This window comes from Calonectris borealis, chromosome W (assembly GCF_964195595.1).
Source record: "Calonectris borealis chromosome W, bCalBor7.hap1.2, whole genome shotgun sequence".
Taxonomy (NCBI): Eukaryota; Metazoa; Chordata; class Aves; order Procellariiformes; family Procellariidae; genus Calonectris; species Calonectris borealis.
This window is the reverse complement of record NC_134351.1, coordinates 51,535,767-51,679,945: the sequence shown is the minus strand read 5'-3', so window position 1 is coordinate 51,679,945 and position 144,179 is coordinate 51,535,767. Positions and strand designations below refer to the sequence as shown.

General features: G+C 43.8%; 1 protein-coding gene across 1 annotated transcript; it reads right to left on the bottom strand.

The window, feature by feature from the left end:
• Nucleotides 1-32,829: 32,829 nt before the first annotated feature.
• Nucleotides 32,830-133,986, bottom strand: LOC142074879 (protein patched homolog 1-like). Its single transcript, XM_075135813.1, has 23 exons — nucleotides 133,322-133,986; nucleotides 131,492-131,684; nucleotides 100,408-100,597; nucleotides 99,091-99,160; nucleotides 98,884-98,975; nucleotides 97,278-97,476; nucleotides 96,619-96,740; nucleotides 95,064-95,211; nucleotides 94,341-94,472; nucleotides 93,904-94,059; nucleotides 93,161-93,259; nucleotides 92,117-92,242; nucleotides 70,929-71,047; nucleotides 68,608-69,010; nucleotides 67,813-68,122; nucleotides 63,295-63,437; nucleotides 60,381-60,564; nucleotides 59,124-59,404; nucleotides 57,459-57,596; nucleotides 47,902-48,044; nucleotides 43,590-43,689; nucleotides 34,518-34,772; nucleotides 32,830-33,530 (listed from the first exon to the last, which is right to left on the bottom strand). The coding sequence occupies exons 1-23, from the start codon at nucleotides 133,526-133,528 to the stop codon at nucleotides 33,003-33,005; spliced, it is 4,338 nt and encodes a 1,445-aa protein (XP_074991914.1). The 5' UTR covers nucleotides 133,529-133,986; the 3' UTR covers nucleotides 32,830-33,002.
• Nucleotides 133,987-144,179: the final 10,193 nt, after the last annotated feature.

Here is a 144,179-nt window from a genome sequence, read left to right as displayed (position 1 = left end):
CTGGCCAGTTCGTGATCACCTCCAAGATTCCTGGGCGACTGGGGTTTCCTATTCGGGCCCGTTGTGTGATCAATGCGACCCACTTACTCCACGTAGCATCGGTTGCATGATGTGTAGAGGGGACCCTCCCTTTGAACATCCAGCCCAGCACCGGCAGTCGGGGTGCCAGGAGGAGCTGTGCTTCAGTACCAACCACTTCCGAAGCAGCTCGAACCCCTTCATATGCTGCCAATATCTCCTTCTCAGTTGGAGTGTAGCGGGCCTCGGATCCTCTGTATCCCCGACTCCAGAACCCTAAGGGTCGACCTCGAGTCTCCCCTGGTGCTTTCTGCCAGAGGCTCCAGGTAGGGCCATTCTCCCCGGCTGCGGTGTAGAGCACATTCTTCACATCTTGTCCTGCCCGGACTGGCCCAAGGGCTACTGCCTGAACTATCTCCTGTTTAATTTGTTCAAAGGCTTGTTGTTGCTCAGGGCCCCATCTGAAGTCGTTCTTCTTCCTGGTCACTTGATAGAGAGGGCTTACAATCAGGCTGTAATCTGGAATATGCATTCTCCAAAAGCCCACAACGCCTAAGAAAGCTTGTGTTTCCCTTTTGCTAGTTGGTGGGGACATGGCTGTTATTTTGTTGATCACATCCATTGGAATCTGACGACGTCCGTCTTGCCATTTTATTCCTAAAAACTGGATCTCCTGTGCAGGTCCCTTGACCTTACTTTGTTTTATGGCAAAACCGGCTTTCAGAAGGATTTGAATTATTCTCTCCCCTTTCTCAAAAACTTCTTCTGCTGTGTTGCCCCACACGATGATGTCATCAATGTATTGCAGGTGTTCTGGAGCCTCACCCTGTTCCAGTGCGGTGTGAATTAGTCCATGGCAAATGGTAGGGCTGTGTTTCCACCCCTGGGGCAGTCAGTTCCAGGTGTACTGGACGCCCCTCCAAGTGAAAGCAAACTGTGGCCTGCACTCTGCCGCCAAAGGGATTGAGAAGAAGGCATTAGCAATGTCAATTGTGGCGTACCACTTGGCTGCCTTTGACTCCAGTTCGTATTGAAGTTCTAGCATGTCCGGCACGGCAGCACTCAGTGGCGGCGTGACTTCGTTCAGGCCACGGTAGTCTACTGTTAGTCTCCACTCTCCATTAGACTTTCGCACTGGCCATATGGGACTGTTGAAGGGTGAGCGAGTCTTGCTGATCACTCCTTGGCTCTCCAGTCGACGAATCAGCTCATGGATGGGGATCAGGGAATCTCGGTTGGTGCGGTATTGTCGCCGATGCACTGTTGTGGTAGCGATTGGTACCTGTTGTTCTTCAACCCTCAACAACCCCACAACAGAAGGGTCCTCTGAGAGACCGGGCAAGGTGGACAGCTGTTTAATTTCCTCCGTCTCCAGGGCAGCTATACCAAAAGCCCACCGATACCCTTTTGGGTCCTTAAAATACCCTCTCCTGAGGTAGTCTATGCCAAGGATGCCCGGAGCCTCTGGGCCAGTCACAATGGGGTGCTTCTGCCACTCGTTCCCGGTTAGGCTCACTTCGGCCTCCAACACAGTTAACTGTTGGGATCCCCCTGTCACTCCAGAAATACAAATGGGTTCTGCCCCTTTATAGCTTGATGGCATCAGGGTGCACTGTGCACCAGTGTCTACGAGAGCCTTATACTCCTGTGGCTCTGATGTGCCAGGCCATCGAATCCACAAAGTCCAGTAAACCCGGTTGTCCCTTTCCTCCACCTGGCTGGAGGCAGGGCCCCTCTAGTTCTGGTCATAGTATCCGCTTCTCACTTCTTGCAAACGTGAGTCAAGAATTCCTTCATTACAGTCCAAAGTAAGATCAGCCCTTCTACTCTGTCTGGGGAACTGTTCACTGGAAACTGGACCGTCGTGAGACAGGGTTTTCCTGAAAACTGGAGCAGCATTTTTCCTGAGAGAACCCCCTTGTGTGATTGTTTTTCCTTGCAACTCACGTACACGTGCCTCTAGGGTCAAGGTAGGTTTTCCATCCCACTGCCTCATGTCCTCTCCGTGGTCACGCAGGTAAAACCACAGGGTGCCCCGTGGTGTGTACTTTCTATATCCTCTCTCTTGAGGAGAAAAACGCTGACTCCTAATGGCTGAGATACTGGTCCGTACAGGTGGAGAATAGGACCTATCGTCTTTGAGTTGCTGGACCTCTCGGGATAGTTTCTCTACAGCCGAGACAAGGGAGGAGGAGATAGTTTGTTCGAAATCCCGAAGTCTGTTAACCACCTCATCCACCGTTGGTGCTTCTTCCTCTTTCCAGCACAGTACTGCCAACGAACTGGCATACGATGCTGGTGCGCTCCGTACCAACTTCCGCCACATGGGTCGGGTGCACTGGACGTCATCTGGATCTTTGGGTGTTCGGGGGTCATCCAGGTCACTATAAACCACCTCCAGCACGCCTAGTTCTCTCAGGTACTGGATACCTCTCTCCATAGTGGTCCATTTGCTTGGGCGATATATAACATCTTCCTTGAAGGGATACCTTTCCTTTACGCCTGACAGCAGTCGCCTCCAGAGGCTGAGGACCTGTGTCCCTTTTCCGATTGCTTTGTCAATACCCGCTTCCCTAGCAAGGGATCCCAGCTGTTTGGCCTCCTTCCCCTCTAATTCCAGGCTACTGGCCCCATTATCCCAGCATCGGAGCAGCCAGGTAACAATATGCTCGCCTGGACGACGGCCGAAATCTTTCCGCATATCTCGCAACTCATTCAGGGATAGCGATCGGGTGGTTTCCGTCTCGTTTATGAGTTCTTCCTCTTCCTCCTCCTCTCCTCGTGATGCCCCTGCTCTTTCATCATCCCTTTCTAAACGACCTGATCTCCGCTTCCAAGATTTCCTCTTCTGTACAGGGGCAACGGATACCAGCAAGGGTTGGTCCTCTGGTTCAGCTGTAGTGCCTGTTGCTGGGGTTTGGGTAGCTGCAGTGCTTGTCATGGGGGTTGGAGTAATTGTAGTGCCTGTTGCCGGAGCTTGAGTGGCTGCAGTGCCTGTCGCAGGGGTTGGAGAAGCTACGGTGACTGTTGCCGGGGTTTGAGTAGCCACAGTGTCTGTAGCCGCCCCCGAGACTCGCCGCTCCGCCCGCCCCGATGAGGCACTGCTGCTTGCCCTCCCTCTTTTCTTGTTCCTGAGGGTTGATCTCTGGACAGTATTCCTGAATAGTTGTTTAACCCTAAACAAGGCCTGAACCACATTCAGGAGACATAGCAATATGAACATGCTTGTTTTAGCATCCCAAGGATATTCAAAATTCTCAGGGAATATTGTGGACATCTTTGTGAAGAGGATAGAAGAAAAAGGAGTTTCTGACGATATGGAAGGGAAGATGAACAAGTGGGAGAGAGTGTCCCATCCCGTCTCCCCCTTAAATTCATTCTCTGAGGAGGAACAAGTGCAATTACCAATAATTTCTAAGAGGTGGTTCCCGAGGTACAGAAATGACGGCAGTGCCGAGTACAGATACCAGATTAGACTTACGACCAATGATTTTATCACCTCATAAAACAGCAACAAAATGATAATCTTGGCCCAGTTCCGACTGATGATAAACAGCACAAAAGGGAACACATACTGCAAGCAAGGTATTACATGACCCAACATTGAGAGACAGCCCCACAACTTTGACAGCCAATACATCAACATTGTGACCAATCAATATAATGGATGCTTATAACAATTTTGCCTTAACACACTTTGGTCAGATCTATCGTTATCTCAACCCTTCGAGCCCCACGTTGGGCGCCAAAAAAAGGACTGTCGTGGTTTAACCTGGCAGGCAGCCAAATACCACGCAGCCGCTCACTCACTCCCCCCGCCCCCCCAGTGGGACGGGGAGAGAATCGGAAGGGTAAGAGTGAGAAAAACTCGTGGGTTGAGATAAAGACAGTTTAATAGAACAGAAAAGGGAGAATAATGATAATAAATAATGATAGAATATACAAAATGAGTGATGCACAATGCAATTGCTCACCACCCGCGCTGACCGATAACCAAGTAGCGATCGGCACTTCCTGGATCACGCCTACCGTTCATATACTGAGCATGACGTCACATGGTATGGAATACCCCATTGGCCAGCTGGGCTGGCTGTCCTGATTATGTTCCCTCCCATCTTGTGTACCTAGCTCAGTCAGTAGGCACGGGAGCTGTCCTTGGACTAGGAGGGCACTTAGCAACAACTGAAAACATCAGTGTGTTATCAACATTCTCCTCGTACTAAATCCAAAACACAGCACTAGGAAGAAATTTAACCCTATCCCTGCCGAAACTAGGACAGACTCCAAACCTTGGAATTATTTCTTTCAACAAATGTTTCACAACCTCTTTTGCCTTGTTGGTTCGACACGGGAAAGCTTCTGGCCATCCAGAGAAGGTATCTACCAATACCAATAGATATCGGTACTGGTTACATCGCAGTAACTCTGAAAAATCTATTTGCCAATACTCACCGGGAATTATGCCTTTCTTTACCTCTCCAGGAGGGGGTCGGATTTGTATTTTCGGATTGTTCCTAAGACAAATCTCACATTTATTACTCACACTTTTAGCAATCAATAACATTTTGGTTCCTATCGCATATCGTCTTACTGATTCCACCATTGCCTCTGCTCCCATATGTGTTTCAGCATGGGTTTTGACCATTAATTTCTTCATAATTTCAGGGGTTACTATACATTGTCCATGTGAAGTTATCCACCATCCTTGATCATTTTTCTTACAATGTAATAACATAGCTAATTTATTTTCTTTCTCATTATAATTTGGGGATTCCACCTGAATTTCTTTTGATGGAATTAAAACATAAATCATAGTATTTAATGCTACACGTTTAGCAGCCTCATCTGCTTTCCGATTTCCTTGTATTACTTTTGAGTCCCCTTTTTGATGAGCCTTACAATGAATCACTGCAACTTCTTTAGGTTTCTGTACTGCTTCCAACAAATTCAAAATCTCTGTTCCATATTTTATAGGGGTACCGCTAGCAGATAAAAGTCCTCGTTCCTTCCATATTGCTCCATGAGCATGCACAACTCCAAAAGCATATTTAGAATCTGTATAGATGTTGACTCTTTTACCTTTAGCCAAATTTAAGGCTTTTGTCAGGGCTATAATTTCTACTTTCTGGGCAGAGGTAATGCTTTTACTTCTCGATCTTCAGTTAAAGTTACCACGGCATAGCCAGCCCTCCTTTCTCCTTTTACAACAAAGCTGCTTCCATCAGTAAATAATTCTTCATCTGGAGTTTGGAGAGGGACATCTTTCAGATCTGGCCTGCTGGCATACACCTGTTCGATAACTTGTAAACAATCATGGTTAAGATCACTCTCTTTTTCACTTGGCATTAAAGAGGCAGGATTTAAAATTGTACTCACTTTCAAAATGATGTCGTCTTGTTCCACTAACAAAGCCTGATATTGTAACAAACGACTAGGGGTTAGCCAATGATGTCCTTTTTGTTCCAGTACTGCAAGTACCACATGCGGGACGTGAACCGTTATTTTCTGTCCCAATGTCAATTTTCTAGCTTCTTGGATGATGAGAACCGTTGCCGCAACTGCCCGCAAGCAGCTAGGCCATCCTGAGCTTACTTTATCTAATTGTTTGGAAAAGTAAGCCACTGGTCTTTTCCAGTCTCCCCAAAGTTGAGTCAAAACCCCCATAGCTACATGTCTCTTCTCATGAACAAATAGCTCAAAGGGTTTGGTCAGATTTGGAAGTCCTAAAGCTGGAGCTTTCATTAAAGTCTGTTTAATGTCATCGAAACTTTTTCGGCACTCTGGAGTCCATTCTAACAATTCTTCAGGGCCTTTGGTTGCCTCATACAGTGGTTTTGCCATCAAACCATAATTTGGAATCCAAAGGCGACACCATCCAGCCATTCCTAGAAATCCTCTCAACTCTCTTTTGGATTGAGGGGGTGCCATCCTGCAAATGGCTTCTTTTCTACCATTTCCCAGTCTTCGCTGTCCTTGGGAAATCTCAAACCCCAAATAAATTACAGTTTGTTTTGCAATTTGTGCTTTCTTCTCTGACACCCTATACCCGGCCATTCCCAAAAAGTTGAGGAGGCTGACAGTCTTTTCTTTGCAGATCTCAGTAGTATCTGCTCCCAATAGGATGTCATCAACACACTGAAGGAGGGTGATTTGATCTTCCTTACCGGACCACTGTTCCAGTTCCTTATTCAGAGTTGCTCCAAAGATGGTTGGGCTATTTTTAAACCCTTGTGGCAGCACGGTCCAGCAGAGCTGAGTCCTCCTCCCAGTCGACGGATCTTTCCATTCATAAGCAAAAATCTTTTGACTGTTTTCTTCCAGAGGTATACAAAAGAAAGCGTCTTTCAAATCTATAACAGAGAAATATGCATTTGATTCATTGATAGTTGTTAGCAGCGTATATGGATTAGGGACTACTGGATGAATGTCCACCACTAACTGGTTTATTGCTCTTAGATCTTGAACCAGCCTATATCCTTGGTTATGTGGCTTTTTCACTGGAAGGACAGGAGTATTATAATCAGATTGACATTCTCTTAAAAGTCCATATTTAAGAAAATTATTTATTATTGTTCCAAACCTTTTCTGGCTTCTATACTAATAGGATATTGTTTCTTTCTTACCGGTTGAACTCCTGTTTTCAATTCAACTTTTACCGGTTCCACATTTTTCGCTCTTCCTGGTTTCTCTGTTGCCCAAGCAAAAGGGTAAACTGCATCTTTAATCTCTTCTGGAATTTCTTCAGATTCATCTGTGTTTGTCTGTAATAAATAAACTTGGGCTTGCCAGGCATTAGCTTCAGGGAAATGAACTTGGATTCTTCCTTTTTTAAAGTTAATTTGTGCTCCCAATTTATTCAATAAATCCCGTCCTAAGAGAGGCATGGTGCATTCCGGTATATATAAAAATTCATGCATCAATGTTTTTCCTCCAATTTTACGTTTTAAAGGTTTCAACAAAGGCCTTACCTCTTTCTTTCCCGTGACCCCAACAATAGATACATTAAATTTACTCATTGGTCCTTTACATGTATTTATAACAGAATATTTTGCTCTAGTATCTACTAAAAAATCGACTACTTCATCTCCCAGCTTTACTGGAACCAGGGGCTCAGCTGGGAGAATGTTCTGCCCCTGGTCCCCATCATTCAGAATCTCCTCCCATCATAAGTAAATCAGCTTCAGGTGGTATCTGCTGTGACTGAGTCACGACTGCTCCTTTGTTCTTTGGACACTCACTCTTCCAGTGTCCCTGTTTCTTGCATACAGCACATTGATTAAATCCTAATGGGGTATATTGTTTAAACATATCTCTACCTCCTCTACCTTTTCCTCTCAAATACCCTCTACCTCTACCTCTCAAATACCTTCTACCTCTTCCTCCAGCTAATCCTTGGGCATTTACAAAAGCAGCTGCTAGAATAGCAGCTTTTTCTTTCCTGTCTTTTATTTTTTCTTTTTCCCGATTTTTCTTTTCCTCCTCTTCCCTATTGTTATGCACCTTATAAGCAATTTCAATTAACTGTGATATAGTCATTCCTGTAATCCCATCCACTTTCTGCAATTTCTTTCGAATATCTGGAGCAGCTTGCCCTACAAACAAAGTAGTAAATATTGCTCTATTCTCATCACTCTCAGGATCTAAGTCTGTCCATTTCCTAGCTGCCTCACATAATCCTTCATAAAAGGCAGATGGGTGTTCATAGCATGTTACGCACTTCCAGCCTTTACGTTTGTGTTGTTTTTCTACATAGGCCTTGCACTTCTCACAGAAAATCATAGCCAAACAGTCAATTTGTTTTTTAATAGCCAGGGCCTTGTGCCTCTGGAAACATTCCCCAGACCTGCACAGCAACCTGCAGCTGGGGCACCTTATTCTCATCCCCAAGTTAACTGCACAGTCGTGAGAAAAGCAGAGCTGGCAATAACATTTACAGCCATGGTTATAGAATGTGTGATGAAGCTCACAAAAGTTCCTCAACTCAAATACCTTCCTGACATCCTTAACACCATAATAATGTTCATTGTGTAAAAGGAGGAAGCAGGTCTTGGGATATCTAAGACTGTCTGGCTTAATAAAAGTCAAAAATTTGCTCTACATCTCAAAAAAAAATTTCATAATCTTCATGTAGTGGTACCTGATCTAAATTGACAAATCTGTATTCCTCTACATATCGCCTAGCCCTGAACCTCTGGATCAGCCATTCCCACTGCTGAACGTGCTCCATGGAAGCCACGGTGTGGTCTGCCCCCTTCTCCACCACCCCTGCTACATTTGAGGGTGGGGATAAAGCTGGGCTTTCAAATGCTCCCTCAGGACTTGGGAGTGCAGCAGGTGCCCCCCCCCGGAAACATCCTTATTGTGTTCGACAGTAACCTGGAAGTCCCTTTCAGGGGGGTCATCTTCTACCCTTGTGGGACACATGTTCACATGCATCAGGTTCAGAAAAGGAGATTGTATTTAAGCCCCTGTGGTCCCTTGCTAACAAGACAGTTGCAGCAACACAAAATTCATTTAGCTTTCCAAATTAGCACTCTTTAACTGTTTTTTCTGTTTTGCTAAACTGTAAGCCAAAGCCTTAGAACTAACAGCCCCACCAGCCCTTTTATCACCACCAACCTGCCTGCTACTCCTCTGAGGCTGAAAATAATCATGGCCTTTCAGCTCTGCAACACCCCCATTGCTCTTACTGATCTGCTTGCTCTTTCTGCAGTAGCTGTGATCTCTAAGAACATAAGGCTGCAGTCTCTGTCCCAAAGCCTAAGCCTTGCTGCTTTTGCAGTAATTATTGTCTAACAGGACAGTCTTGATTGCATGTTCTGTCTTCTGCCTCTTCTTTGCAGCATTGCCTAAGGATAAGCAAACACATAAAGCACCAGACCGCACCCCAGAATGGTTTTACAGGTAGCCGTAAGATCCTCCACAACCATGGGGAAATGGAGCTCCCCCATCACCACCCACCCTCTCTGTGTGACGCTGAAATCCATGTTGCCATTCATGGGCCTGTTGGCTGGTTCTTCTGGTTCGCATGGTCTTTTTCAGGAATCCCTTAGGGTCTTTCTCTTATTTTCCCCATGTTCTTCTGAAGTTGGCATTTTCTTCTGGTTTTCCATTGTCACAGACAGTGTTGCTTGTGTCTTGCAGCTGTCATGAAAATTTTGCAACTGGCCTGTGCCAACCGAGGAGAGAGGCTAGAACACAAGGTATAGAATTACAAGAGTAATTCTTTTATTCATGCGCATAAGGTGTCCCATTCAAATTGGGGCACACCGAATGCAGTTTTTACACATGGTTCTTACACCTTTCAAGCATTCAGATACAACATGATTTGACCAATCATTACTTAAGACACCCATACTACTGTTCTGCAAAGCAACTATAGTTCTATGGTGTCATCATCCATCTGTTTCTTGATCTAGATGTCCCTGGAGTCGGTCTTGCTACAGTTACTTATCTGAGATGCCAGATAATGGGAGGGTTTCACAGAGGTGTTAGAGGGTCTAGGATGCTGGCGTTATCTCGGTAGTCCAGGGGTATCCTTTATTCTTCAGGGTGGGGGCTGTCCTTCTCCTCCTTGCAATGAGCTGGGGTCCTTTAGTCATGCTTACTTGAGCAGGACTATGCAGAATACAATGTAAACTATGTATATGTATATCTTAAGAAAGTTCATACAATTTCATACTATAAAGACTAATTGGTACAATAGCTAGCGAATGAGATTTTCCTAACACAGCACCGTACAAAGTCCAAAAGCTGCCCCAGTAATACCACATGGTCATCCTGTTGTGCTGGGCTCAGATGCAGGGGCTTCTCAGTGCAGCTCACAGGATTGGTCTCTTCTTTGCACGTGACAGGGTTTACGTGGGGAAACCCTTGGTGGGCCTCCTAGGAGGGCTCCATAGCCCTTGGGCATGTTCCAACTTGTCCGTGCCCCCCCTTTTGGCCCTCCTCCACCCTCTTGAAGTGCCTTCCCCCACCTCAGACATGTCAGGGCTTGTTCTGCAGCCTTGTGAAGTGGGGGGAGCCCAACTTGCCTTTTACTTTTTAAAAAATTCCTTTCTATTCACATTTAAACTTAAATTATTCATTCCATTAGCTCTTATTAAAGAATGTTTTATCCATTTTATACCTATGCTTTTCATAGAATCATTTAGGTTGGAAAAGACCCTTCAGATCGAGTCCAACCGTTAACCTAACACTACCAAGTCCACCACTAAACCATGTCCCTAAGCGTCACGTCTACACGTCTTTTAAATACCTCCAGGGATGGTGACTCAACCACTTCCCTGGGCAGCCTGTTCCAATGCTTGACAATGGATATATATTTAATTTCTACATCTTTTAAAATGTGTATATATATGTGTGTGTGTATACACACACACACACACACAAGTACATATATAAAATATTGTATCTGTGTATAAATAAATAAAATATATATTTATACATTGTCGTGGTTTAACCCCAGCCAGCAACTAAACACCACGCAGCCGCTCGCTCACCCCCCACCTCCAGTAGGATGGGGGAGAGAATTGAGAGGGCACAAGTAGGAAAACTCACGGGTTGAGATAAAAACAGTTTAATAATGGAAATAAATCAAAGTAGAACAGTAATAATAACAACGATAACAACAACAATAACAATATACAAAGCAGGCGATGCACAATGCAACTGCTCACTGACCCGCTGATCGCATTCCTGACCAAGAGAGGCAGCGATCTGTCATAAAATGGTGGCTGAAAGAACATGTCAGTCCCTGCATATTTAGTGGAAGGGGGGCTTTCTGCTCTGACATCCTTCTGGGGTAAAAAGGTTGGGGTGGCTGGTCCTACCAGCCAATCATAGGGCCACCTGAGAACATGTGGGTATGATAGTGTTAAGTAATGGCTGTCAGCTAATCACAGAGCAGTATGAGAACACATGGGTTATGACGTTTAACAAAATGGCAGCTCCTTGCCATAAAATGACAGCTGAAACAAAATGGTGAGCCCCTGTGCATGTAGGGGGAAAGGACTTTCTGGTCTGATGTACTTCCAGGAAACCTGGAAGGGGTTGTTGTCCGAAAAGCGGATTCGTGCTCGGCGTGCAAGTAACCAATTCCACACGCTCAGGAGAGATATTGTTTTATTCAGGCCTGGGTGCTTGGTGGACTTGCCACAAATCAAGCACACCTGGTCTAGTCACCTTTCTGTTTATATCTATGCTTCTCATACATATTTTAAATTTCCTTGTTACATATTCATTACATTTCCGAGAACTAATTATAATATTACATCATCTTAAACACATGCGCACTAAAGCCTTTAGGGTCTCCTTGGGGGTCTCGGGTGGTCTCTGGTGGTCGTCAGGGTAGTGAACTCTTCATGAACTTACTTCCTTTTTACCTTATAGGGTCACGATTTGTCCCTGAGCCATGCTTGGACCACGTCTGTTTATAGTTTCCATAGCTAAAATTAATTATCACTACTTCTAAAACACACCCCTGTTAATTACCTAACTTCTAAGCAACAAGTCTTCATTGTTTAAAATTACAGAAGCGAGCAACATAGAATCCACAACAAACCAAACCATCCATCACCATAGTACTCTTAAATTAAAACACATACATCTTGATCTCCTCCAATCAAAACCCCACTCACTAGTTTCATCATTCTGGTTTCTTATTAACTGGTCTTTTAACCCAGTTCTGGGTGAGGGCTATACACAGGATGATAACACTTTGAAGATTAATGTTGATTGAGATTAACATTAACAGGGTGGGTGGTCCTGCCAGCCAATCACAACAGACCGTGTGACGGGAAGAGGGAGTGAACCCTGGGGCAAATGGTATATGTGACTGCCTGTAGGGGAGCGGGACTTCCTCAGGAAGCTGGGGGCAGGGCACCTGTCACTTCTTATCTTGTATATTAATGGTACCTATACTACTTACATGTCATAGATTTCTGTCAGCATAGCTGCTTTCAGCAGCTAACTTCACCATCAGCCTTGCCGGATACCACACAGAGATCCCCATGGGGATATGCAAAAGAGGGAAAGCAAGCAAGACAAAGGGAGAAGACAAGAAGAGTAGTGCTGTAGCTGTGACTAAAATCCTATTTAAATTTAAAAAAAAAGGATTATTTCCATGCAGAGATCCACTTCCACAGAGCTAAAGGGCACAATCTAGGTCATTGCACTTAGGGTACAGAGATTTTCTTGCCCAAGTTACATATCAAAGATTAAAGGAAGGGTATGAATAGCATTCATTTGCATTTCATGTACTCTTTCATGCATTTCATTGTACTGTACTGTACATGAGCCAAACTACACAAAGATTAACACAAATGCAGATTTACCTAGGAGTAATCCTACTGAAGACAATTTAAAAGCAATACTTGCTTAAGGCTGAGCATGTTCTTAAACACCATTGCTGACTCATGGTTTGTTCCCATTAGAGTTGTCAGGGATTTCTTCGTCACTCCATGTATACTCATTTCAATAACAAAATGTTAAAAAGTTCTTAACAGCTCCTAAGGAACCATAACCAACTACTGTGTAAATCCTTGTTAGTTCACAGGCTACTGTGAATGGTTACTTTGGAACATTACAGTCTATTGCATTAGAGAACATCCATTGAAATTGGTTTAAATCCATGTACTGTATAATTCATTGGGACAGCTATTTATAAATGAGATTAAAGCTTTCACAGACAATGTGTGTAAAAGCCCTTTTTGCCTCCATACATGTACTTTTCCTCAAAATTATGCTGAAATGCATGGGCCAGAGTGAACAAAACTATAAGTGCATGGTGTTCATGAAGCTCATACCATGGATACTTTTATTCCATTCATTTAGTTTCACAAGTACTTTGTGGTCAATTTTTTTTCAAATTATGGGAAGACAAAACTGAACAAAAAGAGTGTTCCCCCCTCCCGCCTTTGCCAGGTAGAAAGCTAACTTGAAAATAAAAAGTTGTCTTTTATATGTAATCTGATAATTTGCCTAAGTGCTACACTAAGGTGTGTGACACTGTACAATAATACTGCCCCTTAGTCTTTTTAAGATGTTTAAATTTGAACCTTAGTCTTCTAAAATCTTACAAAATGGTACAGAAACATATTAAAATGGCTACCAAAGTAAATACTCAAGTTAAAATAAATAGGTTAATATAATTGCATAAAGGAATTGATAAAGTGAAAGAGGGTTTGCCAGAAATATCTTATGGAATTTGGTAGTTATTTAGGGTGAAAATTGTGAGATTCCTACTTACATCAGTTGTTCTAACTGAAATAGGGCACATAAAATATTTTATCTTTATTAGTCTTAACAACTAATAAAATATCTGCTCCCTTGTTTAATGAAACGAAAAAACCTGTTTGGCTCTTAAAGGTAAACTATAATTACAGATAGGTTATATGTTTGGTGACTGGATACAGATAAATTGGTATTTTAACCTCAAGATTATTAGTTTAAATCCAGCCCATCTCAAAGGTCATTTGTTACCTACGTTTGGTGATCTATGAAGTCACATATACTTTCAGTAAAGCACCATTAGTACAGGAGCAGCACTCTGTGGTGACAGGCTCTCCTAAAGGAGGCTTCCCACATAAAGTCCTGCCAAGCGATGGCAGACCAGGGGCGCAATCTCTCCCATCTTCTGGGCAGGACACAACATACGTCACAAGAGAGAGGAAGAGGAAAGATTTCCATTAGTCAAAGTTACGTAAGCTGGAAAAAGGAAGCATAATAATACTCTTTTGAATCCTTTCTAGCCACTTAATTCACTTGCATGGCATGGCCCCTACTTCCCAACCCTTCCCTCTCCAACCAAGACTGAGCCTTCCCTGGGAAGTGGTTTCCAACCTCCAGCCTCCAACCCTCCTCCTTCTGAACTGCTGCAGTTTATAACCTTGCTCCCCAACAGGTTTCACAAGACTCTGCTGTCTGTAGGCAACTGGGGACCTGCAAAGTCAGCCCTACCTCAAAGGCCTGAGCTCAAGGTACAGAAAGACCTGCTCAGGAGACAGCATTGGGAAGAGCCCTTCCTCCTGTGATTTATCTCCAGCTTCAGCCTCAGTTTAGGAGCTCCCTGTTGTGGAAGGGCAGAGGGCAGCAGAGAAGTGTGTTTTGAGAAACACCTTGGCTAGGGCCCAGGAGAGCACAGGCAGCACCACTCCAGAGCAGGAAGTGCTCCCACACACTGGGTGTCATGGATTTTTGTGCTATGTCACACAAAAGTGCATCTCCACCACCTGGACATAAGGTTCTAATTCAGATTAGCTGACTCAAAGACCCTGCAACTCTTAACTAGAGTTAGCAGCTTGAGTTAAGCTTGGAGAAGAGCCTGGGGATATGCTCTGATTAGCGATACAAATTAAAATGCATGCTGCCTTGTGTTTGCTGCTCGTTTAGGCAAAATGAGTTATAGCACATTAACTAACTCAAGGTAGATATGACTTTCTCCACTGCAGAGCCTTGCCCTACATCAGTGCCACGCAGGTATAGGTATAGCTGCCATGGCAGCACAAACACTAGTAACACTACTATGCAGTTACAGCTGTTAAAATGAGGGTGGAGATGTTCCTAAGAAAAGCTATTATAGGGTAGTAAATGGCTTGGATGCCACTGTAGATGACCTCAAAATCTGAGGCAGAGATTTCCTTTTCTTACATAGTACCCACAGGGGCAGAACGGTTTCCACAGTACAAAATATGCTAGTATATATTCAACTTTTTTGTACAAGCAGCAGCACACTGCCCTCATTTTTTGTGTTTAATTAATTGCACTTAACCATGTAAAGTTAAACCAGGCAAGTATTTTTTTTAAGCCACTCAGGCTGGGTAGTGCAGTTTCCTGGCATGCATCCTGTTCTAGCAGTAAGGTCCAACATGTCTGCAACAAAAAGGACAAGAATGATTAAATGGAATAGGGAATAAGTAATTGTTCTCATTACTTGCATCACTCATTAAAAGTAATTACACTTTGGCAAAGGTGGTTTACAGATATAAACAGTCAGTGTCTCAGATGCTAATTGGGAGTGGAAGATACCAAAAATGAAACACCTGTTTATACATCATTGCTGCTGCAGTTTAGCAGCATGCAGCATTCCTGGAGCTGTTAAATACATGCATTATGCCAACAAAAATTTGGCCACATATTTACTTAAGGATTGAATAAATATAGCTGATCTCTGACAAAATCTGAATAAAAACTTACTTGGGGTTAATAAGACTGACAGCAAGAAGAATTGTCATTTATAAGAAATCTAAACATAGAATAGAATAGAATAGAATAGAATAGAATAGAATAGAATAGAAGAGTTCAGTTGGAAGGGACCTACAACGATCATCTAGTCCTACTGCCTGACCACTTCAGGGCTGACCAAAAGTTAAAGCATGGTATTAAGGGCATTGTCCAAATGCCTCTTAAACACTGACAGGCATGAGGCATCGACCACCTTTCTAGGAAGCCTGTTCCAGTGTTTGACCACCCTCTCGGTAAAGAAATGCTTCCTCATGTCCAGTCTAAACCTCCCCTGGCACAGCTTTGAGCCATTCCCACATGTCCTGTCACTGGATACCAGGGAGAAGAGATCAGCACCTCCCTCTCCACTTCCCCTCCTCAGGAAGCTGCAGAGAGCAATGAGGTCGCCCCTCAGCCTCCTTTTCTCCAAACTAGACAAATGCAAAGTCCTTAGCCGCTCCTCATAGGACATGCCTTCCAGCCCTTTCACCAGCTTTGGTGACCTCCTCTGGACTCATTCAAGGACCTTCAAATCCTTTTTAAATTGTGGGGCCCAGAACTGCACACAGTACTCAAGGTGAGGCTGCACCAACGCTAAATACAGCAGGATAATCCCCTCTTTTGACCGGCTGGTTATACTGTGTTTGATGCACCCCAGGATGCGGTTTGCCCTCTTGGCTGCCAGGGCACACTGCTGACTCCTATTGAGCCTGCTGTCAACCAGCACCCCCAGATCCCTTCCTGCAGGGCTGCTCTCCAGCCACTCCTCTCCCAATCTATACTTGTGCCCGGAGTTACTCCATCCCAGGTGCAGAATCCGGCATTTGTTCTTGTTAAATTTCATGCCATTGATGATTGCCCAATGCTCCAATATATCTAGATCCCTGTCCTGGTTTTGGCTGGGATAGAGTTAATTTTCTTCCTAGTAGCTGGTATAGTGTTGTGTTTTGGATTTAGGATGAGAAGAATGTTGATAACACACTGATGTTTTAGTTGTTGCTAAGTAGTGCTTACACAGAGTCAAGGACTTTTCAGCTTCTCATACTGCCCTGCCAGCTAGGGGGTTGGACGTGCACAAGAAGCTGGGAGGGGACACAGCCAGGACAGCTGACCCAAACTGGCCAAAGGGATATTCCATACCATATGACATCATGCTGAACAAAAAACTGGTGAGGTTGGCCGGGGGGGGCGGTGCTGCCGCTGCTCGGAAACTGGCTGAGCATCGGTCAGCGGGTGGTGAGCAATTGCTTTGTGCATCACTTGTTTTGTATATTCTTTTATCATTGTTATTATTTTCCCTTCCTTTTCTGTCCTATTAAATTGTCTTTATCTCAACCCACAAGTTTTACCTTCTTTTCCGATTCTCTCCCCCATCCCACTGGCAGGGAGTTAGTGAACGGCTGTGTGGTGTTTAGCTGCCTGCCAGGTTAAACCACGACAATCCCTCTGCAAGGCCCCTCGTCACTCGAGAGAGTCATCAGCACCTCCCAGTTTGGTATCATCAGCAAACTTGCTAATGGTGCATTCAACTCCTGCATCCAGATCGTTGATAAATATATTGAACAGAACTGGCCCTAGAATTGAGCCCTGAGGAACACCACTGGTGACTGATTGCCAGCCAGATGTGTCCCCATTCACTACAACCCTTTGAGCCCTGTCGTTCAGCCAGTTCTTCACCCAGCGCACCGTGTACCTGCTCATCTCACAGTTGGACAACTTGTCCAGAAGGATGCTGTGAGGGACAGTATCAAAAGCCTCACTAAAATCCAGAAAAACTACATCCACCGCCTTCCCTTCATCCACTAGGTGAGTGACCTTATCATAGAAGGAGATCAAATTAATTAGGCAGAACTTTCCCTTTGTGAACCCATGTTGACTGTGCCTGAGGATTGCATTGTTCTTTAAATGCCTTTCAATAGCACCCAGTATGATTTTCTCCAGGTGGTGAGGTTAGACTAACAGGGGTCTCGTTCGCTGGATCTTCCCTCACGCCCTTCTTGTAAATTGGAATAACATTGGTGTTTTGGGTTTGTGTGGCAATGTTTTGGTAGCGGAGGGGGCTGCAGGCGTGGCTTCTGTGAGAAGCTGCTAGAAGCTTCCCCCATGTCCGACAGAGCCAATGCCAGCCGGCTCCAAGATGGACAAGGCTGAGCCAATCAGCGACGGTGGTAGCGCCTCTGTGATAACATATTTAAGAAGGGGGAAAAAACCTGCTGCTCAACAGCAGCTGGGAGAGAGGAGTGAGAATATGTGAGAGAATCATAGAGTCATAGAATCATAGAATCATTAAGGTTGGAAAAGACCTCTAAGATCATCGAGTCCAACCGTCAACCCAACACTACCATGCCCACTACACCATGTCCCTAAGCGCCTCATCTACACGTCTTTTAAATACCTCCAGGGATGGTGACTCCACCACTTCCCTGGGCAGCCTGTTCCAAGGCCTGACCACTCTTTCAGTAAAGAAATTTCTCCTAATGTCCAATCTAAACCTCCCTTGGCACAACTTGAGGCCATTTCCTCTCGTCCTATCGCTTGTTACTTGGGAGAAGAGACCAACACCCACCTCGCTACAACCTCCTTTCAGGTAGTTGTAGAGCGCGATGAGGTCTCCCCTCAACCTCCTCTTCTCCAGGCTAAACACCCCCAGTTCCCTCAGCCGCTCCCCATCAGACTTGTGCTCCAGGCCCTTCACCAGCTTCGTTGCCCTTCTCTGGACACGCTCCAGCACCTCCATGTCCTTCTTGTAGTGAGGGGCCCAAAACCGAACACAGTATTCGAGGTGCGGCCTCACCAGTGCCGAGTACAGGGGGATGATCACCTCCCTACTCCTGCTGGCCACACTATTTCTGATACAGGCCAGGATGCCGTTGGCCTTCTTGGCCACCTGGGCACACTGCCGGCTCATGTTCAGCCGGCTGTCAACCAGCACCCCCAGGTCCTTTTCCTCTGGGCAGCTTTCCAGCCCCTCTTCCCCAAGCCTGTAGCGTTGCCTGGGTTTGTTGTGACCCAAGTGCAGGACCCGGCGCTTGGCCTTGTTGAACCTCATACAGTTGGCCTTGGCCCGTTGATCCAGCCTGTCCAGGTCCCTCTGCAGAGCCTTCCTACCCTCCAGCAGATCAACACTCCCGCCCAACTTGGTGTCGTCTGCAAACTTACTGAGGGAGCACTCGATCCCCTCGTCCAGATCGTTGATAAAGATATTGAACAGGACCGGCCCCAGTACTGAGCCCTGGGGAACACCGCTCGTGACCGGCCGCCAACTGGATTTAACTCCATTCACCACAACTCTCTGGGCTCGGCCGTCCAGCCAGTTTTTTACCCAGCGAAGAGTGTACCTGTCTAGGCCGTGAGTTGCCAGCTTCTCTAGGAGAATGCTGTGGGAGACAGTGTCAAAGGCTTTACTGAAGTCCAAGTAGACCACATCCACTGCCTTTCCCTCATCCACTAGGCGGGTCACCTGGTCATAGAAGGAGATCAGGTTGGTCAAGCAGGACCTGCCTTCCATGAACCTGTGCTGGCTGGGCCTGATCCCCTGGTAGAAGCAACTATGCAACTATGCAGACACCAAGGTCAGTGAAGAAGGAGGGGGAGAGCTGTCTCCCATGGGAGGGACCCCACGCTGGAGCAGGGGAAGAGTGTGAGGAGTCCTCCCCCTGAGGAGGAAGGAGTGGCAGAGACAACATGTGATGAACTGACCGCAACCCCCATTCCCCGTCCCCCCACGCCACTCGGGGGGAGGAGGTAGAGAAAATCGGGAGTAAAGTTGAGCCCGGGAAGAAGGGACAGGTGGGGGGAAGGTGTTTTAAGATTGTATTTTTATTTTCTCATTATCCTACTCTGATTTGATTGGTAATAAATTAAACTAATTTCCCCAAGTTGAGTCTGGTTTGCCCGTAACGGTAATTGGTGAGTGATCTTTCCCTGTCCTTATCTCGACCCACGAGCCTTTCATTATATTTTCTCTCTCCTGTCCAGCTGAGGAGGGGGAGTGATAGAGCGGCTTTGGTGGGCACCTGGCATCCAGCCAGGGTTAACCCACCACAATTGGCTAGCTTCCAGTCAGGACGGACCTCCCCAGACTCCCAAGACCTTTGGTAGATGGATCGAGAGGGGTCCTGCCATAACATCCACTAGCTCCTTCAGTACTCTGGGATGAATCCCTTCAGGCCCCATGAACTTATGAACATTCAGCTGATACAGGTGGTCCCTTACAGTTTCAGTGTCCACAAATGGAAAGTCACTGCTCCCATACTCATGGTCCTCTGACTCAGAGGACCGGGCAGCCCAAGGTCTATCAGTATTATTAAAGAGTGAGGCAAAAAAAGCATTGAATGCCTCTGCCTTTTCTTCATCCCTATGAGTCAGGTGACCATCTTCATCAAGTATCGGTCCAATGTTTTCCTTAGACCTCCTCTTGCTATTAACATACTTAAAAAAGTGCTGCTTCTTGTCTGACACAACACTGGCCAGTTTCAACTCTAATTGAGCTTTGGCCTTTCATGTCTTCTCCCTGCATATACGAACCACAGCTCTGTAATCTTCCTGCGAAGCCTGACCTCGCTTCCAGAGATCATACAATTTCTTTTTCCGCCTGAGTTCCACAAGGAGTTCCCTGTTCAGCCAAGCTGGTCTTCTGCCCTGCTTGCTTGACTTTCGACACAATGGGGTTGCCTGCTCCTGTGCTTTTAAAAGGTGATTCTTAAAGACTGACCAGCACTTGTGGACTCCTAAGCCCTCAAAAGCAGATTCCCAGGGGACTCTGCTAAGTAGCTCCCTGAATAGCTTAAAGTTTGCTCTCTTGAAATCCAGGGTAGCAACTCTGCTGTCCTTTTTTCTCATTACACCAAAAATTTTACTCAACCATTTCATGATCACTGTGGCCAAGACAGCCACCTACCATCACATCTCCCACGAGTCCTTCTCTATTCACAAACAACAAGTCTAGGAGGGCATCTTTCCTAGTTGGCTCACAGAGTACTTGTGACAAGAAGTTATCTTCCACAAACTTACATGACAAATAATGTAAGATAAATAGCTATAGATGTAAAATGGAATTTTGAAAGAAAAAGCCTATGTTCTGAATGGAAGAATGTATTGATTTAGTCGTACGGTTTCCAGTCTAGTGAATGGAGCTGTTCCCATGAATGTTTGGGACACAAAAGGCAAAGTCAGCGTTTTCAGCTTATGCATGATTTTAATGGACACTGAGTGTTCTTCTCATGGACTGTAACCCACTAAGTCCAAATCTGCAATCTGATTCAAAGCAGCACTTCTTGCCGCTAGTCTTATGGATATGAAGGAGAATAATTCGAGTAGCAAAAATAAATGCAAGCATTTTGCAGTTCAAGTCCTTTAACTGTATCTCTTTTATGGTTAAACTTCCAGAAAATGTAAAATAAAAATATATATTTGTATTTCATCTGACCATGAAAAGTAGAGGTTGAATTATTCCAAGACATGCTTGAGCTTTTGGTTTATGAGAAGTTTATAAGATTCATGATAAATTTACATAAGGGATATAGGATAAAGCTAAGGATTGCTGGCTCTATGGTGCTTTGGTGGATGCTTAGCACAGTATCTTTGCATACCACAAGCTACACAGGCGTTTATGATACAAGTGACTTCTGATAGAAGTGTTGCTACTTACAACACTGGTACCCACAATAGTCCCTCCTCTTTCCCAAACATGGGGGAACTGCACGCTGGCTTGCAGTTGCTAGCACATTTCCTTGAAGAAGTTTTGTCAAGACCCTCCCTTCTTAGACTCTATAGTTTTCAGAAGTCAGATTATTTTTTTTTTTTGTTCCACAAAGTAGGAAAAAATAGACTATTTCTCTAATCCAATTTAAGGAACAACCAGAGAGAAGGAAACAGGCAAAAAATTTCTACCCACCTCTAAGCAGAAGTAACCTGTATGATAAACTGCCTTATCCAAGTGCTAAATGTTTACACAAAATGCTTCATTCAGAAAGAGAATGAAATGTATAATCCAGCCCTATACCTATCCCCCCGAGACATAAAAAGGGCAACAGAATCAACAGACAAGCACCTACATTTTACAATTTATCTATGATTTTAGAATTTGCTCCTTCTCCAAAATAGGCCAAATCTCAATCTTCCAAAAATCTCAAATTCGTGCTTCAAATTATGGAGGTTCCAGATTTGGGGTTGAGTTTGCTGAACTAAGAAATAAGACTTTATGTTTCAAGCTGGATTTAGGCTCAACTCTGACTATGAAAGTGCAAACTGAGATATGATACAACAACTATTTGACTACAGCATGTAGCAGACTTACCAATAATATAGCATGCGCCCTGAAGGATGATTGCTAGTCCATAGCAATCAGTATAATTGCATGATTGTATCTGCATAGTTGACCAGTACATAAAAAAAAATTCTATAAACAACAAAATCAATAACCAAAAAGTTATAATATTTTTATTCATGTTAGAATTTCTATCAGTGTTTGAACATTAATATTTAGAGACCTTTAAACCTTTCAAGGTTTAAAATGAGAACCACACTAGATCACAAATGGTAACTAAAACACAGTCCAGAATTGTATGAATATTGTATGAATTGTATGAATTGTATGAATATTGTATGAATATTCACACTCTCTTTCTCTCTTAACACTCTTTAACACTTTCTTTTCTGCCATGGGGTTTTCAAGGAAAAGTATGCACCATAATCACATTTCAGCAGTGTTCTAAAACATAATGCTATCATCATTGCATATAAACTCTTTAAAAATATACTTCTGTCAAAAGACTTGATGACTACTATGTACACTACAAAAATAAATTTTCACATAAATAAATTATATGGCATAATTTTATCTTTGTAACTGAAATGACACAAACCCACTCCTACCAAAATAGACAGGTGATGAGACCCAGTTTGAATATTTTTTCCTTTTAACTCCTTATGCTAAAAGCTATGATGAGTCTTTAATGTGCTATATACTCTTTCCTATTTAACATTAGTAAGCACTCTATACAAATAAAACTACATTAAAAAGGAAAAACATAGCTGTAATAGTGTTTCCAATAGAAATTAAATCCCTGCATTTTGCTCGGTATAAACTGGCATGACAAATACTGTAAGAAAACACTCTTATGATGCAAAAATATAAATATCACCCACAATTAAAAAAGATTTTAAAAAAACCCAAACCAAACCAAAATAAATGTTGCCAGCCACTGAGTTCTCCCTTTGCCAATGTGACTATCGGAGCATGAAGCAGCAAACAGGTCACCCGCACATAACATGCAGAACAAGGAATCGGGCAAGGGCAGATGGGAGGCATCATAGCTCTTCCTTTCCCCCTTCCCTCCTGTTGTCACCTCAGAGGAAGAGGAGGAAGAAAGGGAGCACGTGCCTGTGGGCTGCACCAGCAGTGTCAGTGGGAGCTCTACTGACCTCTGACACAGGAGCACACACACTTGGCAGTTGAAGGTAGCTTCCAATTAGTATCATACAGTTTTGTTGCAGAGTTTTTATGACCTGAGGTCACTATGCTGCTAGTACTAAATTGGGGCCCCTCGTCTTTTTGTCATTAAGAGTTTTCATGTTAGACAGTGAACTGGACCAGTAGGCAATTACAACATTATAACCTAGCGTGCATTGAAACAATAGCTTATGTATCATGGGAACAACGTCAGGCTCTCACCATCTCTTCAAGTGTTCACATTGGAGATCTGTAAACAAATGCCTCATATCAAAGTGTTCTCAAGTGAGCGAAAAAGGCATGAAAATTTGTGCATTCTAGTTATCCCCATTCACTGTGCTGGGAAGGTCTGTGGGCAAAGATAGACTCCCTGAAGCCACTGGAGAAATACACCTTCCCATCAAAGAATTTGCAGCTGCTCTTCAGGCACTGTATTTAAAGAAAAGCCCCACCATCACTGTGTTTAAAAATCAAATGTTGGTTGTGTGTGTTTGGCTCTGAATACATATTTGATCATCTACCTGCTCTAAAAAACAGTTTGGAGAAGGGCAGAAAAAAGATGGAGAAAGACGAAGAGAGAGAGAATGAGAACTTTTGTTCTAGTATTTTAAATTAAGGTTCTCCATTCTTAGGGTTTGGTTTCAACCAGAACACAGAGATTGTAGCATTTTTCCAGGCCCTTCACCTGCAGCAATCCATCTTTAGTTTAAAAATAACAAAAAAAAAAAAGCTAAATTAGTTTCACAAAGGGATCCCAGTTTAGCTGTTTTAATTAAAAGTGCCAATGAAGCGTGGGAAAAAGCAATCAAAACAACAGAGAAAAAAACATATCAGGTCTTAAGTGTCATTCATTATAGTCCTGGATCCAACAGAAAGTAATTTATATTTAATAAGTGAAAATAAAAGATTTTTTTTTTAATCCTTCCATTTGATTTTTCTCACTTACTGTTAACTTCTTTCCTGCCATTAAAATAAGGTAACAGAGGATAATAATTTGAATGTTATAAGGACACAGCTGAGCTGTGGCTTTACCAACAAAAAACTAGATTATTTAGCTTCTAATGCCACTCATAGTTAACAGTATCAATATCAAAACAAGACATATGCTCATTGAATTTCTGTAACCACCAGCACTTCTCAATATCCAGCACCTTTTGAAGTGAAAAAAGAATGGTTATAGTGTTTGCACTTACTTGGCACCATTTATGAAAAATATCAAAACACTTTCGCAGACAGTAATTAAGCCTCACAACTCTTCTGGGAGGTAGGTAAGTACAGTTATACCCATTTTACAGATTGAGAAACTGAGGCACAGGGCAGTTATGTGACTTGACCAAAATCACGTGTACCAAGTCATTAATAGAGTAGGAAACTGAACCACGCTCCCAAACCCTGACTTCCTGTCTTCTATTTTATCTTGGCCCTTTGATGATGGTAGTCTATGGTACATGTTGGTAAACACCAATGCAGTTTTCACTAGTGCCTACTAACAGGGAAAACCAGACTCACACCAGCATCAGTGGGTTCATAAGCCCATTAAGGGTTACCATACAGTAAAAGAGAAACTACAGTACACTGGGAACATACACACACTGACAAGCACACTTCCAGATGCACACATCAATACACACAGCAAAACAAAACCTGCACACAGCTAAACCTATTTAAGTCTCCAAGATTAACATGTTTTTCTTCATATCTGCTTATCTTAAAAAATTATCACGCATAGCGTGTTTGAAAGTTTAAAGTAACATTTCATACTACCACAGGGTTGTGATATGCAAATTTAAAATATTTTAAACAAACATGTACCTTTACAGAAAAAATCCTATTACATAAGCAATATTTGCATAGAATTATACGAGTAAATCATACAATATTTAAGCAGCAGCAACCTATGCTGAAATTTAGAACTAGATTAAGTTTACTTGTGGCAAAGAGATCAATATACAATAAGTACAGAGCAAAACCAATGTTGTCCCCACTCTATTAACTGGAGGCAAATGACTCCAGATTATACTACTTTACAATGTTCTTTTGTATATTACGTATGTGTACATCTTTAAATATTTATAGAAATATTTAACAAAATAATACAATAAGTTACAGTAACAGTGAATTGTCCTGATGCAGCATGTCCTTTTCCACAACTTTGAGCAGTTCTTCTCTTCAAGCAGTTCTGGAAATACAGTTTTCCATCTTTGGCCTCTTCTTTGATTCATTTATTACCCTTTACAAATACAGTGGAAAAAAATACAAACATTCATTAAAGTTCAAGAAAAAGAAACAAATCAAGCTAATCCAACACTCATTTCATGATTCTTGTGGTTACAGTTAGCAGTCAGGCAATGTGGACTCTTTTTCCATCAGTCATGGACTTCTTGGTAAAGAAATCCTGATGCCAATTAAAAAAATGTGGATGCCTTGATTTTTGAATGCCACAAATTCAGTCAAAACCAATGGACACTTCAAAGAGAAAAAAGCTGTATCTGATAGTGGACACAGTTAAGATTCTCATATTAGCCTGCTTTTCCAGCTTGGAAAATCTGAGCCTGAACATTTCCTTATTCTGAGGATACTATTACTTACCATATTCCTAGACTTTGAGTATAAATGCATTCAGGTTTATTTGCACTTTGAGATCTTTGGAGAGAAGTTTTATAAATCAGAAGGTGATTTTATCAGGAATCATCAAAAAAATTTCCATCAAAATTCTGCACACATATGTGTGTGTGTGTGTATGTGCATGTGTGTGTGTAAAATATTTCCGCAACCAAAATAAAATGGCTTGCTTTGGTCAAACTAGTGTCTGCCACTGAAAAGCTGTGAAAAGCAGAGCAAGAAAATAGGGACCAAGAGCTAAGTAAGGATTTAACACTTCTGGTTTTTTCCCCAAAATGAGGAAAAAAAAAGGAGTTAAAATAATTAAATCGGTTTTCAACCACAAGCCCCAAAAAACTTTAGCGGTAAAAAACTCAATTTATTCCTCCCCTTCAAAGCATTCCCCATAAAATTAATGGATTTTTTTCAAGAAAATAAACAGCTTTAGTCTTCCCCAAACATCTAAAATATCCTGTCTGTTCTGAACAGCACTACATCCTGTAACTTTCTATTGCTAGCCTAAGGAGAGATAATGATTTAAGTTTCAAATCGCACAAATTCTTGGATGAACCAGCAGAATATTATTTCACAGGAACATATTAAATGCCCTGTTAAGTCAGTTTTGACCTATATGAATCTGTGATAGCCACTGCAACTGCCCCTGGCAAAACAGAGTGCTTGGCCCAGGGACTCCTCCAATCTGGGAGCTTGCTGGGCAGATCTCCGAATGCAGCGCCGCATCCCCAAAGCACAGGGGACACCCCACAACACAACACCGCACTAGGCAAGGTGGAGCTTTCCCATCTCTCTCACTCAGCCCATCTCCCAGAGGGATTCAGTCCTCACTATGGACTTCAAATTCTTTTGATGAATTTTATTCAAAAAAGGACAATTCTTGAAGTAACTGGCAATTTTACACTTTCACTGTCATTGCTGTGTGATGTTTTAGAAGATAGCCTGATTCAGTGATCAGAGCACAGGGAAACAACTGAAAGTTCGCTTTCCTAAGGTTTAGGGTCTTGACTATACTTTTCGCCTGGCCTACATCCCTCGAGATCGTGAATTCCACCAGGGCATGATCACTGCAGCCCAGGCTACCTACCAATCGTGACCTCTCCAATAAGTTCCTCTGCGATGGTGAGCAACAGGCCCAGTAATGCATCTCCTCTGGTTGGGCTTTCTATCACCTGGATTAGGAAGTTATCCTCAATGCACTCCAAGAGTCTCCTAGACTGCTTGCAGCTTGCTGTGCCACTTTTCCAGCGGATGTCAGGGTGGTTGAAGTCCCCCAGCAGGATCAGAGCCTGCGAGCGTGATGCTTCCTGTAGTTGAAGCAAGAACGCTTCATCAACATCCTCCCCTTGATCAGGCGGCCTGTAGTAAACACCAGCCACAAGGTTTCCTTTGTTGGCTTGGTCTCTAATTTTCACCCATAAGCTCTCAACCTGTGTGCTGCTGTTTTTCAAAGACAGCTCTGTGCAATCAATCCATTTTTTTTACATAGAGGGCAACACCTCCCCGCCCCTCCTTCCTTGCCTGCCCCTCCTGAACAGTTTATAGCTATCGATTGCAGCGCTCCAATCATGTGATTCATCCCACCGCGTTTCAGTGATAGCGATCAGATCATAGCTTTCCAGCTGCACAGTGGCTTCCAGCTCCTCCTGTTTGTTACCCATGCTGCGTGCATTGGTATAGCGACACTTCAGTTGGACTGTCGACTGTCTCACCTTTTTGGCAGAACCTTTTTGGAGGGTTGGGGAGCATTCCTCACTACTCCGGTAGGTGCGCTCATCCACCCTGTTGCTTGTGAGTACACAAGTGTCACGGCCTTGGACCCCACCCCCCAAGTTCCTTAGTTTAAAGTGTGATTCACTAAGTCAGCCAATCTGCCAGCGAAGATTCTCTTTCCTCTTCTAGATAGGTGGATCCCATCTCTCCCCAATAGGCTGTATTCATCAAAGAACATCCTGTGATCATAGAAGCCAAAGCCCTGGTGACGACACCGGCCACGAAGCCAGGTGTTGATCTGCATGATGCGTCAACTTCTGCCCGCACCCCTATCCCTGACTCGCAAGATAGAGAAGATCACTTGGACCCCCGTCCCCTTCACTTGTGCCCCCAGGGCTCTGAAGTCCTTCTTGATCTTGCCCAGGTTATGCTTTACCGTGTCATTGGTGCCCACATGGAAAAGAAGTAGGGGATAGTAGCCTGTGCTTTTAACCAGTTGTGGCAGTCTCTCTGTGACAACCTGGATCTTGGCTCCTGGCAAGCAGCAAACTTCCCTTGACTGTATATCAGGCCGGCAGATGGGTGTGCCTCCGTGCCTCTCAGCAGAGAGTCACCTACTACTAGCACTTGCTGCTTCCTTTTGCAGTTTTTAGTGTGTGCAACTGGTGCGGTTTCTCCCTGTGAGTCTTGTTCGTTGGCTTCACCCATTGCCAAGACTTCGTATCTGTTGCTGGTTGGTATATACAAGGAAATGGGGGGGGAAGTGATATCCTGTTGCCATGAGTCACCAGAGACCATGGTGCCTCCTTTTCCAAGGTGCTGTCTGTTCACTGTTGACGCTCTTTGTCTGGTAGTCCTTGGAGGTCAGTGCCACGGGGCTCTAGTATTTCTTCTTGCAAAGTCTCGAATAATACTCTGTTTCTTGTTCCCCCTCCCTAATACAGCGTAACCTGCCGACTTCCTCCTGCAGCTCCTCCACCCGCTGCCTGAGTGACTCCACCAGAGCACACCTTGCACAGGTGGAGCTTGCACCCTCCTCCACCCAGGAGTGTGGGGTACAGACTTTACAGCCCTCCACCTGGACAGCAGCTTCCCCGATAGGAAGCTCTGTCTGGGTGGCTGCCTCCACTCGTCCCAGGCTAGCCTGGCTAGGTAGATGGTTCCCGGCTGCTGCAGAGCGCAGCCCTCGCTGGGTCTCTGCCACCATGCTTCCGACGATCCCAAAGCACTGCCTAATAAGCCCTTCTAATTCCCTGGAGACCTCAGGCTGCTGGGTAGGTTTGCACAGCCAACAGCTAGCTGGGGTGACCGTCGGGGCCGCAGCCGAAGCCTGCGGGTGAGCAGAGCAGGCAGCAGCCTGACAACTGGTAGAGTGTGCCGCCCTTCTCACGTGCCCTTCCACAGAAACTTCCGCACTGCTCCTCTCAGATGATGCTCCCTGTTTGCATGCCCTGTTTGCGGCGCTCCTGGTTGCTGGAGCTCCCTAGGGGCTGGTTATATGCGGCTTCCCAAGGTTTGAACTGGCCGCGGGGACAGCCGGCACCACCCAGCATCTACATGTTGTAGATGAGGTACAGAGTTGGGCATATATAGTGCTGCTAGCTAGTATGCTATATAGTTGGGCGTAGTATAGTGCTGCTAGGTTTGAAGTAGAAAAAGTTGCAAAAACATTCATCTTGAGTGAAATAGGAATGTAAAAAAAGCAGCACACGACTTAGTAGTGTTACTTTATACTGGTCCTGTTGAATACACTGGCAACTTTCCATCAGTTGAGTGCTTACTGATAGTGTGGATCCTCAGACCTGTGAGGAGAAATGCACTGTATCAGTGGACACTTCTGTGTAAAGTGACAGAAAGACCTGATCCACTAGTAAATGCTACCATGGATGTGACTGTGTGCGTGAGCAAAAGTTGCAAGTCCTCGGTGTTGCAAGTCTTCGGTCTGTTCCAAGTGTATTCAGGAAAACCTGAATCAGTATTGGCTAGTTTTACAGCAAACTTCCCATGACAGTCATGGAAGCTATGCCCTCGTGAGAGTGACAAGAATAGCCCTATAATTTTTACACCTGAAGTGCTTTTACCATAAAATGAATTCTTTGCGTGTGGAAACAAGCAAACCAAGAAACAAATGAAAAGCCTACTGGTGCAGGCAGGCATTGTTTCCAAAATTATTACTATGGCTCTGACTCTGTAATCAATGCTTACTCTGGTCATGTGACTTCAGCAGTGGCTATATGGTATGACTGCAGGATCAGACCTTGTCTTGAAGTCTAGCCAGCTATAGAGATACTTTAATGGACTGTAAATTGAAGTAATTAACTGGTGAAGAACTGCATACTAAGAGAGAGGCTGTTTGAAAGGCTGTACGTCTCTCTCTAATGAAATGGATTTCATTGTTTTACAGGCATTTTTAACTGCCGTAGGAGACAAGAACCGTAGGGCTGTCCTTGCATTGGAACATATGTTTGCACCAGTGTTGGATGGAGCTGTGTCCACTCTGTTTGGAGTGTTAATGCTCGTAGGATCGGAGTTTGATTTTATTGTCAGGTAAGGCATTTGTGTGTCTTGACTTTTTTTTTTTAAAAAATAAAAATAAGTATGCTTTTAATATTTAGTCATTTCAGTGTATCTGTCATTTTATTACTATGTATGGTGTGTCAAGCATGCTTACGTCATGGTCCTGTTTTCCCTATGTTTTATTAACTCCTTGTCACATGCTAGACGTAGTAGTATTTTCATCGCTGGTATTAAAATCTGTTCCAGGAAAATCTGACTCCCAGCATGAAAGGAAACAAAAATGGCCCTCTTTAGCAAAGTTTGCCAATTCTGTAATTAAGTCAGTTTGAAGCAGCTAGTATTGTCCAATATTAGTTGGATTTTACCTTTAACCTTCCAGATATAGGTCTTCCATATTTTTCATATGCACAACGATTTGCCTGGAAAGGACACATGGAGCTACAAACATGCTGCAATTACACTGCAACTGATGCTCTCTGGGCCTTCTCCTGCTATCTTTATATGAGGTTTACAGCAGTTTATAAATGGGTGAGGAAAAAAGCCCTGTTTGGGAGCTAGGGAACCATAAGTATGAACACAGAACTTCATATTAAAATTTTGTAAAGCAAAGTCCGAAGGCTCTTCTGTTTAGAACTACAGGCACAGTTTCTTGTGGATTTAATTAAGAATGTGAATTCGTCAAGTATGAGAGGAGAGCAAGTTTTTCTTTTGAGGGGAATTTGAGAAGTACAATGAAACAGATCTTAATCCATTCCAAACAACCTGTGGAGCTCTGCAAAATCGCTAATCTTAGAAGTAATGCGGGTTCTTTGTGGCAAACTACAGCACAAAAAAAAAAAATCCTAGCCCTAAAACAGAACTGAGGTAGAACTGGGCCAAATAAAAATGCTCCGAAAGATGACTTAACTGCTTAGGTAAACATAAACTGGATAGGTGATCAGACTTAGCTGACATCCATTTGACAACAGCAACAACAAAATGTCAGAGGCAGGAACCGAGAGAATGATTGCTAAATCTCATCAGGATTTTTTGTTTATGTATGTAAGAGATTTGCAGAAAGCAGGGAGTAGGAGGTTTACACTTAGGTCTAAATACATTAAACCTACATGGGGATTATTACTACACAGATATTGCATGCCCTGAAATAGAACTTGTATTTTTTTCAGGTCAGTATATTTTGTTTTATTTTATTGATGGTGAAGAAATAAGGTAGAATTATTCTTTTAGGACCTGATCTTGTAAGGGATGGAACACACTGACATATAGGTTGCTCATAGATTTAGCCTAAATTTACAGGGGTATATTTGCTGTGCTACTTTCCTACTTAACAGACAAAAGATTTGGCAAGCATATTTTTGTATCATAGCAAATGGAAGACTGTAGCAGCCCTTCATTCAAAATTTGGAGTGGATATTCTCTTAGCATATAAAATGAGCATTTTGACTTTTCAGCTTCTTTTATTTTACTTTTTTGACCATCAGTTTCTTGTTTTCTAGCACAATCTGACTTTAGTTCACCTTGTTTAAAAAATAAAATTAAATTAAAATAAAATAACAAAATAAAACAAAATAAAATAAAATAAACTATCAGAGCCTGAGCATTGTTACACTGGGTGAAGATGACCCCAAACTTCCAGAAAGGGATAGATTAGTCCAACAGTGTGGAATATTAAGTAAATTAACAGACATTGTATACACCAAGTGGTCAGAGCTATAATCTTCTTGTTTATCCTAATGTTAGATGGATGAGATGCAAATGTTTTAATGCCTGTTGTTGATCTCTGTCCCAGTATAAAGTTCTGGTGGTTTATCTTAGTGAAGTAGATTGGTTCACCGATTTTTGCTAATGCAGATCAGGAATTCCAAAATGTTTACAGTAGCAGGATATTTGTAGTTTTACAGGAGTCTGATATATTTGATCACATGTAGAAACATGGAGGCAGTAAAGTTTGTTGCCAGCTATGTTACTAGCTGGAAGCTATGTCAAGGCATATGGATGACAGGGAGGTGATTCGAGACAGCCAACGTGGCTTCACCAAGGGCAAATCGTGCCTGACTAATCTGGTGGCCTTCTACGATGGAGTGACTGCCTTGGTGGATAAGGGAAGAGCAACTGATGTCATCTATCTTGACTTCTGTAAGGCCTTTGACATGGTCCCCCACAACATCCTTGTCGCTAACTTGAAGAGATATGGGTTTGATGGATGGACTGTTAGATGGATAAGGAACTGGCTGGATGGCCGCGTCCAAAGAGTTACAGTCAATGGCTCAATGTCCAATTGGAGATCAGTAACAAGCGGCGTCTCTCAAGGGTCTGTATTGGAACCAGTACTGTTCAATATATTTATTAATGACATAGGCAGTGGGATGGAGTGCACCCTCAGCAAGTTTGCAGATGACACCAAGCTGAGTGGTGCAGCTGATTTGCTTGAGGGAAGGGATGGCATCCAGAGGGATCTTGACAGGCTTGAGGAGTGGGCCCATGTGAACCTCATGAAGTTCAACAAGGCCGAGTGCAAGGTCCTGCCCCTGGGTCAGGGCAATCACCAGTATCAATACAGGCTGGGGGACAAATGGATTGAGAGCAGCCCTGCAGGAGTCCCCAGCACAACAAAGACATGGACCTGTTAGAGTGGGTCCAGAGGAGGACCACGAAAATGGTCAGAGGGCTGGAACGCCTCTCCTATGAAGAAAGGCTGAGAGAGCTGGGGTTGTTCAGCCTGGAGAAGAGAAGGCTCCAGGGAGACCTTATTGCAGCCTTTCAATATATAAAGGGGGCTTATAATAAAGATGGAGAGAGACTTTTTACCAAGGCCTGTAGTGACAGGACAAGGGTCAAGGGTTTTAAACTGAAAGAGGGTAGATTTGGATTGGATATAAGGAAGAAATGCTTTACGATGAGGGTGGTGAGACACTGGAACAGGTTGCCCAGAGAAGTTGTGGATGCCCCATCATTGGAAGTGTTCAAGGTCAGGTTGGATGATGGGGCTTTGAGCAACCTGATCTAGTGAAAGATGTCCCTGCCCACGGCAGGGGAGTTGTACTTGATGATCTTTAAAGGTCCCTTCCAACCCAAACCATTCTGTGATTCTATGATTCTATGATCTATCAACAGGAAATGCAATCACACAGCTTTGAATGGGCTACATAACATCTCTGCTTCATTTTCCTCTTCTGGTAAACTGGGATCATAATATGTACTCACCCACTTTGCTAGGCTCTTGGAGTAGTTTATGTTTCGATCATTGTAACTTCTTAGCACTGGAAAGCACTATCTTATCCAACCTAACTTCTAGTGCAAAATGTACTATATTCATGGTCAGCAGATTCCAGATGATCAGGGACTAAGAAGTAAACCTACCTGAAGGAAAGGTACTTCAGAGAATTCTTATCTTTCCCCTTTCTTCTGATCTCAGCATTACCCAAGACAGGCAAATCTACTGGCTACAGGAGACAGATCTACCTTATTCTGAGTTGTTGCTAGGTATCCTTTCTTCACATTCAACATCTTGCAGTTCTATAACTTCTACTTTAGAATTTCTTCTTTCATACCACACATCAAAAGGCACGTGGGGGTCCTCAAATGGCCCATGGTCACCTTCATAGTATCCCTTGTAGGACGGAAAGCTCCCTCCCCAAGAGTTGTGGTTGTGCACGACAGAGTGGACAGCAACAGTCACTGAAGCTGAGGCAGTCACAGTAGTGATAGGCTGGCAGTAGGCTGGTCCTGAGGCACTCATGGCACCAAACACCGGGCTTCTCATGTTATGAGAACGAGCCTTGTGGCCCAAGCAACCCCTATTGCTAGGTCCTGAATGCCGTTCAGCAGAAATTTCAAAAGCGTCTCTGCGAGGGCAGTAAGGAGGTGGTCGCAGCCCTTCCCTTGTTTCCCATATTGGTTGTCTGCCCTGATGCCGTGCCTGCTGAGTGCCAGCCTCTGGATTCGATTGCAATCTGGGACTCAACTGATACCTTGTCTCTGGCTGAACCACCTGAAAGGGAGACACATGGTTATGCCTCTGACAAAGCAAGGCAAACAAATACTACACTCTTTTATATTTTATCCCAGGAACAACATTTATAATGGTATTGTCCTGGTTCTAACTCTATAAAGGTAGTGTTCTGGAGTCTTAGAACTGTTGATTTTTCCAGACATTTTTTGTCTGAAGTTGTTAAAACCTGGAAAGCATGTAATAGAATTGCAGGCATTTGGAAAAGGCTCCACCCAGGGTACATACACAGGATGTTAGTGGGGTAGTTTGTACAGACTGTAGGAATCTGTTTCTGAATTTCTTTAAAAAGCGTGAAGCACAGAGGCCACATCAGTCAATAAACCATGACCAACTTCAAATGTGGCTGTGCTTGTACCTATTTTTAGGCCTCTGCTGAACAAAAAGAGATCCACATTGCAGCTCAGCATGCAGCATCATGGGGAGCAGGAGACAGAGATTTTTCACTTTCCTTTGAAATCGCAATTATGCCAACCCAGTAGCAAGATGGAACAGATCCAAGATTTGATACAACCCTGAAACTTCTTTTTTTCTGGGTTCTATCAATCTTTCTCCCCAAGTGAGCTGTCCAGAGAAGAGGTATATGAGATGGTGACCCACAGGGAGCTGTGTGGAAGAGGTTTGGATCTTTTAAACCTCTCCCCACTTTCTTTCCTGGAGGTCACCCAGAACAGTCATTGAATAGACTGAGAGCTCTCTCTTGTGGCTGGTGCTAATATGATCTAACAGCAATTACACATGCTGAAGACCTCAGCTTTGGTACCATAATTTTACCCCCAACTTGATTCTAAAGGAAAGCCTTCACGTCCTGTCTACAAGTGCTCCAAATTTTGGCACAGTCACAAAGCATAATCAGCCAGAAACATGAAAGAAATATTACAGCCTTCCACAGAAATAGTTTTAAATTAAAATAACAACCAAACAAAAAATATTCTTGCCCTCCCTCCAGTCAATATGTGAGCTACTTACAGTGGATCTTGCAAAGACAGGATTCTCTGTAGCTTCCACTATTACTTGATGGATTGGTGCCCCAGAGCCTTGAGTAGCCTCACACTGATAGAGCTCTTCACTGATGCCTGACACTGCAGTTTGAGAGCTGTACTCAGAATCAGAGGAATCTGACCCATTATTTGTGTGCCCGGGTGGCAGTGCAAACCTCACAATGCTGGGGGGTGGCTCAGAAGATGGAATAGGTAATCTGTTTCGTCCACTGGCTAGAGAAACCTGATAATGACAATGATAATTATAATTACAAGCATTCAGTATCATTCAATTAGCATTACCCTTATTATTATTAGCACTTGATAGAAATATTCTTTAGCCAAATACACCTTTCCATTCCATGAGAACCTTAGCACTAGTTTTCTGATCAACACCTGTATTACACTGAAAAAATGCATGAAAGAAAAAGAGACATGATCTCCATCTCTGGAGATGTATGCAAATAGGATTATACATATTCCTCTATGTATCATTGTCTCAGCAAGTGCATATATGTACATGAACATGCACACTTACACTTATAAATATACAAATAATTCCTGGACTTGCCTCCCCCCTCAGCATACATTAAGCGTGATTTCATAAATCATCTCAAATGTGTATGTATAGTATGGTTAAGTGTCTAGTTGCAAAGAGAGATGGACACACATAATTGCAATATATGCACATACATACATATATATTGTTTGAATAAGGGACAGGCCATGTATACTGTTAGGAATATAAGAGATTATGCACTTCTGTGAAAACTGTTTTATTAATACTGTATTGGGTGTATGTGGCAAGGTTTTGGTAGCAGGAGGGGGGGGTCTTCAGGGGTGGCCTCTGTGGGAAGAGGTGAGGGGCTGCCCTGTGCTGGACGGAGCCAATTCCAGCCAGCGCCACAACAGCCCCACTGCAGGCCACAGCTGAGCCAATCAGTGAAGCTGGTGGTGCCTCTGTGAAAACATATCTAAGAAAGGGCAGAAATTGCAAGACAGAGAGAGGAAAACAGCAGAGGGAACACCAAGGTCAGAGAAGGAAGAGGAGGTGCTCCATGGCACCAGAGTAGATATTCATTGCAGCCTGTGGAAGACCTATGCTGGAGCAGTTATTTTTTTCCTGAAGGACTGCAGCCTGTGGGAGAGCCCACACTGGAGCAGGGGAAAAGTGTGAGAGGGGAGAAGCAGCAGAGAGAAACCACTATGTACTGACAGTAATCCCCATCTCCCATCTTCCCCTGTGCCGCTTGGGTGGGGATAGAGGAGTCTGGAGTGAAGGAGTGAAGTTGGGCATGGGAAAGGGGGGAGGAAAGGTGTAGTTTTAATGTTTGGTTTTGTTTCTCACTTCCTGAATCTATTTTAATTGGCAATAAATTAAATTAATTTTTCCCAAGTTGAGTCTGTTTTGCCCAAAACAGTAATTGGTAAGCAATCTCCCTGTCTTTATCTCAACCCATGAGCTTTTTTATCCCTTGTCCCGCTGAGGAGAGGGAGTGAGTGAGCAGCTGAGCGGGCATTTTGCTGTTAGCCAAAGTTAACCCACCACAAATACTAAGACCCAAAATAAATACATCTCAAATATTACTAGCACTGTATATGTACCTTGTGTTTGATTTTTATACACATGGACACACACACACACATATATATATAAACATGCAGCATAGCATTACTGATTCTACTAATGCATGATAAAGATATCCAAACATAACACAATAATTGTGTTAACTGAAGTGTAGGTAATGAATAATCAAATACAAATTTGATAGCTATGAATCCTTTTTTGCTGGACTTGGGCTTTATACTGTAAAGTCCTCAACATCCAGGTGGAACCTTCCACCCACCAAGATCTTTGCTTGAGCCAAGAGGGTACCACAGGGAGGGATGACTGGACTGGGGGGTGGGGGGCACCTTTTGGCAAACTTCTGGACATGGTTATCAGGGTGTGGTCTGTGGACCACCACTGGTGTAATGTTGGTCCACACAGGCCTCCTTGGTGGTCTGATGAGTTAATGTCGTGGTTTAACCCCAGCCAGCAAAAATAAACGCCACGCAGCCGCTCGATCACCCCCCACCTCCAGTGGGATGGGGGAGAGAATCGGGAGGGCACAAGTAGGAAAGCTCCCGGGTTGAGATAAAAACAGTTTAATAATTGAAATAAAACTAAGTAGAACAGTAATAATAACAATGAGAACAACAACAATAACAGAATACACAAAGCAGGCAATGCACAACAGAACTGCTCACCGACCGCCGACCGCGTGTCACTAACGGGGGCCGAGCCCCCCCACACCCCTGGTTTTTATACTGAGCATGATGTCACATGGTATAGAACACCCCATTGGCCAGCTGGGTCCACCACCCCGGCTGTGCTCCCCCCTCCCGGTGCAAGCATCACCCAGCAACAGCCAAAGCATCAATGGGCCATCAACGCTCCTTTCACACCGAACCCAAAACACAGCACATCCCCCAAGCTACTGGGAAGAAAGTTAACCCTTTCCCAGCTGGAACCAGGACAATATCCACCCCTTATTCTATACCATCTACATCATGCCCAGGTCTCACATTTTCCCATACATTCCAATTAGTCACCGCTACTTTTTCCTGCCTTTTGATATATACACACACAGAGATATCATTCCCTTAGTCCATGGGCCATCCCTCTAAAACGTCTGTTGAGTTCATTTAGTCCATGACTTCGGGTCCCACCTGTCATAACAGTCTTGCAGGTCAGGAGAGATGGTGTGTGGTGTTGGGCTCTTGCATGCGGAGGCCAGTTCTGGGCGCTTGTCCGGTTCTATCATTGTTGCACCTTGCTCAGTTTCATCGGAGTTCATCCTACATTAATCTGGGTGATTCTTACTGTAATACTGTTAATATGGCATATGGTAACCATAAAAGTGATGACATACAGTACTATGTAATAGCTAACATCGTACAATTCAGTTCATTGGCTATTTTCACCCAAAATTAAATCCCCTTGAGGTATACACCGGACTTCCCCATCCTTTCTCATCACCCACCAAGTGCACCCAGGTCCCTGAGCAAAAGCAATCCCACGGATGGGTTTTCCCTTGCCAGAGGCAGGAGTAACCCAGACCGTCTTCCCCAGCATATTCCTCATATGCACGACAGGGACTTTATCCCCCTCTACAGTGCGTAACGGTTTGGATTGGGCAGGGCCAGCTCGAGTGACAGATCCCCTAGTGTTGACTAACCAGGTGGCCTTTGCTAAATGTGTGTCCCAATGCTTGAATGTCCCACCGCCCATTGCCCTCAGTGTTGTCTTTAACAGCCCGTTGTATCGTTCAATTTTCCCGGAGGCTGGTGCATGGTAGGGGATGAGATAGACCCACTCAGTGCCGTGCTCTTTGGCCCAGGTGTCTATGAGGGTGTTTCGGAAATGAGTCCCGTTGTCTGACTCAATTATTTCTGGGGTGCCATGTTGCCATAGGACTTGTTTTTCAAGGCCCAGGATGGTGTTCCGGTCGGTGGCATGGGGCACAGGATATGTTTCCAGCCATCCTGTGGTTACTTCTACCATGGTGAGCACATAGCGCTTGCCCTGTCGGGTTTGTGGGAGCGTGATATAAACAATCTGCCAAGCCTCCCCATATTTATACTTCAACCATCGTCCTCCATACCAAAGAGGCTTTACTCGCTTGGCTTGCTTGATTGCAGCGCATGTTTCACATTCGTGGATAACCTGTGCAATAGCGTCCATGGTTAAGTCCACCCCTCGATCACGAGCCCATCTATATGTTGCATCTCTCCCTTGGTGGCCTGAAGTGTCATGGGCCCACCGAGCTATAAATAATTCACCTTTATGTTGCCAGTCCAGATCTACCTGAGCTACTTCAATCTTGGCAGCCTGATCCACCTACTGGTTGTTTTGGTGCTCTTCACTGGCCCGACTCTTGGGTACGTGAGCATCTACGTGACGTACTTTTACAGTCAGGTTCTCTACCCGGGCAGCAATATCTTGCCACAATGCGGCAGCCCAGATGGGTTTACCTCTGCGCTGCCAGTTGTTCTGCTTCCACTGCTGCAACCACCCCCACAGGGCATTTGCCACCATCCATGAGTCTGTATAGAGATAAAGTACTGGCCATTTTTCTCGTTCAGCAATGTCCAAGGCCAGCTGGATGGCTTTCACCTCTGCAAACTGACTCAATTCACCTTCTCCTTCAGCAGTTTCTGCAACTTGGCGTATAGGACTCCATACAGCAGCCTTCCATCTCCGATGTTTTCCCACAAGGCGACAGGACCCATCAGTGAACAGGGCATATTGCTTCTCGCTTTCTGGTAGTTTGTTATATGGTGGGGCCTCTTCAGCACGTGTCACCTCCTCCTCTGGGGATATTCCAAAATCTTTGCCTTCTGGCCAGTTCGTGATCACTTCCAAGATTCCTGGGCGACTGGGGTTTCCTATTCGGGCCCGTTGTGTGATCAGTGCGACCGACTTACTCCACGTAGCATCGGTTGCATGATGTGTAGAGGGGACGCTCCCTTTGAACATCCAGCCCAGTACCGGCAGTCGGGGTGCCAGGAGGAGCTGTGCTTCAGTACCAACCACTTCCGAAGCAGCTCGAACCCCTTCATATGCTGCCAATATCTCCTTCTCAGTTGGAGTGTAGCGGGCCTCGGATCCTCTGTATCCCCGACTCCAGAACCCTAAGGGTCGACCTCGAGTCTCCCCTGGTGCTTTCTGCCAGAGGCTCCAGGTAGGACCATTCTCCCCGGCTGCGGTGTAGAGCACGTTCTTCACATCTTGTCCTGCCCGGACTGGCCCAAGGGCTACTGCCTGAATTATCCCCTGTTTAATTTGTTCAAATGCTTGTCGTTGCTCAGGGCCCCATCTGAAGTCGTTCTTCTTCCGGGTCACGTGATAGAGAGGGCTTACGATCTGACTGTAATTTGGAATATGCATTCTCCAAAAGCCCACAACGCCTAAGAAGGCTTGTGTTTCCTTTTTGCTAGTTGGTGGAGACATGGCTGTTATTTTATTGATCACATCCGTTGGGATCTGACAACGTCCATCTTGCCATTTTATTCCTACATACTGGATCTCCTGGGCAGGTCCCTTGACCTTACTTCGTTTTATTGCAAAGCTGGCCTTCAGAAGGATTTGGACTATTCTCTCCCCTTTCTCAAAAACTTCTTCTGCTGTGTTGCCCCACACGATGATGTCATCAATGTATTGCAGGTGTTCCGAAGCCTCACCTTGTTCCAGTGCTGTGTGGATCAGTCCATGGCAAATGGTAGGGCTGTGTTTCCACCCCTGGGGCAGTCGGTTCCAGGTGTACTGGACGCCCCTCCAAGTGAAAGCAAACTGTGGCCTGCACTCTGCCGCCAAAGGGATGGAGAAGAAGGCATTAGCGATATCACTTGTGACGTACCACTTGGCTGCCTTTGACTCCAGTTCGTATTGAAGTTCTAGCATGTCCGGCACGGCAGCACTCAGTGGCGGCGTGACTTCGTTCAGGCCACGGTAGTCTACTGTTAGTCTCCACTCTCCATTGGACTTTCGTACTGGCCATATGGGACTGTTAAAGGGTGAGCGAGTCTTGCTGATCACTCCTTGGCTCTCCAGTCGATGAATCAGCTCATGGATGGGGATCAGGGAGTCTCGGTTGGTGCGGTATTGCCGCCGGTGCACTGTTGTGGTAGCGATCGGCACCTGTTGTTCTTGGACCTTCAACAACCCCACAACAGAAAGATCCAACGAGAGACCGGGCAAGGTGGACAGCTGTTTAATTTCCTCCGTCTCCAGGGCAGCTATACCAAAAGCCCACCGGTACCCTTTTGGGTCCTTGAAATACCCTCTCCTGAGGTAGTCTATGCCAAGGATGCACGGAGCCTCTGGGCCAGTCACAATGGGGTGCTTCTGCCACTCATTCCCGGTTAGGCTCACTTCGGCCTCCAATACAGTTAACTCTTGGGATCCCCCTGTCACTCCAGAAATACAAATGGGTTCTGCCCCTTTATAGCTTGATGGCATCAGGGTACACTGTGCACCGGTGTCTACGAGAGCCTTATACTCCTGTGGCTCTGATGTGCCAGGCCATCGAATCCACACAGTCCAGTAAACCCGGTTGTCCCTTTCCTCCACCTGACTGGAGGCAGGGCCCCTCTAGTCCTGGTCATCATATTCGCTATCCACTTCTTGTAAGTATGAGTCAGAAGTCCCTTTGTTAAGGTCGGAAGTGGAATCAGCCCTTCTACTCTGTCTGGGGAACTCACTGGAGATCGGAGCAGCGGTTTTCCTGGAAGAACCCCCTTGTGTGGTTGTTTTCCCTTGCAACTCATGTACCCGTGCCTGTAGGACTGAGGTAGGTTTTCAATCCCACTTCCTCATGTCCTCTCCATGGTCACGCAGGTAAAACCACAGGGTGCCCCGGGGTGTGTACCCACGATGTCTCCTCTCTTGAGCACTGGGACGCTTGCTCCTAATGGATGAGACACTGGGCCGTGCAGGTGGGGAGCAGGACATATCCTCTTTGAGTTGCTAGACCTCCTGAGACAGTTTCTCCATAGCCGAGACACAGTCCCGTAGGGAGGAAGAGAGACTTTCTTCATATTGCCGGAGTTGGCCAGCCAGTTCATCCACTGTTCCTCTCCATCTCTGCAGGTCATTATTGCCAATGAGTTTGCATGTGACGCTGGTGCACTCCGTACAAACTTCCGCCACATGGGTCGGGTACATTTGACTTCATCTGGGTCTTTGGATAACTGCTCGTTGTTCAGGTCATCATAAATCACTTCCAGCACAGCTAATTCTCTCAGGTACTGGATACCTCTCTCCATGGTGGTCCACTTGCCTGGGTGGCATATAACATCTTCCTTGAAGGGATACCTTTCCTTCACGCCTGACAGGAGTCACCTCCAGAGGCTGAGGACTTGTGCCCCTTGTCCAATTGCTTTGTCAATACCCCCTTCCCTAGAAAGGGATCCCAGCCGCTTGGCTTCCCTACCCTCTAATTCCAGGCTACTGGCCCCGTTATCCCAGCATCGGAGCAGCCAGGTGACAATGTGCTCGCCTGGACGACGACTGAAGTCTTTTCGTATATCTCGCAACTCACCCAGAGATAGGGATCGGGTGGTCAACATCTCATTTACGGGTTCTGCCTCCTCCTCCTCCTGTTCTCGTGATGGCCCTGGTTCATCTTCATCCCTTACTAAACGAGCTGATTTTCTTGTGCATTTTCTTTTTTGTATAGGGGCGACTGATACCGGCATGGGTTGGTTCTCTGTCGCAGGGGGCGGAGTAGCTGCCGTGCCTGCCGTGGGGGGTCAGGGAGCCGCTGTGCTTGCCGTGGGGGGTGGGGTAGCCACAGGGCCTGTTGCTTTGTCATCAGCTGCAGAGACGTTTCCTTCCCCTTGGGGGTTCTGAGTGGTGTTAAATAGGGCTCGGTAGGCGTGGGCCAGGCCCCAGCACATTGTGGTGATTTGTGTCTCCCTAGAATGGCCAGGGTGACAGCATACTTCTTCCAAATATTCTACTAATTTTTCAGGGTTCTTCACTTGTTCAGGGGTAAAGTTCCAGAACACTGGGGGTGCCCACTGTCCTAGGCATTTGCCCATGCTATCCCACTCGCCCTGCCACTCATAACTATCCAGCCTTGGGGCAGATCTCTGGATGACATTCTTGAATTGCTTACTAACCTTGGATAAAACCACAACAATATTCCCAAGGAGTACCAATAGATGTATCTTAACTACCCAGGGATGTTCAAGGTACTGGCAAGTTATTTTAACAAAGGAGATGAAGGTAGCGAGGGTGCCATTCTCTATTTCCTCCATAAAAAATCTCTCGGAGGAAAAGGTATAATTGCTAATGGTCTCCATGAGGTGGTACCCAAAATACAGAAATGGCTTCATTACGAAACCCAAATACCAAATAACCCCCAATGCCAGCGTTTTAGTAACAAATCTCCCAGGCAAAACATCATTAATCACGACAGAGCACAACAGACTACAAAACCCAACTCCAATTTTTAACAGGTACAGTAAAAACAAGAGCATGGTGCAGAACAAATTAATATGTTACCAGATATAAATTCCTTAATATGCTCTAAATAATCTGTCGTTATCTCAACCCTTCGTGCCCCACGTTGGGCGCCAAAAAGGACTGTCGTGGTTTAACCCCAGCCAGCAAAAATAAACGCCACGCAGCCGCTCGATCACCCCCCACCTCCAGTGGGATGGGGGAGAGAATCGGGAGGGCACAAGTAGGAAAGCTCCCGGGTTGAGATAAAAACAGTTTAATAATTGAAATAAAACTAAGTAGAACAGTAATAATAACAATGAGAACAACAACAATAACAGAATACACAAAGCAGGCAATGCACAACAGAACTGCTCACCGACCGCCGACCGCGTGTCACTAACGGGGGCCGAGCCCCCCCACACCCCTGGTTTTTATACTGAGCATGATGTCACATGGTGTAGAATACCCCATTGGCCAGCTGGGTCCACCACCCCGGCTGTGCTCCCCCCTCCCGGTGCAAGCATCACCCAGCAACAGCCAAAGCATCTATGGGCCATCAACGCTCCTTTCACACCGAACCCAAAACACAGCACACCCCCCAAGCTACTGGGAAGAAAGTTAACCCTGTCCCAGCTGGAACCAGGACAGTTAAATATTTTGAGGAAAGCAACAGAGGCAGTGGGGTGGGAAAGAAGAAGGTGTGTGTACAAAAGGAACTGTCTTTTGCAAAGTCTTGGGGGAAAGTCTGGTTTTATATTTGCATATGACATTCTGCTTTTAAAAGCTTACCTAATACCTACATTTGTATCTAGCTTGTTGATTGCAGCCTCTAAAACAATACTTACTAAAAAACATACTTTAAAAGTTTAAGAAAGTAGAAGAATATCAAATACATAACAAACATCACATTTAATAAAGATTTAAATTAAAACTAGAGCAAGAAACTTAAAGTAAAAATTTTAAAAATCCAAGAGAATTTTAAAAATAAACAGCTTCTAGAGAAGAGGGTTGGTTGCAGGGGGAGAGAGAATATTATCATTTCTTCTGTTCACCATTAGTTTTACTGACCTCAGGGTACGGTCCAAAGAGTGAAAGAAGAACAGGAAGCAGCACCAATCCATTGAGAACTCCCAAAATTGTTAAGATTGCCAAAACAGCAAAAAAATACCTGAAGTAGGGTTTAAGGGGGTGGGAGGGGGAAGAGAAGAGGCACAAATATTGTTAGAAATAAGGGATTACATACTACTGCTAAATATATTAAAAAATACATATACTAAATTAAATCTCAAATATTACTAACATTGTACTAAATAATTATATCACTTTCTTTATATATAGTTTTTTTGGTTTTATTTTTTACCCTTTGGATTAGAGAATGTACATCTCACAACCCAAAGTATTAGTTGATAAAAGAAAGAAAGAAAATTAAATTTGTTAATTTCCCAGAATCTGGCAGCATGTAATGTTATTTATGAATGTGCTACACAAATACAAAAATATGGAATGTGCAGTGAATGGCTGAATGGATTGAAAGAACAAATACAATGAAAAAGGGCCCCCGGTAGTGAAAACCCAGCGGAAGCAAACAAATCAAGTGAAGGGTGTAGAAGTTAAACAATTTAGCCTTGAAGGGAAAGAAACCCACTTCTCCCAGCAGCTAATCCAGTGTGAAATACTTCTGCATCTTACAGTGGAATCTCTAATTAAATCTCCAGCATAAGGTAAAGCTTTCCCCTGCCATTCATTAATCACAACTTTCCACCTAGAATTCTGTGAGTTCCAGTTTTACCAAATAGCTCAAATTGCAGCTACACAGGAACAAGGAACACAGCAACACAGCAACACAGGAACCATCTTTCTGCAAAGAAAATGCTGCCCATTCTATAGTAAGCTTCAGCATCCTACTGAGTAATAGCACTCCACAATAGCAGAACTGCATTGCAGGCTAATCTTTTGTTGAATAATTTAACACCTCTGAATACTGTTGTTTTGCATCAGCCAATTCAAACATGAAGGCTGAAGTACTATAGAAGAAGAGGAAAGTGCACAAGTGTTTGTCCTTTCCCACCACTGAGGGCTAAGGTCTGGGATCCTTCATGAATACCAAAGTAAACTTGTCAGTAAAAGGAAAGCCTTGCTAGTTGGTATTCAGCACAGCTGGAGCCGAGACGAAATTTAAGGCTGCATTATAACTAATGATTTCAAGATCTCAGTCTTGGGTAAATTCCTGGAGGAGAAGGGGTACGAAAAGAACTGAGGGTGAGTTTGCCCATTCAAAGCTGTGTGATTGCATTTCCTGTTGATAGATCATAGAATCATAGAATCACAGAATGGTTTGGGTTGGAAGGGACCTTTAAAGATCATCAAGTACAACTCCCCTGCCGTGGGCAGGGACATCTTTCACTAGATCAGGTTGCTCAAAGCCCCATCATCCAACCTGACCTTGAACACTTCCAATGATGGGGCATCCACAACTTCTCTGGGCAACCTGTTCCAGTGTCTCACCACCCTCATCGTAAAGCATTTCTTCCTTATATCCAATCCAAATCTACCCTCTTTCAGTTTAAAACCCTTGACCCTTGTCCTGTCACTACAGGCCTTGGTAAAAAGTCTCTCTCCATCTTTATTATAAGCCCCCTTTATATATTGAAAGGCTGCAATAAGGTCTCCCTGGAGCCTTCTCTTCTCCAGGCTGAACAACCCCAGCTCTCTCAGCCTTTCTTCATAGGAGAGGCGTTCCAGCCCTCTGACCATTTTCGTGGTCCTCCTCTGGACCCACTCTAACAGGTCCATGTCTTTGTTGTGCTGGGGACTCCTGCAGGGCTGCTCTCAATCCATTTGTCCCCCAGCCTGTATTGATACTGGTGATTGCCCTGACCCAGGGGCAGGACCTTGCACTCGGCCTTGTTGAACTTCATGAGGTTCACATGGGCCCACTCCTCAAGCCTGTCAAGATCCCTCTGGATGCCATCCCTTCCCTCAAGCAAATCAGCTGCACCACTCAGCTTGGTGTCATCTGCAAACTTGCTGAGGGTGCACTCCATCCCACTGCCTATGTCATTAATAAATATATTGAACAGTACTGGTTCCAATACAGACCCTTGAGAGACGCCGCTTGTTACTGATCTCCAATTGGACATTGAGCCATTGACTGTAACTCTTTGGACGCGGCCATCCAGCCAGTTCCTTATCCATCTAACAGTCCATCCATCAAACCCATATCTCTTCAAGTTAGCGACAAGGATGTTGTGGGGGACCATGTCAAAGGCCTTACAGAAGTCAAGATAGATGACATCAGTTGCTCTTCCCTTATCCACCAAGGCAGTCACTCCATCGTAGAAGGCCACCAGATTAGTCAGGCACGATTTGCCCTTGGTGAAGCCACGTTGGCTGTCTCGAATCACCTCCCTGTCATCCATATGCCTTGACATAGCTTCCAGCTAGTAACATAGCTGGCAACAAACTTTACTGCCTCCATGTTTCTACATGTGATCAAATATATCAGACTCCTGTAAAACTACAAATATCCTGCTACTGTAAACATTTTGGAATTCCTGATCTGCATTAGCAAAAATCGGTGAACCAATCTACTTCACTAAGATAAACCACCAGAACTTTATACTGGGACAGAGATCAACAACAGGCATTAAAACATTTGCATCTCATCCATCTAACATTAGGATAAACAAGAAGATTATAGCTCTGACCACTTGGTGTATACAATGTCTGTTAATTTACTTAATATTCCACACTGTTGGACTAATCTATCCCTTTCTGGAAGTTTGGGGTCATCTTCACCCAGTGTAACAATGCTCAGGCTCTGATAGTTTATTTTATTTTATTTTGTTTTATTTTGTTATTTTATTTTAATTTAATTTTATTTTTTAAACAAGGTGAACTAAAGTCAGATTGTGCTAGAAAACAAGAAACTGATGGTCAAAAAAGTAAAATAAAAGAAGCTGAAAAGTCAAAATGCTCATTTTATATGCTAAGAGAATATCCACTCCAAATTTTGAATGAAGGGCTGCTACAGTCTTCCATTTGCTATGATACAAAAATATGCTTGCCAAATCTTTTGTCTGTTAAGTAGGAAAGTAGCACAGCAAATATACCCCTGTAAATTTAGGCTAAATCTATGAGCAACCTATATGTCAGTGTGTTCCATCCCTTACAAGATCAGGTCCTAAAAGAATAATTCTACCTTATTTCTTCACCATCAATAAAATAAAACAAAATATACTGACCTGAAAAAAATACAAGTTCTATTTCAGGGCATGCAATATCTGTGTAGTAATAATCCCCATGTAGGTTTAATGTATTTAGACCTAAGTGTAAACCTCCTACTCCCTGCTTTCTGCAAATCTCTTACATACATAAACAAAAAATCCTGATGAGATTTAGCAATCATTCTCTCGGTTCCTGCCTCTGACATTTTGTTGTTGCTGTTGTCAAATGGATGTCAGCTAAGTCTGATCACCTATCCAGTTTATGTTTACCTAAGCAGTTAAGTCATCTTTCGGAGCATTTTTATTTGGCCCAGTTCTACCTCAGTTCTGTTTTAGGGCTAGGATTTTTTTTTTTTGTGCTGTAGTTTGCCACAAAGAACCCGCATTACTTCTAAGATTAGCGATTTTGCAGAGCTCCACAGGTTGTTTGGAATGGATTAAGATCTGTTTCATTGTACTTCTCAAATTCCCCTCAAAAGAAAAACTTGCTCTCCTCTCATACTTGACGAATTCACATTCTTAATTAAATCCACAAGAAACTGTGCCTGTAGTTCTAAACAGAAGAGCCTTCGGACTTTGCTTTACAAAATTTTAATATGAAGTTCTGTGTTCATACTTATGGTTCCCTAGCTCCCAAACAGGGCTTTTTTCCTCACCCATTTATAAACTGCTGTAAACCTCATATAAAGATAGCAGGAGAAGGCCCAGAGAGCATCAGTTGCAGTGTAATTGCAGCATGTTTGTAGCTCCATGTGTCCTTTCCAGGCAAATCGTTGTGCATATGAAAAATATGGAAGACCTATATCTGGAAGGTTAAAGGTAAAATCCAACTAATATTGGACAATACTAGCTGCTTCAAACTGACTTAATTACAGAATTGGCAAACTTTGCTAAAGAGGGCCATTTTTGTTTCCTTTCATGCTGGGAGTCAGATTTTCCTGGAACAGATTTTAATACCAGCGATGAAAATACTACTACGTCTAGCATGTGACAAGGAGTTAATAAAACATAGGGAAAACAGGACCATGACGTAAGCATGCTTGACACACCATACATAGTAATAAAATGACAGATACACTGAAATGACTAAATATTAAAAGCATACTTATTTTTATTTTTTAAAAAAAAAAAGTCAAGACACACAAATGCCTTACCTGACAATAAAATCAAACTCCGATCCTACGAGCATTAACACTCCAAACAGAGTGGACACAGCTCCATCCAACACTGGTGCAAACATATGTTCCAATGCAAGGACAGCCCTACGGTTCTTGTCTCCTACGGCAGTTAAAAATGCCTGTAAAACAATGAAATCCATTTCATTAGAGAGAGACGTACAGCCTTTCAAACAGCCTCTCTCTTAGTATGCAGTTCTTCACCAGTTAATTACTTCAATTTACAGTCCATTAAAGTATCTCTATAGCTGGCTAGACTTCAAGACAAGGTCTGATCCTGCAGTCATACCATATAGCCACTGCTGAAGTCACATGACCAGAGTAAGCATTGATTACAGAGTCAGAGCCATAGTAATAATTTTGGAAACAATGCCTGCCTGCACCAGTAGGCTTTTCATTTGTTTCTTGGTTTGCTTGTTTCCACACGCAAAGAATTCATTTTATGGTAAAAGCACTTCAGGTGTAAAAATTATAGGGCTATTCTTGTCACTCTCACGAGGGCATAGCTTCCATGACTGTCATGGGAAGTTTGCTGTAAAACTAGCCAATACTGATTCAGGTTTTCCTGAATACACTTGGAACAGACCGAAGACTTGCAACACCGAGGACTTGCAACTTTTGCTCACGCACACAGTCACATCCATGGTAGCATTTACTAGTGGATCAGGTCTTTCTGTCACTTTACACAGAAGTGTCCACTGATACAGTGCATTTCTCCTCACAGGTCTGAGGATCCACACTATCAGTAAGCACTCAACTGATGGAAAGTTGCCAGTGTATTCAACAGGACCAGTATAAAGTAACACTACTAAGTCGTGTGCTGCTTTTTTTACATTCCTATTTCACTCAAGATGAATGTTTTTGCAACTTTTTCTACTTCAAACCTAGCAGCACTATACTACGCCCAACTATATAGCATACTAGCTAGCAGCACTATATATGCCCAACTCTGTACCTCATCTACAACATGTAGATGCTGGGTGGTGCCGGCTGTCCCCGCGGCCAGTTCAAACCTTGGGAAGCCGCATATAACCAGCCCCTAGGGAGCTCCAGCAACCAGGAGCGCCGCAAACAGGGCATGCAAACAGGGAGCATCATCTGAGAGGAGCAGTGCGGAAGTTTCTGTGGAAGGGCACGTGAGAAGGGCGGCACACTCTACCAGTTGTCAGGCTGCTGCCTGCTCTGCTCACCCGCAGGCTTCGGCTGCGGCCCCGACGGTCACCCCAGCTAGCTGTTGGCTGTGCAAACCTACCCAGCAGCCTGAGGTCTCCAGGGAATTAGAAGGGCTTATTAGGCAGTGCTTTGGGATCGTCGGAAGCATGGTGGCAGAGACCCAGCGAGGGCTGCGCTCTGCAGCAGCCGGGAACCATCTACCTAGCCAGGCTAGCCTGGGACGAGTGGAGGCAGCCACCCAGACAGAGCTTCCTATCGGGGAAGCTGCTGTCCAGGTGGAGGGCTGTAAAGTCTGTACCCCACACTCCTGGGTGGAGGAGGGTGCAAGCTCCACCTGTGCAAGGTGTGCTCTGGTGGAGTCACTCAGGCAGCGGGTGGAGGAGCTGCAGGAGGAAGTCGGCAGGTTACGCTGTATTAGGGAGGGGGAACAAGAAACAGAGTATTATTCGAGACTTTGCAAGAAGAAATACTAGAGCCCCGTGGCACTGACCTCCAAGGACTACCAGACAAAGAGCGTCAACAGTGAACAGACAGCACCTTGGAAAAGGAGGCACCATGGTCTCTGGTGACTCATGGCAACAGGATATCACTTCCCCCCCCATTTCCTTGTATATACCAACCAGCAACAGATACGAAGTCTTGGCAATGGGTGAAGCCAACGAACAAGACTCACAGGGAGAAACCGCACCAGTTGCACACACTAAAAACTGCAAAAGGAAGCAGCAAGTGCTAGTAGTAGGTGACTCTCTGCTGAGAGGCATGGAGGCACACCCATCTGCCGGCCTGATATACAGTCAAGGGAAGTTTGCTGCTTGCCAGGAGCCAAGATCCAGGTTGTCACAGAGAGACTGCCACAACTGGTTAAAAGCACAGGCTACTATCCCCTACTTCTTTTCCATGTGGGCACCAATGACACGGTAAAGCATAACCTGGGCAAGATCAAGAAGGACTTCAGAGCCCTGGGGGCACAAGTGAAGGGGACGGGGGTCCAAGTGATCTTCTCTATCTTGCGAGTCAGGGATAGGGGTGCGGGCAGAAGTTGACGCATCATGCAGATCAACACCTGGCTTCGTGGCCGGTGTCGTCACCAGGGCTTTGGCTTCTATGATCACAGGATGTTCTTTGATGAATACAGCCTATTGGGGAGAGATGGGATCCACCTATCTAGAAGAGGAAAGAGAATCTTCGCTGGCAGATTGGCTGACTTAGTGAATCACACTTTAAACTAAGGAACTTGGGGGGTGGGGTCCAAGGCCGTGACACTTGTGTACTCACAAGCAACAGGGTGGATGAGCGCACCTACCGGAGTAGTGAGGAATGCTCCCCAACCCTCCAAAAAGGTTCTGCCAAAAAGGTGAGACAGTCGACAGTCCAACTGAAGTGTCGCTATACCAATGCACGCAGCATGGGTAACAAACAGGAGGAGCTGGAAGCCACTGTGCAGCTGGAAAGCTATGATCTGATCGCTATCACTGAAACGCGGTGGGATGAATCACATGATTGGAGCGCTGCAATCGATAGCTATAAACTGTTCAGGAGGGGCAGGCAAGGAAGGAGGGGCGGGGAGGTGTTGCCCTCTATGTAAAAAAAATGGATTGATTGCACAGAGCTGTCTTTGAAAAACAGCAGCACACAGGTTGAGAGCTTATGGGTGAAAATTAGAGACCAAGCCAACAAAGGAAACCTTGTGGCTGGTGTTTACTACAGGCCGCCTGATCAAGGGGAGGATGTTGATGAAGCGTTCTTGCTTCAACTACAGGAAGCATCACGCTCGCAGGCTCTGATCCTGCTGGGGGACTTCAACCACCCTGACATCCGCTGGAAAAGTGGCACAGCAAGCTGCAAGCAGTCTAGGAGACTCTTGGAGTGCATTGAGGATAACTTCCTAATCCAGGTGATAGAAAGCCCAACCAGAGGAGATGCATTACTGGGCCTGTTGCTCACCATCGCAGAGGAACTTATTGGAGAGGTCACGATTGGTAGGTAGCCTGGGCTGCAGTGATCATGCCCTGGTGGAATTCACGATCTCGAGGGATGTAGGCCAGGCGAAAAGTATAGTCAAGACCCTAAACCTTAGGAAAGCGAACTTTCAGTTGTTTCCCTGTGCTCTGATCACTGAATCAGGCTATCTTCTAAAACATCACACAGCAATGACAGTGAAAGTGTAAAATTGCCAGTTACTTCAAGAATTGTCCTTTTTTGAATAAAATTCATCAAAAGAATTTGAAGTCCATAGTGAGGACTGAATCCCTCTGGGAGATGGGCTGAGTGAGAGAGATGGGAAAGCTCCACCTTGCCTAGTGCGGTGTTGTGTTGTGGGGTGTCCCCTGTGCTTTGGGGATGCGGCGCTGCATTCGGAGATCTGCCCAGCAAGCTCCCAGATTGGAGGAGTCCCTGGGCCAAGCACTCTGTTTTGCCAGGGGCAGTTGCAGTGGCTATCACAGATTCATATAGGTCAAAACTGACTTAACAGGGCATTTAATATGTTCCTGTGAAATAATATTCTGCTGGTTCATCCAAGAATTTGTGCGATTTGAAACTTAAATCATTATCTCTCCTTAGGCTAGCAATAGAAAGTTACAGGATGTAGTGCTGTTCAGAACAGACAGGATATTTTAGATGTTTGGGGAAGACTAAAGCTGTTTATTTTCTTGAAAAAAATCCATTAATTTTATGGGGAATGCTTTGAAGGGGAGGAATAAATTGAGTTTTTTACCGCTAAAGTTTTTTGGGGCTTGTGGTTGAAAACCGATTTAATTATTTTAACTCCTTTTTTTTTCCTCATTTTGGGGAAAAAACCAGAAGTGTTAAATCCTTACTTAGCTCTTGGTCCCTATTTTCTTGCTCTGCTTTTCACAGCTTTTCAGTGGCAGACACTAGTTTGACCAAAGCAAGCCATTTTATTTTGGTTGCGGAAATATTTTACACACACACATGCACATACACACACACACACATATGTGTGCAGAATTTTGATGGAAATTTTTTTGATGATTCCTGATAAAATCACCTTCTGATTTATAAAACTTCTCTCCAAAGATCTCAAAGTGCAAATAAACCTGAATGCATTTATACTCAAAGTCTAGGAATATGGTAAGTAATAGTATCCTCAGAATAAGGAAATGTTCAGGCTCAGATTTTCCAAGCTGGAAAAGCAGGCTAATATGAGAATCTTAACTGTGTCCACTATCAGATACAGCTTTTTTCTCTTTGAAGTGTCCATTGGTTTTGACTGAATTTGTGGCATTCAAAAATCAAGGCATCCACATTTTTTTAATTGGCATCAGGATTTCTTTACCAAGAAGTCCATGACTGATGGAAAAAGAGTCCACATTGCCTGACTGCTAACTGTAACCACAAGAATCATGAAATGAGTGTTGGATTAGCTTGATTTGTTTCTTTTTCTTGAACTTTAATGAATGTTTGTATTTTTTTCCACTGTATTTGTAAAGGGTAATAAATGAATCAAAGAAGAGGCCAAAGATGGAAAACTGTATTTCCAGAACTGCTTGAAGAGAAGAACTGCTCAAAGTTGTGGAAAAGGACATGCTGCATCAGGACAATTCACTGTTACTGTAACTTATTGTATTATTTTGTTAAATATTTCTATAAATATTTAAAGATGTACACATACGTAATATACAAAAGAACATTGTAAAGTAGTATAATCTGGAGTCATTTGCCTCCAGTTAATAGAGTGGGGACAACATTGGTTTTGCTCTGTACTTATTGTATATTGATCTCTTTGCCACAAGTAAACTTAATCTAGTTCTAAATTTCAGCATAGGTTGCTGCTGCTTAAATATTGTATGATTTACTCGTATAATTCTATGCAAATATTGCTTATGTAATAGGATTTTTTCTGTAAAGGTACATGTTTGTTTAAAATATTTTAAATTTGCATATCACAACCCTGTGGTAGTATGAAATGTTACTTTAAACTTTCAAACACGCTATGCGTGATAATTTTTTAAGATAAGCAGATATGAAGAAAAACATGTTAATCTTGGAGACTTAAATAGGTTTAGCTGTGTGCAGGTTTTGTTTTGCTGTGTGTATTGATGTGTGCATCTGGAAGTGTGCTTGTCAGTGTGTGTATGTTCCCAGTGTACTGTAGTTTCTCTTTTACTGTATGGTAACCCTTAATGGGCTTATGAACCCACTGATGCTGGTGTGAGTCTGGTTTTCCCTGTTAGTAGGCACTAGTGAAAACTGCATTGGTGTTTACCAACATGTACCATAGACTACCATCATCAAAGGGCCAAGATAAAATAGAAGACAGGAAGTCAGGGTTTGGGAGCGTGGTTCAGTTTCCTACTCTATTAATGACTTGGTACACGTGATTTTGGTCAAGTCACATAACTGCCCTGTGCCTCAGTTTCTCAATCTGTAAAATGGGTATAACTGTACTTACCTACCTCCCAGAAGAGTTGTGAGGCTTAATTACTGTCTGCGAAAGTGTTTTGATATTTTTCATAAATGGTGCCAAGTAAGTGCAAACACTATAACCATTCTTTTTTCACTTCAAAAGGTGCTGGATATTGAGAAGTGCTGGTGGTTACAGAAATTCAATGAGCATATGTCTTGTTTTGATATTGATACTGTTAACTATGAGTGGCATTAGAAGCTAAATAATCTAGTTTTTTGTTGGTAAAGCCACAGCTCAGCTGTGTCCTTATAACATTCAAATTATTATCCTCTGTTACCTTATTTTAATGGCAGGAAAGAAGTTAACAGTAAGTGAGAAAAATCAAATGGAAGGATTAAAAAAAAAATCTTTTATTTTCACTTATTAAATATAAATTACTTTCTGTTGGATCCAGGACTATAATGAATGACACTTAAGACCTGATATGTTTTTTTCTCTGTTGTTTTGATTGCTTTTTCCCACGCTTCATTGGCACTTTTAATTAAAACAGCTAAACTGGGATCCCTTTGTGAAACTAATTTAGCTTTTTTTTTTTTGTTATTTTTAAACTAAAGATGGATTGCTGCAGGTGAAGGGCCTGGAAAAATGCTACAATCTCTGTGTTCTGGTTGAAACCAAACCCTAAGAATGGAGAACCTTAATTTAAAATACTAGAACAAAAGTTCTCATTCTCTCTCTCTTCGTCTTTCTCCATCTTTTTTCTGCCCTTCTCCAAACTGTTTTTTAGAGCAGGTAGATGATCAAATATGTATTCAGAGCCAAACACACACAACCCTGAATCTCAAGGCAGGGACTGAGGGAATGAAGTCCCTCCCACCGTAGGAGAAGATCAGGTTCAGACCACCTGAGGAACATGAACACACACGAGTCCATGGGACTCGACGAGATGCATCCCAGGGTCTTGAGGGAATTGGCTGATGTAGTCGCTAAGACACTCTCCATCATATTTGAAAAGTCATGGAAGTCAGGCAAAGTCCCCAGTGACTGGAAAAAGGGAAACATCACAGCCATTTTAGAAAAGGAGGACCCTGGGAACAACCAACCAGTCAGACTCACCTCTGTGCCCAGTAAGATCATGGAACAGATCCTCCTGGAAGCTATGCTAAGGCACATGGAGGACAGGGAGGTGATTCGAGACAGCCAACATGGCTTCACCAAGGGCAAATCGTGCCTGACTAATCTGGTGGCCTTCTACGATGGAGTGACTGCCTTGGTGGATAAGGGAAGAGCAACTGATGTCATCTGTCTTGACTTCTGTAAGGCCTTTGACATGGTCCCCCACAACATCCTTGTCGCTAACTTGAAGAGATATGGGTTTGATGGATGGACTGTTAGATGGATAAGGAACTGGCTGGATGGCCGCGTCCAAAGAGTTACAGTCAATGGCTCAATGTCCAATTGGAGATCAGTAACAAGCGGCGTCTCTCAAGGGTCTGTATTGGAACCAGTACTGTTCAATATATTTATTAATGACATAGGCAGTGGGATGGAGTGCACCCTCAGCAAGTTTGCAGATGACACCAAGCTGAGTGGTGCAGCTGATTTGCTTGAGGGAAGGGATGGCATCCAGAGGGATCTTGACAGGCTTGAGGAGTGGGCCCATGTGAACCTCATGAAGTTCAACAAGGCCAAGTGCAAGGTCCTGCCCCTGTGTCGGGGCAACCCCTGGTATCAATACAGCCTGGGGGACGAATGGATTGAGAGCAGCCCTGCAGAGAAGGACTTGGGGATACTGGTAGATGAAAACTTAGATATGCACTGGCAATGTGCGCTTGCAGCCCCAAAATCCAATCATATCCTGGGCTGCATCAAAAGAAGTGTGGCCAGCAGGTCGAGGGAGGTGATTCTGCCCCTCTACTCCATTCTTGTGAGACCCCACCTGGAGTATTGCATTCAGCTCTGGAGTCCCCAGCACAAGAAAGACATGGACATGTTAGAGCGGGTCCAGAGGAGGGCCACGAAAATGGTCAGAGGGCTGGAACGCCTCTCCTATGAAGAAAGGCTGAGGCGAAGAGAAGGCTCCGGGGAGACCTTATTGCGGCCTTTCAATACTTAAAGGGGGCTTATAAGAAAGATGGAGAGAGACTTTTTTACCAGGGCCTGTAGTGACAGGACAAGGGGTAACAGTTTTGAACTGAAAGAGGGTAGGTTTAGGTTGGAAATAAGGAAGAATTTTTTTTACGACGAGGGTGCTGAGACACTGGAACAGGTTGCCCAGAGAAGTTGTGGATGCCCCATCATTGGAAGTGTTCAAGGTCAGGTTGGATGATGGGGCTTTGAGCAACCTGATCTAGTTGAAGATGTCCCTGCCCACGGCAGGGGAATTGTACTTGATGATCTTTAAAGGTCCCTTCCAACCCAAACCATTCTGTGATTTTATGATTCTATGTTCCCAATATTTGGCCATCTCCAGTGTGCTAGGATTCCCTTTAGTTTTCAGCTCCTTTTCACTGTCACCAGATCCTCTCAATAGTCTACCAGTCCTCCTGTTGAGTCTAAAAGGTCTATTAAATCCCCATCCAATTTCTCTCTATCTCTCACCCCATTTTCCAGCCCCTTCTTTTCATTTCTTTTTTGATTGCTATGGTACTAATATACTAGAGATTATACTAGGCTACAAACATCTTTTTCCTGAGATGATGTTATATTGACCAGACTTACCCATTCTTACTTTTTAATACAGTAAGATTCAAATCCGTGAAGACAATGATATTCTTAAAATAACGTTCTTCTGAAAAATGGATTAGAATAGTCTTATAGGAAAATGATTTATGCTGAGTGCATGAAGAGACCTTTCCATATGTAATGTTGAGAGTTCTGTGATCTAACACTACTAAGAACAGGTAAATGGAAAATGTTTTAAAACATGGGCAGCTTTTCATTTGTAGTATATAAACATTTAAATTCTGAAATTCCCCAATTTCTAAGAAAATATCTAAGAACTCCAACTTAGTATCAAAATTGCTTAATTGGCAGAAAATAGAAATCAGGCCTTTGTCTAAGCTTATCCTTAACATTGCATAGATCAGCACTGCCACTCTCAAATGTGAACACAGAAAAATAGCCCTTTACTCCAGTCTTGGTCACCAAATAAAGCAGGATGAGTTTTGCATAACGAGCATCCACAACTGCTCCCTTGCAAGAGAACTGTCATTTCTCTGCACTTCTGTACATCAGGTTGACTAAGCTGGATGATTAGGTGCACTCTAGATTTGGACACCTAACTTTGAAAATGTTGAAAATGTTTATATAAAACATTCAAACATTTTTTTCCTCTGCTTCTCTTTATTACATTGGAAAACTATTTCCCTACAGATTGCACGTTTGAGCCCATTATTAATAGCTGATGGGTTTTGAAAAGAAGGTAGAGATTTTTCACATGAAGAATTCAAATCATTCAAATTTTAGTGGTCCAGAGAGATTAAATGATGTTATATAATTTTGAATATCTCCCTTCAAAGGTTTCTTTACCACAAGATACAGAATCTACATACAAGAGGGCATAAACAGTTATATAGCGCTGAGAGTCAACAACAGCAAGGCTGCAGATAATGAGTGGGAGAGTGTGGCCTAAAATAATTAATATTAAGAGCTCTGCTTTGTCTATGTATTTGTATGGCTCACACAACTAGATACCACATTTACCCATGATCTTAATCACAGTCTTCAAAAAGCATTATTAAATACTAAAATACTGTTATGTATTCCCTCTTATTTTCTAGGAGACTGACTCAATAGTTAGAAACTATTTCATCAGATCAGATGTACTCTACCATGACAATCCAAATGGCACACAAAACTTTGTGCGAGGTTTATGACTGATACTCTTCTGAGAATCATGTCACTGACTCAGGAGTCTAAGTAAGGATTTGGAATCATAACAGTCACCATTTTATTTTAAAATACTTTGAAAATGCTTTCTAGTTTTACATACCAAAGCAATATGAACAGTGAATTCCACACCAATGCCAACAGAAGCAACCAGGATAACCACAGGCGCTGCACTCAGCTTTATTCCAATTAGACCCATCATGCCAAACAGCTCCACAGTCATCAGAGCCAGCACCACCACCTAGATGATTTCAAATAGCCATTAGTAACTTCTCATACTCTAGACAAACGAACAGGAAGGATATTTCAAAACAACATGGGGACTATAAAATATATCCCTCAGATCAGTCCTTATCCCCAAAGACAAGCCATTTTTCCTTGTTTCATTGTGCTCAATGGCAATGACCCGCTAAAGAGTCAGTTTAAATTATTATCCCAAGAACCAGTTAACAGATCAAGCATCACTTTTCTATTGGTAACAATTTATCAATGTGATTTGAAAAATAATTTTTTTCTTCCTTCTCATGGATACCGACTGGAAGATAAATTTTCTCTTTTTCACCTGTTTCTCTGACAATCCTTCTAGAAAAACTAACTTTCAAATAACTGCATTGGAATTCTTTTTGTAGTACTCCAAATGTAAGTAAGGATGACTCCAGAGTAGGTTTAAAGCCCAGAAGAAAGTGAATGTCATAATTAGCTGATGAGTCTCAGGTTACAGAGGGCCTTTGAGCTTTAAAGATACTTGGAGGGATTGACATGGACAATGCAAATAGTTAAATCTAAGGGAAAGCTTTTATTTTTCTTTCATCTACCTTGTAAAAAATAATAAGGGAGGGGAGGAAATCCATGGAATCAACTTCAAAGTTTCTAAAGTCAAGCAGGAAAAAAAGAGACAAACTAATAAAAGCAATGGCGGACTCTGAAAATAAACCACCTTTCCAAGGGAAAAAAGTATGCACTATAATAAATGATTTTATAAGCTAATGAATCAAGAAAAAGAACATAAATTGCTTGATTAAGTGCTATGAAAAATATTCTAGACTAAACATTTACCTTTTAACATACTTGCCATATAAACGTATATTACAAAAACTAGTAACTGTTTTACACTTTTCTAAGTCTGGCATTTTATAAACCATACAACAGTTTATGGAATTTAAACATAGGAACATCATCATCCAATTTAACTTGAATGTTTACTATGAGGCTTATGGTGCCTTGCAGAAAGCATGGAGGAGTATTCTCTTCAATTTATAATTTTATAACTCTTTCTCCTCAATAGCCCAGTTACACTCTCAGTGTGTACTGTACAACCTAACCATTTCAGTCTTTCCAGAAAGACTGCATTCAGAAATCAGTGGGCAAATTTACAAGCAAGTTAGTCACAAGCAACTGCCTTTAAAAATAACAATGTCTGATAAAAGGGAGGAAGGAAAAACTAAATAGAAATAACTTTAATATTTAATAACATTCCTAATTTTCCTCTCTTTATTTCTCATGTTAATGTGCATCTGAACAAGGGCAAAAGTTCACATATCCTTATAAGAAACCTTTAAAGCTGCAAAAAAGTGGCCAAAGGATTAAGGTTATTAAGGTTTGTACCTTTAGCGTGAACTCTACCCCCTCAAGTTGAATAAATATATAATGAATGATGCAATATACATACTCCATTAGAGGCCCAGACATAAACAAAACCTTCCTGACTACAGCAAGAGCTATGCTGAAAGGAATTTGACTTCAACAAAGACCCTTATAATAAACTTACAATGATGCCAGACGTCCAAGGGTTCAGGAGGAAGAGGGCACACACCAGAAACGTGCAAGCCAAAACCACACTAATGGATAAGAGGAGCCAGTGACGAAGCCCAATATACTGCTCCCAAAATAGAAATGGGTAACCATTTGGGTAGCTGGCAATCCCCAGGCCGGCATAGTTATTACAGATAGCTCTCACTTTCTTGATAGCTTCCACAAAGTCAGAAGTTTCACGCAATCCATTGAGGTAGAAAGGAAACTGAGCATATTCTATGGGCTCAGCTGCTGGAACTAGGAAAAGGATAGCAATGTTTTAATGTGTTTGGGAAGAAGGAGATACAAAGAGAGCATGATTAACAAGACACTTGTTCTCTATAGCAAAATGCTTCAAGGTGCTGAATTTAAATTTTGCATCTTTGGAACAACTGACACTTTAAAAATTCTAAATACAGGAGATTACTAAATTTGGGATGAACACAGCCTGTATCAAGTCCCCAAACAATTCTATATAATTTAACAACTATTGGTATATTTCAATATACATATTTAATCTTCACCAGCCTTTTACTGGATACCTGCCCTAGGGTTCGGATACACTGAGGCACAGCTAGCTTGTTACCCAAGCACATTTTCAAGAGCGCCAGTCCTCCCCCACATGTCCTCTCCCATTCCCCACTGGTGTCCAACTAGCAATCCTCCCAATAAATTCAAAGATGAAGCAAAGCAAGGCGAACCAGCATTACTGCTCAGGATGCAAAACAGTGAACAGCACAGAGTGGGAGGGACAGAAGGAGAACACCACTCACACAGACTGCTCCCCTAAATAGCTCTTGTACCATATCAGTGTTGGTAGCTTATACGTATGAGCTAACTTGATAAAATTTCCTTACATATTCAAAATTGAGGATAAACATGATGTAATCTCAGTGATGAAATTCAGGAATTTCATGCAATCTCCAGGTTTCTCTCACATACAGAACTATCAGGTGACATTAAAAAGCAATGCTTATTATAAGTTTTTAGAGCTTTGCTAGAAACTGTTATAAACCTAATTTTTCAACATGATAAAACCCTTCAGTGGTACCACATTACACTAGATTCCACAACTGCATTTGTCTCCTGAGGCTACAGAGTAACACAATATATTTTTCTGTTTATGCTTCTGAGCCCTATACAGCATCACCCAACTATAGAGTTACTAGGTTTTGAAGGAAGGAGTGAGAGCACCTATATAAACTGTAAGACATTAAGATGAAATGTTACTTACTTCTCAGCCTTGTTTCTGGCATATAGTCTGCTTTGTCATGGACCCATTCTGGGCGGTGAGGCCGAATATTGGCTTGTGAGGCAGCATAGGCCACAGGGTCATTGCTAACCCAGGCTGTCAGGTAGACGTAGAAAGCATTTGGGTTAATGATTCCATCTGCATTCACCAAACGCTGTTTAGTCAACTGCAAAATGGAAAGATTAGAAGCCATTCAGAATGAGTTTTGCTTTCAGGGCTCTTGCTGCAAAGCTTATGACAAAAAGCCTAGAGATGCGACACACATATAGGAGGGGGGAAAGAAAAAGACAAACAGCATGAACTTTCACTTGAAGTGACTTACCAGCAAACTATTGTTTGACAATGAAGAAAAATCTAAATAACTACAGTGACAGTGGAAAGTGGTTATTTATAAACTAATATTTATATAGTATTTATAATAACCACTAAATCAGCAGATGGTTCCAGAATAGACTGAACCAATTAAATCTGAATTCCAAAAGACTGTCTGTAGCCAAGGGTGAAAACCAACCAAATTGGAGAAACGTATTTTAAAGAAAGGGGGAAAAAAACTTGGCAAGAGTCCCTATACATGCCTGTGTGCAGTTAACCTCTGTTGTTAACATTGAAGGAAATGCCACCCAGTAAATGGAGGAGAGCTATAAAAATAAAACAACATCTGTATAAATTTTTCTAACACTTTGTCCTGGTTTCGGCTGGGATAGAGTTAATTTTCTTCCTAGTAGCTGGTATAGTGCTGTGTTTTGGATTATTTAGCATGAGAATAATGTGATAACACACTGATGTTTTAGTTGTTGCTAAGCAGTGCTTATACTAAGTCAAGGACTTTTCAGCTTCCCATACTCTGCCAGCGAGGAGGTGCACAAGAAGCTGGAAGGGAACATAGCCAGGACAGCTGACCCAAACTGGCCAAAGGGGTATTCCATACCATATGACATCATGCTCAGTATATAAACTGGGGGGAGTTGGTCGGGGGGCAGCGATTGCTGCTCGGGGACTGGCTGGGCGTCGGTCGGCAGGTGGTGAGCGGTTGCATCACTTGTTTTTCCTGGGTTTTGTTTCTCTCTCTCTTTTTGTTGTTTTCCTTTTCATTATTATTATTATTATTATTATTATTTTATTTTATTTTATTTTATTTTATTTTATTTCAATCATTAAACTGTTTTTATCTCAACCCACGAGTTTTCTTACTTTTGCCCTTCCGATTCTCTCCCCCATCCCACTGGAGGGGGAGGGTGAGCGAGCGTCTGTGTGGTGTTTGGTTGCCAACTGGGGTTAAACCATGACACACTTGTCTCCTATGACCTATGTATTTCAGAAAATGCCCAGTGCCAAAAAAAGCAGACAAGTGCACTGTGTTATTTGGGTCACTGTTGGCAAATGTATCTGTGGGGTAAACAGCAGTGGTACACTTCTAGGGTTCTGCAGCCAAATACTGCACAGCTAGAGCTCTGACAGAGGACTCTGTGGATTAAAAGTATTACTGTTTTTTTTGTTTTGCTTTGTTTATTTAAAATTCTGTCTTGGCTCCAGTTTCAGGTCTTTTTAATGAAATGAAGAACAACAGTGACAGCAGTTAAAAAAAAAAAAGCAACCCCCCCCAAAAAAAATGAGATTCCAAGGATCTGGATTCAATTCATCCACAGGATATGAAACAACTGTATGTCTTCAAGCTGTCTTTGGAATTGCATAGTACAGCACTCAGCCCTTGTGGGTGCACCACACTTTTCCACCTCCCAGGCACAGGAAATTGTATCAGCAGCTGTAGTCCAATCACATTTGTTCCGCAGTGTATGTGGTACACACTGCTAAACAAAATCTCGCTAAAGGTTTTCTCTTTGGCTCCCTACCTTCGCTAAATTCATCGCTGAAGCATCATTCAAACCTGATAGCATGCTGCATATTGCCATATAGTAATGTGTTTTACAAACCATAGTAACTGAACAATGTAATCTGTAAATCTGTCACCTTTAATGCCAGCAGAAAAAGAAAATAAGCAGATCTGCCGAGAAGCTCACTAGAGAGACTATTTTCTGCCTGAAAGCACAGAGAGTCAATGGTGATTCTGGGAGAGGAGAAGCTAGGTTACTGCAGAATTTTTTCTTAAGGGGTTTAAAATCAAATTTTGGCATAAGGAGTCAAACCCAGCATGTTTCACCTACCTATGTGATAATAAAAAGCAGCAAATGCAGTCATATGCTGTGATAACCTTATGAAAGAAGCTCAGATGTATTTTATTTAGGCAGCTCAACCAACTGTCATTCTCAGTTCTACTACAGTATATCTATATTTAGTAATGACAGTACAATAATATTGTACAGCATATAGTTATTTCAGTCCCCTTCCATTCACTATCGTTCATAAACATCTTTCTTTAAAATGTGTGTTTTGAATAAATTGGTAGGAACTAACCAAATAATTGCAAACGGTAGATTCAAAGCCACAGTAGAAGGCTGAGCAAAGGTCATCCCTATAAACAAATCCGATTCAAATCAGGAACGATGCCACTTAGGGCAACAAGGCTAACATTGGCTGTATGTCTGGCATAGGACCAGGCTCCGTCTACCTATGGATGCAGAGTAGCGTCTTCCACACCAACTGCAGTGGAAACTGCGTGTGTGTGTATGAGACAGGAACAGCATTTAACACATGCCAGCCAATAATCACCAAGGACATGCATTCCTGGTGTTGATTTTAAATACTTCTCAACACAGGCCAGACTCTGCAGCTAAAATGTAGCTCAAGCAAAGTCAGCGAGGCTACACAATTAGGTACAACTCAGGAATTTCAATTCATCAAGATGAAAAAAGAGGCTATGGCATGCTCCTTGCATCTCCCCCAACTCCTGACAGATTGTGCGTTCCTGTATAAACCAGTATGGACTCTGATACAGTACCTGGCTGATGTCAATGGGCTTTGCTTGGTTGCCTGTTTGCACCAAGAGTTTGTAAGCCAGAACAGCATCGTCGGATCCATTTTTATAATTGTTGTAAGTGATTTTCCCAGCTTCCCAGTCACTGTCAAATGCATGCTGAAGTCCTAAAGAGTTGAGGAAAGTGTGAGGAAGATAGAACAAGCAGATAAGAAATTGATCTTTGAAACAAATTTCAGTAGGAAGAAACAATAATAACGATTCTTTTTAATATAAACTGTGACTATTTATAGCTGAAGCAGGAAGAAAATTATCCATCTGCTGCCTCCTAAATTTGGGCTCCCCGCCTCACAGTCAGTGTGTGGGAAGGTAAAAGTACCAGTTGCATGTCCAGTACTTCCCCCAAAGAAAGGCAGGAGAAGCAAGAAGGTGCAAGGGAAAAGCCTCAAGACTCTTCCCACATTGCTGACCAGCAAAAGTGAGCTAGCAAAAGGGAGATGCAATCTGCACTGGAATAATAAATTTCCTCTCAAGGCAAAAGGGAGAGTGGGGATGGGATTAGGACTCTCAGATCCACTGTCCTTCTCAGAGCCATTCCTGAGTTCGCATAGCCTCACCACTGCCTTAGCACAAGGCTGGATCTGAGAGCGCAACCTAGCACTCTGCTTGTACACTTATGCAGGGAAGAGTCAAAGTTGTCTAGAATAAAAAGCGTTTTTCTTCATGAACTACAGTTCCAGAGTCACCCCACTCAAATTCTTCCCTCCTCCCTTAGGAAACTGCCTCCCAGGTCATCCTACAAAATCATACCCACTTGTAAAGCCAACAGGTTGAGAACAAAGCGGTGAAATAAGCCTGCCAAATCTGCTATGTGCAGCTCTTCAGCACCTGCCCAGAAAGAGGATGATTTAACAATAGATATTCTGACATCATTGAAGGGACTTCAAAGTCCCCTTTAAGAAAATGCTGTTTGTTGGTGCCCTTGGAGTGGGGAAAATATTATTTAGGAAGTGTGACGCCACTCTCGATTATCTTTCAATGATCAGGGAGATTGGGAGGAGTGCCTGAGGACTGGAGGAAAGCAAATGTCCCTCCTATCTTCAAGAAAGGCAAGAAGGAGGACCCAGGGAACTACAGGCCAGTCAGCCTCACCTTGATCCCTGGGAAAGTGATGGAGCAACTAATCCTGGGAACCATTCCAGGCATGTGAAGAACAAGAAGGTAATCGGGAGCAGTCAGCATGGCTTCACCAAGGGGAAGTCATGCTTGACCAACCTGATAACCTTCTACAATGAAATGACTGGCTTGGTAGATGAGGGGAGATATTGTCTACCTTGACTTGAGAAAGGCTTTCGACACTGTCTCCTTCAAGATCGTCATAGAGAAGCTGATGAAGTATGGGCTGGATGAGCAGACAGTAAGGTGGACTGAAAACTGGCTGAATGGTCAGGCCCAGAGGGTGCTGATCAGTGGCACAAAGTCTAGTTGGAGGCCAGTAACTAGCGGTGTACCCCAGGGGTCAATATACTGCATCCAGTCCTGTTCAACATCTTCATTAATGATCTGGATGATGGGGCAGAATGTACCCTCAGCAAGTTTGCTGATGACACAAAACTGGGAGGAGTGGCTGATAGGCCAGAGGCTTGTGTTGCCATCCAGAGGGACCTCAACAGGCTGGAGAAATGGGCAGGCAGGAGCCTCGTGCAGTTCGACAAAGGGGAAGTGCAAAGTCCTGCACCTGGGGATGAACAACCCCATGCACCAGCACATGCTGGGGGCCGCCCAGCTGGAAAGCAGCTTGGCAGAAAAGGACCTGGGGGTCCTGGTGGATACCAAGTTGAACGTGAGCCAGCAATGTACCCTTGCAGCAAAGAAGGCTAATGGTATCCTGGGCTGCATTAGGCAAAGTATCGCCAGCAGGTTGAGGGAGGTGATCCTCCCCCTCTACTCAGCACTGGTGAGGCCACACCTGGAATGCCGTGTACAGTTCTGGGCCCCCCAGTACAAGAGAGACATGGAGCTACTTGGAGAGAGTCCAGTGCAGGGCCACAAAGATGATTAAGGGACTGGAGCACCTCACATATGGGGAAAGGCTGAGAGAGCTGGGACTGTTTAGCCTGGAGAAGAGAAGGCTCAGGGGGGGATCTCATCAATGTATATGAATACCTGAAGAGAGGGTGCAAAGAAGACGGAGTCAGGCTCTTTTCATTGGTGCCCAGTGACAGGAGAAGAGGCAATGGGCACAAACTGAAACATAGGAGGCTCCATACACAGGAAGTTCCATCTGAACATAAGGATACACTTTTCCACTGTGAGGGTGACTGAGCACTGGAGCAGGTTGCCCAGAGAGGTTGTGGAATCTCCATCCTTGGAGATATTTAAAAGCCATCTGGACATGGTCCTGGGCAACTGGCTTGAGGTTGAGCAGGGGGGTTGGACCAGATGACTTCCAGAGGCCCCTTCCAATCTCAACCATTCTGTGATTCTGTGAAGTGCAGAAACACAAATCCATCCTTCTGGAATACAGCTCTACTCCATTTCAGTCTCTTAGAAAGTGGTTATGTGAAAGCATTTGTGCTATCATAATAGTCATGTAAAAGATCACTTTGGGAGTTAAGAGGAGGCTGTTGAAGAAGAATGTAGGAAAAAAGGAGAGACCTTCAAAGGACAGCTTAAGAGGAGCAGACAAGTTGCTATGCTAGACAATATTTGGAGGCAGAACTTTCAGATTAATATCAAACTCCTGACACAGGGCTAAGCAGACACACAATACCAAATATATGCATTTGCATGCAACATTACCAATTTGTGGATGCAAGTTACACTTTACATTACTACAGTGTGTGGAAACTTAGCTCTTTCACGTCTTTTTCTCCCTCCAATGTATGCTACAGTTCTTACAAGTTCGATCATCCCTCAAATCCAGCTCTCTTTTATATTTTTATTTCTCAGCTGGCTTAACCACTTTACACTTTGGGTCATTTTATTACTGGCCTTGTACACTGCTGAAACTGAAAGTCTGCAGAAAGAATACCAAGAAACCACTATCAGTTGTGCTTACTTTCTGAAGGATTTCAAAATTTCAGTAATAAAAATTCCCTATAACACTTTGAAATTAATAGCAGAGTAACTGATTTAAAAGCAAACAATATTTTTATTATAAACTGTTCACACCAATGATTTTAAAAGCCCTTCAATCTGTTTTAAAGATAGCTGTAATTAATGAAATGTTTCTGGGCAGAAAGATAAAAGTAACTTGTTGACCCCTTTCTGCAGAGAAATTATACAAACTAAGGCAATTTTTTAAATGTTATAGAGAAGAATGTAAAATCCTCCAAAAGTATGTTGGATGCTGGAATGGGAGTGAGGAAGGAATTCCTACTGACCCATGTGAACAGCTGGCACCATGAAACATGAGATAAGATTACCCTTTGCAAAAACAAGCCTAATTAAAAGCCATCAGGGAATGTTAACATTTCCAGTTTAAACGAATGATTAATGTTAACTATCTTCTGTTGTATTTTCAGATAATAGAAAATGTTAACATGATTTGATACCAGGAAGCAAAATATAAGTGAGCCTCTGAAAAAAGAGGTGCGTTAGGCTGAAGGCACTCTAAATACTGGCAGTTATGTGCATGTTTTCTAAGAATCATTGGCTGCATTGGCCATCTGTAAACAGTTATGGTTAAAATTTACAGTCTCAGTAAGTCAGCATACTTTATTTTTCTGTTTGCAAAAGCTTCCTGAAGATTCTTCCAACAGAGAGACAGAGGTAGGACAGAAGTATTTCTGGGCAGGATGTGTTTGCTCACAAGAGAGAACTGTTAAATTTGCTGAGATGTAACATTACTATTTATTTTATATACAAAAGAATTACTTGCCTCAACATGAATAATTATAATATCGTGCCTTTAATAAGCCCACTTTAATATAATTATTATCATACTACTTATAACACCCCCGTCCCAGTTACAGTTCAGCACAGAAAAAGTAGCACTATAGAAAGAGTGAGGATACTTGATTGGAAGTCTAGAATGTGTACTGATCTCCCAATCCAATAAAATGCCTAAGCCCCACTGAACTTTCTTCATGCCAGCAGTCCCAGCTGAAGCCAACAGGATCACTCATGTGCTGAAAGTTAAGCCTGTGCCAAAATGCATTGCTGGACCAGGGCTTTTCATCACTCAGCAAACATTTATCTTCCCAAGAAACTGGGCCATATTTGGCCATTAATTATAAAGCAGAACTTCTCATTAGCCACTTAGAAATTAATGACATGAGATGATCTCTCATGGATATAATCTTTTAAAGCTCCAAAACTGCTTTACTGGGGAGTAAACTTAGCCACAAAGAATTTAAAAGTGAACTGTTGGAGAAACAGCAAATTGATGTCCGAGTTTGGATCAGAACCTAGGCATTTTCCCTCCTGCTAGCATGCTTTAAACCATGTGACTGCATTGGAAGAGGAGAGCATTACTACAGTGAATAATTGCTTGCTACTGTAGAATTAAAAAGAAAAGTTCATGCAATTCTCTCTTACCTTGCAGCCAGTCTCGAAAGTAGTGCAACCACATTTTGGGAAGCTGCTTATCCTCTTCCAACAAAACGTATGTCACATTACTGAAACTTTTGTGAAGTTCATAAAGTAAGTGCTGGACATTGGGATAGTCTGCTTTCTGTGTCACTATATACATGTTGTAGAAAGAGAAATACTTGAACTGTGCTTCAATAAAGTCATATTCCTGGGTTTCTTGTGGTACAATGTCTGTGAGATTCAGTCCATCTCTAGCCTGGGTAGTTCCATAAAGGCTGAGCCCAAGTAAACCCAGAAAAAGAAAAATAACCACAATCTGCAACAGAAAATGGAAATGCATTTGGTTTTATGTTCCTAAAGAAATTAATAACGCATAATGGCACACAGAACCAGGTTCAAAATTAATACCCATCACTATACTTTTAAGCTTTTATATATTTATGCACACACACAATACAAGGCCAAAATAATTTGTGTTTTAGTGAAGGGGCTCTAGATCATGAACAGGAAATTTACATGGTGATGAAGCTAAAAAAGTAGATTTAGTTTCACTGTTCATGAGCTTAGGTTACTGAAAGTCACCAAAACCCTCACTCATAACTTACATTTGAAAAGTATGTCACTACAGCACTACCAAGATAAAACTTTTAAAGTATGAAATTAGGTGTAAAATTATTAAGAATTGTAATTCCAAAATAATTCTATTTATTCCTGATATTTAATACTATCGTCAGGATAATTTTCCTACTGGGCAAGGCAGAAGTCTATTTTTGAAAAACAGGTAAATAGTTTTCTGATTACCTTAGCTTTTGGTTTTAGCAGGAATGGAGCATAATGCTTTTCTGCAAAAGATGAGAGTGTCCATTTAGTACAGGGTGGCTCAAGGCAATGCATACTGGAGTCTGAGAATTGGGAAAGCAAATCTCTTGTCGAGCTTGTGCTTTCTGGGCTCTGGCAGCTGAGATTATCTTGTGTCACTGTCACTGGCTGCACAGATATTGCTGAGCAAGGCTCTGCTGTGGTGTAGTACACCTGTGCATGAGGATCGTATTCTGTGCGCAACTGCACTGTAGACTGCATTGTAATCTGAGTTTCATGTGCAAAACTGTGACTGCTGTATGGGGGTGGAGGACTGTAGCAAGTATTATCACTGTTTTCCACATATGCTTGAGGCTCAATCTGAATCACTCTAGTGGCACACGGACTGCAAGAGAAGAGAAAAACATCTGTTCACATTTAGATAGGTCTTTATTTTAATCAGGCTAGATAGGATAATCTGCTTCTATCTGAGGCTGCTTCTACTACTATTAAATTGTTTATGTTAATTAAGCATAATGTTTTGATGAGGATTTCCTTCTGCACTTTTAGGAAATATTTCTTAGACATGGTTTAAAGTGTAGGCCTCTGAGCCTGTTTCTGCACGTTTCTTGTGCCCAAGAAAGAAGGAACCAGCATTTGTCTGAAGACACTGGCATCCACTCACATCACTCTATTAATTACATACGCTAATCAGGTCAATAGCCAGGTAGTTGCACACAGTCTGAATGCATGATATGTATGTGTAAGTTTACATCTACATGACCATGCTGAGAATTAAACTATTTAGAAGATCAAAATGTAAATGCATGACATGCTGAGTTCTTCTGTTTAGAACTATTAAAGTAACTGTTAAATAATATTTGGGCCTTCTGGATAAGATCTCAGACTTTTGGGAGGCAGGTTGAAACCACTTGCCATACACTGACTGCATGTTTTAAAATTGAAGTAAACATATACAAGGATTAATTTCCAGGAAGGACAGGCAACATGAAGAGACAAAATTACAGAAGCATTTTTTGAAGCATTCCCTTTATTGTAGTCTATGCAACAACATAACAGATACCTAGTTTATTAAAAAAAAAGTCATAAACAAGCATTCTTCTGTAAATAAAAACAAATTGCTGATAGAAAACAGTATCAGAGATTTTTGACCAAGTGGAAAAATCCTACAAAAAGGAAGAAAATGTTGCCTATCTAAACAAAGCAAGCTCTATTAACTGAATCTCTTCATATGTACATGGGCCCAAATTCTGATTCACATTTGGTACAACTTTAGATGGGGGAATAAATGGAAGGTCTGACTGCCCTGTACTTCTGAGAATCAGGGCTCCAAAATTCAAGCACATTAGACCATCCAGTGAAACTATGGCTGAATCAGAAACAGAAAGCAGGAGTCCTGGCTTGTGATCAACTCCCTGTTCTGACGACTCCCTCAAAAACAAATTTAGGAAAGCACTTTCTCTCTTTGACATCGAAGTTTAAAAGGTCAAACTGTGTCTGCTCCTCCATGAGTGTGAAAGGCTAAGAGGACACAATGGGGTTTCTCTACATCCTGGTTATGACATGCATGTGAGAGTACATGTATAGAAATGCAGCTTATCCTCTTCAGTGCAGGCAAAAGCAAAAACTAATGTAGAAAATATGCTTTATCTCTAAGCGGTGGCTCCGCTGATGACAGTAGCTTCCTCCTAGCCTGCCCCTGCCCTCAGAGCTGGATGTATATTAGGTAAGAGTGTGCATACTATCATTCTAAATTACTACTGGAGCCATAACAGAAAGTTTATCAATCACTATCTTGCAATGGTACTGATCATTCTGAATTCTTCATAGTCCTATGAAAAACTGGGCTAAAGGGAAGTAATTTTATAGTTTTTACATTATTTTTATGCATTTAAGTTTCAAGACATAAAAAGCATAAAAATTAGCACATAGTGATTAAGTATAAGTAAGGCTTCTGAGTACCCCGAGTTATTTACAGTCTTCCAAGGTTACCCAATACCAGCACTGGACACACTGCAGTACCCCATAAAATTCTAAAAATACAGATATTACTAAAGCATGGTTCTTTTACATGCTTCCAGAAAGTTGTCCTCCAATGGCTAAAATGGATGTACATATGAATAAAGGAAAAAGTGTGTGTGTGAAATGCCTTTTAACTTTTCTCCTCAGTCAGATAAAAAAACAAGGTAGCAAATGTAATTCAGTCACTAGCAATAGTGACCCCTGACAAGGGGTGGTAGCACTGACTGGTGATCACAAAAAGGATGCCCCTCATATACTGTAATTCTATCACACATTCTCACCTTGTAAAACAGCAGAATATATCCAGTCTCCTGTCTTCCCGACGATAAAGGTCCATGCTCAGGATAGCAGGAAAAATCAGCAAAACCATAGCAAAGTTGAATACCACCACAACTGCTGCCTAGAGATAGAATCATAGAATCATAGAATCATACAGGTTGGAAAAGACCTCTAAGATCATCGTGTCGAGAAGTGAAGTCATTACTAAGCTTCATTTAGGGCATTGGCTTTACAAAGCATAAAGCCTCCTTTCAATTCTTACCCATCCACCCATTTATCATGTTTACTCATCAGACCCTTTCAAGCTTCTCCCTGAGGGAACTGGGAGGTATATTTTTACATCCCAGTTTCATTATGGTAGGCCTACTGTAGTTAATTAATTTCTTTTAATAATATTAACCTTCATATTATTTTAATATCTCTATACCTAGAGATGTGGTGGCACCAAGACTTTTAAAGTGGAAAAAACAGAGTTGTCAATAAATTACACTTTTATATGAGATTCTGCCCTATTTAGAGTCTCACAGTACAAAAAGATGGAAGCAAAAGCAAACCTGGAACTAGGACTGAAGTTCTCACATTTAAGAGATCTGAAGTAATTTAAGTACCACAATAACATTAAAGCACAATATTAAATCAGTAACGAAATAAAGGTTTAATTGAATTTTAATGAAACTGCTCTATTTAGTAAAACACTATGCATTTGATGTACTTAAAGTCTAGCAAAAAGAGTAACATTTTGGGATTATCTGTTGAGCTCTCCTGCTTGTGTTTAACAGAACTTGATTAATGAGCCAGTCTACCAAAATGAGTCTTAAATTGGAACAAGAATAGTCAAGTTAATTTGCAAAGTGATCGTTATTTAAAGAAAAACAACAACCCCCCCCTTCAAACCATAACCCTTTCCTACACAGAGATTCCCAGAGAATCACTATAAACATATGCGGTGCAGCATCTATCATTATTGTTAATGGTATTTATTTGCAATAAAACATAGCTAAGATCACTAGCCTTACAAAGGGAAAACTTGGGCACAGATGGGTTTGGAAGACAGTAGTAGAATAGTAGAGATAAGGATAAGTCATTGAGGAATTTTATTTTTTCCCCAAAAAACTGGAAAAAAATAGTTGAGCCATCAACAGATAAAAAATAGAAACCCTTATATTTTACTCATATAATCAGTAGGCATCTCTATAGTAGCCCAGTTTCAGGCTGAGGAAAGCATATAAATTATCAAGTGCCTCCACCTGTAACTTCTGAAGCTGTAAAGTATAATAAAAAGACTAGTTCTTGTTTTTACTTTTCTGAGAATGACAGAATCAGTTATGTATGTAAACATTTTATAGTTATTTCAATCATAAATATATTGTACACAAAAGTGGTTCTTACTGATGTTTCTCTTTTGTTGTCTCCAGCCTGCTTAAAGTAAGATTTTGGTCCTGCTGATTGGCTGGAGACATAACTACTAAAATAGAGTTTATCTAGTGTTTAAAGCCTAATTAGCATTTAATCATTACTTTAATCTTTGAGAGAAAAGATCTCATGACCATTTCATGATTTATGAATATCGACACAGAAAGGTATGTAAGGTCATAGACAAGACTTCAAAATTAAGTGATTTCCTTTTGATCCTCTCTAGAATAGACTGAATCTGTCAGGAAAACAAACGGCTGCTGTTGCAAACAAGGTGTTTGTTGCACCTAGTTCATACAACCACTCTCTTATTGCTGCTAAACCAGTGAAAATTGAATCACCCATAAATCATGAGTAATTAATTGTGTCTAACCAAGAGCTTCCATCAAGGATCAGCTATGAATTGCTGAGATTTGGAAAAATCAGCTGAGACCTGATCTAAGAATTATACCTCTCAGCATGCCTGAAAAACTAACTGAAGTCCTCTACTTCTGCTCACTTCTATAAACACTTCCTGCCTTATCAGTTCTTTGTAGGCCCCAGCAACCTTGAATCCCAAATACCACTAAACCCAAAAACTGATACTTAAATGCATGGCAGAGATGCCATTAGTTATATTTACATTTGATTTTTACAGGAGAATTGAAAGTATCCCAGCAACACATAGTAAATCTACCTATTAACATGGCATCTCTTTTTAGAGCAACTAGATTTTCCACTGTGCCATACTGGTGTTGATGTACTGATCATCCTGCAAGTCAAATATTTCTAAACAAGCCTCTCGATCCTGACTTGTATTTCGAAGGATTCCTATAGCTTAACAGCACACTTCCTATATATATTATACTTTCTCTCACTCACCCTCCACCCCAACATCTCAAGGACATAACATTTCACAGTTTTCACAATTAAATACAGAAAATATTGTTCGTAGATCAATTCGAATTTGTTGTCTCATCAAAAAACACCCCATAAAATGATAAGGTGCAGTGTACCTTCCAGTTCCTGCTGTACATCCCCAACTCCAGGGGCACTTGGAAGCGAGTGAGACAAAGGAAGGAGAAGTCATATGAGATTCAGATTAGCAATGGGGGAAGGAAGAACTGTTGAGGAGTGACTGAATCTCTGACCTGATGCATCAGCCACCACCTTCCCTCCCCAATACTATTTACAAGTCTGGTGGCTGGGAATGGGAACATATGAAAAAATGTGATCTTAATCTTGGCAATATCTGCAATCTGTAATGGTGACACTGATGAGAAAAGCACCAACAAAAGTCTGTGGTAGATCTACCAATTGTTGTGGTTTAAAGCAGCAGGCAGCCAAACACCACACAGCTGCTCGCTCACTCCCCATCCACCCCCCCTCCAAGTGGGATGGGGGAGAGAATCGGAACAAAAAAGTAAAATTCGTGGATTGGGATAAAGACAGTTTAACAGAACAGAAAAGGAAGGGAAAATTATAATAATAATAACAACAATAATAATAATAACAATAATGATAGAATATACAAAATCAGTGATGCACAATGCAATTCAATGCAATTGCTCACCACCCGCCGAGCAATGCCCAAGCAGCGATCGCTACTTCCTGGAACAAGCCTACCATTCATATACTGAGCATGAAATCATATGGTATGGAATATCCTGTTGGCCAGTTGGGTTAGCTATCCTGGCTATGCTCCCTCCCAGCCACTTGTGCACCTGGGAGAGCATGGGAAGCTGAAAGGTCCTTGACTAGCAGGGTACTTAACAACTATCAGTGTGTTATCAACATTCTTCTCATACTAAATCCAAAACAGAGCACTAGGAAGAAATTTAACACTATCCCAGCCGAAACCAGGACAGTATCCACCCCTTATTCTATACCATCTACATCATGCCTAGGTCTCACATTTTCCAATACATTCCAATTAATCACCACCACCTTTCTTGTCTTTTGATATATATACACACAGATATCGTTCCCTTAGTCTATGGGCCATCCCTCTAAAATGTCCATTGAGTTCATTTAGTCCACGACTTTGGGATCCATCTGTCATAACAGTTTTCAGGGCCGAAGAGATGGTGTGTGGTGTTGGACTGTTGCATCCTGAAGCCAGTTCTGGTTCCATTATGGCTGTGCTCATCCGGTTCTATCATCGTTGCACTTTGCTTGGTTTCATCGGAGTTCATTCTTCATTAATCTGGGTGATTTTTAACTGCTACACCATTGATAGCAACCATAGAAGTGATGATATACAATATCATATAACAATTAACATCATACAATTCAGTTCATTGGCTATTTTCACCCAAAATCAAATCCCCTTGGGGTACACACCGGACTTGCCCATCCTTTCGCATTACCCACCAAGTGCACCCAGGTCCTTGAGCAAAAGCAATCCCACGGACGGGTTTTCCCTTGCCAGAGGCAGGAGTAACCCAGACTGTCTTCCCCAGCATCTTTTTTATTGTGCACGACAGGGACTTTATCTCCATCTACAGTATGCAGAAGTTTTGATTGGGCAGGGCCAGCTCGATTGGCAGATCCCCTGGTGTTGATAACCAGGTGGCCTTTGCTAAATGTGTATCCCAATGCTTGAATGTCCCAGCACCCATTGCTCTCAGTGTAGTCTTCAACAGTCCGTTGCATCGTTCGATTTTCCCAGAGGCTGGTGCATGATAGGGGATGCGATAGACCCACTCAATGCCATGCTCTTTGGCCCAGGTGTCTATGAGGGTGTTTCGGAAATGAGTCCCGTTGTCTGACTCAATTCTTTCTGGGGTGCCATGTCGCCATAAGACTTGCTTTTCAAGGCCCAGGATGGTGTTCCGGGCAGTAGCATGGGGCACGGGATATGTTTCCAGCCACCCGGTGGTTGCTTGCACCATGGTGAGCACATAGCGCTTGCCTTGTCGGGTTTGTGGGAGTGTGATATAATCAATCTGCCAGGCCTCCCCATATTTATATTTCAAGCAGAGAGGCTTTATTTGCTTGGCTTGCTTGATTGCAGCGCATGTTTCACATTCATGGATAACCTGTGCAATAGCGTCCATGGTCAAGTCCACCCCTTGATCACGAGCCCATCTATATGTTGCATCTCTTCCTTGATGGCCTGAGGCATCATGGGCCCACCGAGCTATAAATAATTCACCCTTATGTTGCCAGTCCAGATCCACCTGAGCCACTTCAATCTTAGCAGCCTGGTCCACCTGCTGGTTGTTTTGGTGTTCTTCAGGGGCCTGACTCTTGGGTACGTGAGCATCTACGTGACGTACTTTTACAGCCAGGTTCTCTACCCGGGCAGCAATATCTTGCCATATCACGGCAGCCTAGATGGGTTTGCCTCTGCGCTGCCAGTTGTTCTGCTTCCACTGCTGCAACCACCCCCACAGGGCATTTGCCACCATCCATGAGTCAGTATAGAGATAGAGTACTGGCCATTTTTCTCATTCAGCAATGTCCAAGGCCAGCTGGATGGCTTTCACCTCTGTAAACTGGCTCGACTCACCTTCTCCTTCAGCAGTTTCTGCCACTTGGCGTATAGGACTCCATACAGCAGCTTTCCACCTCCGATGCTTTCCCACAAGGCGACAGGACCCATCAGTGAACAGGGCATATTGCTTCTCATTTTCTGGTAGTTTATTATACAGTGGGGCCTCTTCAGCACGCGTCACCTCCTCCTCTGGGGATATTCCAAAATCTTTGCCTTCTGGCCAGTTCGTGATCACTTCCAAGATTCCTGGGTGACTGGGGTTTCCTATTCGGGCCCGTTGTGTGATCAGTGCGACCCACTTACTCCACGTAGCATCGGTTGCATGATGTGTAGAGGGGACCCTCCCTTTGAACATCCAGCCCAGTACCGGCAGTCGGGGTGCCAGGAGGAGCTGTGCTTCAGTGCCAACCACTTCCGAAGCAGCTCAAACCCCTTCATATGCTGCCAATATCTCTTTCTCAGTTGGAGTGTAGTGGGCCTCGGATCCTCTGTATCCCTGACTCCAGAACCCTAAGGGTCGACCTCGAGTCTCCCCTGGTGCTTTCTGCCAGAGGCTCCAGGTAGGGCCATTCTCCCCAGCTGCGGTGTAGAGCACATTCTTCACATCTTGTCCTGCCCGGACTGGCCCAAGGGCTACTGCCTGAAATACCTCCTGTTTAATTTGTTCAAAGGCTTGTTGTTGCTCAGGGCCCCATTTGAAATCGTTCTTCTTCCGGGTCACGTGATAGAGAGGGCTTACGATTTGACTGTAATTTGGAATATGCATTCTCCAAAAACCCACAACACCTAAGAAGGCTTGTGTTTCCTTTTTGCTAGTTGGTGGGGTCATGGCTGTTATTTTGTTGATCACATCCGTTGGGATCTGACGGCATCCATCTTGCCATTTTATTCCTAAAAACTGGATCTCCTGGGCAGGTCCCTTGGCCTTACTTCTTTTTATTGCAAAGCCGGCCTTCAGAAGGATTTGAATTATTCTCTCACCTTTCTCAAAAACTTCTTCTGCTGTGCTGCCCCATACAATGATGTCATCAATGTACTGCAGGTGTTCGGGAGCCTCACCCTGTCCCAGCGCGGTGTGGATCAGTCCATGGCAAATGGTAGGGCTGTGTTTCCACCCCTGGGGCAGTCGGTTCCAGGTGTACTGGACGCCCCTCCAAGTGAAAGCAAACTGTGGCCTGCACTCTGCTGCCAAAGGGATGGAGAAGAACGCATTAGCGATGTCATTTGTGGCGTACCACTTGGCTGCCTTTGACTCCAGTTCGTATTGGAGTTCTAGCATGTCCGGCACGGCAGCACTCAGTGGCGGCGTGACTTCGTTCAGGCCACGGTAGTCTACTGTTAGTCTCCACTCTCCATTAGACTTTGGCACTGGCCATATGGGACTGTTAAAGGGTGAGCGAGTCTTGCTGATCACTCCTTGGCTCTCCAGTCGACGAATCAGCTCATGGATGGGAATCAGGGAGTCTCGGTTGGTGCGATATTGCTGCCGGTGCACTGTTGGTAGCAATTGGTACCTGCTGTTCTTTGACCTTCAACAACCCCACAACAGAAGGGTCCTCCGAGAGACCAGGCAAGGTGGACAGCTGTTTAATTTCCTCCGTCTCCAGGGCAGCTATACCAAAAGCCCACCGGTACCCTTTTGGGTCCTTCAAATACCCTCTCCTGAGGTAGTCTATGCCAAGGATGCCCGGAGCCTCTGGGCCAGTCACAATGGGGTGCTTCTGCCACTCATTCCCGGTTAGGCTCACTTTCGCCTCCAATACAGTTAACTCTTGGGATCCCCCTGTCACTCCAGAAATACAAATGGGTTCTGCCCCTTTATAGCTTGATGGCATCAGGGTACACTGTGCACCGGTGTCTACGAGAGCCTTATACTCCTGTGGGTCTGATGTGCCAGGCCATCGAATCCACACAGTCCAGTAAACCCGGTTGTCCCTTTCCTCCACCTGGCTGGAGGCAGGGCTCCTCTAGTTCTGGTCATAGTATTCGTTACTCACTTCTTGCAAACGCGAGTCAAGAATATCTTCATTACAATCCAAAGTAAGATCAGCCTTCTACTTTGTCTGGGGAACTGCCCACTGGAAACTGGAGCAGCAATTTTCCTGGGAGAACCCCCTTGTGTGATTGTTTTCCCTTTCAACTCACGTACACGTGCCTCTAGGGTCAAGGTAGGTTTTCCATCCCACTGCCTCATGTCCTCTCCGTGGTCACGCAGGTAAAACCACAGGGTGCCCCATCATGTGTACTTTCTATATCCTCTCTCTTGAGCAGAAAAACGCTGACTCCTAATGGCTGAGATACTGGTCCGTACAGGTGGAGAATAGGACATATCCTCTTTGAGTTGCTGGACCTCCTGGGACAGTTTCTCCACAGCCGAGACAAGGGAGGAGGAGTCAGTTTCTTCGTATTCCCGGAGTCTGCTAACCACGTCATCCACCGTTGGTGCTTCTTCCTCTTTCTAGGACAGTATTGCCAACGAACTGGCATATGACACTGGTGCACTCCGTACCAGCTTCTGCCACATGGGTCGCGTGCACTGGACTTCATCTGGATCTTTGGGTACTTGCTCGTTTTCCCAGGTCACTATAAACTACCTCCAGCACACCTAGTTCTCTCAGGTACTGGATACCTCTCTCCATGGTGGTCCATTTGCTTGGGCGATATATAACATCTTCCTTGAAGGGATACCTTTCCTTCACGCCTGACAGCAGTCGCCTCCAGAGGCTGAGGGCCTGTGCCCCTTGTCCAATCGCTTTGTCAATGCCCCCTTCCCTAGCAAGGGATCCCAGCTGTTTGGCTTCCTTCCCCTCTAATTCCAGGCTGCTGGCCCCATTATCCCAGCATCGGAGCAGCCAGGTGACAACGTGCTCGCCTGAACGACGGCTGAAATCTTTCCGCGTATCTCGCAACTCGTTCAGGGATAGGGATCGGGTGGTTTCCGTCTCGTTTATTAGTGCTTCCTCTTCCTCCTCCCCTCCTTGTGATGACCCTGCTTTTCCATCATCCCTTTCTAAACGACCTGACTTCCGCTTCCAAGATTTCTTCTTCTGTATAGGGGCGATGGATACCAGCAAGGGTTGGTCCTCTGGTTCAGCTGTAGTACCTGTTGCAGGGGTTGGAGTAGACGTAGTGCCCATCATGGGGGTTGGAGCAGCCGCAGTGCCTGTCGTGGGGGTTGGACTAGCCTCAGTGTCTGTCGTTTTGTCATCAGATCCGGAGACCTTCTCTTCCCCTTGAGGGTTCTGAATAGTGTTGAACAGGGCTCGGTAGGCGTGGGCCAGGCCCCAGCACATTGTAGTGATTTGTGTCTCCCTAGAATTGCCAGGGTGACAGCATACTTCTTCCAAATATTTTACTATTTTTTCAGGATTCTGCATTTTTTCAGGGGTGAAGCTCCAAAACATTGGAGGTGACCACTGTCCTAGGCACTTGCCCATACTACCCCACACACCCTGCCACTCCTAACTATCCAGCCTTGGGGCAGATCTCTGGGGGGTATTCTTAAATAGTTGTTTAACCTTAAACAAGGCCTGAAACACATTCAGGAGACATAGCAATAGGAACATGCTGGTTTGAGCATCCCAAGGATATTCAAAATCCTCAAGAGCTATTGTAATCACCCTGGAGGAGAAGGGGAAGGTGAAGGAAGATGTCTCCCCCGTAGTGCTGAGTACAATCTCATGAGCAATAATTTTATCATACCATAAGCCAGTGTTACACAGTGTAGCAAAGGAATAACCTTAATCCATCTCCCAGAGATGACAATCCCCACATAAATACTGACAAACAGGAGTATATGCAGCCAGCAAGGTGCTACATACCAAAACTCCAAGAACAGATCCAACAACTCTGAGAGCAAATAAACCAACATTGTGACCAGCGACTACTAAACTGATTTAATGAATGCTTATAACAAATTTGTTTTAACCCGTTCGGGTCAGATGTGTCGTTATCTCAACCCTTTGTGCCCCACATTGGGCACCAACAAGGACTGTTGTGGTTTAACCCGGTAGGCAGCCAAACACCACACAGCCGCTCGCTCACTCCCCCATCCCCCACAGTGGGATGGGGGAGAGAATCAGAAAAAAAAAGTAAAATTTGTGGACTGAGATAAAGATAGTTTAATAGAACAGAAAAGGCAGGGAAAATGATGATGATAATAATAATAATAACAACAACAACAACAATAATAATAATGTTAGAATACACAAAATGAGTGATGCACAATGCAATTGCTCACCACCCGCCAAGCAATGCCCAAGCAGCGATCGCTACTTCCTGGACCATGCTTCCTATTTATATACTGAGCATGATGTCGTATGGTATGGAATACCCCGTTGGCCAGTTTGGGTTAGCTTTCCTGGCTATGCTCCCTCCCAGCTTCTTGTGCACCTGGCAGAGCATGGGAAGCTGAAAAGTCCTTGACTAGCAGGGTACTTAGCAACAACTGAAAACATCAGTGTGTTATCAACATTCTTCTCATACTAAATCCAAAACACAGCACTAGGAAGAAATTTAACTCTATCCCAGACGAAACCAGGACACCAATGTACAGGCAATCTGCTAGCAGCAGCTGAGCTGAGAGCAAGGTGAAGATTTTTGGGAACAGGCAGGGCATCTGCTTTCACCCTTTCAGAGAGGAATGGTCAAATGGGAGAGGAAAGGACCTCAGGCCTTTTCCTTGAAAAATCAATAAAGGTAAGATTAGTACTAGAGTGGGAAAAAACATGTTGCTTACTCAAAGGTTTTAACTGAAGGAGTTCAGTGAAATGAGAACATCAGAGAGAAGGAAAAAAAAAATCCATTAAGCAGAGAAAGGTTGATCACTTTCTGAGAAACATGCTCTGATTTTACATTTTTTAATAATGCATAGCCTAAAATATTATTGCTGTTCCTGCAACTGTTAACTGAAACAGAAGAATGACGGTCTGTGCTGAAGGCAGCAAGGAAGAAGTGAGCCAGGATGATAGACTGGGGCCCTGACAAAGGTATGTGCTGTTATTTGCCATTCCTGGCAGCCCACCCAGGGAGAATGGGTGTGCTGTATAGCCAGAGGTACTGAACAGAGGAGGAGGTCTGTCAGGGAAGCTTCCACCCTACGCTGCCTATCTGTAGCTGCCTCCTGACAACATACAGACTCAGATTTTCCCCGCCTCTTCTCCTTAGGCTTTATTTTTGCTTGTTAAATTCTCATATCTGAAGTAGGGTGTGGAGGGATTTTTATTAAATAACGGTCATCCTATGAACATTCCAAGCACTGAGGATTTGTTAGTAATAGTATAAGGCTGCTAAAGAGCAATTGTAGTTTTAGAGTCTCTGAAGTGATAGTAGAGTAGGAAAAACAGGCTGAGGAATGTAAATATCAGTAGATTATGTAACGGAATGCAGGCGCAGGAAGCGTTCGCGTGGACACCTGCTTTTGACCAATCTGTGTATGTTAAGATTCGTGTGCTTGCTGACTGTAAACCAATAGAGGATACGTAGGTGCGCGTGTTAGTGTGGCTAGCTTATAAAAGTAGCACAATATCTTGAAATAAAGGAGAATGACCATACCCACATTGGGACTCATCATTACTCCGGGAACGCGCTCCCACTCCGACCCATGGTCACTCCAACGTCTGGTAGCAGAGGATGCGGAAACATGCTGGGCTCGTAACCCAGAGGTCTGGTAGCAGAGACTACAATTCTTCAAGACTGCGGTAAGCGCAGCGAGAGAAGGGGAGTGGGAAACCAGCGACTGGGAGTTGTACTATTCTATTGCTCAAACAGATAGAATAGATATCGGTGCAGAGTGGCCAACTGCCTCCCAGAGGGTGCGCTGCTATTATGGAGAATGAGGCAGCAGCTGTGTTGCTCATAGGACTACTCTCTAAGAGAGGGATCGAGACAACGGTGAAACAGCTTATCAAGCTAATTAAGTTAGGACAACGTTTGGGACATTTTAAAGACACTCACACGTTGTTTTCTGTGCTTGAATGGCGGGAGCTGGGAGAACTAATGTGGCAGAAGCTTACTGGAGGTGATAAAAAATTTGAGAAGGACATTAAGTCTGTGTCAGACTTGTGGGGAGACGTACTAGACACTTTAAAAGCTATGAAAGCTGAACGGGAGGTGGCGTGTGCGGCTGTTCAGATGCTGGCTCCGGACCCCATGCCGGAACAGTCTAAGAGCATGGAATCCAAGGCGGGACCGATCGCGCGATTTTTTGGGCTGCCTGCTGTGAAGGGTATGACGGGGTCCACCTGTAAGACTGTTGCCGAATTGCGCAATAAAGTTGAGCAGGACTTAAAAACGCCCGACAGTCTATGTTCACCATCTTGCCCGACAATATCATCTACGCCACAGCAGCCGGAAGTTGCCGGGGCTAAAGCACAGCAGCAGTGTGAGGCAAAAGCGGAAGAGCAACCGCTGGGCATGAAGGGGGAGGAGTGGCCAGCTCCACCCACCCCCCCGATTCAAGGCGGGGAAACGTGCCGCCCTCCTCCCACCGCCCCTCCTCTCCGCCCCCCCTTGCCACTCTCCAGTGATTCCTCCGGCGCTGCCACACCTCCATCTAGCGGAAAAGAGAAAAATTCAACAGACAGTATTAATCAGCTGTTAAAAGAGGTTGTGCAACAACTAAAGAACTTGACTACACAGACTCAGAAAAAAGGAGAACCTTGGTCAACCGCCGGTTCGAGAGACAACTTGCCACCCTGTTTCTCCGGACCTACCGCGGCTACCCATCCTGGCCGATGGAGTGGAGTTGTTCAGGATGCTATTTTGGATGGACAGTGGGGAGTTGCATCTGACATTGGCCCCATGGCTTTTCCGGTGGTACAGGACAACGGTCAAAGAAAATGGGAACCGCATGATTGGAAGATTCTACAACAAGCCAAAAATACTATATCGCAGTATGGTGTTAAATCGGAAGCCTCGCGACAAATTGTTATTTGGATTTTTTCTGCTGATTTGATGTGTCCCCATGATTGTCAAAGTCTGATGAGGCTTCTGTTGACACCTACACAGTTTTTGTTATGGGGATCGTCATGGTCTCAGAGGGCAGTGAATGCTGCTGCCCAACATCAACAGCCAGGGGATCCATTATATGGGATCACAGCAGAAATGCTCATTGGTGGGGGACGTTATGTGGATATAAATGTCCAACTAACTTTTCCTGTCAATATGTTACAGTTATCTTCTAAGCTTGCTTTAGATGCGTTTCTTTCCTTACCAGGATCGGAAGGCCCTTCTTTCAGCTCGGTGACGCAAGGTGCAACTGAGAAGTATAGCAACTTTATTGATAGGCTTTGGGATGCAGTAATGAACCACCCGGATTTGGGAGAGGACAATAAACAACAAATGTTTAGAATTTTGGCCTTTGATAACGCCAATAACACTACCAGGGCCATTCTAGCCAGTCTGCCCAAAGGGGCAGGAGTGGAAGAAATGCTTTCTCGGGTGGAAAGAGCAGGAGTTCAACAACAAAATGAGTCGATGGCAGCTGTGCTGCAAAGTGCTGTCAAAGAAGTAGTACAACCATTGGCAGCTGTTGTTAGGCGAAAACACTCTCCAGGAATAGTTCAGCCCTTTAAAGGCATCTGCTATCGTTGCGGGGAACAGGGGCATAGCAAGCGAAATTGTCGTGCTCCCGTATGGTGTGATAAGTGTCAAAAAAAATACCCATGCTACTAAGGCCTGTTCGGGAAACTTCAAATCGAGCGCGGGGAGAGGCCGCGTGCAGAAACAAATGCCCCCTCAGAACAACAGCAGCAATCAGGGTTTTTACAAAAACACTCGGCTGCCACCAAAGGAAGTTTGGGGGTCGACCTGGAAACAACAATAGATTTCACTTTAACCAATACAGAAGTGTGCAAAATCCCTAGCAATGCAGTAGGGCCTTTAGTAGCTGATAGTAATAGGATAGGTGGAATCCTTTTAGGTCGATCTTCTGCAGGAATAAAAGGATTGATTGTAATTCCTGGAGTCATTGATGCAGACTATACTGGTCAAATTCATATTATGGCCTATACAATAAGTCCTCCTCTCTTCGTCCCAAAAGGCAGTCGGATAGCCCAGATATTAGCTTTTAAAAATCCTTTAAATCGATCAAACCAAGATTGGGAAGAACGTGGGTGTAAAGGATTTGGTTCTACTGGACCTGCTGTATGTTTCACTACAAAATTAGACCATCGCCCACTCGAAACTGTGACTTTGACTCAGGATAACATTTCAATAAGAATCAATGCAATGTTAGACACTGGGGCTGACATAACTATTATAAATCGAGCAAATTGGCCGTTGCAGTGGGAAATAGAAACCCCAAAGGCATTAATTGCAGGAGTGGGAGGGAACTCGGCCTCATATATAAGTAGTAAACCGGTTCAAGTGAGTTTCCCAGAAGGCCAGAGGGCAACACTGAAGGTCTATGTTTTGTCACTCCCTGGAAATTTGGAAGCATTAATTGGATGTGATGTTCTCAGTCAGATCGGGGCAATGCTGACTACAAAGCATTTTTAGTCATGGGCACTGAGGAGCAATCGCCCAACCCACCGTTAACATGGATTTCCAATGACCCTGTTTGGGTTGACCAGTGGCCCATGACTAAAGAGCGATTGCAAATAATTAAACAACTGGTATTCGAACAACTTATAGAGGGACATATCAAACCATCTGTCAGTCCATGGAATACTCCTATTTTTGTTATCCCTAAGAAAAGTGGGAAGTGGCGTTTACTACATGATTTGAGGAAAATAAATGACCAAATGTTGCCTATGGGAGCCTTACAACCTGGAATGCCATCACCTAATATGTTACCCAAAAATTGGCACATACTTATAGTTGATTTAAAGGACTGCTTTTTCACAATCCCACTGCACCCTCAGGACACTCAGAGATTTGCCTTTTCCATATCCTCGATAAATAAAGCAGCACCAGCAGAGCGGTATGAGTGGGTGGTACTTCCACAAGGGATGAAAAACTCTCCTACATTGTGTCAATTATATGTCGCCTGGGCACTGCAACCGATAAGAGAAAAATGGCCTGACACTATCATCTATCATTATATGGATGATATTTTGTGTTGTCAACAAGTTCCTTTTGAGGTGCATCATATACAACAATTAACAACCATGCTAGCAGACAAGGGACTTGTAATTGCACCAGAAAAGATCCAAAGGTCTCCACCTTGGAAATACCTAGGGTGGATCATTGAACAGGCAAAAATTCGTCCTCAAAAAATAGCACTAAAAACTCCTCTTAAAACATTGGCTGATGTGCAAACGGTCTTAGGCGACATCCAATGGGTTCGCAATTGCGCTGGCATTACCAATGCAGACATTAAACCACTAACTGAATTACTGCGAGGCACTCAGCCTGCAGCTGAAATTCATATGACGGACAAACATCATGTAGCCTTACAGCACATTATAAACAAACTTACTATAGCCTGGACCGCAAGAAGAATTCTTGAACTGCCACTTTCTTTGCTTATCTGTAACACCGAAGAATCACCTTTTGCCGTTATATGTCAATGGCAAAACAAGAAGGGGGAGATGAAGGGACAACAGGGAATGAACTCTGTGATTGCCATTGTCAACAAGAGTAATGATAACTTGCCAAATTCCTCCCTTTTTCAAATTTTGGAATGGGTTTTCTTACAGGTACAACCACGTTTCAGTATACAAACTCGTCCTGAAGCCGTAGGGGAATTAATCTGAAAAGGGAGAACGCGAATTATAGAGCTGACAGGATAGGAACCAGCAGACATCAGTATTCCTGTTAACGCTGTAGATTTAGAATGGTGGATACGTCACATGCTGGCCATTCAAGAATCTCTGTTAGGATTTAGCGGAAAGGTGCATTCTCAGCAACCTCAAGGGAAATTGTGGCAGATTCTAAAACGAAATCAGTGGCTAGAAAAACCTAAAGTGATTGTTAGCCCGATACTCGAGGGGTTGACGGTATACACAGATGCGGGAAAACGTTCTAGACAAGCTGCATGCGTATGATGGGAGACAGAGAAGAGCCATCGATTATAATCCATCACCAAAACCTTAAGTTTAACTCTCATACAACGCTTCCGAAATTAAAAGTAATGTATCGAGACCCAATCACTGGCATGTGGCTGGGCCCAGTTTCGGTAATATTTAATGGGAGGGGATACATGTGTGTTTCCACAGATAAGGGACCAATATGGGTGCCTAGCCGAGCGGTGAAGCCTGCACTCTCACAAGAAGAGGTTACCTGGGCAAACAAAACAGATCAATCTGCGTTTTGTTTTGTCTCTTGCTACGGCAACTGAGCCTTTCAGAACCTGTTTGGTGTGCCTGGTTTCTGGGTAGAAGAGTTTATGTGTTGCATGAACCTATCCGATCATGGTGAGTCTACACATAAACAATTACAATGGTTAAAAAACCATGTAAGCATGATACCAGAAAATCATGGCATTTTAGATGAATGGCTCATGAATCTTTTTAGAGAGTTGCCGCAATGGCTGATAGCTCTGATAAAAGAAGGCTTGCGTATATTGATTATCATCTTAATATTGTGTGTATGCTTTTGTATTGCTTTTAGTTGTATAAAAAAGGCTGTATCGAAAGTAGTAAATCAGGCTTGGATTGTTCAAAAACAAAAAGGGGAATTTGTGGAGGGATTTTTATTAAATAACGGTCATCCTATGAACATTCCAAGCACTGAGGATTTGTTAGCAATAGTATAAGGCTGCTAAAGAGCAATTGTAGTTTTAGAGTCTCTGAAGTGATAGTAGAGTAGGAAAAACAGGCTGAGGAATGTAAATATCAGTAGATTATGTAACGGAATGCAGGCACAGGAAGCGTTCGCGTGGACACCTGCTTTTGACCAATCTGTGTATGTTAAGATTCGTGTGCTTGCTGACTGTAAACCAATAGAGGATTCGTAGGTGCGCGTGTTAGTGTGGCTAGCTTATAAAAGTAGCACAATATCTTGAAATAAAGGAGAATGACCATACCCACATTGGGACTCATCATTACTCCGGGAACGCGCTCCCACTCCGACCCATGGTCACTCCAACAGTAGGGAAAGCTAAAAGACTTGGGTAACCCCCCTGATTTTAAGAAATGCAACACATCTGAAAACTCAGGACCTACTCCTTCAAAGTCCTGAACACTCTCTTACAGGTGATTCTTGTGACTGAGTACTTGGGATACATTCAGCATCTCAAAACCTAAAGCCCCTTAAATAAGGGGCTAATAAGATCAGCAAATGATAAAAAAATGCAAACAGCTAAAAAGCTAAACCAGTCCTTATCCCCATAAGGAAATTAATTAAAATAAAAAAAACTCAATTAAAGAAATGGAAAATGGTGATTTTTAAACTTAGCAAGAGCTAACCCACTTTGTTGAGTTAACCCTAGCAAATTCCTATGACAGCAGCAAACTTGCAGCGTTTAAGTTCCATAAAGTAACTGAACAACTCACAGGTATCAATGAACTGCATTAGCTGATGGAACAGAAGTTTAAAAAAGAAAGCATTGCTATGCAAAACATTAGTTTCTAAATAAAAGTTGGTCTTCCACATGCAAGGCTCGTCAGTAAACCATTTATTCTCCCTAGCAGCTGGGTTATTTTACAGATACTGGTCCTCAAAAGTTATGGAAACTTTGACAGTTATCTTGCAATATCTTAAGGAAAGCAAATGAAGAGCAAAATAAGGTCAAGAACAATCCTTTTTTTAAGCCTATCTGTTAAAAATTCACTATCTAGATAAGAAGGCAGCATCTGTGAAAAGTAAACGGCAGTATTTCATTCCTTTCTAAGTTTTGCTAGAGAGCTATCAAAGATGACAAGGAATTCTTGTTTAAACAAGCCTGAATAAGACGGATGGAGGAAGAAGACTTTGAATAAAGAAATCCATATACACAGACCACCAACCAAAATCTGCCATGGTTATCTTATTCTGAATGCTATGATTAAATGCATTACCTGGTGTCGTGGTTTAACCCGGCAGGCAGCCAAATACCACGCAGCCACTCGCTCACTCCCCCAACACCACAGTGGGACGGGGAGAGAATCGGAAGGGTAAGAGTGAGAAAAACTCATGGGTTGAGATAAAGACAGTTTAATAAAACAGAAAAGGGAAAATAATAACAATAATGATAGAATATACAAAATGAGTGATGCACAATGCAATTGCTCACCACCCATGCTGACCGATAACCAAGTAGCAATCGCTACTTCCTGGAACACACCTACCCTTCATATACTGAGCATGACGTCACATGGTATGGAATACCCCATTGGCCAGCTGGGCTGGCTGTCCTGATTATGTTCCCTCCCAACACTTGTTTTGTTTTTTTTAAGCTGAATGTCCTTGACTAGCAGGGTACTTAGCAACAACTGAAAAAATCAGTGTGTTATCAACATTCTTCTCATACTGAATCCAAAACACAGCACTAGGAAGAAATTTAACTCTATCCCAGCCGAAACCAGGACACCTGGTTTTGATTATACCTGGTGAAGCTAGACAATGCAAGTGATAGATGTTCCTTTATAACAATAAGGGCTGTAATTTCAGTGGTTCCTAACTTATATACGCAGATTGCTCTAGTACCAATAAATCCTCAGTACGGGTCTCTGGTTGGCCTTTTTGCACATTTTTCCATCTCTTATATAAGGGGTTACTATGTGTGAGGAAAGACAGATTATAGATGCATCTGAGAAAAGATTGAGCCACTCAAACATTCATTTCTGGACACTCAAATGTACCTACACATAGATTCCATGTTAATCACTGCCTTAAAAATAACTTTGATCATGATGTCATTCTGAATAATATCAACATGTTCATACATGGATATGTTGAAATCTCATCGGAAACTTTGTCTTTCATTTTGCTTTTTGAAAGCACCATGCATTTGACAACATGGGCTTCCTTTTCTGAACTTCTGCTGATTCAGTTTACAGCAAGTCATAAGACATGGCAGCAGGCAAAAAACCAGACTTTTAAAAAAAGATAAATTTAAATTATACTCAAATTACAGTAACAATTACAGCTGTTGTCTCCACAGATATTCCAAAGGCAACCTACTATGTTCTGATGTGAAAAGTGAGAACAGGCTGACCAAATTTGATCAAAGAAAGCAGCACAGCAGTGTAACTAGGATAAAATGACCCATCTCTGTTGGGTTCTTATTAAGAGAGTGGCATTTAGGCTGAAGTAGCTTCTATAAAACACAGTCACCGCAAAGCCAGAAAATGAGAAAACATGACCTCTCTTCTGATTCCTAGTGAAGATCTCCAGTATCCTTTTTGCTCCTTAAGATATGTTAGATGTTTGAGTTTGGGCCGCATATTATAGAATAGAATCATAGAATCATATAATTATTTAGATTGGAAAAGACCCTTAAGATCATTGAGTCCAACCATTAACTTAACACTACCAAGTCCACCACTAAACCATGTCCCTAAGCGCCACGTCTACATCTTTTAGATACCTCCAGGGATGGTGACTCAACCGCTTCCCTGGGCAGCCTGTTCCAAGGCTTGACAATCCTTTCGGTGAAGAAATTTTTCCTAATGTCCAATCTAAACCTCCCCTGGCAAAACTTGAGGCCATTTCCTCTCGTCCAATCACTTGGTACTTGGGAGAAGAGACCAACATCCACCTCACTACAACCTCCTTCCAGGTAGTTATAGAGAGCGATAAGGTCCCCCCTCAGCCTCCCTTTCTCCAGGCTAAACAACCCCAGTTCCCTCAGCCGCTCCTCATAAGACTTGTTCTCCAGGCCCTTCACCAGCTTCGTTGCTCTTCTTTGGACGCGCTCCAGCACCTCAATATCTTTCTTGTAGTGAGGGGCCCAAAACCAAACACAGTATTCGAGGTGCGGCCTCACCAGTGCCGAGTACAAAGGGATGATCACTTCCCCAGTCTTGCTGGCCATACTATTTCTGATACAAGCCAGGATGTTATTGGCCTTCTTGGCCACCTGGGCACGCTGCTGGCTCATGTTCATCTGGCTGTCGACCAACACCCCCAGGTCATTTTCTGCCAGGCAGCTTTCCAGCCACTCTTCCCCAAGCCTATAGCGTTGCATGGGGTTGTTGTGACCCAAGTGCAGGACCCAGCACTTAGCCTTGTTGAATCTCATACAATTGGCCTCGGCCCATCGATCCAGCCTGTCCAGGTTCCTCTGCAGAGCCTTCCTACCCTCGAGCAGATCAACACTCCCGCCCAACTTGGTGTCATCTGCAAACTTACTGAGGGAGCACTCGATCCCCTCATCCAGATCGTTGATAAAGATATTGAACAGAACTGGCCCCAATACTGAGCCCTGGGGAACACCACTTGTGACCGGCCGCCAACTGGATTGAACTCCATTCACCACAACTCTTTGGGCCCAGCCATCCAGCCAGTTTTTTACCCAGCGAAGAGTATGCCCGTCCAAGCCAAAAGCAGCCAGTTTCTCCAGGGGAATGCTGTGGGAGAAACAGTGTCATAGGCTTTACTGAAGTCCAGGTAAACAACATCCACAGCCTTTCCCTCATCCACTAAGCGGGTCACCTTGTCATAGAAGGAGATCAGGTTGGTCAAGCAGGACCTGCCTTTCAAAAACCCATGCTGACTGGGCCTGATCACCTGGTTGTCCTGTACGTGCCATGTGATGGCAGTCAAGATGATCTGCTCCATAACCTTCCCCCGCACCAAGGTCAGGCTGACAGGCCTGTAGTTCCCCGGATCCTCCTTCTGGCTCTTCTTGTAGATGGGCGTCACATTTGCTCACCTCCAGTCAACTGGGACCTCCCCAATTAGCCAGGACTGCTGATAAATGATTGAAAGTGGCTTGGTGAGCACTTCCGCCCGCTCCCTCAGCACCCTCGGGTGGATCCCATCTGGCCCCATAGACTTGTGTGCATCTAAGTGGTGTAGCAGGTCACTAACCGTTTCCCCTTGGCTTATGGGGGCTTCATTCTTCTCCCCATCCCTGTCTTCCAGGTCAGTGGGCTGGGTACCCTGAGCTTTAGATTACATACATCACTTCTTCCAAAAGCAGTATTACACTTCAAAAATATTTCACACACTCAAACTGGTCTTTGCCATGATATAAAACAATTCACTGTCATATCCCCTGTAAGAATAGAGGTCTAGGTTTGGCAAGTCAGCAGAACTAAATACTGCTAACTATTCAGAACTAGTTTAAGATGCCACAGATATCTGCTCAACTCTGCGGCAAACCAATGCCTTTATTCTCCTTTATTTTCTCTGTTATTCACTACCAAATTGCCTATTGAGAAGAAAATGGTAAACAAGTTACTAATGTTGGTCATGTAGCTGCTATCATGAACACTTTATCATTTAATAGCTTAATGCAGGCATGCTGAAAACAGCAATAATTGCCTCAGGTATTAAGAAAAAATGCAGCCCTTGCTTCCTCTGGGTAGGTCAGGGGCTCAAGGAGAATGAAAAATGATTGGAGAGCCAGGCTATAACAGAGGAAAAATGACTACTGAAAAAGTAGTTTGCCTGCTCTGCACCAAGGTCAGCCAATGCTATAAATCGCTTGTGTGTTAAAAACATGTCAGAGGAGAACTTCCCAGAGCTTTCTTCAAAGAACCCTTGCTTTCAAAGGAAGCTTTCTTCAGCATCCTTAATATTTCATCTTCCTGAAGGTATATTATCACAAAAAAAAAAAAAGAGAAGACAAAGAGAGAAAGGGAGAGAAAGCAATACATGCTTCAGCACAGAAAATTCACATTTTCTCTCAAAACAGAACAGAACAGAAAGTTCTCGATGAAGTTTTCTCCAACATTTTGCTAAAATTACATTGGGAACAAGTCAGTACAAACTGCTGCAGTAATAATTAATGTGGCAAATGCATTCTCGCTGCTGTCATTGCACTTTGGTTACGGTTTGTAATAGCAGCAAATTGGACAAACCTCAATGAAAGGATTAAATTCTTACTTAGGAATGTGATGGTGTAAACTAGAGTACAGTCTACTGGTCTAGACTGCCTTAAGGATTCAAACCTTGCTGGAGACTTGTTTCTGCTTAGTTGCATACTTCTTGGTTTTTGCACTCAACCTAGTTGAGATGGGGCAGGATATTCTTTCACCCGCCAACAGGATGTGAGAGACTCAAGGCGTGAGAAACGGAAGGAGCAGAATCGAGGGGAGAGAGCAGTTGGTTATCACCAAGAACTATGGTAAACAGTGATCACATATTGGTTCAGTGAACTGCAGAAGCACTGAACATGGACTTTAATACTACCACTAACAGTTATTATCATTTGCTTTCCACGATGACACCATCTACAAGAGCTAACAAAACAACATAAAAACTTACTTGGAGTGAAAATGCTCGTAAAGCAGGAATAGGGATTAAGGCAGCCACAAAGAAAGCAGTAACATTGCTGATAGATGTAAGGGCTACGCTTGCTCCTGTTCGCTTCAAACATTCACCTGTTCTGTCCTGCAAAACAAATGACGTATCGTACAAGTCAAGTGAATAAGGTGATGTCCTGCAAATGAAGGGGTCATCCTACAGATATATAACATGGTAACAGTGAAAACTACTACAAGGAAATTCTGAATACAAGTGTGCATTTGAGAGTATGTAAGAATAAACAATATACTTAAGTACACTGTCCAGGAGAAAAGCAGATGACATATGAAGTGCTTACATTTTTTGAGGGTAGCAAACATTATCAAAGCTGACACTGGCTTCAAAAGTCAAAAGCTAAATGGATACTGACATTATATCAAATACATCAGTTATTAAGTAGGATGTATTTTGTATCAGTGCAGTCACTTGGTGTTCTCAACATTTTTCAGACAAAATAAGCATGCATTAACAGTATAGATGCATAATGTCTTGAAGAAGCATGTAAGAAAAAAAACAGAAACCCCAGGAACCACACAAAAAACCAGAGAGAATCAAACACAGGACCCTTTCCCAATGCAGTAGGTTATTTTGAAGCATATGGAGGTTATAGCACAATGAGTTTGTAGTGCCTGCATGCCCAACCAGCTGGAAAGAGCACATGGAAGACATTGCTTGTACAAAACAAAACTGGCAAATATATATTGCTTTTAAATGATTTGTACTTTGGATATGAAACTTTGGACTGAGAATAAAAAGGTCAATAAAAGGAAAAGATTATAAAAGTGAGGAGGATCTTAGATTTCATAATGTGAATAATGTGAATGTCATGGTTAATTATAAATAAAAGGAAAGAAAACCAGGCCCTAGGACAAAGATCTCTAGAACAAAAGCTTTTTTTTTTTAAAAAAATCATTACTAATTCTAGGTATAATATATTTTCTTATATGAGGCTTTTTCTTTTATTTTATTCTTTTATTTTCCCCCAACTCCCCATTTTGTCATTACCTCAAATGGAATTCTCTTATTCTGCCCTGTTTCACTAAATGCATGTACCAGAAGGAATACATCATCTACACCAACTCCAAGAGCAAGAAAAGGCAAAACCTTGGGGGAGAAATAAAACAAGCAAAAAACCAAGAACATTTTTATATTATTCTTATGATCTACCATGCAGCTAGTCATTAGATGGCTAATCAAAATAACCTTTACACTACACTGAACACAAATCCAAGGTTTAAATGAAAATCAATAGGATGCAATACAGCTATTAACTTTTATTCTGAAAGACTGCTGAGGAACTTGCAGTATACCATTTACAGGTACAAAACCTCACTAAAAGTAATTCAAGTTTTTGGTAGGCAAAGAATATCAGATAATATTTCAAGTTATTTCCAAAATATTTTCAGGAGTTGAACATCCTGATATATTCAGATGTAAGGACAAAACTTGCAGCTTCTTATGTACAACTGGATGCTTGCACTCATATTGGGACACAGAAAACCAAATATCCTAGAATCTACCTAATTAAACAAACTGCAGGATATCTGCCTTTTTCTTTAAAATCATTTGGCAGCACATTCTCTTAATTTCTCACAGCACAAGCTACTAGATAGGAGAAAGACACAAGTAAAAATCTAAAAATCAAAATATTTTCTCAGCTTTTGTTTTTCCTCAAAGATTGATTCAGATGTGTTCATTTACTAACAAAGTTCTTGTAATTTAGCAGCAGACTTGTGGCTCCTTAATACCTGAGTTGTGGCAGCATTAAAGGAAATTCCAATCAATGAGCACAGACCCAATCCTGCAGCCACTGAGAGAGCAACCAAGACGACTCCTGCCAGCCCCACAGCACCCTGAGACTTGGCACAGTCCCACCGCAGCATTGTTAAACAGGCATAGGCAAGCTGAAAGCAGAGCAGGGATTGGTTTAGAATGGATCCTTCTCTATTGGCTATCTCCCCCCAACAACATACACAGCTTACAAGCGTTTTTAAACAGAACAGACACATCAGAGATGTTACATAGAGGAATAGGTGACAACCCTGAGGCAAATGTTTACAAACTGCAATTTTTATTTTAAGTATTCTGAAAATGTTCTGGACTGTTGACTGGTAACAACAAGGCAGCCATTTGAGCCCTGCTATACTACTGGAGTCAATTAAATAAATAGAATTTATTTTCTTACCATTAGTAAGTAGCCACTAGCTACTCTGATAACACTGACATCAGAAAATGACTTTAGAATGTCATCCAGGGTAGTTGTAGTAAAGGAAAGCACCTTCTGAGTAGAGTTTTGTGCAACACTTTGATGAACAACCTATGGAAAGAAAAATAAAACTTAGTGTGGCTGAAAAAAAAGCCCATTATCATCTTCTACAGCACATATCTGAAATCAACTACTTTTGCCTTAATGTTCCTGTTAAAGCACACACCCTATACAAGAGATTTCACTGATGCTACATGAAATAAATATTTTTAGTAATTATTTCCTGCAAGCTACTGATTATCAAACAAGAATTTGCATCCTTCAGGAAAGGCCACTGCATTCACAGCTCATTCAAAACATTTAACTTAACTCCTGAAATGTAAAGGAGGTTTCTTCTTTCCGTAACTCTGCCATTGATTTGCTGTTGCATGAGTTTTGCCTTTAATCCAAGGTCCAGCAAACAGTAAAACCTTCATGGCTTCTCATATGTGAATAAGCAAGCAGCTTCTTAATTAAAAAAAAGAAGAAATCAGCCTTTTAAAATAGTCTGTTACAGTGCAAGGATAACTTTAAAACCAGGAGACAACACTCAATTCTAGTTCAAGCATCTTCCTTGAGAAAATACTATAAAAAGCCATGACTACAGGCAGTGGATCTTAGTAAAACTTTATAGCAAGATATCTAGGTTATTTTCATTTTTACCTCAACATACATCCGCTGCCAGGCTTCCAGAATTGCTGCTGCCTTATCCTCACTCCAGTTGATATGTGAAACATATTCATACCCCTTGAAGTGCTCATACATTTGCTTAGGAGTCATTAACTGAAACATGGTTTGCAAAGCCTGGGCACTGTAACAGGGAGAGAAGAGAGAGGAGAAAGAGGCATAAAATAAGCATTTTCAGGAAATGATTTTTCACTGCATAAAGGCTCAAATGAGAGCCTAATAGGAGCTTGCACGAGTTCTTGATTTTATAGGCCACATGTTGACATTAAAATTGAACAGAGTATAATTATTCTACTATGTATCTGGTGCAGCTGTACTGGTCTATACAGTATTGAGGCTAAGTCTGTTTTCACTGAAGTTAGTGAGAGTTTTGCCATTATTTTCAATAGGATCAGTTTCAGGAGCAAAGAATGTAACCCTACAAATCAGTTATAAAGATCATGACTGACAGATTGCTATGAGGAGGACACAGGAACAGTTATTCCTATGAGATCTTGCAAATGCTGTTGGCAATTTGTCATTTGAAGACCTCGGTCTTTTTCATCCCTTGGAGAGAAATGCCAGACTAAACTCCTGACACCTGACAAGCAGCAAAGAATACACAAAAGGCAATAATTATCCATCGTAAATTTCCACAGTATGTAACTGTATCCAACAATTTTAGAAGCTTAAGGAACTATTTTATTTTTCACCAAGAATAAAGTCTTTGGCTATTTGTTAGAAGACACTTCTGTGCACTTTTTCAGAATAAATCAAAATTAGTAAGAAATTAAACTTCAATATTTAGTGTCAATGTAAAAAACATCAAAATCCATATCAAAAGTTCTAGTAAAAATTATCTGTATTAAATATGCAAGAATTATACTTCTTTTAGTTTAATATAAATTTGGATTCAGTGTATACATCTAAATAATGTTTTTATATGTCCTATTTTTTAAACAGAGTTCTATTTCAAGGGGTTTCCCCCCCGAAGTCCAGTGTTCCATGACTTCTTCAAGAAGTCTGAAACAAAGGGTTTTATTTCATCAGTCAAAAAAGTATTCAAGATACAGTGACATAAAGAATATACTTTTCTCTGTATTGACCCTAAACAAACAGTTCAGTGGAGATTTTGGAATTCTGAGAAAAGTCAAATGAGTGGGCACATTACCAAAGTTATTTTCCCCCCTTTTTTCCTTTGATCGTATTTCAAAAACACAATCGAAGTTGTTCAGTGTTTTAAATACTGTTCAATGCTTTATACATATACTCTAAACAACAAAGTTGTCAGGAAAAAAATTATTTCTGAGCAATGTACGCTATCATTCTTAGGTTAGAAGCAGGCAGCAATGACACCTCCTTAAATTTAAACAACTGTCTAATCACTCTTTTAAATTCTATCCTCATCAGGGATGTCCTCCTAGACTAGGGTTCATAATACACATCATTCACAGATTCTGAAAGGCAGTTGATTTTGCATGATCTGGCCTCCTGCAAAAAAACCCCAAACAAGAAAAATTTTAAAATTTTCTGTAAACATTTGTTTGCTTACCTGACAAGTTTACCAGAACTATTCTTGACTGTACCACCTATAATCAATTCCTCCTGCCAATGCATGTATTTTCTTGACAGTCCATAGCATCCACCACTCAAAACAAGAGCCAAATCAAGAGGCTAGAAAAAAGTTTTAAAGAAGCAATTCATCAGTTGCACAACTTCAGACAAACTCATATCCTAAATCAACACCTAGTGTACTGAAATAACAGATATTGAAGATCATCTAGGAAGTCTACAAAGAGAAATGTGTTCAACAAATGGAGTAGACAAACTAGCCCGATACTTGTTCACCAGACAGCAACTTCTCCAAAGCCTAGTGTGACTGAGAAAGGGATATATAAAGTTGGGTCAACAAAACGTTGCATCTGCGTCTGCCTGAGGCATGTTGCCTGCTGAAATGGTGTGTTACCACATTGCCACACCCAGCCAGTAGCTGAGAACTGTAATCTCACTCTAAATATGTGTGATTAATATTGCATCACAGGCTGAGGGAAAGTTAGTGACTCTGGGCTAATGTTATATAATAGGAACCGAATAATGAAATCACTGAAGAACATAAAATATATATTACTTGGAAGGGAATGGTACCCTTTTCTCTCACCACACATACAGAGCCTCCCTTGAAAAGATCTACACAAAGATAAGCAAACTTACTTTGGTGGAATTTTTGTTGGGAGCTGTGATTGGGCAATCAGGATCAGCAGGATTCAGACAAGGTCGATCCATATAACCATGACCAACCTCTGCTTTATTCAGCATTTCTTCCCAGCTCTCCACTTGGTAGTTTATTTTCTTTAACTCTTCTAAGAATTCTAAGGGGTCAAAGTTGATCCACTGCAAAGGAGGTTTCCCTCTGTAAAAGAAATCAGGGAAAAATGACAAAAAAAGACAAAATAAGTACTGAAACATAATTTTTTAATTTGAATTTGCACAGATGATGAAGTTGTTTTCTGTTACAAGCTATAACCCTTTCTGGTAAGGTTGTTTCATAAAATGAAATGCATGTTTTAATTATATTTGTTTATGTATACTTTTCTTGTAGCCCTGTGGTGATTTTAACAAAAATAGTCAGTACTTACATACCAATTTACTGTATGAAAGGGAATATTCACATGTTAAAAATACTTTCATTTACAAACCAAGTAAAACAAACCATCAAGCACCTAAATAACAAAAAGCAGCCAACTGCTGCTTCAAAGAATTTGGAGGGAGGGGAAGAGGGAAAGAAGGGAGGGGGCTGAGGAAAGAAATCCTTTCACATAGTAACAGTACTTCTTGCTAGTCTAATAATCATCTTGCAAATGTAATCAATGAATATAGCTGATCTTCGTTTATCTATAACAATTCTGTGCTCCTGCAAATGCCCTGGCTGCTTGACTATCAACCATCAAGCTTTCCTGCTACCATGGCTGTCATCGCTATCACTGTCACGTCTCCCACCCCCCACTTTTGAATTTGTGATGTTGACAGACTACAAAGGCTTTTGGCTGCCTTGTTCTGTGATTCAAACCACACTGTATCTACTTAACCAGGCTTAATTCTTTATTTGAAATCTCCCAACCAGAAAATGCAACCCCCCTTATTTCCCCATCTAAAACTGTACACTAAACGTTAGGAGATAGCCATTGCAAATTGCTTTCGCAGAGACATGCAAACCAGGACAGAAACAATAACTCAAATGCTAACTCTTGCATAATTAACAGAAAATGCCTGCACAGATTAACAATTAACTCTTTGAATGATCCAGGGCATATAATATCACACTTGCAAATTGTGAGAAACCACCCATAAAAGATATATTTGGTTTCTTTAATGATCTCATAAGCAAAGGATTTGAGTTTTATTCCTTAGGAAGACTTGAGTTTTTACCCAAGAGACCTACATTTTCTTAGAAATAAAATTAATTCCCAGCCGGGGGGGGTGGGGGCAAAAAAAAAAAAAAAGGAAAAAGTTTATTTCCAAAAAAGCATACAATTTAAAAAGCTTGAATTCAGAATTTATATTTCCTTTTGCATGCTAGCAGAACGAGAAAAGTACTGACACAGGACTTAAATTGATGCATACAAATCATCTTTTAGAAACAGAAAAATCTTTGTTCAATTAAAAAAAAAATCCATGTGCATTTTCTGCAAAGACACTACAATTTTTTTTTTTTTTTTGGTTAAACCAGAATCTGAATAAGCAATGGGATGCAACTCAAAATTATGCATCATTTTACTATTAAAATCAGACTGGAAAGTTATAAAAACAGCATGCTTACAATAGATAGGCAGTTCCTGACTGTAGCTTTGCTCCCTCCCAGAAGCAGTCCAAAGGAGTGATAATTAAACAAGGATAAAGATATTCTATGATCTGTCAAAGTCAGAAAGGGGAAAAAAAACACAGTTAGACTACAATATAATCTAAACAACACAAGCTGAATCATGAGAATGTAAAATGTTTATAACCAAATGCCCATTATGCCTACCTGGTCCATGTAACCTGCTTCTGTGATGAGTTCTCCTGATTTATAACATAAGTGTTCCAGTTTCCATCGTCTGTAATAAATATAAAGAACAAGTATTTTTTTCTTTTACAATTACTGAAAAGTTATTTTTAAAATGTAACATACATTAAAATTGCAACTCACGTAGGCATGGTGGCCTCAAGTAGTGAATCGCTGAGAAAGACAAATTTTATTCAATGTAGGTATACCACAACCTCACAAAAAAGAAAAGGCCTTTCTTTTTGTAGTTATAACTAGAAATATTTATTTCTTTTATGCTAAACAGTCTCTGTAAAAGTAATTAAAAATAATGGAGCTACTTTTGGATTAATAGGCTAGTTGACACAACTAAAAGGGACAGAAATGTGGCTTTATATAAATGAGACCACTTGTGACTTAAGACATCACTCAGTGACACAAGAGAAGTCAGCTTCAGGCTCAGACTAGCTCTGACTCATGCATGTAGGAGAAAAGAAACCATTAGAATTTCTGTTTTCCTTGTTCAGCTGTATTACAACTTCCACTGAAGTCACTTATAGCACCTTAGACAAGGCAAGAGCTGGGTAAAAGACAATTGGAGTCTAGGTATTAGTTCATTTAGGCATCAGTTAGATGTGCTGAAAAGATGTGCTGAAAGACAGTGGGCTTCATGCCTTGCAGACAGCATCCCTAGGCACATCATCATGTAAGTAGTAACCCTGGAGGAATCACTTGACATGGAGAGATCTCACTAGCCCAAAGCTGGTGCCTTGTTAAAGTGCACTTTTAGTATTTTTATTGTTGGACAACTCTTAACTCCTGCTTTTCGGACAACTCCCAACCCTCAGTATGTACACACAGACACTCTGAAGGCCAACTCTACGATGACTGCATCTATGTTATTAAATAGCCCAGTAATTCCACCCACTGCCATTTCTCTTCCATTTGTATTTCCCCTTTAAACCCAAATTACTGGAAGGCTTTTCATTGTTAGGAATCCCATCAATAAAGTCCTATTTTTAAGAGCACAGTTATCACTCCTTTATCAAGAAAAATGCTGGACACTGTAGCACTGCTCATAAGGGTACATTTTTAGAATCTCATCCAACACCTCTTACACCATTTTATTTGTTAAAAAGTCAACTGGTCACTGCTATCATGCCACAATTTCAAGCATCAGTAATTAGTGACATTCAAATCAAAACACCGTTCTAAGGGAAAGGTTCTGAAGTGCTATCCATTAAAAATATATGCGAGGAAACATCTGTCCACTTTCTAGCTGTTACAGATGATCAAGAAAAGTTTTGCTTTTTTCCTTACCTGTTGTACATATAAACATCTACTCTGCTGGCCAGAAGTGCAGAGTCAAGGTGCTGTCTGAGTGCTTCTATTGTTAGTACATTAGCACCATCTTCCTGTGGAGTCTGAATCATGAGCTGGGGGTTAAACATGGCCTCTTCTCCAATCTTCTCCCGTGTGTAATTTAATTCCCGACTCACTCGTCCACCAACTGATAGATAAATATTAACAGCTTTGTATTAGCTAATAACAGCTTATCCTGGATTCACATGATGAGCACTCTCTGGTCAGAAAATCTTTACCATGTGCATGGAATATTCTACCTCAAATTGATTACAGCATAGCTCAAAATCTAATATCAAATTTAATTTAGTAACAGTGTAACAAAAACCATATTCCCCATTAAAAAAATGCCATTGTCCCTACTGCACTAAAACACTGATGTGCAAATTGGAGCCTCTTAAACAACATGTTTTTTCTATATTAGAACCAATATTCCATATGTAAAAAAACCCAAAAAAACTTTTCCTTGCAGACCAGACTGAATACCCTTATGTTACAATTTCTTTCACTTGTATAAACAGTCTGCTCCAATAGCACATTTCAAGATAAATGGCTTCAATTTACACTCTTCTAAATAATTTGGCAAAGGCAGAAGGGGGATGTTTCTCTTCAGTTAAAAAAAGGGAAGAGGGAAAGAGTAAGTGAGCATGAGTACTTCTTTCAGCCTTATATAAAGTAAAAAAATATTAAATTCACATAAAGAGGTGCAGTCCTGAGTGCAACAGTGTGTAGCAGAAAGGACCATCTACAAACAATTTGCCCTAGTGGTCCAGTACCTGCATAACATGGTGTGATGCAGGGGATAATTCATATACAACATCTGTTTCTAAACCCACATGAGCTGAGCAGGTGTGCTCCATATCAAAACATGGATTAAAAAAAAAAAGAAAAAAGGCAGAGAGAGACTGCAAAGGAGACAGGCTCTAGAGGGAGCCATAATCAATTTGCCTTGCCAGAGAAAATTACATAAGAATGTAAAATTATCTTCCCACTTACAAAAAAGCATTCAGCTAGAGTACATATACTTTATATAATGTCCCCTATAGTCTCTCTAGAAAATGCATGTGGGAGGGGGTTCAACTAATTCAGCCCATTAGCTGAATCAAGACCACATCCAGATGAGGAGGACAAGAACACGCCAATCCCTTACAATTTATTAACTTTATTGCTCTGCTAGGTCCAAGCTACAGACCTGGTCTAATTTGTTACATTTTCTTCAGTTCTAGTCACCTTGGCACTGGTGATCTGAATTACTGTCAAAGTTTGGTTCTGCAACAGTGGGAATAGAAACTATACATGTACATCTCTCTCTCCTTAGGTCACATAATGGAAGACTGATCTGTAACCAGTCGGCAGTGTGAGAGATGACATTCTCAAGTCTAAACAAGCCTAGGACATACTTTATCACTCAGTTGGACCCTCACTCTACCCATAACCCCCCTGGGGCTAATGGGACCATCAGGCAAGAAGCTAGGCTCCAGCATGGATAAAGCTGTCAGAATCAGGCCCTCAACAATTATAGTCATTCTGGCACGAAGCATCACTTAATTTTTAGTTCAAGAATTCTTTGAAGAAATAAGTATTTCTACAACACACTCCAATCATTTTCTCAGCCTGTCATATGTGGCACTACCCTCCTTCACATCATGTAACAATGATCAGCTCACAGTAACAAAAAATAAAAAGCAAAGTATAAATTCCATACCTAGATTCCCCTTATAACTTATTAACATCCCTCTTATTACAGTGACAGGATTTACAATAAATAAGACTGCATATGCATGGTAACAAAAAAGCTACTGTTAATTTATATCAATAATTAAACCCTAAAACCACTTAGACTTTGCCTCAAGTGTTTGAGTATATGCACATTAATCACAACTAAATGCAAATTCAAATCAAATAGCATACTCCATATCAAATGATCATTCTAGAGTGAAAGTTACTTTGCAAACCCATATATCAGATTTGTTGTACTGCTGCTGTGTTGAAAGAAGTGATTGTCCCACTATGCTCAGCATTGGTGTGGCCTCACCTTGAGTACTGTGTGCAGTTTTGGGCTCCACAATATAAGGAGGATATAAAAATATTAGAATGTGTCCAAAGGAGGGCAACAAAGATGGTGAAAGGACTAGAGGGCATGACTTATGAGGAGCGGCTGAGGATAGTAGGTTTGTTCAACTTAGAGAAGAGGAGACTGAGGGGTGACCTCATTGCTGTCTACAACTTCCTCATACTCACCAACAAGGAGAGGCTCATTGGGGATATGAAGGTCAAAAGCAGCCTTGGCTGCAGTGACCATGAGATGATGGAGTTCGGGATCCTGAGGGGAGGGAGAAGAGCAAAAAGCAAGATCACAACCTTGGACTTCAGGAGAGCAGACTTTGGCCTGTTCAGGGATCTGCTTGAAAGAGTCCCATGGGATAAGGCCCTGGAGGGAAGAGGGGCCTAAGAAAGCTGGTTAATATTCAAGGATCACCTCCTCCAAGCTCAAGAGCAGTCCATCCCAACAAGTAGGAAGTCAGGCACAAATGCCAGGAGGCTTCCATGAATGAACAAGATGCTCCTGGCAACACTCAAACACAAAAAGGAAGCATACAAAGGGTGCAAGCAGGGACAGGTAACCTGGGAGGATGTACTGGGTTTGCATGGCAAGGTTTTGGCAGCAGGGGGGCTACAGGGGGGCCTTCTGTGAGAAGCTACTAGAAGGTTCCCCTAAGTCCGATAAAGCCAATGCCAGCCGGCTCCAAGATGGACCTCCTGCTGGCCAAGGCTGAGCCAATCAGCGATGGTGGTAGCGCCTCTGTGATAACATATTTAAGAAGGGGGAAAAAAAAAACCTGGGCAACTGCAGCCAGAAGAGAGGAGTGAGAATATGTGAGAGAAACAACTCTGCACATAGCAAGGTCAGTGAAGAAGGAGGGGGAGGAGGTGCTCCAGGCACCGGAACAGAGATTCCCCTGCAGCCCGTGAAGACCATGGTGATGCAGGCTGTCCCCCTGCAACCCATGGAGGTCCACAGTGGAGCAGATATCCATCTGCAGCCCGTGGAGGACCCCACGCCGGAGCAAGTGGATACGCCCGAAGGAGGCTGTGACCCCGTGGGAAGCCCGCGCTGGAGCAGGCTCCTGGCAGGACCTGTGACCCTATGGAGAGAGGAGTCCACGCTGGAGCAGGTTTGCTGGGCAGGACTTGTGACCCCGTGGGGGACCCACGCTGGAGCAGTCTGCTCCTGAAGGACTGCACCCTGTGGAAGGGTCCCACGCTGGAGCAGTTCGTGAAGAACTGCAGCCCGTGGGAAGGACTCACATTGGAGAAGTTTGTGGATTTGTAATTATTAATAGTTTCCAAAAGATAGCTCCCGAAGAACAGGAATGACGGCAGTGCTGAATACAGGCTCCTGATCAATAATTTTATCATAACATAAACCAGTGTCACACAGTATAGCAAAGCGATGACCTTAATCCATTTCCCAGAGATGACCAACCCCAGATAAATACTGATAATCAGCAGTATAGACAGCCAGTAGGGTGCTACATACCAAAACTCCAAGAACAGATCCAACAACTCTGAGAGCAAATAAACCAACATTGTGACAAGCGAGTACTAAACTGATATAATGAATGCTTATAACAAATTTGTTTTAACCCGTTCGGGTCAGATGTGTCATTATCTCAACCCTTCGAGCCCCACGTTGGGCGCCAAAAAAGGACTGTCGTGGTTTAACCTGGCAGGCAGCCAAATACCACACAGCCGCTCACTCACTCCCCCCACCCCCAGCGGGACGGGGAGAGAATCGGAAGGGTAAGAGTGAGAAAAACTCGTGGGTTGAGATAAAGACAGTTTAATAGAACAGGAAAAAAGGGAAAATAATAATGATAATGATAAAATATACAAAATGAGTGATGCACAATGCAATTGCTCACCACCCGCGCTGACCGATAACCAAGTAGCGATCGGTACTTCCTGGATCACGCCTACCGTTCATATACTGAGCATGACATCACATGGTATGGAATACCTCATTAGCCAGCTGGACTGGCTGTCCTGATTATGTTCCCTCCCATCTCGTGTACCTAGATCAGTCAGTAGGCATGGGAGCTGTCCTTGGACTAGGAGGGCACTTAGCAACAACTGAAAACATCACTGTGTTATCAACATTCTCCTCATACTAAATCCAAAACACAGCACTAGGAAGAAATTTAACCCTATCTCAGCCGAAACCAGGACATCCTTGAAGAGCCAATTTACGGGGAGACAGCTTCCTTCACCTTCCCCTTCTCCTCCAGGCTGATTACAATAGCTCTTGAGGATTTTGAATATCCTTGGGATGCTCAAACCAGCATGTTCCTATTGCTATGTCTCCTGAATGTGTTTCAGGCCTTGTTTAAGGCTAAACAACTGTTTAAGAATACCCCCCAGAGATCTGCCCCAAGGCTGGATAGTTAGGAGTGGCAGGGTGTGTGGGGTAGTATGGGCAAGTGCCTAGGACAGTGGACACCTCCAACGTTTTGAAGCTTCACCCCTGAACAAATGCAGAATCCCGAAAAACTAGTAAAATATTTGGAAGAAGTATGCTGTCACCCTGGCAATTCCAGAGAGACCCAGATTACTGCAACGTGCTGGGGCCTGGCCCATGCCTACCGAGCCCTGTTCAACACTATTCAGAACCCTCAAGGGGAAGAGAAGGTCTCCGGATCTGATGAAAAAACGACGGGCACTGCGGCGACTCCAACCTCTACAACGAGCACTGCGGCTACTCCAACCCCCGTGACGGGTACTACAGCTGAACCAGAGGACCAACCCTTGCCGGTTTCTGTAGCCCCTGTACAGAAGAAGAAATCTTGTAAGCGAAAGTCAGGTCGTTTAGAAAGGGATGATGGAAAAGCAGGGCCATCACGAGGAGGGCAGCAGGAAGAGGAAGAACTCATAAACGAGAAGGAAACAACCTGATCCCTATCCCTGAGTGAGTTGCGAGATATGCGGAAAGATTTCAGCCGTCGTCCAGGCGAGCATATTGTCACCTGGCTGATCCGATGCTGGGATAATGGGACCAGTAGCCTGGAATTAGAGGGGAAGGAGGCCAAACAGCTGGGATCCCTTGCTAGGGAAGGGGGCATTGACAAAGCAATTGGAAAAGGGACACAGGTCCTCAGCCTCTGGAGGCGACTCCTGTCAGGCGTGAAGGAAAGGTATCCCTTCAAGGAAAATGTTATATATCGCCCAGGCAAATGGACCACTATGGAGAAAGGTATCCAGTACCTGAGAGAATTAGGCATGCTGGAGGTAGTTTACAGTGACCTGGACAACGTCCAAATGCCCAAAGATCCAGATGAAGTCCAGTGCAAGCGACCCATGTGGCAGAAGCTGGTACGGAGTGCACCAGTGTCATATGCCAGTTCATTGGCAGTATTGTCCCGGAAAGAGGAAGAAGCACCAACGGTGGATGACGTGGTTAGCAGACTCCGGGAATACGAAGAAACTGTCTCCTCCTCCCTTGTCTCGGCTGTGGAGAAACTGTCCCGGGAGGTCCAGCAACTCAAAAATGATAGGTCCTATCCTCCACCTGTATGGACCAGTATCTCAACCATTAGGAGTCAGCGTTCTTCTGCTCAAGAGAGAGGATATAGAAAGTACACACCACGGGGCACCCTGTGGTTTTACCTGCGTGACCACGGAGAGGACATGAGGCAGTGGGATGGAAAACCTACCTTGACCCTAGAGGCACGTGTACGTGAGTTGAAAGGGAAAACAATCACACAAGGGGGTTCTCCCAGGAAAAATGCTGCTCCAGTTGTCAGGAAAATCCTGTCTCACGACGGTCCAGTTTCCAGTGAACAGTTCCCCAGACAGAGTAGAAGGGCTGATCTTACTTTGGATTGTAATTGTGATGAAGAAATTCTTGACTCCCGTTTGCAAGAGATGGATACTATGACCAGAACTAGAGGAGCCCTGCCTCCAGCCAGGTGGAGGAAAGGGACAACCGGGTTTACTGGACTGTGTGGATTCGATGGCCTGGCACATCAGACCCACAGGAGTATAAGGCTCTCGTAGACACCGGTGCACAGTGTACCCTGATGCCATCAAGCTATAAAGGGGCAGAACCCATCTGTATTTCTGGAGTGACAGGGGGATCTCAAGAGTTAACTGTATTGGAGGCCAAAGTGAGCCTAACTGGGAATGAGTGGCAGAAGCACCCCATTGTGACTGGCCCAGAGGCTCCGGGCACCCTTGGCATAGACTACCTCAGGAGAGGGTATTTCAAGGACCCAAAAGGGTACCGGTGGGCTTTTGGTATAGCTGCCCTGGAGACGGAGGAAATTAAACAGCTGTCCACCTTGCCCGGTCTCTCGGAGGACCCTTCTGTTGTGGGGTTGTTGAAGGTCAAAGAACAGTAGGTACCAATCGCTACCACAACAGTGCACCGGCAGCAATATCACACCAACCGAGACTCCCTGATCCCCATCCATGAGCTGATTCGTCGACTGGAGAGCCAAGGAGTGATCAGCAAGACTCGCTCACCCTTTAACAGTCCCATATGGCCAGTGCCAAAGTCTAATGGAGAGGGGAGACTAACAGTAGACTATCGTGGCCTGAACGAAGTCACGCCGCCACTGAGTGCTGCTGTGCCGGACATGCTAGAACTCCAATACGAACTGGAGTCAAAGGCAGCCAAGTGGTACGCCACAAGTGATACCGCCAATACGTTCTTCTCAATCCCTTGGGCGGCAGAGTGCAGGCCACAGTTTGCTTTCACTTGGAGGGGCGTCCAGTACACCTGGAACCGACTGCCCCAGGGGTGGAAACACAGCCCTACCATTTTCTGTTCTATTAAACTGTCTTTATCTCAACCCACGAGTTTTTCTCACTCTTACCCTTCCGATTCTCTCCCCGTCCCGCTGGGGGTGGGGTGAGTGAGTGAGCGGCTGCATGGTATTTGTCTGCCTGCCAGGTTAAACCACAACAATAACCCAGGGATGCTTTAGCTATTGCTGAATAGTGCTTACACAGTTTCAAGGCCTTTTCTGCTTCTCATACTGCCCCACCAGCGAGTAGACCCAGGGGTGCACAAGAAGTTGGGAGGGGACACAGCTGGGACAGCTGACCCCAACTGACCAAAGGGATATTCCATACCATATGCCATCGTGCTCAGCAATAAAACTGGGGGGTGGAGGTTGGTAGGGGCTGCAGTTGTTTGGGAACTGGCTGGGCATCGGTTGGTTGGTGGTGAGCAATTTTTTTCTTTTGCGTCACTTGTCTTTCTTGCGTTTGGGTTTTTTCCCCTCTCTTTCTTGTTGGGTGTCCCAGTTCCGGCTGGGACAGAGTTAACTTTCTTCCCAGTAGCTTGCGGGGTGTGCCGTGTTTTGGGTTTGGTATGAGAGGAGCCTTGATGGCCCATTGATGCTTTGGTTGTTGCTGGGTGGTGCTTGCACCGGGGACTTTTTTTTCGGCCTCCCATACCCTGCCAAGCGCAGGGGGAGCTGTGGCAGGGGAAGCATAGCCAGGGTGGTTAACCCAGCTGTCCAATGGGGTATTCTATACCATGTGACGTCATGCTCAGTATAAAAACTGCGGTGGGGGTGCTCGCCCCCCATTCGTTACACACGGTCAGCGGGTCAGTGAGCAGTTGCATTGTGCATTGCCTGCTTTGTATATTCTGCTATTGTTGTTGTTCTCATTGTTATTATTACTGTTCTACTTCATTTTATTTCAATTATTAAACTGTTTTTATCTCAACCTGCGAGTTTTCCTACTTGTGCCCTCCCGATTCTCTCCCCCATCCTACCAGAGGGAGGGGGTGAGCGAGCGGCTGCATGGGGTTTAATTGCTGGCTGGGGTTAAAGCACGACATTGGGGTTTTTTTTCTTCTTTTTTTTAATTATTAAAAATTCTTTATCTCGACCTACGAGTTTTCTCACTTTTACCCTTCCGATTCTCCCCCCCATCCTGCTTGGGAGGAGTGAGCAAGCGGCTGTGTGGTGCTTAGCTGCCTACCAGGGTTAAACCACGACACCCACAATAAAATGCTTTGGTGCATCTTAAGTGAGAAGCACTCAGAAAACCAAAACCGTTCGCCTCTAGTATACATTTGCAGAACACTGATCATAGAATCATAGAATGGTTTCGGTTGGAAGGGACCTTTAAAGATCATCTAGTCCAAACCTCCTGCTGTGGGCAGGGACATCTTTCACTAGATCAGGTTGCTCAAAGCCCCATCATCCAACATGACCTTGAACACTTCCAATGATGGGGCATCCACAACTTCTCTGGGCAACCTCTTCCAGTGTCTCACCACCCTCATCGTAAAGCATTTCTTCCTTATATCCAATCCAAATCTACCCTCTTTCAGTTTAAAACCTTTGACCCTTCTCCTGTCACTACAGGCCTTGGTAAAAAGTCTCTCTCCATGTTTCTTATAAGCCTCCTTTAAGTATTGAAAGGCCACAATAAGGTCTCCCCGAAGCCTTCTCTTCTCCAGGCTGAACAACCCCAGCTCTCTCAGCCTTTCTTCATAGGAGAGGCGTTCCAGCCCTCTGACCATTTTCGTGGCCCTCCTCTGGACCCGCTCTAACAGGTCCATGTCTTTCTTGTGCTGGGGACTCCAGAGCTGAATGCAATACTCCGGGTGGGGTCTCACAAGAATGTAGTTGAGGGGGAGAATCATCTCCCTCGACCTGCTGGCCATGTTTCTTTTGATGCAGCCCAGGATATGATTGGCTTTCTGGGCTGTGAGCGCACATTGCCGGCTCATGTCCAATTTTTCATCTACCAGTATCCCCAAGTCCTTCTCTGCAGGAATGCTCTCAATCCATTCATCACCCAGTCTGTACTGATATTGAGGATTGCCTCGACTCAGGTGCAGGACCTTGCAAGTGCCTTGTTGAACTTCATGAGGTTCACATTGGCCCACTCCTCAAGCCTGTCAAGGTCCCTCTGGATGGCATCCCTTCCCTCAAGCAAATCAGCTGCACCACTCAGATTGGTGTCATCTGCAAACTTGCTGAGGGAATAAGTGATGCACCTTCCAAAGACACAAGTGTGAAACTCTATTTATAATTTTCATTGGCACAATTTCTGACTGACAGATTTCCACTGACTTACTAAAAATTTTGAATGTATTGGATTATTCAGTTCATGTACTCATTTCTACCTCAAATGTAATTTTCTTACCTATACCTTTCTCACGATTAATGTTCAACATTTACATGGTATTACATTAACATGCTTATAAAAAACTCTGGAACCTGCTTCCAGAAACTTCAGTCCATTTCATACTGAGTAGTTTTAGGATTAAGTTTGACCTCTGCTACACTAGATCATCTTGATCCTAAAGGAGGCAATAAGTGACAGCCAAAAGTAATTACTTGTTAATTTGCTGTCTAGTTGTTCACAAGGAATGAAATTATTTCTTTTTCAGGATACCTTACAATGTTCCATTTCAAGCTACTGGAATTGCAACATATAGCCTGAGGTGGTTTTATTTTTTTGGATATGAACACTACTTTTACTAACCATTCAATAGCTACCTTGTGTACAACTGCACTACAAATAGCTTAATAGAGAACAAGCTCTCTATAAAAAGGAACATTCCTGGGAGCCAAACACTTGGGATAAAAACGTTCACCCACCAACATGGAAGACAGACTTTGAGAAACCAAAGCCAAAATTTCCAGAAGTACCTACTGGTTTTGGAGCCTCAGTTTTTGTGTGATCAGTTTGAGGTGCCTGAACAGGGCAAAATTTTCAGGAGAATCCCCCTTCTAAAGGCTATGGCCTTAAGGTGTTTCTATTTGAGCACTTGGGGGGGTGGGGGGAAAACACGCTTCCACTTTGCTTGAGAGACACCACATTTTCCATTTTTCCAGTATTGTAAATGTGTATCATTAGAGCAGTCTGGTCCAACATTTTTACACTGACAACTCAAAGCACTGAAATCATACCTCTAACAGTAATGGAAAAATCACATAAATTTCATCCCTCCAAAGGATACTGACCCTTTTTGACAAATCAGATGTGTAGATCAGTGCCCCTTATAATGTTTCCATTACTGCTTGAGCAATGCCCAATGCAGGCAACATCTGCAATTTGCAATACCTGTTATCACTAGAATGGGACTAGAGATGAATAAAATAATGCCCACCACCACCTTCATGACTTGGTAACTATATAAAAGCAAAGACTGAGAAATATACCCCAATGCAGTCACCTGAGACTTAACCTTTACTATCCAACCCAAAAAGCAGCAGTGTGCAGAGGAAGACTTGCAAGGAGACTACGCAACCTCCTATGCCATGCCACCTCCAGCACTCCACAGCGGGCAAGTGCCCATGGGGAAGCTACAGGCACGCTGCCTTCTCTCCATTCAGCACCTTCTCCCTGCTGGGATGGTAACCAGGAAGGGTCTCTGTTATTCTACCTCTCTTCCCGGCCTTGTACATAGTATGTCTTTCTCAACTTTGACTGCTGTTAAAGGCTTCCTTCTACTCCTCTTCCTCACTTAGTCTCTCTTTGTACTGTTCCTATATGCCATCTCTATTACATGTGTATACTGGTGTTTCTCAAAAACAGCAGAACAAAACTAGTTTCAGTCCATTACAATGGTATGCAGATAAACCAGACAGCCACAGCTTCAGCTCCCTGTCCTAAGTATGCACCAGGATTAGAAAAGTTTATACCTGCCACATAACAGAAGGCAATACTTAATGACATCAATGACAATTTCCATTTGTATTGATAAAGGAGCACATACTTCATGACAACAAAACATAACAGCCAAGTATTAATCACACAGGATTGAAAACTCCTAAAAAGAAATCAAGATACAAGAGCTGAAGTTCTCTGGCAGGTTATGAAGATTACCCTGCCTCATATAGGGCATGTAAAAATAATGGCCTTTTGATTTAAAGCTTCCTGTTGCTCTCAAGGGAGTTCTGTCTTTGGGTTCTCTTGGATGTCTGAGCTTGTGTGTGACAAATGTTCTTTGTCAGCAACAGAATATAGTTTTTCTGCACACAGACAGTATTAGTTAGCAACCTGAATTTTCCTAACAGAAGAACAGGTAAGACAGCACCTTCCTTAGAATTATTTTAAACAATACTTTCTCTAGGTCTGACTGGCAGAGTACAGAGGTAAAATTGCTAGCCTGGAAGACTTGCAAAATGCTTTCATTGAAATTTAAGGTTATTCAGCACAAGAAACAGGACTAGTTGGCATGTATGCTTCTTAAAACTTTTAAAATGCTGTTTACTTGTAGAGTCAGAACTGATTTTGGTTTACATGGTCAGTCTCTAAATTTATTAACTACTGATTGTAAGACATTATCACATATGTTCTGATATTCTAACAATGCTAAGGACAGATCTTATAAGTCCATCAGGGTTATATTCTAACAACGTTTTTGTTACCTGCACTGATTTTTCCGCTCACTTATTTCATTGTGCAAAATAAAGGCTTAATAGGGTGTGCCTGAAATTGAGCTATCAAAAAAACCCCACAAACACGTCAGTTAGCAATGATGAGCTACAGGAGCCAGAACGTAATAGTAAGCAATCGGTGTCTTAAAGAGATTACATAATTATTCAATGGGCTGTGCAACAGCTCAATGAAAAAAGATAATCTTTATCATGTAATTAAACATGATCTATGCTAGCACTGGACTAAGGACAGTCAGAAGTCTCATGCTGCATTTAGGTTCTCTTGCGTGGCACTTACTCTGCTTAATACACATACCCACATATATATAGTTCACCTGTAATGGCAACAGTTGTGCTTGCCCAGGTTAAGACAGCCTGCACTCTACCATTTCCTTTTCCAGCATCCAGATGGACACTACACTCCCCCCCCCATGATAAGGTCCAACAAGAGGACATCATCTGCCTAGAATGTCATCATATCCCAATATGAAGATTTAGCCACCTCCAATCTCTCTTTAGCACCACTGGCTTCTAGGAAAATCAATGTGACCATCTCAACAATTTCCGTCACACTAAGAATTAGATAATGTCAGATTCTTAATTTCTGCTTTAAAAAAGAGGGGAAAAAAGACTGTCTGCTACAAATAAAGTTACAGAAAACACCAAAGCACTTCAAAAGACTGCTTTTTATTTCCCAACCCATCATATGATATAAGTTACATTCCTCACACATGCTGGGGATGACTCCAATGTTGCTATTACAAATTTCATTAATACTAACATGGTTACAAATAGCAAAAAGAAAAACAGACATCAAAGATCAGTTTTCATTCTGTCACAGTTTGACAAAGTTCAGGGCAGTGACAAGGACACAAAGCTGTCTGCAGACTCAGGAAGACAGTCCAACAACAGCTGCCTCACCTCATATTGGGAAACTTTCTCCGCAACTTTAAGGGTGAAAACCTTTTATTTCTAAAAATCAAATAAAAGCTTATTTTACATGTATGCATCTGTATTACCTAAAGGCAGAAAAATTATATTTCTGATGAGGTAAAATAGTTTTATTGCTAAAAAAAAAATTATATATTTTGGATGCACTTCCTTGGTGCCTCTCTGTGTTGAGAAATTGGGTTGAGAAAGTGCAGTTAAAAAAAAAGAACTGTACAAACTGAATAAAATATAAGAAGCAAGAAAATGCACAAGAATACAAAACAGACAAAACATGTACATGTAATTCAAACTTTCCAATTAAACATAAAATTCAGTAGCTGCTTACTGAGCTGGGACACATGTCCTTGGTAACAGGACATGAGCTATTCACCTCTGGGTCACTAGTTCTAATCCAACCAGGAACAATAGTGAGACCACAAGTTGTTTACAATCTGACAGCTACTTAGTAGTTTATGTGAAATGAATTGGTGGTCTCAATCCATTTCCTAGTGGGCAGGTGTCCATATTATAGAAAACCACCATCACAATTGGTATCCTTGTTGACCATTTCAACAAAGAGATTGAGAAATGAATGGATATGGAGAGTGAAGTAACCTTTCTTCCAAAGACATGGTCCATTCAGGTCAGAGCTGAGCCACAGTTTTTGGTGGAGAAGCCAAACTATAGAATTTTCTGGGTGAAGCAGCAAAGAAATAAAGGACTCTAGAGATTGATATTTCCTGGAAATCAAAGAGAAGGTCTACAGCTAGTATAGACTTGTAACTCTCTAATAGTTCATGGTCCTATGACAATTTACACCAGCTGAGGAGCAAAGCCAAATTTTTTACTTTTCAGTAATTTAAGAAAACATTTGTGCATTCTTAATAGCAGGCCAAAATCCTCAATCACACTGAAAATGACTGAATCATAGAATCATTTAGATTGAAAAAGACCATTGAGTCCAACCGTTAACTTAACACTGCCAAGTCCACCACTAAACCATGTCCCTAAGCACCATGTCTACACATCTTTTAATAACCTCCAGGGATGATGACTCAACCACTTCCCTGGGCAGCCTGTTCCAAGGCTTGACAACCCTTTCGGTGAAGAAATTTTTCCTAATATCCAATCTAAACCTCTCCTGGTGCAACTTGAGGCCGTTTCCTCTGGTCCTATCACTTGTTACTTGGGAAAAAGAGACCGACCCCCACCTCGCTACAACCTCCTTTCAGGTAGTTGTAGAGCATGATAAGGTCTCCCCTGAGCCTCCTTTTCTCCAGGCTAAACAACCCCAGTTCCCTCAGCCGCTCCTCATAAGACTTGTTCTCCAGACCCTTCACCAGATTAATTGCTCTAAAGTTTCCAGGAGTTCTGCTGAGCAGAGCATGTAATGGGCTTCAAGGTCTAAACCTAATGATTTTAAAATATCTGAATACAATTGTTTTAACTTACTTTAACTTGACTAAGAGTTTCTGCTAGGTAATATGTTAAAAACAATTTGTTGTGTTGTTCCATAGACGTCAGTTTTCCTCGAGATCCAACTTTTCATTTAACCTCTCAGTGCCCTTTCCTCAAATATGTAATTGTTTTCCTGTGTGATTAAAAGCAGCATTTTTAAGCCTTTTCATCTGTACTCCTGGGAAGGCACAAATTTAATCTGTATATGGAGTAGCACAAAATCTGAATACAAATTTTTAAAGGAACAGAAAACAGTCAAGACAAATTCTTTATCCAGAACCTTTTAGGGGATACCATTTCCTAAATGATGTTTTTAGGAGACAGCAAAACTAACATATAGAAAAATGAAAGGAATGAACATGTTATGAAACAGGGTACAGTTTCTTCCAAGTATTCCCTACCAGCTGCTTGCTGTACCATCTGTTGTTGCCTAAGCAGCTTCCTTCTGAATGGCTTTGCACTGAAGCAAAACTGCTCTCACTGTTGGACACAATGAGGTCAGGTCACCGCTCCCCCCAGCACTGAACCTGCTGCCTGTCACAGCTCCCCTCATCTCAATATTTCTTACTGGCCACCAGCTCCAAAGACAGTGCTGCATCTGTCAAGAGGCCCATTTCTCTTAGTTTGCTTGCTATTCACACCAAGCAGTAAAGAGCACATTTGACTTTGTTTATGAATGTAATTAGAGATTCCTGTCAGATATACCAAGAGTGTGACCATATGTCTAACTTTATTCTAAAACACAAAGAACTGGAAAAGAAAGTTAAACAAATGAATGAGCAAACAAACCCCACAAAACAATCTTTACTTTCTACTTTTGGCTAGCCTGATCATTCAGATAATTTTACTTCACTACCAATCCTACCACATTGCAAAAATGATCTATTCTCCCTTTAAACCCCAAATTATTAGAATCTCTAGAAATAGGAGGAAAAATGCCCCTGCTGTAGCAAGTATACATAAAACACCAGAGATTTTATTAAACTGATTTCTGTACAATTAGTTAAGACCTCCTAAAATCCGCATAAAGACAGCGTCACTGCTTGCAATATATGCTCTCTATCAGTGCATTCAGCTTGTTACATAACGTTAACCCCAGCTCCTTTCTCTCAGTTTCTGTGGAGTTGACATCACCGCTCAGCACTGAGCACTACTTTCACCATTATACAGTGAGCCCTCCTTTCATTGTCTTTCCACTTGAGGCCGCATGGGGCAGAACACAATGGAAGCCCCCAACTTCACACACAGGCTCCCCCAGCCTGCGAGGAACATCACTCTGAACTGATTTATTTCTAACACTTCCTTCTCTCTGCATCTGTGCAGGGAAACACACATCACCAGGAACCACTTTCATGATTTTGTTGCGATCAGGATTAGCTGGATTAGGGGTTGATTCATAAGGACTCCCTGCGGCTGTGAGGAAGTTTCATCACAAGGTCAGTGTGATGGGAACTATATTCTGTCAACACCACCACTCCTTATAGTTGACTACAAAACAATACAAAAGAAAAAAGTTGCAAATGTGAAATATATGAATGAACAGTTTATGGCAACCAAGAAATTTACAGATTTCCCCATCAGCTGTTTAAAAAGATGTGTACACTTCAATGCTGTATTACTTTAAAACAAGAAACCTATATTAGTAATTTTAAATTTATAAAAAATTTAGTGGTTTAGGAGGTGGGAGGAACCTGGGGAATAAGTGTAGCAACCCACACACAAAACCACAGAGGAACTTTTGGCACTTATTCTAAAACCAGTCATGCAACTTGAAGATTGTTGCACTGTTGAGATTTTATTACATATAATGCTGTTACCTTCAAGGCTATTTAATTCCTAGACCCTAAGTGCAATAAGTAACAGAGACAAAAAAAAGAAATTGAAGGTTGGAATGCAGAAAGGAAAAGCAGAATTCAATTTTTTTGTTTATTTTTGTTCCTTAAAGCACAATTACCAAACTCTTACCTTTCTCCCCAAAGATACTCCTCCCCCCATCATAAGGGCATCACACAAACACAGCAACACATTTGTAACCTGCATGATGCAAAACAAAATCTATAGTGAAAGAGGGGAACTTTTGTTTTGCATACGTGTGTGTGCGTGTCGTTTTGGGGCTTTTTCTTTTTTTTTTCTTTAAGAGCAGTCCCTCTTGATTGAACAGCCCAGTTCTGTGCAAAGCCTTATCTGTTATATTTCTGCCTGTCTTTCTCTTTGGTTTAGCACATTCACCAACACGAGAAAAGGTGGTAAAGCAATGGAGGCTTTGACCTGCAGCTGTAACACAATACTTTCGCACAGCCCTGTCGACCCCTGACATAAATTTTACACCGCAGCTGGCATTTACACACTTAACATTACCATATGTATAGCCTACTCTGTGCTAATTATGCTAATCACCTGTCTAACGCTCTGCTGCGAAAAATGGTTGTATTTAGCAGTCCACTGCCTACCAATACAGCTTACTGTGTGGCTGAAATGTACATTCAGATGGACCTGAATGGCAAGATTTTTCCACACTGCTGGCTTCATTCAGACCACAGAAAAATTTATTCAAGTCAACTGGTTTCGGTCCTCAACAAAAAAGTTACGAGAAAAAAAGTGAGTGTGTTCCTGCCCTAACATTCTAAGTCTGCTTGCAAGCAAAATGATAAATCAATTGGTGTGGGAAACAAAAAGGGGGAAAGATTTCTTTTGCCAGCCATGTGAAACTGTAGCTTATTTAAAAAAAAAAAAAAAAAAAGAAAAAAGGAATAAAAAAGGTCATCCTATTTCCCCAAATCTCTAGAAAGAGCTAGCTAGATAGATGTTTAGGCCTGATCACAATTCTCTCAAGTTGCTAGCTTTTATCTACAGTTGAAAGTCATAATAAACACATTTTAGTTTTATTTTGTTTCATGGTCTTAATAACTTGCACTAGAGTATCATATTTTCTATTATTTACCACTTAAACAGCATCAGTTTCTAAACAGCAAGGGCTTCTTTTCTGAATATGAGGAATAACAATCAGGCCCAAGCGGACAATCAAACAAGACAAATGCACAAGAAACACCCTCCAGGAAAACTAGTACAGGAAAATATCTCTTTTAAATAACTGTACTCTTTTTGCCATTATAGAAAAGGTAACTTACAAAGAAAAATTTAAAATTGCAATGGGTGGGTTCTTCACATTATCAGTGTCAGCAGGAAGGGAGAGGTTAAATGAGTTCCTAAAGCTTATTTTTCTTCTGGCTATCTCACTAAGGAGACTACACTCAGATCTGCATTGGGATTACATTCCTGTAGCTATTTAAATATAATTTATCACATACAAATAACTTCCTATAACCCCTTTCCCCTCTGCACACATCCAAGGAAGCTACAGCAACTCAGAGATTTGTCCAATAACCCAAACGTAAATCTGATTATTGCATCACCCTTGGCAATTTCCCTTTCAGGTCAGATTTGCAGAATCTCCTTTCAACTAGTTTGTAAGTGTTATGAAATGACATGTTCATATACAAAATGGAAAAATGTGCAAATAAACCTTCTATATTCACTACTGAATCTGAAGAAGATAAGCACACTGGAAGGTAATTAATTGTTAATACACACCAAAGGATATTTAATTAAAAACAAGAACAGCTCTGCAATGTTTATATCCAGAAGGTGCAGTAACACACTCAGTCTTTCCATTACACAGCATGAGGTCAAGAAGAACCCTATTCCTCTGCCTTCCCTACTTTCCATCCTTTGTCCACTCTGCTTCCATGTGCGTGAGTACATGACCGTCCCCCTGTACTCGGCACTGGTGAGGCCGCACCTCGAATACTGTGTTCAGTTTTGGGTCCCTCACTACAAGAAAGTCATTGAGGTGATGGAGCGCGTCCAGAGAAGGGCAACAAAGCTGGTGAAGGGTCTAGAGAACAAGTCTTATGAGGAGTGGCTGAGGGAACTGGGGTTGTTTAGCCTGGAGAAAAGGAGGCTCAGGGGAGACCTTATTGCTCTCTACAACTACCTGAAAGGAGGTTGTAGCGAGGTGGGGGTCGGTCTCTTTTTCCCAAGTAACTAGCGATAGGACGAGAGGAAACGGCCTCAAGTTGCACCAGGGGAGGTTTAGATTGGATATTAGGAAAAATTTCTTCACCGAAAGGGTTGTCAAGCCTTGGAACAGGCTGCCCAGGGAAGTGGTTGAGTCACCATCCCTGGAGGTATTTAAAAGATGTGTAGATGTGGCGCTTAGGGACATGGTTTAGTGGTGGACTTGGCAGTGCTAGGTTTATGGTTGGACTTGATGATCTTAAAGGTCTTTTCCAACCTAAACGATTCTATGATTCTACGATACATGGTGAAGGTCTTTACTTTTCTCTAATATTTTACATATTACATCCCTGTTTCACTAAATTAAGCAGATTTAGCCAAGCCATATCTTGATTTCTAGCATCTGTTTCAGTTATTATTATCTGCTAGTTCAAAGCACTAATTTATTTTTGCTCTTTCAGCTCTAAATTACTGGCTGTGCAGCCAAACGCACAAATAACACTACAACTACTGTGCCTATTTCAGAGCGTGTGGATTTTCCCCCTTTCTTTTCTTTTCTTTTTTTAAATAGATGGACCACCTTGATCTCATGGCACAGAAGACTACATTGCAATACTTGACTGTGTAATACATCTGGCATCTTTGGGCAGGATTCCTGAGCTAAAGGCCAGAAGCCCTTAAGCAATGATTCTGGGGGGTGAGGGGAATCATTCAAGTTGACTTAACAGTGCTCATTTCTACTTTGTTGCACTTAGCTTTCAGTTACTGATTGAAAAGTGGACTAGTAAACAAGAGAAGGCTGTTTCTTTTAATCTATCTTATCGTTAATAAATGAAGATCATATTATAGTTCAAGGGCTCAGTTCCAGCTTCAGGTATACGGGTGCACAACAATGCACATGTGCCTTAAAATATCAGCTTTTTCTTGCACATGAGCAATATACAGATGTTTCAAATATACAACGAAGACTTGTATATTCAAAGCTGGAATGAAGTTCTGCACGATTCTCTAAAGGAACAGCATCTTTGTAGAAGGAGTGGGGTTATGTTTTTCTTCATTCCCTTACCCCATATTTTGCTCAAGGACTGAAACAACTAAGTTTTCAAAAAAACAAGCAGAAGTTAAAGCCAAGACATTCATTCTAAACAACAAAATTAAAATCTTCCTATATATGAAAATACATATATGGTCAGCAGTTTCTATAAAGGGCTTTTTACCTCAGAAAACTGCTATTTCTGCCAAATCCAGGATGTTTACAGCAACTGAGGTGATGCTGAATAAAAATAACAGAAAAAAAAAATAATAGCAAGTATATTGTATTTATGGTTATTAAACCTTCCTGTTAAAGAAAAAAAAAAGTTTATACAGCTAAGAAGAATAAGAATTTTTTTTTTTTTAAATTCTGAATTCAAAGTTATTCCTTGTAATTCCATTCCACCTATTTCTAGTAAGACCCTGCAATACACAGGGTCAAAATTATTACAAGTCAACATCACTGGATGAACAACAAGGATGAACATCTGGCATTCATCGTTCATATTTAGCATACTGTAAATAGAAAAATAAATAGCATAGATCATGCAAAACAGGAGCCAAACATTTTCCTGTTCTCCCTCTTGATTCATGGGCAGAGAAATAAAGTGGCTATTATAAGATACTATGCATTTTCAGTACACAGAAATCACAGAATCGTTTAGGTTGGAAGGGACCTTGTGAGATCATCTAGTCCAACCCCCCTGCTCAAGCAGGGTCAGCTAGAGCGGGTCGTCCAGGACTGTGTCCAGTCAGGTTTTTAATACCTCCAAGGATGGAGACTCCAAATCATACTCCATCTCAGAAATCTGCTCCCTCAGTAAAGCATCAACAGTAGAAACTCATAGTTTCTACCAGTAATAGCGGAAGCTGTGTATCTATATCTTTCTAAACTCTGACAGGAGACTACACTCCTTACTGTAGAACTGTCACTTAGCCATTAAGTAGTTTTACTGGCTTCTTCAGGTTTTCCCAGATAGTGTTACTAACAATCACAAATAGGGAAAGACTTCCTACATAGTACAAAACTGGAGTGATTAGAGAAATGAAGAGAAGCAAAGGCATACTAAAAATAAATAAGGAAGATAAAGAAAAAATATACAACTGTAGGGTAGACACATGGGGTAGACAAAGAATAATGAACTGCTCAGTACAATTCTGCACTTTAGCTCCTACTGAATTCCAAAAAGAGCAGCTAGGACCATGTATAGCCACATCATCACCTTTGGAGAGTGTCCTGGTTTCAGCTGGGATAGGATTAAATTTCTTCCTAGGGCTGTGTTTTGGATTCAGAATGAGGAGAATGTTGATAACACACTGATGTTTTCAGTTGTTGCTAAGAAGTGCCCTCCTAGTCCAAGGACAGCTCCCATGCCTACTGACTGAGCTAGGTACACAAGATGGGAGGGAACATAATCAGGACAGCCAGCCCAGCTGGCTAATGGGGTATTCCATACCATGTGACGTCAGGCTCAGTATATGAATGGTAGGCGTGATCCAGGAAGTACCGATCGCTACTTGGTTATCGGTCAGCGCGGGTGGTGAGCAATTGCATTGTGCATCACTCATTTTGTATATTCTATCATTATTATTATTATTTTCCCTCTTCTGTTCTATTAAACTGTCTTTATCTCAACCCACGAGTTTTTCTCACTCCTACCCTTCCGATTCTCTCCCCGTCCCACTGGGGGGGCGGGGAGAGTGAGTGAGCGGCTGCGTGGTATTTGGCTGCCTGCCAGGTTAAACCACGACAGTCCTTTTTGGCGCCCAACGCGGGGCACGAAGGGTTGAGATAACGATAGATCTGACCAAAGTGTGTTAAGGCAAAATTGTTATAAGCATTCATTATATTGATTGGTCACAATGTTGATGTATTGGCTCTCAAAGTTGTGGGGCTGGCTCTCAATGTTGGGTCATGTAATACCTTGCTTGCAGTATATGTTCCCCGTTGTGCTGTTTATCATTAGTCGGAACTGGGCCAAGGTTGTCATTTTGCTGCTGTTTTATGAGGTGATAAAATCATTGGTCGTAAGTCTAATCTGGTATCTGTACTCGGCACTGCCATCATTTCTGTACCTTGGGAACCACCTCTTAGAAACTATTAGTAATTGCACTTTTTTCTCCTCAGAGAATGAATTTAAGGGGGAGACAGGATGGGACACTTTCTCCCACTTGTTCATCTTCCCTTCCATATCTTCAGAAACTCCTTTTTCTTCTATCTTCTTCATGAAGATGTCCACAATATTCCCTGAGAATTTTGAATATCCTTGGGATGTTCAAACAAGCATGTTCATATTGCTATGTCTCCTGACTGTGGTTCAGGCCTTGTTTAGGGTTAAACAACTATTTAGGAATACTGTCCAGAGATCAACCCCGGCAAAAGTCACTGAAGCTTCTCCAACCCCTGCGACAGGCACTGCAGCCACTCAAACTCCAGCAACAGTCACTGCAGCTACTCCAACCCCCGTGACAGGCACTGCAGCTACCCAAACCCCAGCAACAGGTACTACAGCTGAACCAGAGGACCAACCCTTGCTGGTATCCATCGCCCCTGTACAGAAGAGGAAATCTTGGAAGCGGAGGTCAGGTCGTTTAGAAAGAGATGGTGGAAGAGCAGGGCCATCACGAGGAGGGGAGGAGGAAGAAGAAGAACTCATAAACGAGAAGGAAACCACCCGATCCCTATACCTGAGTGAGCTGCGAGATATGTGGAAAGATTTCAGCCGTCGTCCAGGCGAGCACATTGTTACCTGGCTGCTCCGATGCTGGGATAATGGGGCCAGCAGCCTGGAATTAGAGGGGAAGGAGGCCAAACAGCTGGGATCCCTTGCTAGGGAAGGGGGCATTGACAAAGAGATTGGAAAAGTGACACAGGCCCTCAGCCTCTGGAGGTGACTGCTGTCAGGCGTGAAGGAAAGGTATCCCTTCAAGGAAGATGTTATATATCGCCCAGGCAAATGGACCACTATGGAGAGAGGTATCCAGTACCTGAGAGAACTAGGCGTGCTGGAGGTGGTTTACAGTGACCTGGACAACGTCCAAACGCCCAAAGATCCAGATGAAGTCCAGTGCAAGCGACCCATGTGGCAGAAGCTGGTACGGAGTGCACCAGTGCCGTATGCCAGTTCGCTGGCAGTATTGTGCTGGAAAGAGGAAGAAGCAACCAACGGTGGATGACGTGGTTAGCAGACTCCGGGAATACGAAGAAACTGTCTCCTCCTCCCTTGTCTCGGCTGTGGAGAAACTGTCCCGGGAGGTCCAGCAACTCAAAAATGATAGGTCCTATCCTCCACCTGTATGGACCAGTATCTCAACCATTAGGAGTCAGCGTTCTTCTGCTCAAGAGAGAGGATATAGAAAGTACACACCACGGGGCACCCTGTGGTTTTACCTGCGTGACCACGGAGAGGACATGAGGCAGTGGGATGGAAAACCTACCTTGACCCTAGAGGCACAGGTACGTGAGTTGCAAGGAAAAACAATCACACAAGGGGGTTCTCCCAGGAAAAATGCTGCTCCAGTTGTCAGGAAAAACCTGTCTCACGACGGTCCAGTTTCCAGTGAACAGTTCCCCAGACAGAGTAGAAGGGCTGATCTTACTTTTGGAATTCCTTACTTACGAAGGAATTCTTGACTCACGTTTGCAAGAAGTGAGAGACGGATACTATGACCAGAACTAGAGGGGCCCTGCCTCCAGCCAGGTGGAGGAAAGGGACAACCGGGTTTACTGGACTGTGTGGATTCGATGGCCTGGCACATCAGAGCCACAGGAGTATAAGGCTCTCGTAGACACCGGTGCACAGTGTACCCTGATGCCATCAAGCTATAAAGGGGCAGAACCCATCTGTATTTCTGGAGGGACAGGGGGATCCCAAGAGTTAACTGTATTGGAGGCCGAAGTGAGCCTGACCGGGAATGAGTGGCAGAAGCACCCCATTGTGACTGGCCCAGAGGCTCCGTGCATCCTTGGCATAGACTACCTCAGGAGAGGGTATTTCAAGGACCCAAAAGGGTACCGGTGGGCTTTTGGTATAGCTGCCCTGGAGGCAAAGGAAATTAAACAGCTGTCCACCTTGCCCGGTCTCTCGGAAGACCCTTCTGTTGTGGGGTTGCTGAGGGTCGAAGAACAGCAGGTACCAATCGCTACCACAACAGTGCACCGGCGGCAATATCACACCAACCGAGATTCCCTGATCCCTATCCATGAGCTTATTCGTCAACTGGAGAGCCAAGGAGTGAGCAGCAAGACTCGCTCACCCTTTAACAGTCCCATATGGCCAGTGCAAAAGTCTAATGGAGAGTGGAGACTAACAGTAGACTACCGTGGCCTGAACGAAGTCACGCCGCCACTGAGTGCTGCCGTGCCGTACATGCTAGAACTCCAATGCGAACTGGAGTTAAAGGCAGCCAAGTGGTACGCCACAAGTGATACCGCCAATGCGTTCTTCTCAATCCCTTTGGCAGCAGAGCGCAGGCCACAGTTTGCTTTCACTTGGAGGGGCGTCCAGTGCACCTGGAACCGACTGCCCCAGGGGTGGAAACACAGCCCTACCATTTGCCATGGACTGATCCACACCGCACTGGAACAGGGTGAGGCTCCCGAACACCTGCAGTACATTGATAACATCATTGTATGTGGCAACACAGCGGAAGTTTTTGAGAAAGGTGAGAGAATAATTCAAATCCTTCTGAAGGCGGGTTTCGCCACAAAACAAAGTAAGGTCAAGGGACCTGCCCAGGAGATCCAGTTTTTAGGAATAAAATGGCAAGATGGACGTCATCAGATCCCAATGGATGTGGTCAACAAAATAACAGCCATGTCCCCACCAACTAGCAAAAGGGGAACACAAGCCGCCTTAGGCGTTGTGGGCTTTTGGAGAATGCATATTCCAGATTACAGTCAGATCGTAAGCCCTCTCTATCACGTGACCAGGAAGAAGAAGGATTTCAAATGGGGCCCTGAGCAACAAGAAGCCTTTGAACAAATTAAACAGGAGATAGTTCATGCAGTAGCCCTTGGGCCAGTCCAGGCAGGACAAGATGTACGGAATGTGCTCTACACCGCAGCCAGGGAGAATGGCCCTACCTGGAGCCTCTGGCAGAAAGCACCAGGGGAGACTCGAGGTCGACCCTTAGGGTTCTGGAGTCGGGGATACAGAGGATCCGAGGCCCGCTACACTCCAACTGAAAAGGAGATGTTGGCAGCATATGAAGGGATTCGAGCTGCTTCGGAAGTGGTTGGTACTGAAGCACAGCTCCTCCTGGCACCCCGACTGCCCGTGCTGGGCTGGATGTTCAAAGGGAGGGTCCCCTCTACACATCATGCAACCGATGCTACGTGGAGTAAGTGGGTCGCGCTGATCACACAACGGGCCCGAATAGGAAACCCCAGTCGCCCAGGAATCTTGGAAGTGATCACGAACTGGCCAGAAGGCAAAGATTTTGGAATATCCCCAGAGGAGGAGGTGACACGTGCTGAAGAGGCCCCACTGTATAACAAACTACCAGAAAACGAGAAGCAATATGCCCTGTTCACTGATGGGTCCTGTCGCCTTGTGGGAAAGCATCGGAGGTGGAAAGCTGCTGTATGGAGTCCTATACGCCAAGTGGCAGAAACTGCTGAAGGAGAAGGTGAATCGAGCCAGTTTGCAGAGGTGAAAGCCATCCAGCTGGCCTTGGACATTGCTGAACGAGAAAAATGGCCAGTACTTTATACTGACTCATGGATGGTGGCAAATGCCCTGTGGGGGTGGTTGCAGCAGTGGAAGCAGAACAACTGGCAGCGCAGAGGTAAACTCATCTGGGCTGCCGCGTTGTTGCAAGATATTGCTGCCCGGGTAGAGAATCTGACTGTAAAAGTACGTCACGTAGATGCTCACGTACCCAAGAGTTGGGTCACTGAAGAACATCAAAACAACCAGCAGGTGGACCAGGCTGCTAAGATTGAAGTGGCTCAGGTGGATCTGGACTGGCAACATAAGGGTGAATTATTTATAGCTCAGTGGGCCCATGACACTTCAGGCCACCAAGGGAGAGATGCAACATATAGATGGGCTCGTGATCGAGGGGTGGACTTGACCATGGATGCTATTGCACAGGATATCCATGAATGTGAAACATGCGCTGCCATCAAGCAAGCCAAGCGAGTAAAGCCTCTCTGGTATGGGGGAGGATGGTTGAAATATAAATATGGGGAGGCCTGCCAGATTGATTATATCACACTCCCACAAACCCGACAAGGCAAGCGCTATGTGCTCACCATGGTGGAAGCAACCACCGGATGGCTGGAAACATACCCTGTGCCCCATGCCACCGCCCGGAACACCATCCTGGGCCTTGAAAAGCAAGTCCTATGGTGATATGGCACCCCAGAAAGAATTGAGTCAGACAACGGGACTCATTTCCGAAACACCCTCATAGACACCTGGGCCAAAGAGCATGGCATTGAGTGGGTCTATCGCATCCCCTATCATGCACCAGCCTCCGAAAAAATTGAACAATACAGTGGACTGTTGAAGACTACGCTGAGAGCAATGGGTGGTGGGACATTCAAGCATTGGGATACACATTTAGCAAAGGCCACCTGGTTAGTCAACACTAGGGGATCTGTTAATCGAGCTGGCCCTGCCCAATCAAAACCCTTACATACTGTAGAGGGGGATAAAGACCCTGTCGCGCACATAAGAAATATGCTGGGGAAGACAGTCTGGGTTACTCCTGCCTCTGGCAAGGGAAAACCCATCCATGGGATTGCTTTTGCTCAAGGACCTGGGTGCACTTGGTGGGTAATGCGAAAGGATGGGGAGGTCCGGTGTGTACCTCAAGGGGATTTGATTTTGGGTGAAAATAGCCAATGAACCGAATTGTATGATGTTAATTATTATATCATATTGTATATCATCATTATCTCTATGGTTGCTGTAGCAGGAAAATCACCCTGATTAATGAAGAATTAACTAACTCCAATGAAACGGAGCCAAGTGCAACGACAGTAGAACCGGACGAGCACAGCAATACTGGAAATCAGAACTGGCTTCAGCATGCAACAGTCCAACACCACACATCATCTCTCCTGCCCTGAAAGACTGTTATGACAGATGGAGACCGAAGTCATGGACTAAAATGAACTCAATGGACATTTTAGAGGGATGGCCCATAGACTAAGGGAATGATATCTGTGTATATATAAAGACGAGAGAGGTGATGGTGATTAATTAGAATGTATTAGAAATTGTGAAATCTAAGCACGACATAAATGGTATAGAACAAGGGGTGGATACTGTCCCGGTTTCGGCTGGGATAGGGTTAAATTTCTTCCTAGTGCTGTGTTTTGGATTTAGTATGAGGAGAATGTTGATAACACACTGATGTTTTCAGTTGTTCCTAAGTGCCCTCCTAGTCCAGGGACAGCTCCCATGCCTACTGACTGAGCTAGGTACACAAGGTGGGAGGGAACATAATCAGGACAGCCAGCCCAGCTGGCTAATGGGGTATTCCATACCATGTGACGTCAGGCTCAGTATATGAATGGTAGGCGTGATCCAGGGAGTAGCGATTGCTACTTGGTTATCGGTCAGCGCGGGTGGTGAGCAATTGCATTGTGCATCACTCATTTTGTATATTCTATCATTAATTATTATTATTATTTTCCCTTTTTCTGTTCTATTAAACTGTCTTTATCTCAACCCACAAGTTTTTCTCACTCTTACCCTTCCGATTCTCTCCCTGTCCCACTGGGGGGGCGGGGGGAGTGAGCAAGCAGCTGCGTGGTATTTGGCTGCCTGCCAGGTTAAACCACGACAGAGAGAAAAAACACTGTGAAAAGGCTGGAAGAGTGAACTTAATTCTATAAACAGGAGAAAAAGCCTGACAAGGAACAGTACTGCAAGGTCTATAACCAAAACAGTATTTTAGCCAATCAGAATATTCTTAAATAGGTAGCTGTGGGGCAGAAAATTTTGCAAGCACAGTTTTACCTGACTGCTCATAGGTTGAAGTGCATAATTCACTGTTATGTTAGCAAGAGTCATGCATAAAAATCCATGAGTATCAAGATGAGAACATATTCCATTAGACACCAAAAGGAAAGCAGTTGCAGACACGGTAAAATTAGCATCCCAGTGGACACAACTCCAACAGATCATAGGTAAGTTAGCTTTGAAGGAGAAATCCAAATGAAATATAAACATGGCATTGTGGAAACCAGACAAATCTCCCATAGCTTTGTCCAGCCAGCACTAATCTAGGCATCTGCTGTGGAGCATAATTTAAACAAAGGAATCAGTCAGTTCATACACCTGGAAGCTGTCATATTTTGGAGTCTCCTAACAGTTATGCATAACTGAAACATTCACTTGCATGTAATACCCTTTAAATTTGTTGAGCGGTCAAGAACTGTTACATGCATACACTGTGCGTATTACTACCTTTCTGAGGAGCCACCACAAATACTATTTAGTAACGGTTGTTGGACCATCTCTTCCCACACAAAAAATAAATCATGAAAATAGATGGAGTCAGGATGACGAGTTTTCCTTAATGCATTCTCTGTTGAAAGCAAGTTTGAGGGTCCATGGCTTTTAGAGTTCACTCTTGTCTGAACCCAGTGTCTGCTGAGGAATAATGAGAAAGGAAGGCCCATTCTCTACAAAAGAGTCCACTTAACAAGTAATAGGAACTAGCAGACCTCAAACCACTCATCAACACCTCCACATGGCGCCACAACTCCAGCAGCAGCCTGTCCTACTGCTGAGCCAGCCCTACTGCTTACCTATATTCCCTCTGTTCCTGCTCAACAGCAGTGGCACAGGGAACAAGAAAGTAATGTAGCTTTCAACTGTTCTATTTCACTCCTGGATTTATGCACCAAAATCTCCAAGCTCTCCGGTACTACAAAAATGGCCATCTCAACCTGTTCATAACCAGCAAAATCCCCAGGGTGCAAGAATTCACTCAAAGCTCAGGATAGAAGAAAGGAATGGTGCAACCAAGGCAGTGCCCTGTCTAAGCGTACATGTTCCAACAGAAAAGGAAACAAACCCTTCCAAACAAGGATTTATAGTGCACATTCTGGCACAGACATTAGCCACAGCATGATAAGGTTGGAAATAATAATGAAGGTTAATTATCTGGAGCCTCAAGTAAATTAAACTCCTCTGAAGTTTGAAAGGCAAAAAGAACTGTGTTCTTACAACTTAGGGGGGCTGCCAGTTCTACAGAACAAGATCCTCCTCTTGCCCTTCCCATAATAGGTAGAGTGGGGACACTTGTCATGTATTAGTCTAGTACAGTTTTGTACAAATGCTGGCTACACTAAAGTAATTCCAAGTTCTGCCACTGCTTTCAATGAGTTCAGGTTTCACCCTTTACCTTCTCAGTGACCGAAGAATAGTTGCACTATTCTAGACTAAACTAGAGTTTCACTGAGTTAAAACTCTTAAAGATGAAAGAGGAATTTTAAATACTTAAGTTATTCTTTTGATGCATGAGCTTTTCAGCAATGAGCATCAACCCTGAGCAGTGACATGGATACCTGTAAAGATGGAACTTGACAGAGACCTATCAATGATTTAGAATGTAATAGCTGCATTGAAATAATTGGCAGGGGTTTGGGGGGGTGGTGTTGCAGGGGTGACCTCTGTAGGAGATCATGGACTGCCCTGTGTTGTACACAGAAGGTTCCAACTGCAGGTCAATGGAGGTAACCCTTCCCCTTTATTCAGCACTGGTGAGACCACACCTGGAATGCTGTGTCCAGTTCTGGGCTCCCCAGTACAAGAGAGACATGGACATACTGGAGAGAGTCCAGCAAAGGGCCATGAAGATGATTAAGGGACTGACTGGAACATCTCACATATGAGGAAAGGCTGAGAGAGCTGGGACTGTTCAGCCTAGAGAAGAGAAGGCTCAGGGGGGGATCTCATCAATGTATATAAATACCTGAAGGGAAGGTGCAAAGACGACGGAGCCAGGCTCTTTTCATTGGTGCCCAGTGACAGGACAAGAGGCAATGGGTACAAACTGAAACGCAGGAGGTTCTGTCTGAACATAAGAAAACCCTTTTTCACTGTGAGGGTGACCGAGCACTGGAGCAGGTTGCCCAGAGAGGTTGTGGAATCTCCCTTCTTGGAGATATTCAAAAGTCATCTGGACATTTTCCTGGGCAACTGGCTCTAGGTGGCCCTGCTTGAGCAGGGGGGTTGGACCATATGACCTGCAGAGATCCCTTCCAACCTCAACCATTCTGTGATTCTGTGATTTTTCCTTGAGAATTGCATTTTTACTGCTGGGCCAGTCACACGGGTGTTGTCAGCAAGCGGTTTCTTTTATTAAACTGTCAGGAGAAGCAGGTGGCATAAGATGGGATTACCCTTCCTAGTAAGTGAACCCCAGTAATATCAGGATAATAATCCTCAGGGACAAGTGCTGGATGGGACTGCAATCAAACATTATTTACCAAACACTTATAAAAAGGCAGAAACAAAAAAGTAAGAGCAAAAATTGACAAAAGAAATTTTGCCACAACAATCTCACAAGGAATTAAGAAAAAAATGTTGAGGAAAAAAGAATGTTCACAACTTTTTGCATTAGTAATTAAGGTGCACAGCACCTAATGACCAGAACAGATTCTGAATGTACATCTCTGCCTATGGGTGGGATCCTGCAGTGCCTGCTCTATTTTTCTGGGCTGTGGGGGCTGATTTCATCGTATTTTGGGCACCTCAACTACATGTACCAAAAAAGTTCAATTAGTAGCACATTATTTTTCAAAATAGAAAGAATAATACTCACTAAATGATCCATGAACTTCATCCTGACACCAATATGGCTGTCATCTGCAAAGATAAAATCTGGTCCTATATGCTATAACTCATCCACGGGGCAAGACAGACCACCTTGATAATAGCTGGTAACTTTGTTTGCACTCAGCACTAAATTCTCAACACACACACACACACACAGAGGTATTTACTAATGATTACTTATGCAGTTTTCTGTATTAACTTTTATAAGCCAAATTCTGCTGCAAGCTATTTTGACATAAATCCAGAGTAACTACCACTGTCAACAAAGTCAGTCTGGTTTTACATCAACACAGCTAAAAAGGGAATCTGATGCTAAGTAAATAATATTTTCTCCCTGAAAAGAAAAAATTACAACCTAGAGTCATGCCTCTGACTAGAGTAACCCCGGGCAGGAGGGCAGTGATGCTGACTGCCTCCAGGCCCTCAAGGGAAGCAGGCACTTCACATTCCCCTGCCCACATGCTGGGATGGGGCTATTTCTAAAGGAAGCACACAAACCCCCAGCCTCCCAATACAATTTCTTCTCCTTTACCAAAGCAACCTTCCTACACTGGTGCTTACCAACACAAAGGCAACACGGGTGAGCCTTTTGGCTGGTTTTGGAGGACATCTTCCCCTCTGGCCTAGGGCAGTGCCCACGGCCACCCCACACCCGGCTGCCCGGCCACAGCCTCTGGGCCGGCCAGGCCGGGCTTCACTTCAGCAGTCTTTTTTTTTTTTTTTTTTTAACCTTGAGACAAATGTTTCTCCCCCACAGTTGAAAGCTGTCCAAAAAAACAGGACCACACACAGGCACCCACCCCTCTAGGCCGTGCTCCTCATGGCCTGCCACGGGCACATGCACTCCCAAAATGGCGAAGGGGGGGCCTCCTTGCAGCGCAGCCTCCCGTCTCTGGCAGCGGGGCCAGAAAGACACCGCTGCCAGCCGCCCTCCTGTCTGGAGAAAGGGGCTAGAGGGTGGACAAGTGATATAGCTGAGCGCAATAAGGCCAGGCACTCACCCAGAGTGCACAGCCCACTGTCCTGCAGCCCTCCGTGGGTGGTGAAGTGGTATGTGCCGCCCGGAGCCACGTGCCCTGCTGCCCGCCCCTTCCCAATCTATACACACTCTCTCGTGTTCACCAGCCTCAGAGCCCCGCAAAACACCACAGTGCTGGACATAGCCAGCGCTTTGTAGGCTTCCCCTGGCCGCCAACCCAGCCCCCAAACAGTCAGCAGGCCCTCCTCAGCATGAAGAAGGTCTATTATATATATATGTATACACACACACATGCATGCACACACTCTTAAAGTCTCCAACACTCAAGCTCTTTTTATCCAGCTCCTGAGGTGGAAGGGGCAATGTGGGGAGGGATGGCGTCAGAAAAAAGGGGATCTCGGACTTACCTTCCACCCACAGCTCCTCCACGTTGGTTTCAAGATTTGCTGCCCTTAATCCTACAGCGAAAGCCCCAAATATGAGAAGGCCAACAACCAAAAACTTTCCACAGTTTTTTTGAATGTAACAGCCCAGTTTAAATAATAGTCTCTGAAACTTTGCTCTCAGCCACAGCGGTGCTTTTCTTCCAGTAGCTTTCCCCTACAAGGCAAGGAAAGGTTAGTAGTTAAGAGGCTGGGGCAGACACTGACACAGGCAAGGCACACTTATTCCAAGAGGGCATATGGGGAAAGCCCCCCTCCAAGCACTAACACAAGCAAAACAGTTATTTATACATAAATGCTCATATCCTCACAGTGTCCCTTGGAGTAAAGACAGTAATGCTGTCCTTTGAGAAGGGCCTTCACCCCACAGCTCAGCCAAGCAGCTTGCAACCACCATTAAGTATTCCTGTAGGCCAAGATGTGTATCTGCTGGTAACTGTCCTATTGCTAAACCACCACACAGGTTTGGGATTCCATCACTGCTTGAAATCTGTATAAACGAGACAGTGCGTGCATGTGCCTGCTCCCTACCTAAGCTGCCCATCACTGTCTTGCACTCATCACCACTACCAGTTCAGGTTGACAACACACTCATTCATGCTGGCAAGATTCATGGCTCTAGGGGAGAAATAACCTATGTCAATGAATCTCAACAGGCATGTCAAGAAAAAAAAAAAAAGTCTCCTTTCCTGTTCTCATTAGACCTCTAAAGGGCTGATGGCAGGGGTGGGGGATGTCGATGGTGAAGGAAAACTACTTTATAGGAATTTGTTGCCATTTCTCCCATTCCCAGCCCTTAGCACAACTTTGTAGTAAATGCATGATCCACGTGGTGAGCAGTGCTGTAAGATCATAAGCAATTAATTTCCATAGAGTTTGGAGACACTGTGCGATCTTAATTAGGAAGTAGAGCAGCCATGTGTAAGTTACGGCAATATTTGTGAACGGAAGAGGGCAGCCACATGGATTTTTTTGCCTTTTCCCTTTTTACAAAGCCTAGAAATCTGCTCCACGAAATGAAATGCTCTTTGCAGAAAGGCATTGTCTCTCGAGGTTGTTTATTTTGAACATTTTTTGGTTCGCAGACGTTAGCGGTTGGGACCGTTCCCCCTCCCCTCCTCGAGTCGGGCTTCCAGCGCGCTCCTGCACCTCCGGCGTTTCCACGCTAACAATAAAGCCAGTGAGCCGGGGGGACTCAGTACGACCTGCACAGAAGATTTAAGGTAGTAATTTATTTACAACTTTCACTTTTCCTCCGAACGCTGGGGTAAACGTTACAAACTTTCTCTGCTATGAGAACCCCTCTCTGAGGGTAGTCGCGTTTTCGGCACCCGGTGGAGAACTTCGCAAAAGCACAACTTTTTGCCAAGAAAGCAGCCGCTCGTTTTCTCCCCTTTTCCGGTTAGAGACCGGTGTTAATGAAGTTGCAGAGTGCTACAAGCGAATAGAGAGAAGCAAAGGAAGCAGAGAGGGGAGAGGAAAAGCGAGAGCGGGCCACAAACTACCCGGGGGAGGCCGGGAGGGAGGTGAAACTGCCTCCGGGAAATTTAACTAGAGGAGCGCTCCGCAGCACAAACACACACCAGGGAAAGCATATGCAAGAAGGAAGGGAAGGAGAGCACTCTCTCCCGCACTAAAGAGTCACACACGTCCCTCTCTTTTTCCCAGCATTTTATTGGTGGCTGTTTCATTTCCATCTCCTCCTTCCACCCCCCACGAGAAAACACCTCCCCCATAATAATAGTACTAGCATGTATCTATATCTCTGAAAAAAGTCTGAGAGATTGAATGCACCTTTGAGATCTGCTCCAAGGCGAAAGCCGCATCGCAGTAGCTTGGTCGCTGCAGATACTCCCGGTCGGGCGCCGCGGCGCGCTGGTTCCCTCCGGTCCTTCGCCGCCTCCTGCTATTGCTCCTCGCCGCCCGGCCGGGGTGGCCGCCGCCGCCGCCCCCCGCACCGCTGCTCGTCTCCGGCTCCAACACGTTAACGGCTGAGGCCATGTTGCCGCCGCTGCCGGCGGGGTGAGGGAGTTGCCTTTGGTGCTGCTGCTGCCGCCGCTGCGGCGGGGCCCGGAGCCCGGTAGTGGCCCGCGGAGCGCGACGGGGCCCGCGGGGGGCTGGCGGCGCTGCAGACCGCGGGCTGCTGCTGCTGCCGCCGCTGCGCGGCCGCTTCACGCGGGGCGTTGGGCGGTGGCTGCCGCCGCGGCCGCTCCTGTCGAGTCGCACCCCGCGCCTCCCATTGCCACATCGCGTGCGGTCCCCGAGGTGCTGGCGGCTGCTCCCCGCACCCAGGGAGGGTGGGTGGGCAGGCGCGACCCCTGCCCCCCCCCCCCCCCCCCGGTTGCCGCCGCGCTTTCCTCCGCTCCCGTTGAAAACGCTTCCTCCGGCCGCCGCTGCCTCCGGGAAGCCACTGTCCGCGGCGGCGCTCAGCGGCGGCGGCGCGGCAGCGGCACGACGGGCTGCGGATGCTGCTGCGCTGTCTCGCCGCGCTGCACCATACTGCCTCAGTGCTGGGGTGCTACCCGCGAGCCGCGGGGCCGGCGAGGCTCCACGCTCTGCCCCGTGGCGGCGGGCGGGCGGCTACCTGGTGCTCTTCCCCGGCGTGTGTGCGGCAGGACCGAGCTGGAGCCCCTCGGCTCAAGAGATGAGGTTAAGAAGAAAAAAAGGACTCTCTCCATTTGGATAAAGAGGAGGAGGAGGAGTGGAATGGGGGGAGTGAGAGAGAGAGAAAAAAAAGAGCTGAAAGCCCGCCCCTGGGGCTGTCAGATGGTTTGGGTTTCTCCGAGGCGGATTGGCTCGAGGAGGGTAGAAATTACTCAGCAAACATGACTATTATTAGCTGCTTAGCAACAGCTCACCAAAGTAGAGAGACCACCCAGGCAGGCAACCCTTGTGTGTGCATCGCCAGCTTCAGGGGGAGCCTTAAAGAGATCCAGCCTTCTTTGCATGCAATACTTCCATTAAGGAATGCCTCCCCTCCTTTCTTCTTCATTTTCGTTTCAAGATTTTTTTTCGTTCGGGATGCTTTTAGACAAATACATGCCCAGAACTTTCTCGCGATCCATATATAGATTTTTTTTTCTTTTAAAAAAGAGGGGGAAACGGGAGGAAAGCAGCATTAAACGATTTCTAAAGCCCTTAAAAGAAAATACTTTTAGGGGCACCTTGGCCTCAAGCTGCAATAAATACTGGGAGGTCCAAGCTGAATTCCCAGGCTTGCAGAAATAATGACAGGGTGGTGAATACTGCGGTAGGAAGTGCCAGATTTTTTTCACTCTGACTTTATTTTTTAACTAAAGAGGTGACTTAGTTCCTTGCAATAAAAACACCCTGTCCAGTTAGAAAAACACAGTGGAAGCTTACGACTTGAGGGATTTAAAGCCGCACAGTAGCTAGCCTGTTTCAACTTAGGGCTCATTCTTTAAAACTGAAACCGGAGGATAGCCAATTTTAATATGTTTTAGTGTAAAAATTAATGAAACGCAGCCTGCCTGGCCGCGCTAAACACTTCTTAAACTATACGTGATTACTTTTTTGGCACCGCTCCTCCCCGTCTCTGTTCATTGCGAATTAGCCATTAATTGCTGCCGTTACAGCTGCGCGCATTCTCGTCCAGCCTCGGGGCTGCGCGCACTGGCCCCCAGCGCGGCTCACCGCGGAGGATCCGCGGGAAGCGGGGACAGCACAGAGGACGCTCCACTCCGCACCCCGTCGCCCCAGGCTCAGGCCCGGACAGACCTCCCAGCGCACTCGCGCGGAGGACAGAAAAAAAATCGCCCGCCGCGGCTCCGCGCCTGGCCCTGGGAGGCTCTTTGGGAGCTGCCTCCGAGCAGGGGGGTTGCTGCGCGGCAGCGAAGGAGCGCAGCTTTAAGGCGCGCCCGGTGTGTGTTCATTAAAAAAAAAAAAGATAAAAAAGTCGAGGGGGAGACAGGACAAGACAGGATCGGACCCAACGTACGAGCGAGAGCCTGGGACAATCTCGCCGGGCGGCGCGGAGGGGCGCTGCCCCCTCTCTTTCCGCGCTGCGGGCTGCATTGCCGGAGCTGCCGGGGCGGTGCGGGACGTGCTCGGAGGAGGTCTCTCCCGGTACTGTGTCCCGTACCACGCCAGGACCGTCAAGCCGGCGGGCACCGGGCACCTTTCCATTCAATCCGTCAAACGCCCAGGGCTGCGGCCGTGGACAAAGCCCCCGAGCCCCGGGGCACTGCCAGCGCCATCCTCCCTTGGAGGGGGCGAGTTTTACAGAGGTGGTGCACCGGAAGCGGGGCTCCCCCAGCAGGGCTGCGAGCCACAAAGCCCCAGCGCTAGGAGCGGCCTACGCACCTCACCACCAGTGCAGAGAGTCGTCTTGTGAAATTACATAGCGGCACCCATTGATAGGAGTTTTCCAGGGTCACTGTCACCAGTGGGGGATCCTCTTTCCTTTCCTCTCCCTTCTTCCCTCTCCCCCACTTTTTCCCACACTTCCCTGTAGTCTTTTGATTGCAAGGGAAATCTGCATCTTTGAAGGTCAGGCCTTGTGCTCCTTACTGAGCTGTCTCCAGGAAAACTGCTGGAAGCAGCACACACATGTACATACACAAACATGAGAGAAAGAAACCTAAAGGGAGCCAGAGGCTGGTTTCAGTTGGAGGATGAAATCCATACCTAAGATGCAGTCAACCACCTCTTATTCAAGTTTCAGCTTGGGAAAATAACTGTGCTTCTCATTAGGAACCAATGTGCCATTGCTCCTGCTCCCATTCAACCTGGCCAGGTCTGATGGGGTGGCAAGGCTGAGAGAGGGGGAATGAAGGGACTGGTGGACAGGTATTTTGGCTCGGCCTCCAAAACCGTAGAAGACTGTCTCTTCAAGTACCATGAGCCTTCAGACCTGCCCTGCCTGCCTCCTGCCTGCTAGGCTGACTTCTCAGGGCTTCACAAAATAGACCAGTGCACTTAAATTGTTGCTCTTGATTCCAAAACTCAATCTGAAGACTCAATTTAACAAGTGCTATCTTAATCTCCCCTCTCTCCCTGTGGTCTGGAGGGATTATTTTTTTTTTTTAGCATACACAAGAGATTAATTACTGCAGGGATTTAATTGGCCTTGTTTATTGGGTGTATGTGGCAAGGGGGTGGGTCAACTCACCACACCTTGTTTTTGTTTTTTGCTTTTTTCCTTAAGGAAGAAGTGTCAGTGTAAAAGTCTCCACTTGGGTGGTCAGAGCTGTGGCTGCCCCCAGTTTGTCTCATAGCTGATACCTAGGTGCTACATTCCTAGCAATAATGTTTTTCCTAATCATTCTGCCCTTATTTACATTTTTAAGTACTGCTGGCTGTGTACCCAGAACTGCTCTTCCACACTAAGGGATTTTTTTCTAGCTTCAACAACTCGCAAGGACCCCACAGATTTTGTATGTCAGACTTGCTCTGTGGGTGAAAGCCTGTGAAGGTATCTCCTTGGGTAGAGTGGCTGCAATCTGAAATCCTTTATACCTGGTCCTCCCAATGCTTGGACAGCCAGAGCTGGCATACAAAAATCTCAGAGATTTGGTCATACACAAATAACTTCATTTTGTAAGGCTCTGCCTCTTACTTAGGTCACCTTTGTTCTCAAAGGTACTGCATTATAACCCCTAATACTGCAGAGCTTCATACTTCCCCCAGCCAGATGAGGGAATCAAATTCGACAGAGGTAGCACTGATTTTTTAATACATTTTTCCAGGTTGCCCATTGCCTGTGGCCATGCCACCAAGAAGATTGCACTGCATGAGCATCCGATTACCTTAATAAAGAACCAACACCGAAATGAAGTGCGTACCCTTCAGTTTACTTGTTAGGGACTGGGAGACAGCTGAGCATGGCAGAACAGGGAACAAAACCAACTTGCAGGAAAATAAGCTGGTTTTGTGTATCCTTTCAATTTTTTGCCTCTCTCATATTTTCATCATGCAAGGGCACAGGTCTGCTTCAGCCCTATGCTCCACATACCTGCCTTACATTGGTTTTGGCATTAAATAAGGTCACAAGGTAGCACCTTCCCTGCGTTTTGCAGAGCAGCGCACCTACTTGAATCTGCCACCTAAACCTCTCAATTTCTCTAAATAAATGCCCCACCCACCAAGTGCCCTACTTGCTACCTTGCATGTGGGTTTTACAGTCCAGTGGTAGCAGTGTGCAGCAAGGAGCCACTTTGCAGGGCAGCCCCTCCATAGAGGGCCTGCACTTGGGAAAGGACACAGTAGCATGAAACAAGCCCTGCTCACTCCTTGCTCTCTCCCTCTCCTTAACACTGGAAGAAAGAGAACTGCTCGAACCAACTTGTCAAAATAATGTGGCTAATTATCCCTGATCTCCTTTAATGGAAAGCTGTTCTGCATGCCACAAAGGAGCAAATGAGGGATCTATAGCACCAATCCAGGAGCACAGGCATTTTCTTCTGCAGAGGCCTGCAGAGAAATGCAAATTCAGAGCCACCAAGTTTCTGTGCTCCTCCAGCACAGCAGTAGATTCTCAGGGGAGGGCAATCCAAGTGCCAGGGAGCTGCGAAGAACAGCAGCAGTAGAAGCAGTCCTCTTGCTCCAAAACCTGGAGGACATCCCAGCTCTAGTAGACCTTGTCATACTGCACAAAGGGCTTTAGTTTTATAAGCCAAAGTCATCTTCAAAACAGATTCTTTTCCAAAAAAATGCTTTGCCACTTACAGGACTTCAATGTGCACAAAGGGGAGGAAAGTTAAGCTGAAAAGTTTTTAGAAAATCCAGACAACACAGAGTCTGTGTAACAATATAACTCAACTCTTGCATGTGGAAGAAAGCAAGGCATTCATTTTCATGATCTCTGCCATCAAATCTTGCAGAAAAAAAAAGCTGAGCAACATGATCTCTATGACCCACTAAAGGAGCAACAAGTTTAGAGATATAGGCATGAGAAATGAAAAGGAAGTAAAACAATGCAGGCTTATTGTGTCTGTCTTTCATACTGCTAATCCAGTATACACATCACTCCTACATGTCTCAAAAGGGCTTTATACACTATGGCAAAGCCAGAAGAAAGAAAAAAAAAAAAAAGGTGTGCACTCACGTGTGTGTATGTGTGTGTGAAATAAGGGTAAAAACAGAAAAAAAAAACCAAGAAATTAATCCAGTGAGCCACAAATTTTACATTTACTGGTTCTTGAAAGCAAACAGATTTTAAAGGATTCCTTTTCCTCCCCTTCCCTCCTCAGGCCTAACATTTCTCAAAAATATTAAATCATCTTGAGATACAGTGTCAGATTATAATTCAGCCACATAATGACTCTAATAGCCCTAACAAAACTGTAGATACAGCTATGAGACTGGTGCTAAAGTATATTAAAGCCCTTGAAACGGAACTAAAACTTGTTGCCTGGTTAGAAGCTGGCAGATATCAAGCTTGGCTTAAAAACACTCTTTTAAAACTATGTTTAAACAGCAGAAGTTTTGTAAATTCCTTTCGCTCCCCATTCTCAGAAGACAGATATACGTCCCATACTAAGGCAATATAAAAGATGGAGCTATATCACTGAAAACCTGTTACGTTTCTTCATTCCTTAAAAATAAGATGTCATATGCTCTCCTTCCCTCCTTCCTTATTTCCTTCTATCCTTCCTTTTTTCCTTCCATCCTCCCTTGAATCTTAAATGTCATATGCTCCCCTCCCTCCCATCTTCATTGTCATATGCTGTCCTACCTTCCTTCCTCCCTCTTTTCCTTCCTTCCTGCCTTCCTTCAATCTTCATTGTCATATGCTGTCATACCTTCCTTCCTTCATCTTTTCCTTCCTTCCCTCCTTCCTTATTTCCTTCTATCCTTCTTTTTTTCCTTCCATCCTCCCTTGAATCTTAAATGTCATATGTTCCCCTCCCTCCCTTCCTTCCATCTTCATTGTCATATGCTGTCCTACCTTCCTTCCTCCCTCTTTTCCTTCCTTCTTTCCTTTCTTCCTTCCATCTTCATTGTCATATGCTGTCATACCTACCTACCTTCCTTCCTCCCTCCCTCCCTCTTTTCCTTCCTTCCTTCTATCTTCACTGTCATATGCTGTCCTATCTTCCTTCTTGTGACATCCGATAGATACACACACAGCCTTTATCATAAGAGGACAGCCTTACCATCTCTCTCCATTGCCTCTCTCTCACCCCATTCATCTCCCTTATATCTTCCTTCCGGCAACAATCACATGTCTGCTCACAATTCCCTTCACCTGTTTCGGCTCTTGAATCAGCTGGTGCTCATTAGGCCACCTCTTGATTCTTCTCCACTCCTTCCTTCCTTCCTTCCTTCCTTCCTTCCTTCCTTCCTTCCTTCCTTCCTTCCTTCCTTCCTTCCTTCCTTCCTTCCTTCCTTCCTTCCTTCCTTCCTTCCTTCCTTCCTTCCTTCCATATACTGTCCATCCTGCCTTCCTTCTTAGTCATGTGCTCTTTTTGCTACCTTCTTACCTCATTTGTTCATTCCTTCCTTCCATTTTCAATGTGATATGCTGTCCGTCCTTCCTTCCTTCCCTTCATCCCTCCTTCACTCCTTTCCTCCTTCCCTCTTTCCTTTCTTGCACCTTCACGGTCATATGCTGTCCGTCCTTCCTTCCTTCCTTCCTTGCTTCTCTCTTTCCTTCCATTTTCAATGTCATATGATGTCCTTCTCTCCTCCCTCCCTCCCTCCCTCCCTTCCTTCCTTCCTTTTTTCCTGTCTTCCTTCCTTCCTTCCATATTGAATCTCATATGCTGTCCGTCCTTCCTTCCTTCCGTCCGTCCGTCCATCTGTCCGTCCTTCCTTCCTTCCTTCCTTCCTCCCGTCCACCCTTCTCTGCTTCCTTACTTCTTTCCTGAAATATTCACTGTATTTTCTGTCCTTATTTCCTTCCTTCCTGTCCTGGTTTCGGCTGGGATAGAGTTAAATTTCTTCCTAGTGCTGTGTTCTGGATTTAGTATGAGAAGAATGTTGATAAAACACTGATGTTTTCAGTTGCTGCTAAGTACCTTGTCAAGGACAATTATCCTCTGCTAGACTGGGAGGGAGCACAACCAGGACAGCTGGCCCAGCTGGCCGACGGGGTATTCCATACCATGTGATGTCATGCTCAGTATATGAATGGTAGGCGTGTTCCAGGAAGTACCAATCGCTACTTGGTTATCGGTCAGCGCGGGTGGTGAGCAATTGCATTGTGCATCACTCATTTTGTATATTCTATCATCATTATTATTATTTTCTCTTTTCTGTTCTATTAAACTGTCTTTATCTCAACCCACAAGTTTTTTCTCACTCTCACCCTTGCGATTCTCTCCCCTCCCCACCGAGGGGGAGGGAGTGAGCGAGCGGCTGCGTGGTTAAACCACGACAGTCCTTTTTTGGTGCCCAATGTGGGGCTCGAAGGGTTGAGATAACGATAGATTTGACCAAAGCGTGTTAAGGCAAAATTGTTAGAAGCATTCATTCTATTAATTGGTCACAATGTTGATGTATTGGCTGTCAAAGTTGTGGGGCTGGCTCTCAATGTTGGGTCATGTAATACCTTGCTTGCAGTATATGTTCCCGGTTGTGCTGTTTATCATTAGTCGGAACTGGGCCAAGGTTATCATTTTGCTGCTGTTTTATGAGGTGATAAAATCATTGGTCGTAAGTCTAATCTGGTATCTGTACTCGGCACTGCCATCACCTCTGTACCTCGGGAACCACCTCTTAGAAACTATTAGTAATTGCACTTTTTTCTCCTCGGAGAATGAATTTAAGGGGGAGACAGGATGGGACACTTTCTCCCCCTTGTTCATCTTCCCTTCCATATCTTCAGAAAGTCCTTTTTCTTCTATTTCTTCACTCATTTCCGAAACACCCTCAAATCCCCTTGAGGTACACACCGGACTTCCCCATCCTTTCGCATTACCCACCAAGTGCACCCAGGTCCTTGAGCAAAAGCAATCCCACGGATGGGTTTTCCCCTGCCAGAGGTAGGAGTAACCCAGACTGTCTTCCCCAGCGTATTGGATGTGCACGACAGGGACTTTATCCCCCTCTACAGTACGTAAGGGTTTTGATTGGGCAGGGCCAGCTCGAGTGACACATCCCCTGGTGTTGACTAACCAGGTGGCCTTTGCTAAATGTGTGTCCCAATGCTTGAATGTCCCACCACCCATTGCTCTCAGCGTAGTCTTTAGCAGCCTGTTGTATCGTTCGATTTTCCCAGAGGCTGGTGCATGGTAGGGGATGCGATAGACCCACTCAATGCCGTGCTCTTTGGCCCAGGTGTCTATGAGGGCGTTTCGGAAGTGAGTCCCGTTGTCTGACTCAATTCTTTCTGGGGTGCCATGTCGCCATAGGACTTGCTTTTCAAGGCCCAGGATGGTGTTCTGGGCGGTGGCATGGGGCACGGGATATGTTTCCAGCCATCCGGTGGTTGCTTCCACCATGGTGAGCACATAGCGCTTGCCTTGTCGGGTTTGTGGGAGTGTGATATAATCAATCTGGCAGGCCTCCCCATATTTATATTTCAACCATCCTCCCCCATACCAGAGAGGCTTTACTCGCTTGGCTTGCTTGATTGCAGCGCATGTTTCACATTCGTGGATAACTTGTGCAATAGTGTCCATGGTCAAGTCCACCCCTCGATCACGAGCCCATCTATATGTTGCATCTCTCCCTTGGTGGCCTGAGGCGTCATGGGCCCACGGAGCTATAAATAATTCACCTTTATGTTGCCAGTCCAGATCTACCTGAGCTACTTCGATCTTGGCAGCCTGATCCACCTGCTGGTTGTTTTGGTGTTCTTCAGTGACCCAACTCTTGGGTACGTGAGCATCTCCGTGACGTACTTTTACAGTCAGGTTCTCTACCCGGGCAGCAATATCTTGCCACAACGCGGCAGCCCAGATGGGTTTGCCTCTGCGCTGCCAGTTGTTCTGCTTCCACTGCTGCAACCACCCCCACAGGGCATTTGCCACCATCCATGAGTCAGTGTAGAGATAAAGTACTGGCCATTTTTCTCGTTCAGCAATGTCCAAGGCCAGCTGGATGGCTTTCACCTCTGCAAACTGACTCGATTCACCTTCTCCTTCAGGAGTTTCTGCAACTTGGCGTATAGGACTCCATACAGCAGCTTTCCACCTCCGATGTTTTCCCACAAGGCGACAGGACCCATCCGTGAACAGGGCATATTGCTTCTCGCTTTCTGGTAGTTTGTTATATGGTGGGGCCTCTTCAGCACGTGTCACCTCCTCCTCTGGGGATATTCCAAAATCTTTGCCTTCTGGCCAGTTCGTGATCACTTCCAAGATTCCTGGGCGACTGGGGTTTCCTATTCGGGCCCGTTGTGTGATCAGTGCGACCCACTTACTCCACGTAGCATCGGTTGCATGATGTGTAGAGGGGACCCTCCCTTTGAACACCCAGCCCAGTACCGGCAGTCGGGGTGCCAGGAGGAGCTGTGCTTCAGTACCAACCACTTCCGAAGCAGCTCGAACCCCTTCATATGCTGCCAATATCTCCTTCTCAGTTGGAGTGTAGCGGGCCTCGGATCCTCTGTATCCCCGACTCCAGAACCCTAAGGGTCGACCTCGAGTCTCCCCTGGTGCTTTCTGCCAGAGGCTCCAGGTAGGGCCATTCTCCCCGGCTGCGGTGTAGAGCACATTCTTTATATCTTGGTCTGCCCGGACTGGCCCAAGGGCTACTGCCTGAAATACCTCCTGTTTAATTTGTTCAAAGGCTTGTTGTTGCTCAGGGCCCCATTTGAAATCGTTCTTCTTCCGGGTCACGTGATAGAGAGGGCATACGATTTGACTGTAGTCTGGTATATGCATTCTCAAAAAGCCCACAACACCTAAGAAAGCTTGTGTTTCCTTTTTGCTAGTTGGTGGGGTCATGGCTGTTATTTTGTTGATCACATCCATTGGGATCTGACGGCGTCCATCTTGCCATTTTATTCCTAAAAACTGGATCTCCTGTTCAGGTCCCTTGACCTTACTTTGTTTTATGGCAAAGCCGGCCTTCAGAAGGGTTTAGACTATTCTCTCCCCTTTCTCAAAAGCTTCTTCTGCTGTGTTGCCCCATACAATGATGTCATCAATGTATTGCAGGTGTTCCGGAGACTCACCCTGTTCCAGTGCGGTGTGGATCAGTCCATGGCAAATGGTAGGGCTGTGTTTCCACCCCTGGGGCAGTCGGTTCCAGGTGTACTGGACGCCCCTCCAAGTGAAAGCAAACTGTGGCCTGCACTCTGCCGCCAAAGGGATTGAGAAGAACGCATTAGCGATATCATTTGTGGCGTACCACTTGGCTGCCTTTAACTCCAGTTCGTATTGGAGTTCTAGCATGTCCGGCACAGCAGCACTCAGTGGCGGCGTGACTTCGTTCAGGCCACGGTAGTCTACTCTTAGTCTCCACTCTCCATTGGACTTTTGCACTGGCCATATGGGACTGTTGAAGGGTGAGCGAGTCTTGCTGATCACTCCTTGGCTCTCCAGTCGACGTATCAGCTCATGGATGGGGATCAGGGAATCTCGGTTGGTGCGGTATTGCCGCCGGTGCACTGTTGTGGTAGCGATTGGTACCTGTTGTTCTTTGACCTTCAACAACCCCACAACAGAAGGGTCCTCTGAGAGACCGGGCAAGGTGGACAGCTGTTTAATTTCCTCCGTCTCCAGGGCAGCTATACCAAAAG

Coding starts and splice junctions, on each gene's coding strand:
- LOC142074879 (XM_075135813.1), bottom strand. CDS start 133,528: ATGGCCTCAGCCGTTAACGTGTTGGAGCCGGAGACGAGCAGCGGTGCG. Junction 92,243..93,160: donor ATAAGAGAATTCCATTTGAG/GTAATGACAAAA, acceptor TTTGTTTTGCAG/GACAGAACAGGTGAATGTTT. Junction 48,045..57,458: donor TCACTGTTCATATTGCTTTG/GTATGTAAAACT, acceptor ATTGTTTTACAG/GCATTTTTAACTGCCGTAGG.